The 144,179-nt window shown below is 34.8% G+C and overlaps 3 protein-coding genes across 11 annotated transcripts; all 3 read left to right on the top strand.

The window, feature by feature from the left end:
• The first annotated feature begins 19,190 nt into the window (after positions 1-19,190).
• Positions 19,191-20,747, top strand: LOC131162099 (uncharacterized). Its single transcript, XM_058118255.1, has 3 exons — positions 19,191-19,268; positions 19,352-19,554; positions 20,552-20,747. Exons 1-3 carry the CDS (start codon positions 19,205-19,207, stop codon positions 20,636-20,638), a joined length of 354 nt encoding a protein of 117 aa, XP_057974238.1. The 5' UTR covers positions 19,191-19,204; the 3' UTR covers positions 20,639-20,747.
• Positions 20,748-55,081: 34,334 nt separating this feature from the next.
• Positions 55,082-78,242, top strand: LOC131161766 (uncharacterized). Its single transcript, XM_058117724.1, has 6 exons — positions 55,082-55,541; positions 55,661-55,933; positions 77,108-77,268; positions 77,445-77,550; positions 77,632-77,754; positions 77,906-78,242. The coding sequence occupies exons 1-6, from the start codon at positions 55,347-55,349 to the stop codon at positions 78,044-78,046; spliced, it is 999 nt and encodes a 332-aa protein (XP_057973707.1). The 5' UTR covers positions 55,082-55,346; the 3' UTR covers positions 78,047-78,242.
• A 3,926-nt stretch (positions 78,243-82,168) lies between these two features.
• LOC131162340 (28 kDa ribonucleoprotein, chloroplastic) lies at positions 82,169-123,965 on the top strand. 9 transcript variants are annotated; one of them, XR_009138751.1, is made up of 6 exons: positions 82,197-82,782; positions 83,262-83,360; positions 83,518-83,805; positions 83,930-84,081; positions 117,215-117,500; positions 123,716-123,965. XR_009138751.1 is itself a non-coding variant. In XM_058118703.1 (5 exons), the coding sequence occupies exons 1-4, from the start codon at positions 82,354-82,356 to the stop codon at positions 84,038-84,040; spliced, it is 927 nt and encodes a 308-aa protein (XP_057974686.1). In that variant the 5' UTR covers positions 82,169-82,353; the 3' UTR covers positions 84,041-84,081; positions 115,912-116,461. The 9 variants fall into 9 exon arrangements, 5 of the variants coding, with proteins under 5 accessions (XP_057974686.1, XP_057974689.1, XP_057974684.1 ...); XR_009138750.1 differs by lacking the exons at positions 117,215-117,500; positions 123,716-123,965 and adding exons at positions 111,260-111,348; positions 115,912-116,461; XR_009138752.1 differs by lacking the exon at positions 123,716-123,965 and having other exon boundaries at positions 82,169-82,782; positions 83,930-84,091; positions 117,215-117,598.
• The last annotated feature ends 20,214 nt before the right edge of the window (positions 123,966-144,179 follow it).

Below are 144,179 nucleotides of genomic sequence, written 5' to 3'. Positions count from 1 at the left end.
GTAAGAAACCTTTCTACTCTATATAAAGCTAATATTTTCGCAAATTAAGTTAACATATACTCACATACAAATCAAAATTTGTGTTATATTGTTGAAATTCTTTCGAAAAGGCTGTTGTGAGTTCTTACTGAAACCTTGCGAATTTATAATCTGATTTTCTGAAATCCACACTTTACAATCAAATTACTTGTGATATATTTTCAAGCTTCATCTCTTTATTGATTTATTGAAGTATATTGTGCTCTAACGTATAAAAATTTTGCACTATTGAAGTGTATTTTTGTTGTACAAACAAACTTGTTTTTTGTTTATTTTGTATTGACGGTTCAGGGCTTTGAATCATTACCTAGCGAGAGGGTTATTGTTATTAGAGAGGGACGTCCACCTTGAATGGAGAGAGGGGTGCTTCACCTAGTTAACGAAGTGGGAAAGGAAAATCCTCAATGCCGGTTGCTTGAGGCAAGGAAGTAGGTTGCTAGCCAAACCTTCAAAAAAATTTTGTATTTGATCTTCTTCTTCCATATCTCTTTTAATTTCTGCAAGTTATAACCTGCATGTATGATTTTGTACTTATTGGGAACTTACTGAATATTGGGAATTGATCGTGATTGAATCAAGATATCATATTATATGTGACTTTGTGCTGTTGGATTAAAAATTTAGACAAGCATTAATCTCTGAATTCTTGGGTGAAATGGCTGAGGTAAAGGGTTTGTGATTAATCATTTAATTGAAGCATAAGTGCTAAGATAATACAAGTTGCACTACTGAATTTGTGTTTTGAAAATATCATTAACTATTACTGAAAATCAGATTCTGATAATTGACGAACTAAATTAATTAAAGTCTGAGTTTGGATTATAATTTCAGATTTCATATTCATATCTAGGATTGCCAATTGGTATAGTACGGTCGCTGATTAGCTTATTATGGTTGTGGTGATTTATTTTTAAAAGGTTAAATAAATTGAAATTCTACTAAGAAAATTTTAATTACCCAATTCAGCCCCTCCCCCCTCTCTTCGGATTACATCTTTAATTTCAATTTGTATCAGGGTGTAGATTGTAGTAAATCCTAACAAGTAGCTACACAAAGATCCTTGTGGCACACATAGGTGTATCCCCTTTTGGCGAAGACCAATTTTGATCTAGACCTCCTATTTTCTGTTGTGTATACTAAACCTTTTGGAAACAACATATGAGGATATTCTTGCAAACTATGGATAGGAAGGTCTGGAAAGTAGTTACCCATGGTTTCTTTATTCCCACTAAGAATGTAGATAATAAGGAAATCCCTAAAGAAGAAATTGATTTGAATGACACTGATATAAAGCTGCTACAAATCAACTCTAGTGCAATGAATACACTATATTACGCCTTAGATGCCAATGAATTCAATAGAATAATAGGTTGTAAATCTGTTAAAGAAATCTGGGATAAGCTTGAAGTAACCTATGAAGGAAATGTTGATGTGAGGGATAGTAGGATTGACATGCTCTCCAAGGAGTATAAGGCTTTTAGGATGAACTCTGAGGAGTCTATTACTAGTATGTATACTAGGTTCACCCACATAATTCATTCTGTTAATGCACTAGGTAAGAACTACTCTACATACGAAAAGATTAAGAAAATCCTTAACTTCCTCCTATTTGGGTACCTAAGGCCACTGTCATAACTGAAGGCAGAAATCTGAAGAATACTTCCCTACATGAACTTATAGGACCGCTTCTCACATATGAGATGGCGATAAATGAAAGAACTACTGAAGGTAGTAAACAAAAGAAGTCCATAGCATTTAAAGCCTCTAATGAAAGCTCTAACACTGAAGATGAAGAGGTAATGGATGTAATGATATAGCATTCACAACCAAGAAACTCGCAAAATTCCTTAGAAAGAAAAATAAATTTACAAGAAAAATTTGGGACTCCAAAATGGATAAAAGAGAAACTAGTAAGAAGGAAACAAAGGCTAAACTTCCAACGTGTTATAACTATAAGAAAGTAGGCCATATAAAACTGGATTGCCCATAGCTCAAGAAGGATTCTAAGAATAAGATGAAAAAGGAAATGAAGGCCACTACATGGGACAATGTAAGTTCCAATTGTTCAGAAAATGAATCAAGTGACCAAGACGTTGCTAATGCTTGTCTATGGCCTCGGACAATGATGAAGCACAAAGTTCCTCATCCAAATCATTTAATGATTCATGCAATGAACCCTGTGATGATTCATCTGATGAATCTAGTGATGAGAGTATGCCATCTTATGAAGAACTACAAATAGAACTATTGAAGGTTCATAAGGTTCTAGTTAAAGTGACTAAATGGTACACATCGTTGAAAAACAAGAATGAAGTGGTAATGAAAGAATTCGAATTTGAAAGTCATAGTGAAAGGGAAATGGACTTAAAAATTAAGAGATTAGAAAGAAAGAATGAAAAGGTGATGAAAGAATTGGAAGATCTAAGATCTCAGACTCCTATTGAAAATGGGAAGGATCTGTATATTTTTGAACTAGAAAGTAAAGTTAACAAGATGGCCAAAGAACTAGTGAGGTTATAAGCAAATTGTTAAGATATAAAAGATTCATAAATACTCAATCTTGAAAGTAAAATAGAGGACCAATCTAAAATCGTCTATAATTTCACAAAAGGAAAGAAGAACTTTGATAAACTGGTTGGGTCCCATAGAATGTCATTAGACAAGGAGGGCATAGAATTCAATGGAATTGAAAATAAGAAGAAAAAGAACCTCTACATGGAGTACTTTTTAAAAGCTTCCAAATATTATACTAGCACCTCCTCAAATGCATACACACACCCCACATGTAGCGACCTAGAAAATGGGATAATAATAAAAACAAAGAAAAAGAGGAATTTAGTTGGGTGTAAACCAAACTGTCGACGGTTTGGTGGGGGAGCAGAAAATCATCGACAGTTTTGTTATTATCATAGTAGGGTAAGGGTAAAACAGTAAAAATAACTTGGTTAAAAGACCAAACCGTCGACGGTTTCCCCTGCGCCAGCAACCATATATAAAAGAAGGAATGTGGTTTCGGGATCTTGGTGATGTTCTCTAAATTTCAACATGAGTAATTTTGAGAATCAGACATTTTAGGCACCACTCCAAAACCAGGGTAAGGTGAAGTGCCTATAATAGTTCTATTTGCCTTTCTTAAAAATCATATAAATTGTCAGTCACCTAACAAAATTCAGTCAGACGCCTAAGAGATTTTGTTTCCGAAAACTCTTTTGGCTTTTAAACTTGGAATCTTTGATTTGAAAATTAAAAAAAAATGTTTCCCAAGGTTTTAAATTGAAGTACTTACACAAGACTTCCTTATGACTTAAAACTCTCTAAACACGAAGTCTTCATATACATTCTTTGTTAAGTCCATCTTGACCTTGAGCTTCAATATTCCTTAAGATTTCATAAGATTTGTCAATCTTTGATCTGTTGAACTTTCTTTTGATCACTTGTTTAGAATGTAGACTATCAAAGCACTCTTGATCTTGAACTCTAATGTTTGTTTCCTTAAAAGTCATCACTTTAACATGTTAAATTTTCTTGATTTGTTATCATCAAAATAAGATTCATAAGCCTTGTTAGGCCAATAGAAAAAAATAAAGTTTGGAAACTAGTTCCAAGACCCACTAATCATTCAGTAATTGGAACCAAATGGGTATTTAGGAATAAAAAGGATGAAAATGAAATTGTAGTAAGAAATAAAACTAGACTAGTGGCTCAAGAATATAATCAAGAAGAAGGAATAGACTAAGATGAGACATTTTCCCCCGTGGCTAGAATGAAAGTCATAAGAATGCTATTAGCATATGCAGCTCACAAAGACTTCAAACTCTATCAAATGGATGTGAAGAGTGCATTCTTAAATGGCTTCATAAATGAAGAAGTGTGTGTGACTCAACCCCTAGGATTTGAGGATTATCAATTCCCTGACCACGTATATAGGTTAATAAACGCATTATATGGACTCAAACAAGCTCCTAGAGCCTATTGAAAAGCAAGGCGTAGTCCTAAAAGGGGGGTGAATTGGATTTTAAAAATTTTTTTTAATTCCTTTTAAAACTTCTTATATTTCTTTTGATCAATTCTTAACTAGTTTGTTTAACTCTTTAATCACAAAAGAAGTTAGATTCTTTTATCCAATCAACAATACTATTGCTTAGCCAAACAAGTAATCAATCATTCAACCAAACCAATCAAGCACAATGTTTAAACCAAACAACCAAATGATTTGTCAAGTATAAGTTAACTGCAGCACTATTTGATTAATGGAAGATTTAGAACTCTTTGGAATATAAACACAAATCACTCTATATCAAACTTTAAACCATTCAATCACAATATAGCTTATGTTGTCAGCCCAAAATATAAAATTGAATTAAGCCCTGTATATATGAAATGTTATGCTTGTTGATATAAAGCCCTATATGAATGGATTTGCCTCTTTAATATGATGTGTAATATAGAATCAAACACAATATTCACACTCTTCCCAATATTCAAAATCCAAATAAACTTTCAATTAATTTATCTTTGGGATGTTTAACCAAGTAACGTACTCCCGTATGGTTTTTGCAAAATATGATTTAACCAACGTACTCCCTTTCAGTTTCCGCAACCCAAATCAAAATTGAACTTTAAGTTTACTTGATTTCCAAATATATGTAGTATATATGATTTCCAATTTAAACCATCCACGCAATTTAAATATGTACTGAAAATAAAGAGTAAGGGAAAGAGAGAGTGAGACATGTATTTTTATAAGGTTCGGCTTATACCCAGCCTACATCCTCGCCTTTGGCAAACCACCAAAGGATTACAAAACCCGTTCTTTTAATGAGCAGAACAATACCTTTACACACTCCTTTAGTAGGCTAGAGTCCACCTCTCCAAACGATATCCCCTCGTTCGGTCACTCCTTAACTAGGCTAGAGTACGCCTCTCCAAAAGATGTACCCTCGTTTGGTCACTCCTTAATTAGGCTAGAGCCTGCCTCTCTAAGAAATATCCCCTTTCTTAGCCAACGATCCAAACAATCCTTGGATTCATCAATCTTCAAGATAAAAATCAAATAGATGTGTACAAAGAACTTGCTCTCACAAAGAGCTGATTAGTACAACAATTACAGCACAATAATATACTTCAAAGTAAATTCAGAATATAAAATTTAGAATGAAGTTCTAGAGCTGTATCATCATAGGGTTCCTTCAATAGATGAAAGAATTAGCAATTGAAGCACAAGATTGGTGAGTAGAATCAGCAAGACTTTAGTAACTTCATGCAAGTTATGACCAAGAAAGAACTTTCAGAATGCTTAAGAGAGTTTGATTGCTAAATTAATGTCTTGATTTCTCTTCGTGTATTGCAATCAATGGAACTTGAGGGTATTTATAGATGTAGAAAGATATCTAACTTGTTCCCCAAGTTTGCTTGGAGTAGGGTCCAAGTTGTAAATTAGTTTGGGCTTTAAATAATTTAAATTTCAAAAATTTTCCTATTGGAAATTTTGAAATCTGTCTTGAGCTAGGCGACTGTGTAGTCATTGGAAGTCGGCTGTCCATGTATTACAACTACAAAATTCATAAACAGAGAGGTGGCAATCGCCTGTCCTCAAAGTGGCAGTCGTCTGTCACCAGAACAACTCAATTTTAAACCATATTCAGAATAGTGGCAGTCGGCTAATAAAACATTCATGGACGTCTCAGTTTTCACTGGCAGTCATCTGTCAGGCTTCTTTTCTTCTTAGTTTAGGTTGTTTAACTTTCCAGTCATCTGTCCTTATACAGATAGTCGTCTGTCAGCTAGTTGTTTCTCTTTTCAAGTCATTTTTTATTTCTCTCTCTTTTGTTTAATTAACCTTCGAATTTTAAATTGTTTTAACTTTGAAAAACATGTTCCAAAACTTTAAAACTAAGGTTTCTTAAGTACGTCTTTTCCTAATGATTTTCAAAATGAAAATTCATATTTGAACCAACTTGAAGTACTTACAAAGACTTTGTCCTAAGCTGATTTGACACTTTCTTTGCTTTGAGGTCTCTTGATCTTCTTTGCTGATCTCTGATCTTTCAGACTTCTCTGAGCTTTCATTTTGGATCACTTGCATTTATGTAAGGCTTTCCTTGTTTCTTGATCCTTGTGAGCTTTCAAGATATGGCATTTGAAGTAAGCTTCATTTGTTTTGAATTATGACATGAGCTTTCATTATGAACTTTGAGCTTTCCATGTTGATCTCTTTAAGCCTCATGCTCTCTTGATCTTCAGGCTTTATCTTTAAGTCCATGGTTCAAGTTTGATATAATCATCCTTATCTGAAGTACAAGCTCTCATGAATTCTTTGACCTTGCATTCTTCATTGAGTCCTGAAAATACATCACTTAACAAAAGCATATTAAGTTCCACTTGTTTGTTAGCATCAAAATAGGATATTAAGCCTTGTAAGGCCAACAATCTCCCCCTTTTTTTATGATGACAAACAAGAAGCAAAAATTGGAGTGAGCCTTAAAAAATAAACTCCCTCTTTCAATAAGCATCATCTTATCAATATTTGCCAGATCATACTAATTTCAAAAACTCTTTTATAATCATGCTCATCACTTAATTCAAGTTCAAGTTTATCAATCAATAACAAATACTTCTCCTCCTTTTGATATATATTATCTTCATGCTCAATTTTTCCATACCATGCTCAATTTTTGCTTAAAACTTCTCCCCCTTTTAACATCAATCAAAAAGAGAAAAAAAAAAATTGAGTTCAAGAAAAAATCACATTTTGAGTATATCACCAAACATGCATATCAAACATATGAACACACTCAATTTATTATTTTTCAATATAGCATGTGCAGTTTGTTATAACATTCAAGTACATGAGTTGTAACTTCATTACTAACAGCTTTTTCCTTTAAACAATATTCAAGATTTCAATTGTTGATTTTATGATACCGATTTAAAATTGAATTCATGATATCAATTTAAAATTCATGATACCAATTGAGAATTGATACCAATTGAAAATTTAATTCATGATACTAATTGAAAATTCTCTAAATTGATTAATAGGGAAACAATTATAATATAAGCAATAAGTCATACTCCCCCTAAATTTAATACATTCAGTTTTGTTATCAATTTTTCTTTTATCACCCTATGTTTCAAAATATTGATTTACATCATGTATCAAATATCAATATTATGCTTACATCATCAATGTCATACCATGCTCATAGATATAATCATACTTGTCATGCTTTAAAGCAAATTGAATTTTAGATTGAGATACCAAGTGAGCTTTTAAACTGTGATACCAATTAAAACTTTTAAAATGTGATACCAAAATACTTTATAGAGTCCAAAGTCATTATCACATATAGTTCATGGATACCAATATAATTATTATATTTTTCATAGCTCATGGATATCAAAATAAAGAGTAGTAAGTTTATCCATGTGATTCATCAATAGCATGCATGGTCAAGAATTTTAATTTCATATCAGAATTCATGCTTATGCTCAACAATCTCATGCTTAAATTTTCAACATAGTGAGTCATAAGTTTTCAATATAAGTCAAGCATATCATGTAGCATATCATATAGGCATGTAAGCATATAGCATCTCATATAGTCATTCATTCTCAAACTCAGCTAAACTCATCTTTAAGTTTTTCTATTTCAACTAGTTCGTTTGTTGATCATGAATTAAGTTACTTTCTCACTTTTTAAAGGGGAATGACTTAATCCATGGGATTTTTCATTTATGAACTAGTATTTCATCTTGGTACCCATACTTTCTTGGATCCGGTTGGTTTAATAAAGCATGTTTCTTTTACTCTCCATACATGTTTAGTTTTCACACCCTTTCTCTTAAATGGACATTCAAACTTTATATGCCTATTTTTCTTACATTGATAGCATATAGTACTGGTGTAGGCATTAGAGGATGTGCTAGTATAATTTTTGGATTCTTTTGAAAAATAACCCATATAAAGATTATTTTTCCTTATATTTTCAATTCCATTAAAACCGATGCCTTCTTTATTTAGAGTCATCCTTTGTGAGCCTATCATTTTGTCAAAGTTTGTTTTTCCTTTTGTAAAGTTATAAATGACCTTTTCTTTATCTTTAATCTGATTTTTTAGATCATTTGTTTCAATGTCTTTCTTGTTATCATCCTTCTTTTGTGATTTCTCTAACTCTAGAGATAATTTTCTTATTTTATCCTCTAATTCATAAATATATATATCTTTCTCATACACCGTAGAGGATAGGGATCGAAGGACTTCTATCATCTTTTCATTCTTGCTTTCTAATTCTTTGATTTTCAAGTTTTTTTCTTTTTCAACAAGATTTTTACATTCTAACTCCTTTGTTATAGCTTCATTTTTACTTTCTATTTTCTTGATTCTTGAATCCTTTTCTCTTTCAGCAGTTTTAAGGGATTCTAATTCTTTCATTATACCTTCATTCTTTTTTTTTTTTTTATGAAGTATTTTGCTTAGTTACTTTGATTAGCATTTTATGAACTTTGAATAAATCATTTTGAAGTTCTTCATAAGATGGCATGCTTTCATCATTGGATTCATCACTAGAAGAATTAGATGAGGAACTTTCCTCATCGTCCCAAGCCATAAAGCACGTATAAGCAACCTCTTGGTCACTTGATTCATTTTCCAAACTACTTTTACTCATCATGTCCCAAGTAGTGGCTTTCAGAGCCTTTTTTTTTTTTTCTTAGACTCTTTCTTAAGTAGAGGACATTCTGGTTTTAAATGTCCCGCTTTGTTGCAATTATAGCATGTAGGAGTTTTACTTTTAGATTTCTTTTTGCTTATTTCTTCTTCTTCTTCATCTGATTCAGATTTGGATATTCTTTTGAATTTATTTTTCCTTCTAAGAATTTTTGCGAGCTTCTTAGATATGAATTCATCTTCATCCATCTCTTCTTCACTACTTGAGTTTTCTTTTGAGACTTTGAAGGATATTGACTCTTGGGCTTTGGTTTTTCCACTCTTTTCATTCATTGCCATTTCATATGTAAGTAAAAAACCTATAAGCTCATCTAAGGAAGTGTTTTTAAGGTTTCTTCCTTCAGTCATGGCAGTGGCTTTTGATTCCCATTTAGGTGGCAGCCCTCTAAGAATTTTCCTTATCATCTCATAAGTAGTGTAGGTTTTTCCTAGTGCATTTAGGGAATTGACTATGTGAGTGAACCTAGTAAACATATTAGTTATGGATTCATCCGAGTTCATTTTAAAAGCTTTATATTCACTCGTAAGCATATCAATCCTATTATCCCTAACATCTATAGTGCCTTCGTAGGTGACTTCTAGCTTGTCTCATATTTCCTTAGCTGATTTGCAAGTCATTACTCTATTAAATTCATTGGCATCTAAATCACAATATAGAACATTTATAGAACTAGAGTTTATTTGCAACATTTTATAATCTCTTTCAGTCATGTCCTTCCTTTCCTTAGGTATTTATTTTCCATCTACTAATGTGGTAGGAATTAGATCACCATCCATGACAACCACCCAAGCTTTCCAATCCATGGTTTGAAGGTATATTTGCATTCTCTTTTTCCAAAATGTATAGTTGTGTCCACAAAAGATTGGTGACCTAGTTGAAGATTGTCCCTCTCCAAAGGGAGCTACACCTAATTGAGTCATTTAGATCTTTTTATAGCTACTAATTAAGATTTTCTATAACCCCACTTTGATACCAATTGAAAAGCAAGGCATAGACCCAAGAGGGGGGGTGAATTGGATTTTAAAATTTTATTTTAATTCCTTTTAAAACATTTTATATTTCTTTTAACCAATTCTTGATTTGTCTGTTTAACTCTTTAATCATAAAAGAACTTATATTCTTTTATCCAATCAACAATACTATTGCTTAGCCAAACAAGTAATCAATCATTCAACCAAGCCAATCAAGCACAATGTTTAAACCAAACAACCAAATGATTTGTCAAGTATAAGTTAACTATAACACTATTTGATTAATGGAAGATTCAGCACTCTTTGGAATATAAACGCAAACAACTTTATATCAAACTTTAAACCATTCAATCACAATATAGCTTATGTTGTCAGCCCTAAATATAAAATTGAATTAAGCCCTATATATATGAAATGTTATGCTTGCTGATATAAAGCCCTATATGAATGGATTTGCCTCTTTAATATGATGTGTAATATAGAATCCAACACAATATTCACACTCTTCTCAATATTCAAGTCATTTTTTATTTCTCCCTCTTTTGTTTAATTAACCTTGGAATATTAACTTGTTTTAACTTTGAAAAACATGTTCCAAAACTTTAAAACTAAGGTTTCTTAAGTATGTCTTTGCCTAATGAGCTTCAAAATGAAAATTCATATTTGAACCAACTTGAAGTACTTACAAAGACTTTGTCGTAAGCTAATTTGACACTTTCTTTGCGTTGAGGTCTCTTGATCTTCTTTGCTGATCTCTGATCTTTCAGACTTCTCTAAGCTTTCATTTTGGATCACTTGCATTTATATAAGGCTTTCCTTGTTCCTTGATCCTTTTGAGCTTTCAAGATATGGCATTTGAAGTAAGCTTCATTTATTCCGAATTTTGACATGAGCTTTCATTATGAACTTTGAGCTTTCCATGTTGATCTCTTTAAGCCTCATGCTCTCATGATCTTCAGGCTTTATATTTAAGTTCATGCTTTAAACTTGATATAATCATCCTTATCTGAAGTACAAGCTCTCATGAATTCTTTAACCTTGCATTCTTCATTGAGTCCTGAAAATACATCACTTAACAAAAGCATGTTAAGTTCCACTTGTTTGTTAGCATCAAAATAGGATATTAAGCCTTATAAGGCCAACACCTAGTATGAGCGTCTAAGTGGACTTTTAATAATAATAAAAAAAGGCTTTTCTAAAGAAAAAATGGATAGCACACTATTTATTCAATCGAAGAATAATGATATTCTCATTACCAGATATACGTAGATGACATCTTTTTTGGAGCTACGAATGATGAATTATGCAAAGAATTTTCTAAGTGTATGCAAAAAGAGCTTGAAATAAGCATGATGGGAGAACAAACATACTTCCTTGGACTTCAGATTAAGCAAGCTAAAAATGGAACATTTATAAACCAGTCAAAGTATATAAGAGACTTGCTTAAGAAATTTGATATGGAAGGAGTCAAATCAATAGGGACTCCCATGAGCACATCAATTAACTTTGATAAAGATAAACAAGAGAAATCGGTAGATATGAAACACTACCGAGGCATGATAGGTAGCCTACTCTATTTAACTCCCAATAGGCCAAACATTTTGTTTAGTGTCTGCATGTGTGCCCGATTTCAAGTAACACCTAAGGAATCTCATCAAATAGTCGTAAAAAGACTCGTAAGATATCTGATAGGTACTGTTGACTTAGGTCTATGGTATTCTAAGGAGACAGGCTTTGAAATGATTAGTTAATCAGACGCAAACTATGTTGGATGCAAGATTGATCGAAAAAACACAAATGGTACTTGCCACTTCCTAGGAAGATCATTTGTATCTTGGTTTTCTTAGAAACAGAACTCCGTAGCACTATCCACTGCGGAAGTAGAGTATGTGGCAGCAGGTAGTTGTTGTGCACAAGCTCTTTATATGAAGCAACAACTAAAGGACTTTAATTTGGAGTATTCAACTATACCAATAAAGTGTGATAATACAAGCGCCATTAACATTTCCAAAAACCCTATATCTCACTCAAGAACCAAGCACATAGATATTAGATCACATTTCCTACGAGATCATGTGCAGAAAGAAGACATAAGCCTTGATTTTGTAAACACAAGTGACCAATGGGTAGACATTTTTACCAAACCTCTTCCCCAAAGATAGGTTTATTTCTATAAGAAGAGAATTAGGATTGCTACATAGCAGAGAAATTATTTAGAGAGGATATTGAATGAGTAGTGAAGTAGAATTTAAAGGACAAAGCTCATTAGGCGATTGACACTTCAGTCACAGTCGACTGATTCACTTCTGTTTGAAAAATATGCTGAGTTACACTAGTCAGGTGACTGACATTATCGGGGTCAGATGACTGACTAATGATGATTTAAGTACTGCACACTCGCAAAACCCTAAATTTTTTAGCCCCCAATCAACTGACTCTGTTTTGCTCCTCTCTTCCCTTCATTCTCCTTCAAACCTAAGTGTACCTACACTCTAAATCTTTCGATTAAACTTTGAAAATCATCTCCCTACACCATTTCCTCTCGGATTTCTAGGGTTTCTACCATTCGATTTGCTCTCAAAATCAAAATTTCGAGAACAAAAATTGCTAGACAAAAGGGATCATCTTCAAAACATGATGATAGCTCTTCAATTAAGCAATGGTTGGTATCTTCCCATGCCAAGCAACTATATTGAACTCATCTTTTCTTGACGAAACCAATTATTCGGTAAGATTCTGGATACCACTTTCTTCGATACTAATTTTTCTAAAATTTTTCCTATGTTTAAGACAGTAGCATGGAAGAACTTTGTCATATATCAAGCTAAGGGATACTACCCAAACTTGGTTAAGTTATTTTACACCAATATGGTTAAGGGCGATATAGTTGCTTCTACTAACGTAATGGGAAAATTGATAGCCCTCACTCCTGAATCATTAGCTAGAATCATGAATGTCAAGCAAGGAGAGTTTGAGTGTCCTCTAACTGGACCTTCATGGATAATGGCACAAGACTTCACGTCACAAGAATTTTTTCCATTAGTTATGAATGAAGACCCTGTATATTTTGGACACCCTCCACTATACAATCAACTAAACCTTCAGGCACAGATTCTGCTGAAAATCATTACCTACAACATACCTCGAGCTAGATCTCATGATTACATCTCCTATTTGGACTGTTTCGTTATGTGGTGCATTCTTAAAAGAAAGAAGATGGACTTGCTGAGTTTGATTTTAAAATGGATGGTAACCAGGGAGGAAGCACGTCTTGTCATTCTCCCATATAGTGGAGTGTTAAACCTTATATTTGCACATTTAGCAGTATCCACTCCTGCATCCACATTTGTTAAGAAAACCGACTATGACATCTTCTCATCTACGAACCTAAAACAGATGGGTTATGAAAAATGGGACCAAGAATGGGTTCCTAAACATGGCAGACGTAGGCAAGTACCCGAACCAACTCCTCCTCAGGTTCAACAACCAGCACCTCTGACTGATGCGCCATCATGGTTTCATGCTTATCATCAGTAGTTCACTGACTTCAGTACTGAAATGTGTGCTAATTACAACTCTCTTCAGGTGAACTATACTTCTTTAGACCAAAGACTTGGTCGGATTTAACAGCATATGACCGGCACTTCCTCTTCATGTGGAAAGGCTCCGATGGAAGCTGAGTTTGACGATGGTGACAAAGAAGCTGAAGTGTATGATGATGATGTAGATGCTGGAGATGCTTAGATTTATTTTTATTTGACCAATCTGAATATGTATTAAACACAGCTTTGTGTACTACTTTTGGTTGTTTGTTGCTGTTTTACATGTGTTTTAGGCTTATTTCGTATCTTTTTGAGCATGTTACTGATACTTGCTTATTATTGCTTTTTGACATTCGTATTTATATATTTTTTTGACTTACCTTTTTTTTTATTTATTTATTACATAGGAACTCCAGCCAACAACAAGCCCTTCGGACCCTCTGGTACAGCACCAAACCTACGAATCAACGTCCTCCGCCCCTGAGTCTCACTAATTAGGGCAAAGTTTGGATGCAGATACGGCTTCCGTGCATCAGTTGGACGTTTGGCCAACCTGACCTTCGTGACACAAACTAAGCATGCTGTTAAAAGGGGGAGTATTTTTGGGCAAAAACTGAGCATGATGATACAATACATATGCAAAAAAAAAAAAAATCTTAGCATGATATTATTAAGCATGATCATGAATTATGATGTGATATATAAAGCATGAATCTTGATATGATTTTGATATATGAGTATGAAATTGATTCTTGAAATATACACTGAGTTTGTATGCATGCATGATATATATGACATTCCTTACAAATACTGTTAAGTTAATGCATATTGTAAGGGGGAGCCTTTTAAGTCTTACTCAATTTTCGCTCCTTGTTTGTCATCATCAAAAAAGGGGAGCCTTTTAAGCCTTTTAATGCTTATTCAAAACTCAAGTGTTCAAGTTCAAGTGACTCAAAGTAATTCAGATCAAGAACAAGTGCTTGATAATGTCTGTTGAAAAGCTTAAACTTAATGCGACAAAATTTTATGAAGGTAAAGACTACCGAAACTTGAAGTCAAGCTCTACGTGAAGAAAAGAAGCTATACATGAAGACTTAGTGAATAGAAGTGTCATAGTTTTTTAAAAGTCTCATGTAAGTACTTCGTATATTTTCAATATAAGTGTCTGAAGCTCTTAGGATTCAATATTGACTTAAAGATTTGATTTTGAAAATCCCAGGAAATGTATTTTCAAAAGTCTCAAATTAATATGCCAAGTATGAAAGCTAAAAAGGTTTTGGAAACTAATTTTTCAAAAGCACATGTTTTGAAATGTCAGGCGACTGATATATTTAATGCTAAATAAAGTGACAAACAGAAACAGGTCAGGCGACTAACAATTCACCCTCAAGCGATTGATGATTTATATGTTGTTATAATTGAACAAACAGAATAGGCATAGGTGACTGACCCTTAGGGCACAGGCGAATGACACCCTTCTATGTTTGAAAAAATACGTTGATTTCAAAGGGGACAGACGACTAACCCATATACACAATCGACTAACTGTTGTATTTTGGCAGCGAGAGAAAGTTTCCAAATTTGATTTCTTGGTCACCAAACTTTGTAAAAACTTAGGGAATACTACAAGTAAACTTGGGGAACACGAAATATTACTTTTTCTATTTATAAATACATACTAAACCCAAGGATTACATACAACAACAATTACAAGCAATTATCTATTGATCTAATTCTCATACTTTCAAAGAGTTTTTGCTGAATGTTTGCTAACAAGCTAGTAATTTTAACTTGTACAAATCAACTCTAACTGAGAGTATTCATTGTACGACAACAAGTTTGCTACTTTGTGTTGTTTTTTTAATTATTCAAGGTTGTTGAATTGTTGGCTAACGAGAAGAGGTATTCTTGTTAAAGAGGGATCTCCACCTGAGAAGGAGAGAGATGGTAACTTTTCCTAATAAAAAAGTTGGTATCCTCACAACGATTGCTTGGGGCAAGGATGTAGACTGCAAGCCGAACCTTGTAAAAAATCCGGTTCTAAGCTCTTCTCTTAACTCTCTTTATTTTCTACAAGTGTATTAACTACGTGGATGATTTTTATGTCTTGCTAAACTTTGGGAAATACTAGAATCTTGTTTTGAAAACAAATTTAAATTCAGCATACATTAACTTGTTGGTTGGATTGATAAATTCTTTGAAGTTCTAAGTTTTGAAAATTAAAACAGCAACAAGTTATTTTGAATTGAAAGTTTTCAAAAATACAATATCTGAAAATCATATTTCATTGATTAGAGTAAAGGAATAAAATCTAAATTTTGAAATCAAAATCTGAGTTTTATTTTTAATCCATCCTAATCTGATTTTTGGAAATTATTCAGCTAAAAGATTTGAACTTGAAATTGAATGTTAATTCAACTTGATTAATTTCAATAATGTGATCATTAAGGGCTGATTACTTGCTAAAAGTAAACACTGCTGATCATTTTGTTACTTTTGGAGACAATGCCAATGCCAAGATCATTGGTGTAGGTAAGGTTGGTATGGAACCTTCCTTAGTTATTGAAAATGTCTTGCTTGTAGAAGGCCTAAAGCATAATCTCTTAAACATTAGTCAATTATGTGACAAAGGTTTTGATATTACTTTCAAAAAGAATACTTGTATTGTTGAAAATTTGGAAGAACATAAAGTGCTCTTTGTTGCAAATCGTTTTGAAAATGTCTATTCTATTGATTTTGAAAAATTAGCATCTCAAGATGTAAAATGCTTTTCGGCCTTAAATGAAACTAGTTGGTTGTGGCATAGGAGGCTAGGTCATGCTAGCATAGATCTCCTATCCAAATTGATGCTTGCCAACTTGGTAAACAAGCCAAGACAAGTTTCAAAAAGAAGTAATTTATCTCTACTAGTAAGCCACTGCAATTACTTTATCTAGATTTGTTTGGTCCAATTAAAACTCAAAGTTTAGGAGGAAAATTATATGTTTTTTTCATTGTTGATGATTACACTAGATTTACTTGGGTTTTGTTTTTAGCCTCTAAGGATGAAGTATATGAAATGTTTACCAAATTATGTAGAAAGATACAAAATGAAAAAGGTTATACTATTTTGCACATCTAGAGCGATAGGGGTGGAGAATTTAAAAGTAAGGATGTTGAAAACTTTTGTGATAAAACTGGTATTTCACATAACTTTTCAACACCTCGAATACCCTAACAAAATGGGGTTGTTGAATGGAAGAACCGATCTTTGCAAGAAATGGCTAGGACTATGCTTAATGAGCATAATCTACCTAAATATTTTTGGACCGAAGCGGTAAATACTGCATGTTATGTTATGAAAAGAGTTTCAATTAGACCCAACTTAGATAAAAACCCATATGAGCTTTGGAAATGAAAGAAACCTAACATTTCATATTTCCGTGTTTTTGAATACAAGTGCTTTGTTTTGAATGATAAAGGTGATTTCGGAAAATTTGATGCTAAATTGAATGAGGGAATTTTTCTTGGCTATGCTCTAAAAAGTACAGCTTTTAGAGTATATAACAAAAGAACTATGTCTGTTGTCGAATCAATTCATGTAGTATTTGATGAAGCTAACCCCTTTTCTTCCAAGAATATTGTTGATGATGATTTAGATACAAGAAAAGGGCTTAGAAGATTTATCAATCCATGATGACAAATAGGAGAGCAATAAGATCAAAGAAAAATTTAATGATGATGCTAAAGATAAAGATAAGGTCCACAAGTTGTCAAAGGAATGGAAGTTTGTGAAGGACCCACCCTAAGGATCAAATCCTTGGTGAACCTTCATGTGGGATAACAAATCGCTCTTCTCTTAAAAACATGTGTAATCATTTTGCATTCTTATCACAAGAGGAGCCCAACAATGTTTTCGATGCAATTAAAGAAGAATCATGAGTTTTAGCAATGCAAGAAGAGTTAAACAATTTAAAAGAAATAAAGTTTTGACCTTATTTCCTAGGCCCAATGATCACACTATTAATAGGAACTAAATGGGTTCATAGGAAAAAAGAAACAATACGTTCAATAGCTTACGTATTTTAGCCATTTTGCAACACTTTCTCTTACACATTTTCTTTGCCTTCTTCTTGGATATAGTGTTTGCTGCAATTTTGAGCTGCAATTTGCAAATTGTTTCTTTCCTATATTAAAAACATTTACTTTCTTTTTATCTACTTGTTTATCTTATATTTGATAGGTTAACAACTCATATCTATTGGAGAAATTATATAAGGGACTTGTCCCTCCATGTTGTCAATGTGTATGTTTTTCATATGTGAAACATGTGGCAAGTAGGTCTCACTTCTTCTACATTTAATGTTAATTAATATGAAACCCACTATCACATGTTTTACATTTAAAAAACAAACTAGCTATGTGCATGTGCTAATATCTTATTTATTGGGAGATAATTAATCTTTTGTATTTTTTTCCCGGTATTAAAGTGTTTCATATCTTTTTCTTTTCTTTTTTTTCTTTTTCCCATATAAGGAGAAAATTTGCAACCTCTTTCAGACAAGAAATTATTAGGTACATTGAGTGTATTCACCGAATCTAACATGATTGTGTCATGTGTATTTATTTAACTAAATTAGGTAACTTCTTATATACATAACAAAATTATGTTAGATCCAATGTATATACCTGGTGTGCTTAATATTTTCTCCGCCTCCTATATGAGGCAGGGGGGGATAAGGGCCGACAAGCTTCATGCCCTATCTTCATTCAAGTATAACTCAGAAGGCTAAAATAAATTGCCAAATATAACTTCCAAGAAATGTTCATATTAATCTTCTTTGTGGTTATACAATTGGGTGGCTTTAGTTAAGCGTAGGATTTTCATCACATGATTGTATGTTGTCATTAGCACGATGTGGCATTGCATATTTGCTAAGTTTAACTGGGCCTATTTGGGAACCAGCGAGAGAGAGATAATAAAAAGAAAATGAAGTGTGCTAAAAAGAAAATGAGAGAGAAAAAAGACTGAATAGCAGTATTTCTTATTTATTTATGGGAATTTGTATGAGCACATGGCTTTGTACTTGATAAGCTGCCTGGGGTTTATTTTGATTTTATGCAGCCCAACCCCAGAAACATATCTGAAAATTCTAACGTAAAAAATGTTTATATAATTCAACTGTAACGTGCGGCAATAAAGGTTTAATTTGTTTACATTGACTTTTTAAACCATTTGTAATATTGAATTCATCCTTTGACATTCAAAACGCGGGTCCAGCGAGTAATCCCACCCCTGCATGTTGCCCGCAAGCACAATTTATGCAATTCCATGGTAAAGAAACCCTTATGAACTCCATCCTTGTTTCAAAGTTCTCCGTATTCTACAACTGAGCAAAACTACAAATAGGATTATTCTCTTGCTTGAACCAAATAGATTTATTTGAGATAGAACTAGAATTCTGGCTATGTCAACAGCAAGATCAACAGCACTCTCTAGTCTTCCTGCGGGCCTTCGTCATCAATCTCGACCTCGAGCCTTTGTTCTTCCTTGCAGGCATTTTTTGGCAGCTGCAAGACGCAGGGATGGATCGCTGACTCCGCAAATTCGAGGTTTGCGTGCTCTCATGATTGCCCCCTGGTGGAGAAGAAGAAACCATACAAAGATGTAAGTAATTAATCCTAATACTTCCATTTCCACGATCTTCCACGCGTTAATTATGGGACACTGACCTTGCAGACTTGAGTTCAATGATGCAGTTATAGGAACACAGTTGTCCGTAGCAGCTTTCCACAAGAATCTCCACTTCCTTCTGGTTCTCCAAATTCTTGGTAAGTTAATCACAATCCACCAACATAGTTCTTTCAATTTTTCTATACCTCCTTGGAATAAATGTTAATGGGGTGTGATAATTTCTTATAGCAGGAATCCATGGATTCTGGGGATGCTATTGACAATAATTCTACCCTTTCTAAAGCACAAATGGGGGCCATTACTGAAATTGACAAGTAAGCGTGAAAAGGTTGTGTTTTGGATTCAGAATGAGACCTATGTTTTGGAAAATCTCAGCCGTGAACTTTTGTATGTGCAGGAGAAATCGAAACTGCAGCAGAGGCAACAGAGCATGTGACGGAGATGGTGGAAAAGGTGGCGGAGGAGGTGGAGAAGGTGACGGAGGAGGTGGTGGATGAACTCCCGGAAGGCGGAAAACTCAAGAAAGCTGTTGCTTTTGTGGAAAATGTGGCCAAGGAAACAGCTAAGGATGCTCATCTAGCACAAGACATCATTGAGAAGGTTTTGAATTTCTGCCTAATTCTAGGCTTTGACTTTATCTAAGCATACTCTTCTTCACTTGCATTAGCATTTTCTCATATTTGACTATGTTGCTTTGTTAAATAATAATTCAATATAAAAAAAGTAATAGGAAACTTTACAAGTAATTAAAATCTGCTTTAATTACTCTAGAAGGAGAAATAGTAATTTTAAAAGAAAAAGTCCCACTTGGGCAGGGCTATATGAAATACTTTTTTAGACAACCTATTACATTCTTAATATTAGAATATTATAGAATAGTTTGACTTGAATAAATAACTAATAGTTGATCCCAAATTAAAGTTTAGAACTTTTGAATTGGAGATCTGGAATCTTAATTGGGAGTTGATAGGAAAAAGTATTGAAGGATACAAGTTAGATATTTTGCTTAAAAATATTATCATAAAGCAAATAATAATATAAATTTGTTTATGAATGCTTAATAAAGAATCAGTAATAAATAATTATTTCTAAATTTCACTATAAGAATGTCTATTCATTTCCTATGAGATTAAAAAAATAACTATAATTTCTATCTTTATTTAAATTTCTCACTTTATTTAATCACATTTTTAAGAATAGCTATTTTATAAACCACCACCACAAACAAATTAAAAGTAATTTTATAGCATGTTTAGTAGATGAAATGAAATGGAGTCTGTGGAAATGGAATCAAACTTATCACTTGATTTTCTTATTCTCTGTGTTTAAATTTGCATTCTATTTCATTTCGCAAACAAAAGTAACATCAGTGTTTTACTAATATTTTAATGTTACATTTGAAAATATGAATTCCAGACCTTAGATATGGATTTGGATAGATTAAAAAATTTTAATACAATTTATAATACATCCAATAAAAATTTAATACAACTTCAAATTTAAAGTCTCTTTAAGCATAGGGTAAGTGTCAATATCATCTCGTTATTTTTTAGTATTTAACAATTGTTAGTTGTGGATTAAGAAAATGAAAATGCAGGTTGAAGAAACCGCCAAAGAAATGGATTCATTCCTTGAACCAGCAGATGCCAATGGGATTTCCAAAGAAGCAAGTGATGAAAAATAGTACTCTAAGTGCATTGTTTAAGTTATGGGTCAATGTAAAACTCCATTTTCCATTCTTTTTCTTTTTTTTTTATCAGATCTTGCATTTTGTAAAATACAGTTTAGGATGACTCGTTCATATTGATAATTATTTTCTTCATTTGAATATATTTCAGCTGCAATGCCTAACTGTTCTATTTTATATGTCCATTTCATGGTCAAGTGGTATATGATAAAAAGTAAATTTTGTGCTGCCAAATATTAAAACTATATTGATACTATGGAAAATGATTATTATTTCAAGTAAATTTATGAAGGGAAATCTCTTTAAATTTTTAGAGGAAGTCCTATAAAAATGACATTTAATCAAGACGTCTTTACCATCAATATATTAGCCAATTTTAAGATCAAGTACTAAGGTGATGTTTAACCAATGGAATATTAAATGTGAAAGTAATAAAAATTGCATAGGGATATAATAATTTTTTTTTTTTTTTAAATGTCAATTACGTAAAAGTTTGTATTATTCCATCCAATATATAGTGGGATACAAATAAATAGTCTTCCATTGAAATTTGTAAATTATTATTTTTTATCTATTTCGTGTTGTATATTTGTTAAAATTTTTGTATTATTATTTTCTTTATGATGACTTTTGTAAGTTATCATATTATTGTATTATGATTGTTATTGTTGTAAAAATAAATATTTTATGCACCAAATGTAAGGTAGCATAAATATTAGAAAATTCAAATATCATTATGCTATATATCAATTACCCATTTTTAGTTCTTCTTATATTTATTTGCGCAAGTTTTCTTATGAATTGTAAGGGTGTTTGTAAAGACCCAAAAAATTATAACTATTAAAATAATTAGGAAAGATAATAAATAGAGCAGATAAATAAATAATAAAGGGAAAAAGGAAAATTTTGAAAGTAAGAACAGCAGACCTCGTCGACGAATCTTATGTCTCCGTCAACGAGTGTTCTTCTAGAGATCGTCGATGAAGTTTAGTCTCTCGTCGACGAAGAGATCCCGAGTGAGCAAATTTCAAATTTTAAGTTTCATCGACGAATGAATCCTCTAGTCGACGAAGTCCCTTCTGTGGTTCATCGACGAAGCCACATGACAACATCGTATATAAAAAGATCCAAAGTTGCTACTTCTTCGCGAAGAAACTCATTTTCCTCCATTTTTCTCTCTCTAGAACGATTTCCTTTGCCTTCTCTCTTCAAATCTGGCCCGGATTTAGCCCAAATCAACAAACGGAAACCGCTACTGTGTTCTAAGGGTGATTCTTTACACATCTAGCAGATTAGATTTCTAAACTGGACTTTTTAGGAAACGCTCTAAAGTTGAGATAAGGGTTAGGATTCCTAGTTTTTGGGGTTTTAAAGGTTTAATTGAAATTTATAGGTTGAGGAAATGCTGAAATAGTCAGTTATTCGGGATTTATTTAATTAAATTAGGATTTTTGATCCAGGGTTCAGGTGAGCACCACAAGCATCATTTTGGGGTTCCTATTGGTGTAGTTCAAGAAAGCAGGTAGGAGGAATATATTAAATCGAGATTTTTATGAAATTAACTGGTAAAAATGGAAAATTTATGTATATATGTATATGATTTTTATTTGAGTTCTAAAAAGCCAACAGTTTAAAATGTAAATTTCTTAGCCTAGGGCTGTGTTGCTAGTTATTATTTGCGAAAAAGGAAGAATAAAATGGCATATTTTCTGGATAATTGTGTAAGAAATAAAAAGTATATTTTCAGCATATTAACGAAGAATGTGGGTTGGCTTATTTTACGGTAAATGTATGAATTATGTTGATAAATTGTGTGGCATGAGTAAAATGAAATTTCTACGTTGAACTATGATATATGTATGAGATGTAGAAAATACTGGAAATGTATTGAGAATAAATATGTGATATGGTTTATTTTGCATGTGTTTGGAATTGTTAAATGACAATGTATGGTTTGAGAGCTCTGGTAAACTAGAAACTGGTAAACTGGAAAATGGGCACAGTACTGTTACGAATATATTTGGCGGAACTAGCGCACCCACACGTCTTAGATAAAGTGTGGAGATGGGATGGTTGATTGTGCTGGGAAGGGTAGCGTCCCCTTGGAGTCTAGACTAGTGTAGGAGCAACCAATCAGACCTACAGACAGTAAAATATGGTTGATTTAGCTCTAGTGGGTCGACCAGAGTTAAGTCCAGCCTTCGGGCCTTACAACCCGTCATGGGGCAGAAGCATGACTATGATATAATTGATATAGAGAGTTCTAAATGCATAATTGTTATTTTAACCATGGATAATATGGGAAATGGCAGATAAAAGAACAACGGAAATGGAAATTGGCAAATGTAAATGATATGGACAAGAATGATATGGAAACAGATTATAAGAATATGGAATATTAATATGAATGTAATGAATGATACGGAGATAATAGATATAGAGTAAAGAAAGAAATGTATTATATATTGTAATATTACATGTATTTGGGGCAGGGTATGTTCTTCGCCCGAGGGCTTGCTGAGAAAGGCGAGTGCCCTGATAGGTATTAGGTGTAGCTATGGGCTGCATAACGTATTAGGGCAAAGGGAAGCTACTTGTATGGGTGGGTAATTTTTCCTATTCTTGGGAACTTATGCCAGTAAACCTTTGTATGAATGTGTGAGTAAAAGATAAACTATCCACCTAAGGACTTACTGAGTAAGGTAAATGCCCTGATATGCTTTAGATGTGATCGTAGGTTATATTAAGTGTCAGAGCAGAGGGGTGCTACTTGTATTCCTTAGGAACTCTCGTTGGTAAAATTCTTTACTTGTGTATAATAAGGAACAGAGAATGGTTTTATAATTATGGTTTCATTTGCAAATAAAGAATATAAACGAATGTTGTACACAAATTACATGTTAGCCACACACTATTTTAATGTATTCCTTCATTGCTCAGATGTGTCTCACCCGATAGTGGAATTTATCTTTTTCAGGATCTCCTCGAGATCGAGCTTGGGGAGCTCGAGCTATTGTATCACTTTTGAGCTAGAGGGTATAAAATGTAGTTTTAATATTTGGGATTGTAATATATTTATGTTTTCAGTGTTGTGAATATTTGGGAATATTAAATGTTGGATTATGTTTTTGAGATGTATATAGATGTAGAAAATATGGTATATTTTTTAGGATATGTTTTTATTTCCGTTGCATGATTGAAATTATGATATCAAATACAGGAGATATGATTTGTATAACACACCGAACCCTAGTTTTGGGTTTGGGGCATTACTTTTTTGGTATTAGAGCATTAGTTTTGAGATTCTACAGACTTAAAGATGATTAATACGAGAGTATAGGAATAGGTGATGATGAGGATAGGAAATGGGTAGGTTAGGAATTGAGGAGTTTAGAATTTTCTTTTGTAGCTTGGAGGCGAAAATACGTCGACAATTTCCTGTGATTTTTTTGAAACAGTCGACGGTCTCAGAAAAGCCATGGTAAACCTTAGATGATTTCATTTCTAAGCTGTGAGATTGGTCTTGAATTGAGAAGTTGGGTGTATATTGGAATTTAGATGAATGATTGGGTTGATAGGGTTATGATAATGGAATTCTTATCCCTTTTCTGTTCTATTTTCAAAATGGATCCTAGGGATGAGAATGTAGGAGCTGAAGGAAGGAATGATTCATAGAATTCCAGTGAAGAGGATATTGATACTTCCATGATGTTGGGGGGTATAGCCCAACAAGTCATGGCAGAAATGAGGAAGGATACTAGAGGGCAGAACTGTCCAATGGTAGATCAAGGTTGTAGCATCAAGGAGTTTATGAGATTGAACCCTCCTACTTTTGAGGAAGGACCTCATCCAATGGTTGCAAAAAACTAGGTCTAGTAAATAGATGAGATATTGGAAGTACTTGGCTGAACGGATGAGCAGAAGGTCCGCTATGCTGCATTTAAAATGGCAGGTGATACGAAACTCTGGTGGCTTTCTTTGAAGCTGCTAGAGGAACAAAGGTTGGTCAAGATAGCTCTGACATGGGATTGATTCAAGGAGCTATTATTTGACAGGTATTTCCCCTTATCTATCAAAGAGAATAAGATTAAGGAATTCACTAATCTGACACAAGGGAATATGACTGTGGGGGGAATATGCGGCTAAGTTTGTTGAATTGTCGCGTTTTCCTCTGTTTGCTGATCCCGAACGAGGCGAGGAAGGTCAGGAAGTTTGAAAAATGCCTGAGATGAAGACTTTATGAGCTTGTAGTGGGGTTCTAGGTTAGGAATTTTTCAGACTTGGTAGACAAGGCTACGGTGCTGGAAAAGAACATCCAGGGCAGTACAAAGCCGATAGAGCAGAAGAAGAGGCTTGCACCTTCTAGTTTTCAGGCTGAGGCTAGTCAAGGATTGTGGAAAAGAGAGAAGAATATTGTGGGCCAGCAGCAGGAGATGGCAGATCGGGGTTATTCTGGTTACTAGGATAATCTATCTTACTCCTTATGTCAGAAATGTAATAAGAGGCATAGGGGTGAATGTTGGACCGGGACTCCTAATTGCTATAGGTGCAGTAAATCAGGGCACGTCAAGAGGAACTATCAGGAACTACTGCCTATTGTACCTGCACCTATTCAGATTCGAGGAAATTAGCAAGTACCCCGAGGTGGTGGTGGATCAGCACGTGTCTACACGATGGGCGTAGACAAGGTAGATAAAGCCAAGGGGGCAGGTATGAATTTATGTTTAAGATAATGAAGATTTTATTTAATTATAGATGATACAAAAGTTTATTTGGTGATATATACTAAACTATATGGGATATCCTGAGTTAGTAAATTGTAGAAATGTAAATAGATGGATGATTAGAGAAATTTCGAGGACAAAATTTTCTAGAGGGGAGAATGTAAAAACTTGAAAAATTATAACTATTAAAATAATTAGGAAAGATAATAAATAGAGTATATAAATATATAATAAAGGGAAAAGGGAAAATTTTGAAAGAAAGAATAGCAAACCTCGTCGACGAATCAGAATAGCAGACCTCGTCGACGAATCTTATGTCTTCGTCGACGAGTGTTCTTTACGAGATCGTCGATAAAGTTCAGTCTCTCATTGACGAAGAGATCCCGAGTGAGAAAATTTCAGATTTGAATTTCATTGACGAATGAATCCTCTCGTCAACAAAGTCCTTTCTATGGTTCATCAATGAATCCTGTCTTCTGGTCGACGAAGCCACATGGCAACATCATGTATAAAAGGATCCAAAGTTGCTTCTTCACGAAGAAACTCATTTTCCTTCATTTTTCTCTCTCTAGAACGATTTTCTCTACCTTCTTTCTTCAAATTTGGCCTGGATTCAGTCTGAATCAACAAACGGAAACCGCTACAGTGTTCTAGGGGTGATTATCTACACATCTAGCGGAGCAGATTTCTAGTTTTGTAACTGGGTTGTCATTGTTGGGTTTTGTAGACACTCGGGATGTGTACTATATTTTGGAGCATAGACTCTAGTTATGTATAAACTTTAGTATGATATGATGTATGTATTAGAAAGAACATTTTCGCTACATATGTGATGTTTATGTATGTTTATGTGATTGTGTATATAGTATACGTGTACCCCACAGGATCGGACCATCATTCTGTGTAGTATCATGTATGTTTTATTTGATACAGAGACAGGTTGGGTTACTAAATTCACACCTGGGGCCCATCCGCGGGTTCGGGGTGTGACATCTAATGCTTAGTTAGATTAACCACAACTTAAATATCAACACAACCCAATAATTCTCAACAAAATCAATTAAACAAACATTAAACCATTCAACCACAATTTCTCAATCAAGATATGATATGTAGTACTTTTGCAATTTCCAGCTTTTACAAGATCTCAAAGTAGAGTTTGTTTGTCACCCTATATATATGAATTTGATTTAAGCCCTGTATGAATGGATTGTGTTTCCTTAATACAAACCACAACTCAAACTTTAAATAAACTTTTAATTAATTTGTCTTGGAGTTAAGTAATCAACGTACTCCCTTTGAGGTTTTCGCAATTTATATTGATCAACCAATGTACTCCATTTCAGTTTCCGCAATCCCAAGTGACTTGGAGTGTTTCCCAAGTTTATAGAAAGTTTGGAGCACAAGAAATACGAATTTGAATTTAAAAACTTTTAAAAAAACATATATCCGTTAACAATGTTCAGTTGACTAAGGAGTTAGGTTCAGACTTCTAAAGTTCTTTAAAATACTGAAATTTTAACTAAAAATAAGGTCAGTCGACTGAAGTGACAAGGTTCAGTCGTCTGAGGCTCTACTACCTCTTCAAGAATTCATCAGGAAATTCTTCAGTAGACTAAACTTAATCTTTAGTCACGTGATAGTTTCGACCCTCTTTCAGTATTTTGGTTATAACGTTTTATATACAATTCCAAATTAGATGTTTTTGGTATCAACAAATATCTAATAGAAAATCCCACAACTTTCATGTTGAACACTTTTTAAGATAAAGAGTTTTTGACAGAGAAAAGTGTACATCAATGTGGATATAGAAAAAATAACAAAATTTGAAAAATCCCATTTCAGTGTTTTTTTGAAAAATCCCATTTCAGTGTTTTTCATTCCAAAAATAATTTTAACTTTTTTGAAATAACTTTTGACCTTATAAAAATTTTTTCCAAACATTTTAAAAGGTATTTAGGTCCAAGAAATTAACCTAAGAGCTTCATGCATCCATATTGAAATTGTTTGAAGTACTTACATAAAGACTTCTTAAGACTTTGACATTCTAAGCACTTAAGTCTTCATGTTTGTCTTTCTTTGACTCCATCTTGTCTTCAAACTTCAATATACTTTAAGGTTTTAGCATGTTCTCTTTAATATTCATACTCTCACGATCTTCAAGCTTTATTAGATCATCTTTGAATCCATGTCTTAATATTCTTTAAGCTTCATTTGATCATCTTTCTTTGGAGTATAAGCTTTCAATGATCCTTATGAACACTTGACCTTGTATTCACATACTTGAGTCCTGAAATATCATCATTTAACCAAATGTGTTAAGTTTATCTGATTTGTTATCATCAAAACAAAATTTTAAGTCTTGTAAGGCAAACACTAACTTATTTTACTCTAAATGAGATTAGAACACTTATTTAACATTCTACCAATTCATTGGTCTCTATATATGCTACAAGTCCAAGGAAACTAGCAGTTGATAGTCTACATTTCTAGGTCGAATTCGGGAGTATATTTATGCAAAGGGAAGGTACTAGCACCCTTTCGAACTCATCCAATGCATGGTACTTGATTAGCCTAAGGTTACCTCTGAAGTCAACCAATCAAAACTCAGATTCTTCTATTTCATACTACACAAAAAAATTTGTTTTTGGTGAGGACAAAATTTGTCCTTAAAAGTCACAAATTCGCGGCTAAAGTCTTTCGGCAACAAAAAATTTTCATCGCATAATTGTCCCTAAAAGGGCGTCACTAAATGTTTTTAGGGATGAATAATGAAATTCATTGTGAAGAAGTCATTTTTAGGGACAAATAGTTTTGTCCCTAAATATTCTTACGACTATCGCATTTTTTTTTTTTTTTGACAAAATAATTTTGTCGCTAAAAACTGTAAAAGTTTCGGCGAAAAAATAAACTCGTCCCTAAATAACAAAGGGGAGGGGAGCATGTTGTTGCCAATTATCACTGGACATCAATTAGTGACAAAATATATTCGTCTCAAAAGGTATTTAGGGATGAAAAAAAAAGTCCTTCCTAAAAGTTGTTGGTAATAGTAATATAGTTTCGGTGACGATACATTTAGTCACAAAAACTTTTGTGGCAAAAACTAGTCTTATTTTTTTCCCTTTTTTCCTATTTTTTGTTATGAAATGAAATGTAATTCCTGTATAATTTCAATAATAAAAAATATTAAATATTAATTTAACACCTTCTAGTAAAAAGGTTCAAATACATTTGATATTCCATTCAAATACACAAGCAAAGTTCAAAAAGGTCCAAATACAGAAGGAATATTTAAAATGTTATTACATGAAACCATTAGAATATTAATGAAAATGCCCAAAAATGTAATTGTGTTAACATCACCAAAACATGCCCATGCCTCCAATTGAAACCATCTAGAATGTTAACAAAATGCCCAAAAATATAATTTTGTTAACATCTCCAAAAAGTGTCCATGCCTCCAACAATTACTCCAACACATTTGCAAAGGGAAAAAAATCAAAAAAGAAATTAAAAGTAACATAATGAAGAAACTAAAATTATATATAAAAGAACTAAAACAAGTATATTTCATGTTTTAAGCACCTTGAACCCCATTTTTGACTCATTTTGTTGGTCATAAGGTTAAAACTTGGGAACCGTTGGCTCGTTTGATGCAAGATTAGTTCCTATGGGTCATTTTACTTACAAGTACAATGACAGTAGTTGGTTTATAAAACGAACAAGCATATTTCACGTTTTGGGCACCTCAAAACTCATTTTTGACTTGTTTTGTAGGTCTTATGATTCAAACTTGGGAACTATTGGCTCTTTTGATGTAGAACTAATTCCCATGAGTCATTTTCTTAGGAGCATTGTGACGGTAGTTAGTTTATGATAAAAAAGAAAAGAAAAAGAAGAAGAAGAAGAATGTTTCACATTTTGGGCATCTAGAACCACATTTTTTGACTTGCTTTCTAGGTCCTACTAATCATACTTGGGAATCGCAGGCTCATTTGATACAGGTTTAGTTCTCATAGGAAAACCTCTTTAAATTATCTTTAAAATTTAAAATCTAATACATATTTCGTCATACAAGGCCCAGATAAAATTAGGTGTCTACATTAACTAATGTGTGTGTGTGTGTGTGTGTCTAGATATATATAAGGAGATCGTTGTGCCTTCAAATGTGCCATGCCTCCAAATCCTAGTCCTAATTTTCTCATAGTTTTGAAAATTTTAATTTTTAACTAATATTTCATTGGTAAAAAATTTAGCATTCTCAATTTGATTTATTGGTATATTTTTAAAATGTGTTAAAAAATAATTAAAAGACAACTTCTTCTCCCCTATCTATTCAACATTCATTATGCAACTTTTACAATTTTTCTGTTTTCTCTTTCCAATTTTTATGTTTTTTTATGTGTTTTTTCCTAATTTCTAGATTTGTTTGTTTATTTAGTATCGCATCCACATTGTGTGTGAGGGCAATTTTATTATTTATGATCTCAAATGAACTAACTGTTGGCTGACAATTGCACAAGAAATTTTTCAAAGTCTCACAAGGATTCTTTGCATTGTGGATGGTTATGTTTTTTTTTTTTTTACACTGGAACAATAGATTGTCTCATTCTGTTTAGTTGAGATTCAGTCATTATAATTGGTTTATGTTTATAAAAATATTGGAATTGTTTTCATTGAAATAACTTTCGTAACTTAATGTATTTATGCATTAGGATAATTTTTTAATTGTGATTTTTCTATATAGATTTTGACACATGATCATACAGATACACTTATGGGCAAGAAGAAAAAGAAAGTAAAACTATGATATATAGTTCATAGCATGAAAAAATAATTTGAAAAGTTTACAAAGAGTTCTCGATCTAACATATTATTTATGTCTTATTTATTGTAAAATCATCTAAATAGCAATCGGTTCATTTTTGAGTTTCTTTTTTAACTTTTTTTTTTTTTTTTTTTTGGTAGGCTACTTATTGGACTAAATTTTGTAAAAGAAATCTATTTGAAGCATTTTTTTTATATATAAATCTTATTCATTCCATTTTCCATTTATGAACTCAAGTTCATTAGTTCCTTATATGTCATTTAATTTTCTTCCAGAAGCTAAAATATTTGCATAAACTTTTGGTTTAGCAATGCATTACTTTTGGGAAATTAATAATTAGTATTGCTATATATTTTTAAGATGTAATTGTAATTATAAATATTTTTAATCATATATATATATATATATATATATATATATGAAAATTTTGCATATTAAAGACTTATTATGGCAAGCATTGTGACTAAAGTAGCAACTTATTTTTATTTTATTTTTATTATTCATTGTTTTTTCATCATATAATTTAATTCAATTACTATCGGACTTTAGATAAAATTATAAATTCAAAAGGTGTTTTTGAAATAAATTCATTTTATTTATGGCCTATGGTAGTTTCAAGACAAAAATTATGAATAGACTTATGCTCCCACTAATTAATAAAATAAAAAAATATAAAGAGGATGGTAAAAATCAATTTATATTAGTAGTTATAAAAAAATTGTAATTCAATTGTGAGTAACAGTTATAGAAAATTTTAATTTAATTATCATTGATTGTTATAAAAGTTAAATCATAAAATTATGTTGTGATGTCAAAATATTGATAATTTTATTTAGAATTAAAAATTATGAATAAACCTATCCTCCCACTAATTAATAAAATTAAAAATATATATAAAAAGGGTGGTAAAAATTAATTTGTATAAGCAGTTATTAAAATTTTAAATTCAATTATTATTAATAGTTATAGGAAATTATAATTTAATTATCATTGTTTGGTACAAAGTTAAGTTACAAAATTATATTGTAATTTCAAAATATTAATAATTTTAGTTATGGATTAATTTCAAAATATTAGTCAACTTATTAAACTAGAATTTATTAAAAGGTTTCAAATTTTAAAATTATATTTTGAATAAGAATGTTAATAGTTGACCATTCAACTAATTAGCTCCCAGCTCAATCTACACATCTACTTTACAAGCTCATCTTGTTTGTTTGAAAGGTAATTATCATTATATTATTATTATTATTTAATATAATATATTGGTGTTCAAGGTCTGTTGGGTACTTAACTAGTTCATTCAGATAATTAATCCATTACTCTCCACTGTTCAACTTAGTTAATTATTAATTATCGAAGTTGTATTTTGACTTAAAATTCGTAATTGGAGGGACTTGAATCTTAACTATATTTTTGTCCTTAGATCAACTAACTTTAAATCGTGCCAAATGCAAGTTACATTATATTTCAAATTATGAAATTAGTTTTTTGTTGAAATTTTATTTTTAATTTTGGAATGAAAAGTAAATTTGATAATAGCCATGTTGTTAATGAATTTTAAGTTGTATTATCCATACTTGTAAATAATGTGTGTGTGTGTGTGTGTGTGTGTTTAAGGGAATGGGAGATGAGAGTAATTGAGTAAGGTAAGAAGAAAGTTTGCTCAACTATAATTTTTTTTTTTTTTTCATATGCCTTCACAATGCATGCATCATTTGCCATAAAATATTGTAAGGAAATTGATAAATATCTTGTGGAGTATGTAGAGTCAAAGGGAGGGTGAATGGACTCTTTTCATGTATTTAGCTTTTCTCTACAAAATAAAATTTTTGGCAGATTCAAGCAATTATATCAAAATATATATAATGTAAATCAAGAACAAGACAAATAAAATAAAGAGAAGGGAAAAGAGATATCAACACTGGTATTTTTACATGGTTTGACACCAAGCTTACGTCCACACCTTAGCACCAAACCAAGGATTTCATAATCCACTAAGGATACTCCTTCACCAACGGAGAAGCCTTACAACAAGGGAACAAATCCCTACACTCAGGAACAAATCCCTACCGCGCTCACCAAGAGCCTTCGGTTCACAAAGAACCTTCGACAAATGGTTCACAAAGAACCTTACAAGATGATGGGTATACAAAATGATGCTCCTCAATGAGCTAATATCAAATACAATTTAAACCTCACACTATTCTCTCAAGGAATGATTCACAAAAGATTAGAGAGTAAGAGAGAATGAACACTTGATGGAAAGAACTAAAATGCAAAGTGCAAAGTGCTTAGGTTTTGGTATTCAAAAGATGTAATTCACTAAAATGATCAAAACCATGTTTAAACAAGTCTAAGAACTTGAATTTATAGGCACAAATGGGCTACTAGCCGTTTTATGGCCGTTGGGGGGTTTCATTAAAAAACTATTTTGAAAACTAGTCGTTTTTCACCTGTTGGTGTTCTGTCGCCGTCCCAAACCGTCGACGGTTTTTCTGGGCTCTCTGAAACCACTGACGGTTTCCTACATTCTTCGATGATTACCCTAAATTAGAAAAAGTCATCAACATGAAAGTTATGGGATTTTTTTCTTAGCTTCCCATACACACCAAGATAGCCTTTTTTGGAGTTTTCTATCAAAAGTTATGCCCTAAATACTAAAGGGTGTTTAGGAAATTTGTGAGGTCTATAGCTGAAATTTTAAACCCAAGCAAGACCAAGTTTGTAAAAGGTTATAACACTAATATGATTAAAAACTTGTCCTTATGAAAATATAATTGATTTAATTAAATCTTTAAGTACATAAAAATAGTTTTGACTCAACTAGGACCAAGTATATTAAAGTTCACAATACTAAGATCACTTAACACTTGTCACATTTTAATCAAAGCTGAGTATAGGATATTTTCATATAAGTCATGATTTTGCCTTTGAAAAATATTAATTATGGTATTTTTCATTTAAGTGATATCTGATATACTCTTGTGTCCTAGTATGCATATGCATTGGTGAACTCTTGCTCAGAAATCATGTATGAAACAAAACCGTAAGAGTTACAAAGAATATTATCTCAAACACACCCCATTACAAATAATTATACAATAAGCTTCCTTTGTTTGTGCTTGGGCTCTTCCGAGTGAATGTCCATATGATCTTTCCTACTTGACATCTACTCGGTTCGATCTTCGCTTTCGATCCAGTATTTCATGAATTCATCACTAGAACATGTATTAAACATGATTTGCAAAGATAGGAAACACTAAAAACCACAAATAGGTTAATATCATCAAAACATATTAAAACATGATTATGTAGCCACTAAGGCTAACAATCTCCCCCTTTTTTATGATGTCTAATCTATTAAGAATTAACTTAATCTTTGCAATTAAGGTTGTACTTATCATAACTTAACATGCAAAGCTTAGTTTACCTTGAACCACTAATGGGTTGTTATCATCAAAACATAACAATTAAGCTCAGGTAGCCACCAAGGTTAACATTCTCCCCCTTTTTGATGATGGCAAACCATTGGTGTTCTTTATAGGGTATAATTCAAAACTCCTCCTCAAATTATGAATATCATTAAATAAGACTAACATTTGCTCCCCCTCACTATATGCATATAAGGTATAATAAAAACATTTCATATCCATTGGAGCTTTAACATGCAATTCAAAAGTTGAAAGTTCATTTAAGATAAGACAAAAAAACAAATTGAACTTTCATATTACCACATGCATTCTTCTCACATACATTTCTATTTCTCCCCCACATACATATCTTCCTAACACCACAAAACTTCTCTCCCTTTGATCATCATCAAAAAGAGAGGTACTATTCATTTAAAAAAATTCTTCCCCTTAAGATTAGTTTTCATGGCGGTGAGGTGAGTGTGCAAAATTCATATGGCCATTGTTGGTGCTAAGTCATAACATTTGAACAACCTAAAATGACTTTCTCACTTACTCATGAATGATGATTTAAAATTAATACCATTTTTTGTTGGATCAATCATTCAATGTGAGTTCTCCAATTGTTGTTATGATTAGCTTCACTAAAGCTCAACTTCAAGGATGCTATGTTTTATATATTTTAACTATATATCCAAGCTAAAGCATATATCATCAAAACATAGATTACGCCACTCAAAAAAAATTTATTCTTAAGGGCAAGCTTTGAGTGCATGCTTTTTCATCCCATAACCAATAGTCAATACTTTCAACAAGAAATAAACCAATCAATAAGGATATATACAATTCAATCATCATATTGGTTTTATAATTTGAACTTATCAATATTGGCAAAAATCTCTAAAATTCCCGACATAGTAATTAATCAATTTAAAAAGCATAAGCTAGGATTTTATACCTTGAGCACATCTTATTCCCTTTTTGTTTTTACCTAAGTATGATTAAATCTGCCTAAAACCTATTTCCTAATCCTAGGTCCTAAGGAAGCATAATTTACAATTCATGTAATTCTCGTTGGTACTCATTCTTCCTTAGGTTCCAATGGGTTGGTTTTCTTCACAACCCATTCCATCTTCCTTTCTTTGCCTCTAGCTCCTCTATAAGAGCAAAAATATCGTATGTGACCCTTTCTTTCACAATATAAACAAATTTTATTTGCATGTGAGGGTCTTGACTCATTGCATTATTTTTACTTGTTGAGGCATAATCATGTGATTCACAAGAGGATTTCAAATTATTTCTTTTAACTCCTAAGAATGAAATTTCTTTTCCTCTTATGGTTTTACCATTATCTACATTTTTCTTTTTCAAGAGAATGTTTTCTTTCAAAACATTTCCAATTTGATTTTTCAAATTTCCTACCTCTACTTGAAAATTTTCATGGTCTTTTTGAGATTTTTCAATAAGCTCCTTATTTTCCCTTTTAAAGGATTCATTTTCTTCTTTCAAAGAAAATTTCCTTTGTTTTGACAAAGCAAGCTCTTTCTCAATATTTTTTTTCTTCCTTTTTACTAAAAGTAATTCATCAAACAATTTTATACAATTATTTACTATTTCATCATATGAAGGAGTATAATCCTCCTCATCTGAACTTACTTAATCTTCTTGTTTGTTAGCCATGAAGAATGGATGTGCTTCTTTCTCATTTTTGCTTAATTCTTCATTCCTGAAGTGTTTTTTATCTACAAGGAATTTCCTAAAGTCTTTTATGAGTGATTCCATAGCATCCTCACTATCCTCATCATCTTCTAGCATTTCTTGAATTTTGGACTAGATGATTTAAGAGCAATACATTTATCCTTCCTAGGCTTCTTAGGATCTGAAGTCAAGTTTGTTATTAATTTCATAGGTCATAAGTGACCCAATCAAATCATCAAGTGTGACTTGCATTAGATCCTTTGCTTCCTCATTGGCGGTTGTTTAGCATGTCATGACTCGGGTAAAGATTGTAGAACTTTTTGAACATTATCCTCCATAAAATAAGTTCTACCGAGTGCTTTTAATTCATTTATGATGTGTGCGAATCGAGTGAACATGGATGTGATAGATTCTAACTCATCCATTTTAAACATTTCATAATCATTAACTAGCATGTAAAATTTGGACTTCTTAACTTGTGAAGTACCTTCATATGTAATTTCAAATTTATCCCATATTTCTTTACCGGTATCACAACCACAAGCACGATTGTATTCATTGTCACTTAAAGCAAAATAAAGAAAATTTTTTGTTTGCAAATTAAGCTCAACTAACCTTATTTCAGTGTTTGACATCTCCTTGAGTTGTTTTGGTTCACCTTTTCTATTTTTGAACTCATAATCTCCCTTTGTAATGACACGCCACATTTTGAGATTGTGTGCTTGGATGAAGATGGGCATTCAATTTTTCAAAGCTAGGTAGTTTGAACCGTTGAACATTGGTGGTCTTGTCATGATCGTCCTTGGGAAGAGGTGCTCACCAAATATTCTATTTGATCTTTACACTTTGGATTTTACTCTGAAAAATGCAAGCACCTCGCTTTGATACCAATTGTTAAACGTCCCGCGGAGTATGCAAAGTCAAAGGGGGGTGAATGGAATCTTTTCGCATATTTAGCTTTTCTCTACAAAATAAAACTTTTGGCAAGATTCAAGCAATTATATCACAATATATATAATGTAAATCAAGCACAAGACAAATAAAATAATGAGAAGGGTAGAGAAAGATCAACACCAATATTTTTACATGGTTTGGCACCAAACTTACGTCCACGCCTAAGCGCCAAGTCAAGGATTCCACAATTCACTAAGGATACTCCTTCACCGATGAAAAAGCCTTACAACTCAGGAGCAAATCCCCACCGCGCTCACCAAGAGCCTTCAGTTCACAAAGAACCTTCAACAAATGGTTCACAAAGAACCTTACAAGATGATGGGTATACAAAACGATGCACATCAATGAGCTAATATCAAATACAATTCAAACCTCACACTATTGTCTCAAGGAATGATTCACACAAGATTGGAGACCAAGATAGCCTTTTTTGGAGTTTTCTACCAAAAATTATGCCCTAAATATCGAATGATGTTCAACAAAGTTGAGAGGTCTATAACTAAAATTTTAAACCCAACTAGGACCAAGTTTGTAAAAGGTTATAACACTAATATGATTAAAAACTTGTCCTTATGAAAATATACTTGATTTAATTTAATCTTTAGGTACATAAAAATAGTTTTGACTCAACCGGGACCAAGTATATTAAAGTTCACAATATTAAGATCACTTAACACTTGTCCCATTTTACTCAAAGTTGAGTATAGGATATTTTCATATCAGTCATTATTTTGCCTTTGAAAAATTTTAATTATGAAAAAATGAAAAACTTATTTTTCATTTAAGTGATATCATATATACTCTTGTGTCCTAGTATGCATATGCATTGCTCAACTCTTGCTCAGAAATCGTGCATGAAGCAAAACCGCAATAGTTACAAAGAATACTATCTCAACCACACTCCATTACAAATAATTATACAATAAGCTTCCTTTGGTTGTGATTGGGCTCTTCTGAGTGAGTGTCCATCTGATTTTTCCTACTTGACGTCTACTCGATTCAATCTTCGCCTTTGATTTGGTACTTCATGAATTCATCACTAGAACTTGTACTAAACATGATCTTGAAAGATACGAAACACTAGGAATCACAAATAGGTTAATATCATCAAAACATATTAAAACATGATTATATAGTCACTAAGGCTAACAAAAATAATAGACATGAATAATATATTGGATGTTTTTGCGATATTGCATAAGTTGTGTGAAAAATGTCTACTAAATTTGAATATATTTGTAAATATAATAAGTTGTAGCAATGAATAAGATGTATTCATAAATGTTGGCCTAATAAGGTTTAATCTCATTTTGATGATAACAAATCAAGGTTACTTAACATGTCTATGCAAGTTTGAGTTTCAAGACTTAAGTGATCTTATGATTTCAAGTGGACATACTTGAAGAATCTAAATGGAAAATTACACTTAAAGCAATGAGACATGATAAACATGAAGGTTCAAGTCATGTGAGACATGAAGCTCATTCAAGCAATGCATAAAGCTCAAAAGACATATTGGAAGTTTCACAACATGAAGACTTTGACACTGAGATAGTAAAATCATATGAAAGTCTAATGTAAGTACTTCAAAACTCAATACTGATTGATTGAAGCTCCTAGGAAATGTCATTGGACTTAGATACCTGATTTTATTCATGTAAAATATTTTCTCAAAGTCCAAAATGAGTTTTCAAATATATGAATTAAGTTTGGAACAAAAAATCATTGAAAAACAAGTTTGCTGAAAGGACAGACGACTGATGATAAATCATCAAGCGACTGTGGTGCTTCTGTGTTTGAAAATATTCAAATAGAATAGGCACAGGTGACTGACCTATTGGACACAGTTGACTATCCTCATTCTGACTTTCAAAATACACTGATTTTAAAGGAGCACAGGCGACTGATGTGAGTGTTTAAAAATTAAACAGCGCTAATCTTGTTTCCAAATCTTACATGAATGGTTTTCAAATTAAAATAAAATTCAAGGGAAAGTTTTTAAAACCCTAGTGCTCTATTTAAACATATTATTCTCATACATTAAGGCAAGAACACGAATTGAAAAACAATGGCACGCACAACTTTCTTGTGTTCTCTTTGCTGAAAGGCCACTGTTGTGTTCTTGATTCTTTGACTTGGAAAAGACTGATTTGATCTTCAAAACTCACATCTTTCAATCAGTTCTGGTGATATACTTCGAGCTTCAAATTTCATATTGTTTTTGAAGTATTATATTTGAATCTAACGTGTACTAATCTACTCGTTTAAGGAGCTTTTTCTTGTACAAGCAAGTATTTATTGTTTCTTGTATTTTTGACGGTTCAGGGGATTGAATCGTTGCCTAGCGGGAGGGGATTCTTGTTAGATAGGCTAACTCCACCTTTGAGGGAGAGGGGTTGTAACTTCACCTAGTAACAAAGTTGGTAAAGGAAATCCTTGCAACGTGTTGCTGGAGGCAAGGACGTAGGCTGTGGCCGAACCTTGTAAAAACAACAGTGTTAAACTTCTTCTTCCCTACTCTTTTTATTTTCTGTAAGTTATAAACTGCGTGCATGATTTTATTTTTATAAGAACTTGCTGAATATTATCTCATGCTCCATATTAAATCTTGTTGAATATTTGAGGTTGAGTTAAATATTTGAAAATCTGTTGAAAAGAGGAATCTTGTTAAACATAGTGAACTTGCTAAACATATTTTGTTTGAGATCAAATATATATTTTTTGTATGAGCAAAGCATTGATGTGACCATTCAGAAAATTTACAACTTTGAGTTTAAAAATAAATAATTTGAGGATTAACTTGTTTGTGAACATATTTTTTATCATTCAAAACATATTTTCTTAGAATAAGCATGTTATGATATTTTTTAGAAAAACCATAAAAACAGTACAGGAGCTATGGTTTTTAAATAATATGTTAACAGTACATAAATATCAAGATTTACTATGCTATATGATATGCCGACTCCGATGCCATAATTTTTACGCTATGATATGCCGGCGCAAATGCCGTGAATTACATGTTATGACATGCCGGTGCAAATGTCATGATTTATATTGGCATAAATGTCGTAATCATATATGTTATGTCAGAATTCATGAAAATATGATCATGTAAGATATTTCTATGAAATATGAAACAGTTATGTACCTGTATCATGAAATGTATTATATGTTATTAGAATTTGGATGACTTAGTTTAGTTTCATAAAGCACGTATCGTAGCTATATGTTCAAGATTATGTTTATGTTAGTGCTATCACACATCTCAGATAGAATATGGGAGATGGCAGTCGATGTGGCTTCATGGTAGTGCAGGTGTCCCACTGGCAGTCCAAACTAGGTAAGGGCAAGCCCATCGTACTTACAGACCTATATTAACTTAGCATGGTCGACCAGCCATTGCTAGGTCCCGTCTTTGGGCTGCACAACCCTGTCATGTGGGGGGTAAGATATGACACTAGCTAGCTATCCATCCTGGGTATTATTTCATGTATTGTACAATTATATAAGATGATTTATGTGATTCAAAATTATAGTATGATATGTTACGTTACGATTAATTATGTTTTATTCAAAAATCATACAGACAGTTTTTACCATATATGATTTATATATTGTTTATATTTATCATGAGAATACTCATATTGCCACACACTGATGTTAGTTTATCTCCCTTACTGAGAGGTGTCTCACCCCAGCATTACAAATATTTTAGGAAATCTAGGTCGGAGGGTGGATAAAGCCCCACAGCAGTAGAAGTTGACCGAGCTACCCTGTCAGAAGGGTAAGTAGTGTAGTTAGGGTCAGATTGGTTTTTGGGTTATGACCCTAGGTTACTTTTTAGGTCCTTTTGTGGAAGTTTGTATACATATGACAGATTCAATAGAACTCTAGTATGGTTTCTGGTGTTGTATATGGCATGTATGTAATTTATGTTTTTTGCTGATTAGATATCAGAGATGTATGACAAGTTTATCCTCGGCACCCATGGGTCTGAGTTGATCATGACTATTGCAGTTTAGCAGGATATCAAGATTATTATTATGTGGAAAATAAATATATGGTAAAATAAGCAGGTCGTTACACATGTCATACTTGCATAAATGAATGGAATGGAATGAAAGGAAGGGTTAGGCACTAACCTTGGGTTGTTCCTTTATTCTTTATATCAAGTAAGGGTCACTCTTTGTGTAGATCACTCCCCAAATGCCCTTTTCAAACTTGAAGGAATGAGAATTTCTTTCTTTCTCTTTTCAAGCAAAAAACATCCTTTTGAACCCTTTTCTTCACAAAATTTCTCACCTTGCCTTCATTTGGTTGTGTCTTAATCTTTATCCTAAAAGGGTTCTTATATAAACCTTTTGTGAAGTGGAGGGAAACCTCTTTTGAATTTGAATTTTGAAAATTCAAACTCAAAAATTAACCACCATTAACAACCAACCATCAACTATCATTATTGATAGATGACATGTGGTATCAAAGGGGCACATAGCATGCCAAAAACCTCCAACCAATCAAATTTTTACAACTTAAAATCGCACAAGAAGGCGATTACCCTCACCTTGAGATCTTCAACGGTATGCACAAGACACTAGTTTGAGGTTCGTCCTCGGATTCATTAAAGTATTTTAGGGTTTTCAAGTGCTTGACTTAAACTTATACAAGATGAGAACCCAACCACAATTCCACAACTATTCAATTAGTTCACAACATAGCAATCACCCATTGTTGAAAACATGCATACATTATAACTAAAAAATATCCTACCAACTGCATCTTAGCATGAATTTACCATTCTCACATTCATATATAAGCGGTAGCACACAAAATGAGGAAATTGGGGCATATCGAAGCTCGATTTTCCTACATTATTTAAGCTTTTACTCAAGTTAGGATGCAAAGGAATTAAGGACACTCCTAAAGTCTCAAAAGCAGAATGAGAAGCTTTCTAAAAATTTTTTATAGTCATGGGATTTTTTTTGGTTGCACTTTTTATGATTTTTTACCAATTTATAACATTTAAAAACATAAGAAAATAAAATACAAATTAATGACATATATTTGAGAGGGATAAAAGTCCAACTAAAAATCCCTAGAAGTTACACAAAGGTTCTTTAAAATTTCCAAATAGAAAAGTTGATAAAACCTAAAAGAAATCATTTTATAAATTGGAAATAGCCCAATTAAAGGAAAATTTAAAATAAATAATAAATAAATAGAATAAATGTAGACGATGCTTTTAAAATAAAATCAATTTTTTATGGGCTAACTCCTATTTTTCGTTAATTTTTTAAACTTTAGAATCATTTTTCCTCAATTTTTAAGGTAAAAAAAATTTAAAATAAATAAATAAATTATAAAAAAAAAAAATGGACTAGTCAACTTGGACCGATCAATTGGTCCAAACCAACTTAAGTGAGCACTAGCGACTCACATGATCTTGCATGAAAGACTAGCGCAAACACCAATTTTTTTCCTTGATGTTTATTAACTAAGCCACCACCATTAAACTTTTTAAAAAATTTATAAAAATTATGACATCTTACTCTTTAGATAACTTAATCAACTATTGATGCTCTTCGATTTACAACTTAGGCCTTTTATCTACTTCTAAGGTATGTTAGAGACTAGTTGGCCTAAGTTAATATTATGTAGAAAATTAGATGAATTTCAGTTTGATTTGTAGAGGCCTTTAGTGATTTCCAACATCCTTGGCATAAAGCATGATGACATAGTCACAAGCTTAGCCATGGTGCAAAGGTTCAGGGGTTCCTTTAGAATTTTAATTAGAGCACCACTAGATAAAACACACCAATGTTCTAGATCCAAATAATGAAGATTACAATAGCATGACAAATTGGTTGATCTTCTTTGCCTTTAATCGAATAAATGCTGGTCATTGTAATTTCGAGGAGTCGATTGTAGAATGCGGCAGAGACAATGATAGTCTGAAGTCATTCAAAATAAGATTAGCATTAGCTAATGAACAAACTTGGAATGAAGCTTATTAAGGGATTGATGGTGGAAAGAGAGTTGCAAAGATTTAAAAGCCTAAGAATGGAGTTCTAGGATAAGAGAGTTAGAGCTAGAGAAGGGATGGGCGTTGGAAGGGGAGGAAGAGGGTGTGTGATTCTATTGAGGCGGTGGGGGACATTTCTTTTATAATAAACTATTTTCTAGTAGGTTTTTTTTTTTTTTTTTTTTGTCTTTGAAAAAAAAAGTTTTAAATGAAATGCTCATTCTAGTGAAGATCTAATGGAAAACTCATTTCTTGAAAAAAAAAATGTTCATTCCAAAGGAATCTATAGTGCATTCAAATTAAGTAACAAAACATAGAAAAGGAATTAAGATTGGAATTACGATTCTATTCCAGTCTCGATTCCTTTTAAACAAATAAGTCATAAATGTACTTAACACATTATCAAAGGCACCATATTGTATAAAAATATCAATGACAACATTCCATAGATCACATTGGTTTAAGAATTTTGTCGAATAGTTCAACCAAATCCTTGAAAAATTCAAAAATTTCATGCATGTACAAAAGGACATGTATGAATTCATATAAAATAAATGTGAAGATAAAACATTAGCTTTGAGACTTATGGTGTATTACCAAGAGGGGGGGTGAATTAGGTATTTAAAAATTCTTCCTAGGTCAATTTATCCCTATTTTAGTTCCACAATTAGTATAACACAACTTAGGGTCTTTCTAAACAAGCATGAATCCCACAAATAATAATGTATGTAAATATTCAAAATAAATATAACATTCTGCATAAATTGAACATAAGCATACAAGTGCAAAAAGTAAAGTACGGAAATTAAATAGAGTAGGGAAGAGAGAGCATAAACACAAAGTTTTTAACGAGGTTCGGCAACTCTCGCCTACGTCCTCGCCTTGGGCAAATCACCCAAGGATTCCACTATCCGCTCCTTAACATTGGACGAAGCTTCCCGTTACAATACACTTCTTCACAGGGCGAAGCTTCCCTTTACATCCACTTCTTCACAGGGCGAAACTTTCCTTTACATCCACTGCTCCTAGGTGCAACTGCCTATCTAGATGATACCCCAAGTCTTACCCAATTCACAACCCAAACCGTAAAATACAATGATAATGAAATTTTCGTACAATGAAATTCTTCTCAACAAGCTGATTTGTACAAAAGAAATCTAAAATGCACTCTCAAATGATTTTCAAGTGAAGCTCGGTAGAGTAAATAATTTTCCTCTCGAAAATATTTTGCAAGTAATGAGTGAGAGTATGGGAAATGACTTTTCTCAAATAACCTTGGTAAATCAAATGTGAGTAGCCTTTCAAGCAAGAATATATAAGTGAATATGTTACTCAAGGCTCTTAAAGATAACTCAAAAATTGTAATAACCCGAAAAAAAAAATTTTAATTAATTAAGAGTAATTATTGATTAGTTAATTAATTAAACATTATTAAATCAATTAATTAAATAAAGAAATAAAAATGAATTAAAAAATTAAATTAAATTAAAATTATCTATCATAAATTAATTAATTAATTAAGTATTATTAAATATGATGTATTAAATAAATAATATGATATATATATATATATATATAAATACATGATGGTTAGAGTATATGTGTGTGTGTGTGTGTATATATATATATATTTATAAAAAATAAAAAAAAGATAAAGATGCTGAGAGAATAGATTGAATTGCAGTAGGGGACGCGTACGTAGGTGAGTTCCTGCATTGTTTTCTTTTCTTTTTTTTCTTTCCCTTCGTCTTCGTCTCTCTCTTCCCCTATTTCTTGGCGGATACTCGATCGATCGAGAAACGGAAGGTGTCGTTGGATTCCTAATTCCGCCACCAACATTTCTACTGGAGCGGATTTGTCGTGGAAGCGACGTAGGCACCACTCCTAGGGAAAGGTATAATTCCCCTAATTTCTCAATTTCTTCTTAAATTTTATATTAAATCGACGATCAGGCACCGCCATGGGGTCCTAGTCATGATCGTCGTCATTTTGACATAAGTAAAGTTCCAATTGGGGTTTTCTAGGCCCTACTACAAAATGAGAGTGAGATTTGAGAAATTTTATAATTTGGCTAAATCTAAGGGTATATTTATTTATTTAGAATTTAAGGCCATAGGAAATATTAAAATAATATTTTATTTAGGGTTAATTTAATGGAATTAGGATTTTTGATTCAGGGTCTGGGTGAGCACTGCAGGTATTTTTCGAGATCCCTGTTGGCGTAATTCAAGAAATCAGGTAAGGGAGAAATTTATATATATTAAATCAGGTTTTTCATGAATTAAAAATGATTATGTGTTATTTATGTATATATGTTTTTATGTGAGTTTAAAATGCCAGCCATGAAATTTATATTTTCTGAGCCTAGGATTGTCAATATAGTTATGTATATGTGAAAGTGAACGAATGAAAGTGAAAAGAATTTTCTGATGAATTAAATAAGAAATGAAATGTATTTTGAGCATATAAATGTTAAATGTGGGTTGACTTATTTTATGAGAAATATGTAGGAATTTTACTACTAAATTGTGTGGCATGAGAATCTGTGCAAATTATATATTAAATGTATGAGATGCAGGCTAAGCAAGTAAAGCAATGAGAATAAAATATGATATGGACAATGTTGCCTGTGTATGTTAAATGCAACCATGTAAAGGTACGACAACTGAAAGCCGGGTTAACAGATTTTAACGCATTTCTATGTGGACTAAATGTAGCAGATTCTAGCGCATTTCTATATGGACTAACTAATGACGGCTAAAGAGCGGCTGTAGTACAAAGGAATGAAATGAAAATGTTATGAAATGAAATGACAAGAAATAACAATGCAATGAAATGAAATGTGAAATGTGAATGATATAAATGGGAAATAGTCACTTAAAGTGAAATATAAGGAAATGTTAAGTTATAAACATGAAAGAATGTGAATGATTGAATAACGATGGAAATAATGATGTATTATGATATTAGAAGTATCTATGTATGTAAAACATGTTACAATTGGGCGAGGCATACTCTTCGCTTGAGAGCTTGCTGAGTAAGGCGAGCGCACTAGTAGTTTCAGATGTGGCAGTAGCTACATAACGCACTAGGGCAGAAGGAACCTACTTGTATGGGCTAGTAGAATTCCCTATCCTTAGGGCCTTTGCTGGTAAACTATTGTTGAATGCATGAGTACAAGATCAATTTAACACTTGAGGGCTTACTGAGTAAGGTGAGTGCCCTGGTATGCTTAAATTGTGACGTTCGGGTTGCTAAATGTATTAGAGCAGAGGGGTGCTACTTGTATGGGCGGGTAATCACCCCTATCCTCGGGAAATCTCATGTGTTAAATCTTTTGCATGTGTTTGGTTAGGATTAGAGAATGATTTCAGAAATTATGTTAATGATTTTCAAATATTAAATAATATGTTATTATATAAACTCATGTTGGCCACACACTGTTTTAATATATTGTTTATTTCCTTATTAAGATATGTCTCACCCAAATATGAAATTATTTTTTTCAGGATTTCCTTGAGATCGAGCTTAGAAAGCTCGAGATTTTATAACATTTTTGGTAAAATAGAAAGAGAAAATGGTATATTTTATGTTAATTTTGATATGTATCTTTTATGTTTTATGATTTATGTTTTAAGTTTTATAAGATATGGATGGTTGTGAAACATACTGGTATTTGTGGATAATATTTTGGAGACATGTATACATTTGAATACAGGTGGATGATTAATTTATTATGGTTGGTAGTTAGAATTAGTAAACTCTGGTATTATGTTATATGAAGATTATGTTTATGTTTTTCGCTGCGTATATGTTGATTATGGATTATCAGGGATTTTAACAGGTATAACGCGTTGGACTCGGATTTAGGGGTTCGGGGCGTTGCAAAAATATTTTCTCCAAGGAGATTTTCAACAAGCAAAGTAGGAGAAATATATTACAAAAATTTCTTCAAGATTGACCTTTTAAGAAAAATAGCAAGAAGACTTTTCAAGCAAAATATATGGATATAAAAATATGCTCAAGCCTTGCAAGTATAACCCCAAGATAATTTTCCCAAAAAAAATTTCAAAAAGAAAGTGTAGGAGAAGTAAGAATTTAAACTTCAAAATGGAGCATAAAAAATGAATGGGAATCAAAGAATATGCAAGTATGCTTCCCGAGAGTTTTTCAAACATTTTACAAGTGTTTAGGCATGTATTTATAGGAAAAAAAGGTTTGTAGCCGTTATATAGCCGTTGGGGGGAAGAAAAGATATTTTATCTGGAAAACTAACCGTTTCTCGTTCATTGGAGCAGTTCTGCCCGTTGGACTCGTTGACTAGTCCATGCACTCGTTGACTAGTCGACATGTATCACTCGTCGACAAGTGATCTAAGTTTCTGCACCTATACACTTCCATATTTTGGATACAACTTTTTGAATACTACTCCAAATTTAACGTTCTTAATATCAAAAGAAATATACAAGAAAATCCCACAACTTTCATGTTGAACACTTGTTAAGATAAGGAATTTTTGATAGAGAAAAGTGCTCATCAATGTGATGCAAGAAATATGAAGGGAATTTTTCTACTGCGAACACCTTTCAGTGTTTTGGTCATAACTTTTTCTATACAATTTAAAATTAGACGTTCTTGGTTCAACAAAAAGCTAAGAGAAAATTACACAACTTTCATGTTGAACACATTTTAAGATAAGAAGTTATGGATTGAGAAAAATGCTTATTTCTACTGTCTTATCGGCTGGCCGGTCAACCAACCTCTTTGTAAAAATTAGTTTTTACCTTCTTTTAACTTCAAAACCATTTTAAAACCTTTGTATAAACTAGGAATTTTATGAAAAAGGTTTTTCATGTTACTTGGAGGTCCTATGGTCAATCTAAGGTCATTGTTTGAGTTTAAAAAAAATCATATGATATGTATGCACATTCAAACCTAATTACTATTACAACACAAAAAACAAAAAAACAAAAATCTTCACGCTTTGCTCTTTCATACACCATGGAATACAACGGGATCTATTCGTTTAGGTGCTTTTAAGGTTTCCATATGGCATCCGTCATTCGTGCAACCAGAAACATAAACCTGTTCACACTTATTGCACAAATGAGATGTTGTGGTTTGTCATAATCAAAACAGGGATCGGAGTCAAAAAGTCAACAATCTCCCCCTTTTTGATGATGACAAACATAAGAGTAAAATTGGGATTGCCTTACAATATGCATCAATTTAAAATTTTATTCAATAAAGTGCAAGCATATGCAAACATGAAGACTTCAGTATTTTTCAAGTTATGCATTTAAGTGTAGTTTGGTTCAATGTGCATTTTATGTATTGAAGCTTTCTTTACAAATATTTTCAATTAAGCACAAAGTTTATCATTTTCCATTTTGTAAAGAATAAAAGTAGGAGAGTGCAGTTATTAAATTTTGCTTATTAACCTTCTCCCCCTTTTGTCATCAGCAAAAGGGCTAAAAAAATTTTTTGTTAAGAAGAGCATTTAAACCATCTCCCCCTTTTGCCTTTGAATTTTTAAATTTCATGATAAAAAAGAATTTAAGGAAATTACAAAACATATGTCATGAATGCTTTTAAGCCCAAGGTAAGAGATAAGATATATCTTTTATAAAAACAGTTCTTGCCAAAAAAAAAATTCCCCTTTTTGATATAACCAATGAGTACAAGGGAACAATGCTTGCTATATGATAATAACTTTTAATACTAGGTTCAAGCAAGTTGAGTTTTTCTGGTAGTCGTTTAAGCACATACATTTCATAAATTAACCGGAAAACTTAACCATATAGATCCAAAAAGGTAATTCAAACAATTTAATCTTTAGATCATATGGCTGAAAAGAAGGCTGTGGAAAAACAACATATTTCAATTTAAGATTTTCAATAAAATCATCATACTCTAATGCACATGGCACAGATGATTTCTAATCTAAGCTATAATGTTGGTGAGCATAACAAGATAGAAATTTAATATTAAGAGCTCCCCCTTTCAATTTGAGTACGTGCTTAGATGCAATAAACTACTTATACTTTTCAAATGTTGAATTTAGAGAAGAGTGCTAATTAGTGTAAGCAGTTGATTTAAACATATCTACTATTTTCATTCAGGCAATAGAATCATTCCTATAGAGCATATATGCATCAGAAGACAATGTTAGATCATTTTATGTTCATAAACCCCAAGAACAATCCATATCATATTATAGTTCTATTAAAATAGGATATGATGTTCTTGGTTTTCTTAAGAGCCCGAGGACTAAAAAAAAACAATGATGATTTGATGCACATGATTCTACAAGAATGTTACGTTAAAGCTCTCATTTTCTAGTGATGGGGCTCAGCTCCCCGGTATATTCTCTAGTACACATAAGTGAGTTTATGGTTAAGGATGAGTTTCATTTAAAAACAATCATCATGTGTTCATCCTACAAAATAAAACTTAGCATGCAAGAGAGTATAGACATTCAACACATGAACATACTTCATGTGAGTTCATAGGGCAGGTGTTTTTAATCCTTATTTTTTCAAGGATGAGGCTTAAGCTCCCCTGTATATTTGCATACATACATACTTGCATTTAGTCAAAGAGGATGGTGTTCATTTAGCACGCATCATATATTCATCCTTAAAAAAAATTCAGCATGCAGCAAATAAAAGACATTTAGCACATTAGCATGATATATTGCATTTTAGCTAGCGTATGACAGCCAATCAAGGCTATATTCAAACGTATGCAATAGGAGTTTAATATAAAGATGACACAACTCAAAATACACAATGAGTGTGTGCAAAATGAAAACTCCCCCTAAGTCATGCATTTGTCTTAGTTTATGAACCATCATCAAACCATGAAAGGTTTAATTAAAAGGATGATGTTTTACCATTTAGGTCCTAAGTGAAGTTCAGAATCCAAAGATTTGGACCAAATGGTGTCCGTAAACTATATTTTCCTAGACTTAGAGACTTGTATAAGTTTTAGATTATTCTAGGAAAATTCAATGGATCTTCAAAGATTTTGCATGTTTTCAATTTAGCACATAGCATTTAAAATTCAACATGTAAAAGCCTATTCAAATACTTCGCATGCTTTATGATATTCATTAAGTTGATCCAGCATGCAACAGTGAAAGTGACCACACAAAATTGAAGCACTAATTTGAGCAAGGTCACTATACTGATACTACATAAGACTTGTAAAATAATTTTGAATTTAAAATCAGTCTTATGGAGTTATATCCTCGGGCAACTGGTTGGCATGTATATCAAAATATGATCAGTCAAATTCAACATGAAAAAACTAGTTAACTACTAGTATGCAATTCACAAATCTACATCAGCCGTGTAGATGGTGTTTAGTTCAAGCATGCATCTTAATATAGATGATAAAATATATTCCATTAATCAAATATGATTAAACTTTAAGAGAGGAATGAAAAGTAAGCATTCAATTCAATGATTAACTATCCATCAGTAGTATTTAAGCATATAGCCATTAATGGATAATAGCATTCAATTCATACAAAGCATCCAATTAAGCATATAGCCATCTCAACTTTTACACACTCTCCTTACGGGGCGGAGAAGGTTCTAACAACTAATCCTTACGGGCTAAATCAATACCCCCTCAGGCCACGTCTAGAATACAATCAGTAAACACAAATTTTGTGTACAAATAAAGATGCTTCTAATACAAGCAGATTTGTATCGATACACACAAGTAATAATCAATGCACTTCCAAATGATAAGAACTATAAGCTCAGTGAAGATATATAAATCTACTCTCAATATAATGTCAATAGGCAATCAAAGTGTGAGAGTGTTTTAGCAACATTTCTTTAAAACAATATAAAAATTTTTATATATCGATCACAAATAATGTTTCAAAGATTTCAAAAGTATAATCAAATATCTCAAGCAAGATTTCCAAAATTTCAAGCACACGAGATATTTTTGAAAAACAAGCTCGTCAAAAATATTTTTCTTCACAACAACAAGCTTTTGAGTCTTGCAATGAGAATACAAAGACTCGCAAGCTTAAGAAGGTTTCCCCAAAAATGAATTTATGAATTAAATCACTGGGGAAAACTTTTGGGCTTAACTCTCAAGAAAAACAACAAACAATCACAAATGTGAGAGTATAAGCTAGTGTAAGTAATCTCAAGATACACTCACTGAATATGATTTTGCAAGGAAATGAATAAAAGTGAGGTATATGGGCTTGAATGGGAGTGAGAAGCACAAAGAAATTTCAGAGAGAACATTTTCTAATCAAAGCTCTAATCTCTCATTAATTTTTGCAAATGAACACATATATATAGCCTCACTCAAAAATATTACCGTTGGGACATAAGGGTAATTCTTAAAATTATTTTAAATAGGTTTAAGTAAAATAACCCTAATTTACCCTAATTAACCTATGGTAAATTTTGGCCAACCCGAGAGTTTCGGTTGACCAAGCCATAGGTTCGGTTGCCTGAACAGACACATGAGAAAAAGTAACTTTTCCATGTTTGGGAACCCGAGGACAGGTTTGGGTGGTTGAACTAGGCGATTTTCCAACCTGCTCAAGGTTTGGTCACCTGACCTCAAGTTCGGTCTGCTGAACTTGCACTTTCGGTCGCCCGAGGGTATTTTGAATGTAAATGTTTGGACGCCCAAGTTGTTGGAAAAGTCCTTAACAGGAGTTTGATCGACTGTGAACACTAAGTTCATTTCGGTTCGGTCGCCCGAAGTCAAGTCAACGTTCTGACTTTGCTTATGTTCGGTTAACCAAGGTGTTTTCAATGCCAAGGTTCAGTCGCCTGAAGTCAGGTCAAATTTTTGAAATTCTATACATTTGGTCGATCGAGGTGTTTTCAACGCACACAGTTCGGTTTGCTAAAAGTCCTTTCAAGCTTAAATTTTGGTCCTGATTTTGAGTTAAAATTTAAGTGCAGGGACCTAGGGTCTATCTAAGGTCTAGACTTTTTAATTAAGCTTAAAAACCTAGTGTCGGTCGATCGAAGTCTGTCTATGGTCTTTTGGTTATCCTACGGTCTGTCTGCGACATTACAAAGCTTACAGTCCAAACATGCATGCAGATGCATTAATCATTATAGACCTTGCATTATTATTACATACCTTGAAAGATAAATATAAAAATACAACTTAAAACAAAAATCATTCTTTATGCGCTGCTCCTTTGCAGTTCCATGAAATACATCGGGGTATGCTCGTTTAGGTGCTCTTTACGGCTTCCAAATTGCATCATCATCTGTGCTAACTAAAACATAAACCTACTCAAATACTCAAAGCACACTAATGAGATATTGTGGTTTGTCATAATCAAAACAGGGATTTGACAAAAAGTCAACACATACAAGTGACTATGGGATTTAAAAGATAAGTATGAACCCTTTTTGAACAACTTTTTTCTTTTAACTCCTAACGGTTTATTTGAACTATTTTTCTCACTTATATCTTTGGAGATTATTCCAAAATGATTTTCTATTTCTCCCTCTAAGCAAATAATTTTCAATATTTTCTTAACCTTTTTCCTTTCTAGAATGTCATGATGTTCTTTTAATTCTTCCAATAGCCAACTTTTTATTTTCATTTTTCAAAAATGTTTTCTTATTAGATACTTTAACTAGAAAATTATGCATTTTCAATAAAGCTTTTTCTAGTTCTCCATACGAAGGCATGCTTTCATTTTTGAGATCATGACATGATTCATCACAAAGTTAATCACAGTAATTACTTGAATCATTACATGCATCATTAACAATATTAACAGATGATTCAACACATGGATTATCACAATATTTATCATTAGAATCATTACATGCATTATCATTACAAGAGACATTAGATGATTCATCACTTAATATATCTTCAATGCAGGAATCATCACATGCATCAAAAGTAGAGGTAGATTCAAAGATGTGTACCTCCTCATCCACTAAGGCCATTTGCCCATGATTTACCGTTTCTTTATTATTTGAGCTTGAACCTCCTAGAGTGGTGGTCTCTTTCTTTTTGGTTCCTCCATATATCCTATCAAGCTCTTCCCAGATCTCTCTCGCACATTTACATGCCATGATATTATGATAAACATTCGAATCTAAAGTGCAATATAACATATCCATGACATTTGAATTTGCATGTATTAAACTAATATCATTTTCATTTGGTGACATACAAATTCCTTTAACAATCACTTGCTAGGCCCTCTAATCCATTGATTTTATAAACATGCTCATTCTTTATTTTCAGGCGATAAAATTTTCACAACAAATTACAGGAGGCCTAGAAAATGATTGTCCTTTATTGAATTGGGATACACCAAAGTGAGCCATTGTAATTTTTAACATTAGCGGTTAAACTTTTTTGCAACGAAGCTCTGATACCAATTGAGAATTATGATATATTCCCAAAAGGGGGGGGTGAATTGGGTATTTAAAAGTTAATTTTAGGTCAATTTATCCCTATTTTAGTTCCAACATCAGTATAACACAACCTATGGTCTTTCTAGACAAGCATCCATCCCACAAATAATAATGTATGAAAATATTTAAAATAATTATAACATTCAGCACAAATTGAACATAAGCATACAAGTGCAAAAAGTAAAGTGTAGAAATTAAATAAAGTAGGGAAGAGAGAGTGTAAACACAAAGTTTTTAACGAGGTTTGGCAACTTTTGCCTACGTCCTCGCCTTGGGCAAACCACTCAAGGATTCCACTATCCGCTCCTTAACATTGGACGGAGCTCCCCGTTACAATCTGCTTCTTCAAAGGGCGAAGCTTCCCTTTACATCCACTTCTTCACAGGGCAAAACTTTCCTTTGCATCCGCTACTCCTAGGCGTAGCTGGCTATCTAGATGATACCCCATGTCTGACCCGATTCACAACCTGAACAGTAAAATACAATGATAATGAAATTTTTGTACAATGAAATGTTTCTCAATAAGCTAATTTGTACAATAGAAATCTAAAATGCACTCTCAAATGATTTTCAAGTGAAGCTCAATAGAGTAAATAATTTTCCTCTCGAAAATATTTTGCAAGTGATGAGTGAGAGTATGGGAAATGACTTTTCTCAAATGACCTTGGTAAATCAAATGTGAGTAGCCTTTCAAGCAAGAATATATAAGTGAATATGTTACTCAAGGCTCTCAAAGATAACTCAAAAATATTTTCTCCAACGAGATTTTCAATTAAGAAGAGTTGGAGAAATATATAAAAAAATTTCTTCAAGATTGACCTTTTAAGGAAAATAACAAGAAGGCTTTTCAAGCAAAATATATGGATATGAAAATATGCTCAAGCCTTACAAGTATAACCCCAAGATAATTTCCCCAAAAAAATTTACAAAAAGAAAGTGTAGGAGAAGTAAGAATTTAAACTTCAAAATGGGGTATAAAAAATGAATAAGAATCAAAGAATATGAAAGTAAGCTTCCCAAGAGTTTTTCTAACATTTTACAAGTGTTTAAGCATGTATTTATAAGAAAAAAGGGTTTGTAGCCATTATATAGCCGTTGGGGGGAAGAAAAAATATTTTATTTGGAAAACTAGCCGTTTTCTGTTCGTTGGAGTAGTTCTGCCCGTTGGACTCATCAACTAGTCCATGCACTCATTGACAAACATCACTCGTCGACGAGTGATTTGAGTGTTTTGTGCGGATACCCTTCAGTATTTTGAACATAACTTTTTTTATACTATTCCAAATTTAACGTTCTTAGTATCAACAAAAAGATAAGAGAAAATCCCAAAACTTTCATGTTGAACACGTTTTAAGATAGTGTTTGATACAGAAAATTGCTCATCAATGTGATGGAAGAAATATGATGGGAATTTTTCTGCTACGGACATCTTTCAATGTTTTGACCATAACGTTTTATATACGATTTAAAATTATACGTTGTCGGTATCAAAAGAAAGTTAAGAGAAAATCCACAACTTTCATGTTGAAAACCTTTTAAGATAAGAGATTATGAATTGAGAAAAATGCTTATTTCTATTGTCCGATTGGCTAGTCGGTTGACCGACCCCTTTGTAAAAATTAGTTTTTGTCTTTTTTTAACTTCAAAACCATTTTAAAACCTTTGTATAAGTTAGGCATTTTATGAAAAAAAGATTTTTTATGTTACTTGGAGGTCCTATAGTCAATCTAAGGTCATTGTTTGAGTTTCAAATGAAATCATATAATATGCACATTCAAACCTAATTACTATTACAACACAAAAAATAAACAAAAATCTTCACGCTTTGCTCCTTCATACACCATGGAATACACCAGGGTCTGTTCGTTTAGGTGCTCTTACAGCTTTTATATGACATTCGTCATTCGTGCATCCAGAAACATAAACTTGCTCCCACTTATTGCACAAATGAGATACTGTGGTTTGTCATAATCAAAATTAGGATCGAACCTAAAAAGTCAACAAGCTTTAGGGTAAATATCTTTGAAGCATTATGTGCATATATCATTTATATTATGTGTATGATACATACAAAAATAGTTGGTCCATCCAACATGTTTTTAAAAAAATCGATACACGATGTAATATATTTTTCAGTAGGCCATTAAAAATTACTAAACCATCCAATGATTTTTGCTTAAACTATACTAGATGGAGTAGTGATTTTTGCTTTAAATACAGGGGATGAACAAATGATTTTTGAGATACATCAATTTGGAGAAAAGAAGTTCAATATAAATTATTTTAAAATAATTTTTATAAAAAATATTAAAATTGGAAGAAACTCGGCGCTAAAATCTGTCCCTCCGACCCACTTTTTAAACAAATAATAAATAAAAAAGGCCTCTGCCAACGGCTAGCCCTTTCAATTTGAAAGTCGATGCGAGATCGAAGCTTGTAAAACTTTCAAACCACAACCCTCGCACATCAGCGCATGTTCGCTCCTTCACTCCCTCTCTCTGTTCCTAGGGTTTCGCTCGCATTCTTGAAGATTTCTGCAGACGATCACTGCTACTGAGTTCAGTACCTTCCGGGTTCTTTTCGAAAACTCTTACGATTTCTAGGGTTTAGGGTTTCCAAGATTGATGATGGATCTTCCTCAAGAAATTGATGATTACATCAAAGAATCGATTGAGTACGCCCTGGGCCTCCCTGTTTCTGAGCACACATTGAAGTTAAAGCTTCATGCCTCCGAAGAGGCGCAAAAACGCCTTCGTGATCAGTGTTTGCTTTTGCTCTCAAAAATGAAGGAGAAAGACGAAGCAATTGACAGAGCTAGGGTTTGTTTCTTGCAGCCTTTTAGGGTTTCTTATTGATTATTATGTTATCTGGCCAGTTCTTAAAGCACGCGTGTTTGTGTATGTCTGTGGGTTCTAAAATATTTTTGGTTGGAGTTTAGGCTGAATCTAGCATCAATGCGCAAGCTTTGAAGAAGTTTGTTGATGAAAATCAGAAACTGGCTGCGGAGTGCACCAATCTTTTGAGTCAGTGTTCAAAGTGGGAGAAGGAGTGCTCACTTTATGATCGTGATCGAGAAGCATTGATGGATTTTGGGAATGAGGCTGATGAGCGTGCAAAGGAGGCAGAGATTCGTGTTCAGGAGTTGGAGGAGGAAGTCAGAAGGTTATCAGAAGAAGTGCAGTTCTACAAGCATGAAAATGAGGTGCACAAGGTACTTTATTGTTTCCTCTTCTTTCTTATGCTAATTGTTTGGAAACTTCTAACAAACAAGATAAATTTTTGGAGCAATTGATGGATATTATGAGTTGAGAATTGTGCAATTCATTTAGAAGTATAAGATTAAGAGAATATTAAAGGTTTATGTGATAAAACCTGCCATCCCTCCACCGTCCCCCAACTAGAAAAATGAATTAGGAATACACTACGAAAAAAATGTTGATTTGTGTGGAGACAAGGCTAGTCATTACACTTTTGCTTCCTTGGAAGGCATTATTGGGGTGCCTCTAGTTTTGTATGATTAAAATTTGCTATAAAACCTCACTTGACACCCTATTGGCATATTTTGCAGTTATGGGATTAGCAAGTATGTTATGTTTTGCAAAATAATGCATTGAAAATCCCAAAATAACACTTTGTTGTTGTGATACTAGTAATGGTCATAGGGCAATGATAAGTTGATAACTTTTGGTTGTAGTGATAACATTTGGGATTAATAAGTATGTTTTAATTTGCAAAATATTGCATAAATATTCCATGGTAATTTAAAAGTTGAATTAAGCCAAAAAGTATTGAAATGCTTTTGTGAATTGTGGGTAAAAATTGTATAGTTTTGATACATATTAGAAGGCTTAACAAAACCCAGCAGGGTGCTTTTTATTATTACTATTTTAAGAAATGTTTTTTTTTTTATTTTTAAAATCATTGGAATGTGTTGGAAATCATCACATTTAATGTTTAATTAGTGCATTTAATGCTGTAATATTTCCTAAAATAATATTTTGAATAGTGCCTTTGGGGCACTGTTACTACATGGAATATTGTAGTGGTTTGCCATATTGCTATATAAATTTGGTCAAGATGCTTGTAGACGCTAAAAATCATACCCAGATCTCTGCATCCACATATTGTGGCGATCACCTAAAGTCAAGAGAAAAATAAAGAGCTTGGAACACCTCTGATGGTCTCCATGGCCTTTTTCAATACTCAAGTTAGTACTAAGCTAGAGTATATATAGGTAATGTGATTATAGTCATCTTATATATAATCTTAGAGTGTGTTCTATTCCCTAGGTCCCTTTATAGCCTTCCTTTAAAGGTTTAAATATGCCAAATTGATGCAGAGTGACACTTCATTTTCATAATGTCCTACATTGATTGTAGCGCTCCCCCCCCCCCCCACCCTAAAAAAAAAGATTGTTATTAAACGTTTATGGTTTTTAAGGATGCCCTTCAGGATTCTCAAACTCATAGGACAAGTTGTTGAGTTTGCCTTCATTAGGCCCTCAGTCCCGAGCCTTGAATGGAACTTGTGGGTTTGAGAGTATATCTAGAATGTTCTCACATGCACAATTGATTTGGGCATTGTTTTTAAGCTTAAGATTAGAGCCTTGTTGATGTGAACCTCAATCGACACGCGTTGAGACCCAACAAACAATATTGGAATACTTGCCCAAGAAAGCTAAAATTCAGATTTTGATAGAAAACCCTGACCCAAAGTTTATAAGTGAAACGCAAACCGAAGGTATAAAGTAACAACCTCGACCCAATAATTATAATTGAATCACGAACCAAAGGTATAAAATTTGAACACCACAAGGAAGAATCCTTGATAAGTTCACCAGTTCTTTGAAGAACAAGTAGAGGAAAAATGAAAATTCTCTATGGAGAAAACTTTATTGAGTTCAACTTCTGTAGAATGTAGTTACAAGTCTATTTATAAACCCCTCCATTTAAATTCAAATTCAAATTCAAATTTAAATTCAAATAACATAACCTTAAACGCCTATAACTAATAAACATAAAATAGGCTCACACGCCTATACTTATTGAAATAAAAAGTCTACAGTAAACACTAGGCTATGCCGCCCCCCTCTGTAGCTTGTATCACATGGATTAAAGCCGGTTGTTCTTCTTTCAAGTCCATCTTGAATGTTGGGGTCTTGCTTGATAAATTTGCATATTCGGCCCAAGTGGATTGCACCAATCCTTGCATTGCTTCTTTGATTTTCTTAACTCTTGACCTTGCGATTGACCCATCGGGAACTTGCAATGGATCCTTTAATGGTGCTTGTCGATTCTCATCATTCCCCTCTCTTCAAAAGGATTCAACGTCGAATCCTTGTAGTATTTAAACCAATACCGACGGCAAGAAAATATTATAGAAAAAACGAATCTAAGGAAGATGACAAAAATTAGAATTTTTTTTTTTTAGAGAACTGAAACTACAAAAGTCACGATTCAAGAAAAAAAAAATAATTTTGATAAGTATGGTGAATGATAGTATCTGTTGCTTCAGTATCACCTTTTTTGTTTTTTCTCTTTTCTTTTTGCTTTCTTTCTTTTCTGACGTCTTTTTAATTTTTCTTCTTTTCTTTTCTTTGCTGATGTCTCTTTTTTCTTTAGAATAAGGAATAATGAACACAAATGGAACAAGATAAGATGATAACAAGAAATAAAAGATAAAAGGATAGTAAACATGATTTTAGAACCTAAGCTCTGATACCAAATGATGTGAACCTCAATCAACTTGCGTTGAGACCCAACAAACAATATTGGAATACTTGCCCAAGAAAGCTAAAATTCAGATTTTGATAGAAAACCCCAACCCAATGTTTATAAATGAAATGCGAACTGAAGGTATAAAGTAACAAACCTTGACCCAATGATTATAATTTTTGACTTTGGTGCAATCCCAAGAGGGGAGTGAATTGGAGATTTAAAAATTTCTTCCTTGGTCAACCAATCTAGCAACGATATTACTATGCAACCTAGGGACAGTCTAAGTACATATGATGCTGCAAATATGATATATATTAATCAATTTCAGTATATGCAACACAATTCCAGTATCTCTCAATCACATTCAATAACGTGTCAATCAGATATGCATAATATTCAGTAAGGAAACTAAATCAAGCACAACGCAGAATATAATGTAGGAAAAGTAAAAGTGACACCAAATATGTTATCGGGGTTCGGCCAATACTGCCTACGTCCCCGCCTTGGCTCACATGCACAAGGATTTCACTAAGGTTCACTTCACGGGTAGAGCAGCACCGATTACAACACCTTATCAGGATGGTGCACCTAGTTTTCCTAACTGGGTCAAAGCCAATCCGGGACTTTTCACAGGGCAAGTCTCCCTCTTCAGGCACATGCCTGGAATACAATCAATTAGCTCAAATTTGACGTACAAATAAAGTGCTTCTAAACAAGCAGATATGTACCACAATATAGTCTAGATAAATATGCACTTACAGATGATAGAATTTATGCTCAGTGCAAATGAAGTGTGCTAACACTCAATCTAATGTAAATATACAATCAAGTCCTAGAGTGTATTTTCAAACAATCTTTGAAACAAAGTATCAATATTAATCAATCACAACAAGTTTCAAAGAATTCCAACAAGAGAATTCAAAATATCTCAAAAATGATTTTCTCAAAATATTTGCTCAAGAGATATTTGAAAAATTAGTAAGCTTGTGAAAAAGATTTTACACAATCGAAAACAAACAAGCTTGATGAGTCTTGCAACAATGATGCAAAGACTCACTAGTTGCAAAGGTTTTCCCACACATAGATTTATTAGTTAAACCAGGGGAAAAACCTTGACTAAAACTCTCAATAAAAACAATCAATCAATCTAGAACAAGGAGAGTTTTTAAGCAAATGGAATCACTCAAGAAAACTCTTAAGAACCTTGATTTATCAAAGGAATGACAAACGAAGAGTGTATGGGTTTTGGATTTGATAAATGTGCACTCAAAAAATTAGAGAATTTTTAGGCTAATCCAGATGCTAATCTTATGTTAATTGTGCAAATGAACCCATATATATATAGACAAGGCCAAAATTATAACTGTTGGGGACACTCAGGGAATTATTAAAATTGTTTAAAATGTGTTTAAGAAATTAACCCTGTTTAACCCTAATTAACCGTGGTAAAAATTTTGGCCAACCCCGAGAGTTTCGGTCAACCGAGCCATAGGTTCGATTGCCCGAACAGACACATCAGAAGAAGTCAATTTTGAAGTTTGGGTGCCTGATCAAGGGTTCGGTCTGCTAACCAAGGCGATTTTCCAATTTGTCTGAGGTTCAGTCGCCTAAAATAAAGTTCAGCCTACCGAACTGCCAAGTTCGGTCGCCCGAGGTGAAAATGAACTACAAGTTCGGGCGTCCGAGGAAGTTGGAAAAAGTAAGGGTATGAGTTCGGTCGACTGTGGACACTCAAGTCATTTGAGTTAGGTCGCCCGAAGTCAGGTCAACTATTTGACCAGTCAAGAGTTTGGTAGACAGAGGCAATTTGACTTGCCCGGTTCGGTCGCACGAAGTCCTTATGATTTTAAGCCTAAGGTCCATGCTTTAATATAAATTTACCCCTGATGATATGTGAGCTTAGAGGGGTTCTGTGCACTAAGTGTGTAGGAACCTAAAGGTTAATCTAAGGCAACCTGAGCATATAGTCCTATCATGCATGATGCAGTTATTATAGACCATAATACGTTACAGTCCAAAATGAAGAATATACAAATTACAAATACAAATTAAGCACAATATTCTTCAATCTTCCTTGGGGGTCACCATACGCCATCATGATATAGAAATCTTTTCAATTTCATGCGTAAAGTGAACCTGCATGCAAGCTCAGGGCAAACATTAGTACCAAGATATTTGTCATTATCAAAACAGGATATGACCAATTATGTCAACAATAATTGAATCACAAACCGAAGGTATGAAATTTGAACGCCACCAGGAAGAATCCTTGATAAGTTCACAAGTTCTTTGAAGAACAAGTAGGGGAAAATTGAAAATTCTCTATGGAGAAAACTTTATTTGTTGAGTTCAACTTCTGTAGAATGTAGCTACAAGTCTATTTATAAACCCCTTCATTTAAATTCAAATTTATATTCAAATTCAAATTCAATTTAAATTCAAATAACGTAACCTTAAACGCCTATAACTAATAAACATAAAATAGGCCAATACGCCTATTCTTATTGAAATAAAAAGTATACACTAAAGACTAGGTTATGCCGCCCCCCTCTGTAGCTTGTATCACATGGATTAAAGCCGGTTCTTCTTCTTTCAAGTCCATTTTGAATGTTGGGGTCTTGTTTGATAAATTTGCATACTCGGCCCAAGTGGATTGCACCAATCCTTGCATTGCTTCTTTGATCTTCTTAGCTTTTGACCTTGTGATTGGCCCATCTGGAACTTGCAATGGATCCTTTAATAGTGCTTGTCGATTCTCATCACTTGTTGCGAGCAAGAACTTGAGCCTTTCATCCGAGCTGAACTTGATTTTTGCATTTGAGCCAAATCTTGGTTCTTGCATATGAGCTGGAGCTTGGTTTTTATACCCAAGTAGAGTTCGGTTCTTAAAATCCAAGTTGAAGCTTGGTTTTAATACCCAAGCAAAACTTGGCTTAAGCATTCAGCTTGATGCATAATTGGTTGGCTAGAAGCTTGCCACCATCTTGACCACTTGCGATTGTTGGATATTTTTTCATAGATGTTTGTTGGTTTAGGGAACAACTGAGTTGCCCTCACTTCCTTTTCTTTTTCTCTAGGTACAAGGATTGTCAAGTGAAACAAACGTCCCCTACAAATAATGAGCTTGGGAGACCCCTAGTAGCCTTTGGGGGCATTTTTCGACCCTCCTCTTAGTATTGAGATAGAGTATATAGGTAATGTGATTGTAGTCATCTTATATATAATATTAGAGTGTATCCCATTGTATGCCCCCTAGGTCCCTTTTATAGGCTTCGTCCAAGCAATTAATAAATATTGCAAATTGTTCAATTTAGAAGAGTGAGTTGGAAATTTTGTGTTTTTATGCTTATACTAAAGTTCACTGGTCCTTAAATTGATAGCTGGAAAGGCTTGATGTGTATTATTATTCCATAACTTAATAGCTTAAGCTTTTGGCTTTAGAGGTGAGTGAACTTGTAATCATAGCCATGATTGCTAATAATAAGTTTCAATTTAATTCTCATTGTTTGCATTTATTTTTTATTTGTTTGTCTCTTCAACACTTCAAGTGTGACTGGCCCACATGTGTAGGGGAGTGTTGCCACTGGATATGCAATTATATGCAACCTAATAGCTTAAGCTTTTAAACCTATTGTTGACTTAATAAAGGTCATCTTGAATAACACATAAATCTAAGTTGAGAATGTCTAAAATTTTAAAAGGATCAATTTATGCTTATGATGATGAGTGTTAAGGCATGATATACATTGCTGGCCCACAAACTAATAGCTTAAGTTTCTAGATAAAGTTGCTGTTTAACATGTCATTAGAGCTATGGTTGCTAGGAGATCACGATTTCTAGTCTTATTGTTTGCATTTATTGATTAGATGTTAAAAATTATCTTATCCTTGGTGTTATTTATTATTTGTTTATCTCTCCATGTCAATCGGGCTATATGAATGGGGAATGTTAAGGCATTATATATACATTGTTGGCTCACAATCTAATAGCTTAAGCTTTTACATAAAATGGTATAATGAGATCACATGGGAACTAGTAGTGTTGTGTAACTTGTGTTGTAGTGACACAATACTATTTGAAGCGTTCATGTTTGATACTGTTAAAGCTTGATATACATTGTTGGCTCACAACCTAATAGCTTTGTCTAACATAGTATCAAAGCTGGTTGCCAAGAGGTCTTGGGTTCTAGTCTCACCTCCAGCGTTTAAATAAGAAATTATTGTATTCCTTGTAATGAGTGTTATCTATCATGTGTTTGTCTCTCATGTGTTGTTGGACTGCACTTGCAGGGGAATGTTAAACTTTGATATACATTGTTGACCCACAACCTAATAGCTTAAGCTTTTAGGTAAGTGGTTGTCTAACAAATACCATGTTTTTATACTGAATTGATATATTGATACCACATATCATTATATCATATAATATTTAGGGAAGGAAACTACAAAAAAGGATGACTATACATGGATAACATGAAGATTACTATGTCCAATATACAACAAGTCTCTAGCAAATCCTTTTTTATCTCATTATGGAGATACCTGGGCTGCAAATTTGGTTGATACAATTGTTTCTTGTATGTGGTATTTGGTATTCTTTACCAACACACATGGATGCCACCTTAGTTGATGTTATTTTATTTTTATTTTTGATAGAAAGATCCATTAAAGAGAGAGGAGAAAACAGAGGGGAGGACATGGATGTTATTCTCTTAAAACACTAAAGGAAGGATGGATCACCTCCAAAAAATAGAAACAAAAATTGCATCAGAAAAGATGCCCAATTGCAGTGCAAACACCCAGTGACATACCCCCTAAAACTGAAAGAAGTTGCTCAAAACAGATTCTAGATTTAGATTCTGTCTTGGTTGCTAGTAAAGAGTGGAGGATTCACGGAGGAGGGAAGGGAAGAGAGTCTTGCTTATATTAGATGTTGAAAAAACCTATGCGATATGACAAGAAGCTGCTATTTGGATGGATCATTTCAACCCAATTAGGAGGCCTATGTCAAAGAATAGGGTGAATGGTTGATTGGGTCCGAAACCCAATGTGCTTAGTTGGTTAATTGTTTTAAGTATGTGTGTGTAGTTTGCTTGTTTTGGGATTATTTATGTTGGGGGCTTTCTTGTTGTAATTGTGTATTCTAGGGGTATGTGTGCAATTTCATGTGTTTAGAGGCTTTCTTATAAATTGTGTGTGAAAGCCATGATGTTGGTAGTTGTTGATGAATTTGAATTGGAATTAAATGTGAATTTTCCCCTTGGTATCTCTCCTCTCCTCCTTTCCCCTTCCTTCCTCTCTTCTAGTTTCTTCATTGCTGCATAACCTTGATGCTGCCCTTGCATCATTTAGTATCAGAGCCCAAATTCGATCCCCATTCTTCTATTTCAGTCCAACCATTTTCCCTTCACTCTTCTCCTCTTCTCTTCTTCTTCCTCCTTTCTTCTTCTTTCTTTTCTCTGTTCAGATCTCCTGTTCTGTGCCTAATCCCTTGCTGCCCAATAGCGTTATGCCTACTTTCTTCTTCTTTGTTTCTCTTTTCCTCTTCTTCTATTTCTTTCCCCATAATTCCCTTAGGTCTCTCAATTCTCTTTCCTTTCTTGTTTGCTGATCTGAACTCTCTTTTACATTCTTGTTCTCTGTTCTTTCTCTTCCTTCCTTCTCCCTTCTTCTCTGTTCTCCGCTTCATTCTACGCTTCTCCCCCTCTCCTATCTCTTTCTGATTCAAACTTCTGGTTTTCTAGTCTGAAACTTCAGTATTAAGAAAAAACCGCCAAAAAGCAGTTTCTGAACTTTTCAGAAAATTCTATTCGTGTCCCATTTTTCGAAACCCTAATTTCAAGCTTAGACTCTAGAATACCACCAACATCACCAAAAGTAGAACCCCCTGAAACCCTTCCCCGCCAATTTTCATCACCGTCTGACCACTGGAGGACACCCCATGCGCTGGTCAAAACATCTTCAGTCGTTGGCTCTTTGAAAGCTCTATCCTCCTGTGCTTTTCTCATCGCACCGCCAACACCGTCGTACTTCCCATTCCTTGATCTCCTTTTACCCCGAAAATCATTGTCAGAAAGTTGTTGCTGGCAACTCAAGCAAGTGCAATTCTGTCAGACTCCTCTCCTGCTGCCAGAATTGCGAGATATTGGTTCCATCTATGAGAAATTGGTGTTTTCTCCTTCTTTTTTCTTTTGCAGCATGATATTTTGGTTCCCAACTTGATATTGTGCAAGTATGCGCGGCATTTTGCGACTGTCAGCATAAAAAATCAGGTTTTATTGTTGCATTTGTGAGTTCTGCTACTGAATTTGTTTCATTTCTGCAGGATACTCTAAGATTAAAGGTGACTTGAAGATTGTACTTAAATAATTGGTAGTGAAGTTTGTGATTTGCTTCATATAATTGCATCATGGTGATCAATGTTGACTTGTCAGCAAAGGTGGAGTTGTTATGGTAGGGTACAAAACATGGAAAATGCTTTGGAAACTATTACTGGTGCTTTGAATAGGCTAACAACTGAAGTTGCAGCCTTAGGTAAAAGGCCTATGGAATATCCAAATAAGATGGTGGAATAGCTGCTGTTCCTCATGCTTTTGAGTTTTGTGAAGGTTGAAATAATCATTTGAGTAAGGGAATTAAACTAGAAGTCTTAGATTTTAATGATGATGGTTCTCCTGATGAATTTGATGATTGGTTCTATTCTTTGGAATACTATTTCTGATGGTGTGACACGAATGATGCTAGAAAGTTGTACTTTGCTGAAATAGAAGGGAACTGCTCGAATTTGGTGGATTAAACAAAGGGAGATCTTTAGAAAAAGAGATTTGGTGAGATTACAACATGGGATGAGATGAAGTGAGCCATGCAAGAGCAATTTGTGCCTCCCAATTATCAGCCGCGTATTCATCTCTAGCTCTTTGATTTGAAGCAAGATGAAAAGACAATGATGTACACTAGTAGATTCTATCATTTGGCTATTTGTGCTGATATAGAATGGAAAGAGGACGTTATGATAGCTTTGTACATAAAAGGGTTGAAGCTAGCTATTGCCTCCAAACTTGTTGCATGTCGTCTCATTATAGTTGGGGATGCATGGTTGCCACTTAGATTGAGGACATGCAATGCAATCCTCCTAGAGCTACATCAATCCTTCGGTTTGAGAAGAGTACTAGTGGAGCTGTACAAGAGAAGACAGTTGAGCAATTGGGTGAAGATGTTTAGACTAATACCTCTTGGAAGACTCCTGAGCATGTTGGAAAAACTTCTAAGAGCCAACCATCACTTAAATGCTTTAAATGTCAAGGTTTTGGACATTGAGCTGCACAATGTCTTAACGAATTCATGGCTGTTGAAGAAAAAGAAGAAGATGATACTCAAGTAGTTGAAGCTGAAACAAAAATTCAAGTAAGTTAGATGATGATGGAAATTTTAAAATTTTTAAAAACTGTTTAGTGCTTCGGCATATGCTCTCTTCCCACAAGGTCAAAGAGACAGAGGATTGGAGGCGGACCAACATCTTTCAAACTCAAGTGATATGCCAAAAGCAGCTTTGTACTTTGGTTATTGATCCTGGTAGTTGCACAAAGATAGTTTCTAAGCTATGAAGAAGTTAAATTTGGAAGTTGAGCCTCATCCCCGAACCATACAAAATTGCTTGGGTGAATAATACCAACTTGAAGGTCCATGATCACTGCTTACTTACCTTCAAGATTGGTTCCATTATGGAGACAGTGCAATGTGGTGTCTTTCCTAAAAATTTGTCATATCCTTTTGTGCCAACCATGGTTATTTGATAGGAAGGTGAAGCATGATGGACATGGGAATTTTTATTCCCTCTTCATTCATAACAAGAAGTATAAGTTGATGCCATCATGTATGCTTCCACTCACCAAGTTGAAGCATACTGCCGGTTCCTTTCTTATGAAATGAGATGACTCTATTCATGGTGATGGAGTCCTTGGTACTTTCGCCAACTCAAAGGAGTCAAGACGAGAAGTGACTATTTGGATGGATCATTTCGACCCAATCAGGAGGCTTATGTCAAAGAATATGGTGAATGGTTTATTGGGACCGAAACCCAAGTGTGCTTAGTTAGTTAGTTGTTTAAGTATGTTTGTGTAGTTTACTTTTATTAGGATTATTTATGTTGGGGGCTTGTTTGTAGTAATTGTGTATTTTAGGGGTATGCTTGTAATGCAATGTTGTTTTAGGGGTATGTGTGTAAGAGTTTTTCATGTGTGTAGAGGCTTTCTTATAGATAATGTGTGAAAGCCATGATGTTGGCAATTGTTGATGAATTTGAATTGGAATTGAACGTGAATTTTCCCCTTGGTATCTCCTCTCTCATCCTTTCCCCTTCCTTCCTTGTAGAACTTTCCTCTGCATCACTACGACATGGTAAGTTGAAGTTTCTTGGATCAAGTGTTGATTAATAAGGGTTTTGCATGGGTTTGGAGGAAGTGGATGAAAGGGTGCTTATCCTTGGTGACTATGTCAATATTGCAAATGACCAATAAAGGGAGTGTTCAAGGTTTCACAGGGTTTGAGGCAAGGGGATCCCCTCTCCCTTTTCTCTTTACACTTGTTGTGGACGTGTTGAGTAATTTGATTAACCATGCTCAGGGTCTTAATGTTATTTGGGGCCTTAAGGTAGGCAAGGAGGAGGTCATAGTGTGATTGGTGTTCCACCTTGAATTTGTTGATGACACTCCTCTTTCTTGAAGTTAGTGTAGCGAAATCTTGTAAGATCCTTACCTTATTGAAAATATTTCATAATATTTCAAGTCTTGAGATTAGCATGCCTAAAAATGGAGTGGTGGGTATCAATTTAGGCATGTATGAGCTAAAGCCTAGAAGGCTTATCTTGTTTAGCTAGTTGCACCATTTTGGATTAGACTCAAAATTTATTTGGGTCTCTCTCTTCGATGCAACCTTGATTCCTCCTTGTTTTGGGATTCAAACCATCCATTGTTGGAGAGAGTGGATGGTAGGTTGTGGGTTTGAAAGAAATCCTACTTATCATTAGGAGGATGCATTCTTGTTAGTGTTGCTCTTTTTACATTCCGATTTATTATTTCTCTTTTAAAATTTCAGTTTTGGGTGGTGGAGACATTGGAGAGGATAGTGAGGGATTTCTTATGGTCAAGAGTTGGAGAGGGTAAGAATGTTTGGTTAACCGAAGGGGACCTAAGTTTTGAAGGGGATTTGGGCTCAGGAATGTGGTGTCCAAGAACATCTTTAGTGGAAAATGTCTTTGGTGGTTCCCTTTGGAGGTTGACTCCCTTTGGCACATGTTAATTAGAAGTAAGTATAGTTTGCAATGGAATGGGTGGGATAATGGACTAATAGTGGAAGCGCAATGCTTCTCACGCTTGTCTTTGGAAATTCATTTCTTAAATAGCCCACTTATTCTACCTTCTTATTTGTTTCTGAGTTGGAAACAACAATTTCTCTCAGTTGTGGGAACATATTTAGGTCGTAGAGGTTTTGTCGGAGTCTTTGGTTCCTCGCCTCTTTAGATTCTCCGATTTACATAATTCCCTAGTTATTGCTATCTACTCTTTTAAGGGGGCTATCTCTTGTGATTTTCATTTCTTTAGAATCTTAATGAGAGAGATTGTTGATCTAACCATTTTATCGAGAGTGCTCGATCCTTTTCTCCCAAGTGAGAGATGAGTCAAGGATTTGGATTGGGGATACCTCTCACTCTTTTTCCACCAAATCTTTTATCTTTTAGATCATGAAATCCTCGAGTCCTTGTTCTTTTTCCTTGAACAATTTCATCTCAAAGGCAAAGGTTCCTCTAAAGTTAGAGCTTTTATGTGGATTTCAGCCCTATATAGGCTAAATAGCAATGATTTGTTGTAGTTGAGGAGATCTTGTAAGGCTATTAGTTCGGGGATTTGCCTCATGTGTTTTGAGTCAAATGAAACCACTGATCACTTGTTTCTCCATTGTCAGGTAGCTGAGTAGCTTTGGGTCCTTTTGTTTTTAGTTCATTATGAGTTTGTGGGGCTTCCTCAGACTACTGATACTTTCTTGCGAGTGCAATCGTGGTCTTAAAGTTCCATGGAATTATGGAAATTTTCATCGAAATTTCTACTTTCCACCATTGTCAAAATTGATACGACAATTAGTTTCCACCATGCAAATTTTTTGTTGAAATTTCTATAATCATTCACAACTTATCAAAATCTCAAAATTTGAGTGAAAATTGGCAAAATTTTAGCCATAAAATAAAATTTCCTCAAAATTAAAATTTGAGATTCAAAACCTAGGAAGAGATTTCTCTTTCAATTGACCTTGTTTCTTTATTGAAACTAAAGATTCTTTAAGAAGGATATGAATGATAGTTTTTAGTAGAAATTGTATGGAAAATTGAAGCTAGATATTAGCTACAACATTTTATCTGGTTATTTATATCTAAATTATCAGTATTTGTATAATGAATAATATTTAACTATTTATGAATTTCATTTACTTTAACCAAATATGATTAATATGATTACAATATTACAATTATTGCACCTCGTACACCACATACATGCCCTTGATGTATTCTATTTAATATTTATAATGTTTTAGTTCTAAATCTTGCATTATTATGTTTGTTGACAATTTTTAAAATTTTTTTCAAAAGCAAATCGAAATTGACATCAATATTGAAATTTCCATATTTCTCTAAATTTCAGTCAAAATCAATTTTTAAGACATTGAGTGCGATAAAAAGGTTTTGGCAAGAGCAAGAAAGGGCTAGCCTTAAGGAGATGCACTGTCTTCTTCACCCTCTTTTGGCCTTTATGGATTAAAAGGAACACTGGGATTTTTAATGGCAAAAAAATGCTGCCTAGTTTTCTTTAGGATAGAGTTGTTTTGCTTACGTCCTTTTGGGCTCACTCTTTTAGTATCTTTGGGGAATGTTATTTCTTTTAGGAGGATTCTCCTCTCTTTGTAAATTCTTCTCTCTTCTATTCATGAATTTCTTTTTTCTATAAAGGAAAGGTGCTAGAAACACAACCCTAGCCCAAAGTAGAAGATAAGAGAATTTATCCCAAAAGTCCTTTCATTACTCTCTATCCACAGCACCCAAATAATATTAGAATACCCAAGCAAGAAGATCTCCACAAAATCCTCCACTTCTTGCCTGTTCTATGCCATAAAACTCTATCCTTTTACCACCTTTCTAATTGGGTACTTCCACATCTCATGAAAAAATATAAAAAAAAGTACAACAAACAGCCTAGCAATCTCATAATGAAAAAGGAGGTGTGAAGTATTATCTTGTGAGGACTTGCAATTAATGGACATGTGTGGTCTACAACCCTTGTAAGTTCTTCTCATATGCAACATACTATTATTAATCTTATTAGCAATCAAAGTATTTAGTGTTAGAAGGAATCTTTGCATGCCAAATAGTTTTGTCTAGAAAGCAAAAAAAGAGGACTCTTTTGAAAAATGCATAAAAAAATTAGAAAGAAAAATGTTAGGAACTATCCCTTGTCCAAATTCTTGCATGCTCTCAATTGAGAGGAGCATGAACCTTCAAGGGATTAGCTAATTTCTCTACTTCCCTAGCATTCAGGCTCCTAGGAAAATGAAAATCTCAAGAAATAGAATGGCCATATGAAGAAGAAATAAGGAATAGGTGTATTATGACGATAGGATGCCTATGAAACTAAGGAAAAGAAACAGCCAAGTTATCATACCTAATATTAACTGCTTCTTATAATTATTTTTAAATACCAATGTTAAATCACCACTTTACCTAAAATTTTAGGTTGTTAGGTGGTGGGCCAACTATGTATATATCAAGCCATTTAACACTCCTGGAGGATCGCTTGCAGAAAGTTCTGGGTGATCATTTGTTTTTGAAGATTTGTAAATTACAGATTTTGTTTTAAATTAGTAAATCTAGGTATTTTATAAGTTCAGTCAATTTATGATTATTTTGTGTATTTTGAGTGCTTTGGGATTATTTTGTAGTTATTTTTTTTAGCTGTATTATTGGATGCATAAATAGTGTCTTGTATATTGTATTGGACGCTTACAATATTTTAATAAGAATTCCACTCTGTTCATTCCCTCTTTCCCTCATACAGGTTCTCCCTCTCCTCTCCTTCCCCTTCTCCCTTCTCTGTTCTCTCCATTGCTGATTCTCTGCTTCTTTATCCTTTCTCTTTCTCTTTGGTCTATTTCTATTTTCTGCTCTTTATTTTTTGTTCTTGTTCTATTTCCTACACTACTGTTTTGCCTTGGCCTTTCTTTTTTTCTCCATTAATCTATCTTCTTCTTCTCTTAATTCTCTTTCTATTCCTCTCGCCTACTTCTCTTACTTCTCTCAATTTTTGTTTCTATACCTGTCGTACATCAATTTGGTATTGGAGCAAACCATGATAACCATGCACTGGGGCCTGTTCATCACCTGCAACTTTTCTGTAAGTCATACTTGTACCCCTCAAATTCGAACTCAAATTTCCAGCCATCATCTCATCGCACCTCCCTCAGCATTAAAAACAGAACATTCTGAAAGGCCCATATCCGAAGTTTCATAGTCTTCTGACCACTGGGGAGGCCCCACTCATCGACTGAAGTTTTTCCGGCCGACTCCCATCAAAATTTCACTTTTTCCACACTTACTTCCATACACCACTACCACCTAGTGATTCACTATCCCTTGATCTACTAAAACCACTGCTAGAGGAGCCTCATTGGCACCACCAGCCCCCCATGTGCCGGCAATGCGCACGTGAGGCAGAATCATAACTTTTTGCAGCCTTCCGGATTCATGAAAAATATTCCTTCCAGCTACGAAATTTTTTTCCCTAGATTTTGAAGCTGAATTTAGGAAATTTAAGTGCTAGAGTATGTTACATGTATTTGGAGGATAAATTCAAGTTGCCGCAACCATTGTGCAAGTTCCAGAACTTGAAATTTTGATGTTCAGTGTGATATTTCAATTTCAGCCATGATATTTTGCTAATATGCATGATATTTTGATCCGAATTGCTAGAAGTTGGATTTTCAGTGTACCATCATCATTCTCCTGGAGAGTTAATTGTCACTGCAGTGTCAAGGATTAGACTCTATTGCTGCATTTTCATGCTGGCATCAGATTCAAGCATATGATTATGAATTTGGGAAGCAGCAATACATGGGCTTCTGTGCCTTGTCCTCGGGATATTCCTTGTTTCAGTGGTAATTTTTTCAAAAGGGAATTCATAGATTGGCTGCTTTGTCTTGATCTTTGTTTTGACTGCAATGGGATGCTGGAGAACAGAAGGACAAAATTTGCACCTTGTAAGCCTGTGGGCTATGTGGCCGAACTTTCTTTTGGTTTAGAATTAAAAGTTCGTTAATGTTAGAGTTTATTTATATCTTTTAGTATTATCATTGTGTTAGTATGTTAAGCAATGAGAGTTAGTAAGGGTATTATTGTCATTAGAATGTATTTAATTTGTATTATAACTAGAGGGAGAGACCTATCTTCAAGTTAGGTCATTCATTTTAATCAAAATATCAACATGGTGTCAGAGCATGATCCAACCTAAACCCTATCATATTCAGCTGTCACCGGAAAAACACATTCCTTTCACTGCCCTTCTTAGATCCACCTCCATCCTTCATTATTTCACAAAACCAACTCTATAGCCAAAAACAGAACCCTCCGAAGCCTACCCCCACAAAACCCCATCGCAGGAAACAGCCTCACGCGCCCCCATGCGCCAGCCAACTGCCAGCAGTGCTGACCCCACTCGCCGGCATGAGAGAGTTTTGCGGCCATTTTTTTCTTTTTTCTTTTTCCTCTGCCATGTTTTGATTCCCTCTCTAGACAATGTTATCAAGCTGTTGGACATGTTTTTGTCCAAAGATCCAACCTTTTTTGACCATGCACTCATGGTAATCCATTAGTTTTTGTCCGGTGCTTGTAAAGGCTTCTTTTTCGGTTTCTTGGAGCAGTGGCAGTATTTGCAAGTTAAGATTGTGAGGCTGTGGCAGTGCTATCTCAGTTGGTAAGTAGTTCACCTCATCCGTGGTTGTGTTGGTGCTTCACATAGTTTGTGATTGTCCTGATTAGTTTTTATTGTTCTTCTTGTTTGACATTGGTGTGCCTGCAACTTTGTGAGTGTTGAGATGGAGTCTATGAATCCTAAAAATATGTTTCCTTCATTGCTGCCACAGATAACAACTCAAAAATTGGATGGAAAGAATTATGTCTAATGATCTAAAGCTGTTCGGATTTTTAGACCAAAAAGTGCGACTTTTATGCCTTAGCAGACCTAGTAATATGAAAATATTCAAAAAAAGAAGAAGAAGATAACTTAGGGCTTGACAAGCGTCACCCCCCCTCTTGACGACTGAAGGACTTGTGCAGAGCTTTTCCTTCTTCCAAGATGTCATCTCTGTCCGACAACTCTCTTTAGCCTCTCATCTCTCTAAACCCTTTCTGACCTCTCGTCTCTTTTCGACGAACCCCTACAGATTCTTATGATCTCGTCTCTCTTTGGTGACCTCCTTTAGTGTGCCTTTCTCACCAATTGTCACTCTCTGCTTCAAGGTCTCTTCTCCGATTGAGGTCTCTTCTCCAACTGATTTGACTCTCTCTCTCTCTCTTTCTCTCTCCTTTTCCTGTCTTGTTCGTCTCAGGAAACTTTGACTTTCTTCTCTTCTTTTTGTTGTGTTTATTTAAGAGTTTAAATTTGAAAGCATGAAAATGGTTCCATTTTGTGATGTTATAGCTCATGCTTATCTTTTAACATGCATTATTTGAATTTGTTAGCTAAAATTGGCCTATATGATACTTAAGAATTATGTTTTTATGCTTTCCCCCATTATTCTAAAATTTTTCTCATTTTTATACTATATATAAATTTATTTTATTTATTAATTATTTTAAAAAATACAGTCCCAAAAGGCTTACGCCTCAACACCTTGAGGCTTATGCCTCACTGCGCGGAGGGTAAAGCGCCTTGTCTTATGCCTTCGCCTTTTAAACATTGCTTGGAAGAGTAAGAAACAAATTGTGGTGGCCAGGTCCAATGCTGAATTAGAATATAGAGCTATGACTCACACTAAATGTGAACTTGTTTGGTTGAAGAACACGTTGGAAGAATTGGGTTTTTCGCATTCTCAATCTATGAAGTTGATGTGCGATAATCATGCTGCTCTTTATATTGCTTCCAACCCGATCTTTCATGAGTAGATGAAGCTCATTGAAGTTGATTGACATTTTGTTCGGGAGAAACTTGTGTAGAAGCTCATTACTATCGCTTATGTGAAGTCTGATATGCAGCTTGCTGATTTGTTTACTAAAGCTTTGGGGGATGCTTGTGTTAAATTTATTTGTAACAAGCTATGAGCATATGACATTTGTGCTCCAGCTTGAGGGGGAGTGTTAGAGGTTCTTTATGTTTTTTAGTATTATTATTAAGTGTGTTAGTATGTTAATTAGTGAGAGTTAGTAAGGTATTATTGTCATTAGAATATATTTTAATTTGTAATAAATAGAGGGAGAGACCTATCTTCAAGTTAGGTCATTCATTTTAATCAAAATCTCAATAGTTAATATCAAAATTTTACCTTGATTGCTATAATGAGCTCATCTTCCTTCTCAACAGAAGAAAGAGTTCTTATTTTGGACTACATGAGCTCCCAATCTCAAAACAGTCTATCAATGATGAAAAGAAGTTGTATGGATTACACATATGGCATAGAAAAGTGGAAATCGCAAAGTGAACCTGAATTCATAATTCATGAAACAGCTTATCAAGGATGAAATAGAAATTGTTGTTGCTATTAACTACACATATAATAAAAATGAGGAAATTGCAAGTGACATTGAATTCATGTTTGCCATGGATTATCAACATGAAAATGAAAGCTCCTATGATAGTGTAGATGATAGACCACATGATACCATCCTTCAAGGGCAAGAAAATGTTATAGAGCAAGATGTTCAAATTGTAGAAGAGTCCAAGGAGAAGGAAGTAAAATTAAAAGTTAAAATTGGTAGATCAATTCAATACGAAAGCTTTTCAGAGGATGAAATTGTTGAATATTGTCACATATAGGCCCTGAGCCTTGAATCATCTTCCAAAGTGTGATAATTCTCCATTTATTGACTTTATTGGAGTTAGGAGCCTTGAGAGGAAACTTGCAATAATTTATTGTTGATAGTTGTATGCCAGTTGAAAATGGACAGCGGCAAAGTTACAAGTTGAATGTCTTATGGATGCATATTCCCACTCTTGTTGTGCGATTGCTAAACTTGAGGTCAAGTTTCCTCTAACAAGGGAGTTTGATGGAGGATTCTAGGTGATCATATTTTGTTTAAAGACTTAGAAATTAGAGATTTTCTTTTAAATTAGTAAATTTAAGACGAAGTTTAGTTAATTTAGGGTTATTTTGTGTATTTTAACTATTTTGGGGTTATTTTGTAATTTTTTGGTTTAGATGTATTGTTGGGTGTATAAATAGTGTTGTATATTGTATTGGACAGTTACCAGATTTGAATTAGAACTCCATACTGTTTCTCCCTCTCTCTTTCTCATATGTAGGTTCTCCCTCTCATCTCCTTCTTCCTCCCTTCTATTCTCTGTTATGTCCGTCTCCAACTCTCTGCTTCTTTCTCCTTCTTTCGCTTTCACTCTGTTCTATTTCTATTCTCTGCTCTCTAATTTATGCTGTTTCTATTTCCCATTCTTTGCCTACTTTCTGTTCTACCTACTGCAGCCTCCCTTTTTCTTCTTCACTATTCTTTCTTCTTCTTCTTTTAACTCTCTCTCTCTTTGTTTCTATACCTGTCCTACATCACTCCCCTTTACATTTGACCCCATAATCGGCAAACAAATGAACTTGAACAGGTGCATGAACACAAAAGGAGTAAAGTGAACTGTATCATCTATAATTGAGGAGAACACTAATAATAAGACTTGAACTGATGACCTACTTCATACATATTGTTGACCCATGAACTAAAATTTTAAGCTTTTAGGTGAAGTGGTGATCTAACAAGCCATTACAGCTTTGGTTCCAGCCTTCCAAGAGGTCCATCTTGGGTTCAAGTCTTGTCATTTGTGTTTTCCTGCATTGTATTTGAATATTACACTCTATATAGTTTGTGTTCGTGCAAATGTTCAATTTGTCCATTTGTTTCTTCATACGTGAGACATGATCATGCTAAGGATGAGTTGAGGGGGATTGTTGAATATCTTGCATACATTGTTGGCCTAACACCTCTCATATTAAGAGTTTAGATCAAGTAGTGATCTAACATGGTAATCAAAGCCATGGCTAGCTAGCTTTAAAATGAAATGCAAGAAAAATGTTAGCAACTGTTCCCTATCCAAATTCATATCTACTCTCAAATGGAGTGAAAGGAGCAAAAACTTCCAATAGATGAGCTAATTTCTCTCCTTATGATGGAGATTTCTTGAAAATCTCAAGAAATAGAACACTCTACGAAGAATAAGATGGGCATTATAAGGATATGGAACCTATGAAACTGAGGGAAAGAAATAGAGAAAGCATCATGCCAAATAATGATGTATTATTATTTTCAAATACTAATGTTGAATCACAACTTTACCTAAAAGTTATGTTGTATGGTGGTGGGCCAACTATGTATATTAAGCTATTCAACCCTCCCCCTCACATGCGACCCTGTCTTGTACATGAAGAAGCAAACGGATTAATGGGTGCATGAACACAAATAGAATATGTGCACCATAAAAGATATAATGGGCGAACATACTGATAACATCACTTTAACCCAAGACCTCATTCAGATATGTTATTGGCTCATGATGGGACAGCTTAAGATTTTAGGAAAAACAGCATCCTAACAGCATATTAGAGCATTTTGGTTCCAGGACCGTCTCGGGTTCAAGCCATGTTATTTGTGTTTTCCCACTTTATTCTGTTTGTGTTTGTGTAGATGTTTAATTCATCCATTTGCTTCTTCTTCACATGCTAGATATGGTTGCATGTTAGGGGGGTGTTGAATAGCTTGATATACATTGTTGGCCTACTAGCTCTCAAGCTTTTAGGTCAACTGATGATTTAACCTGGTATCAAAGCCATGGTTACCTAAGTTCATTTCTTGTTACTTGCATTTATTGTGTGGTTGTTAGCAGTCATCTTATTCTCCTAATGGTGTTATTGATAATTTGTTTGTCCCCTTATGTACAGTTGGGCTGCATGTTTGGGGAAGTAATATAGGACTTTATTGGCCCACAACCAAATAGCTTCTTAAGCTTTTTAGGTAACAGAGGAAATCTAGCAAATAAATTGTTTGATAGTTTCACTAATCTGTCTTACACCACGTGGTAAAATGATAACCTGCAACCTGTAAGGGTTTGACTCAATCTAGATGAATCTGTAGTGTAGCCACCTAGTAGTAACTAATGCTTAACTAAATTAACTTGATTATTCAATTAACAAGTGAAGGTAAGATTCAGTTTCAACGACACTGTACTAATGATATTGTCTATATTTAAGATGTGTGAACTTTTTTATTAAAAATGGGCTTCTTGTTATTTATTTTCAACCCTTTCCATTATTTTAAGTCCTCTTTTCTTTTGACAATGAAATGTAATCTGGAAAATTATTTCATTTATATATTATATCAAGGGAAATCTGTAGAACTTATAATTTGCAAACTCTCTATGAAGTGTGATTCATCTGCAGAGGGTACATCTATAGAACAACCACTACTTGAGTCAGTGATAACCTCATTAGTTAGTCAGGATGAATTTGCGCCAAATGCACATGCTTTTTTGGAGGCAAATTGTGGGCTGGAATCATGCCAAAGATTGCTGAAAACGTGGAATTGGTGAGGTCACCATTCTTTTCTTTCTGCTATTTGGATAAATTTAAACTATAAAGATCAAATGTTTTGCTCAATTATTATTTACTGCAACAAATATTCATCTTCAGAAAAATCTTCCCTTAAGTCGTATCAAAAGTTTGTGCAAAGTTTTTCTTGAACTCTTTCTTTAACTGTGGCAGTTTGAGGCCATCAACTCAAAAAGTTATATCGCTGGCAGCTGAAATAACTACTTTGCGGAAAGAAAAGGAACATATAAGGGTCAACCTTCACAGAGCTGAAGAGGAGGTGAGAAAAATAGTAGATCCTGTTTACTGTCAATCCTTATGTCAATTTGGTATTAATCTAACGTCATTTTGATGTGCTTAGGTGAAATTATTGTTCGAGGAAAACAGCGTACTGGATGAGGAGAATAAAAGGCTCCTGAGGCAATACCACAAAGAAAGGAACCTTCTTGGTTCTTCTGGAAAACATAACAGTGCTTCAGCCAAGGTAAGAAAAATAAAAAATGAAGACAACGAGAAGAATTAGCATGATTTCTGTGTATGCAACCAAGCATGCATTGGAATAAATTGCTTGTTGGGCACCCTAACTGTGGCTATTTACGTGATCTAATAATGTTAGTTACTTGATTGTCTTGCAGAGCAACAAGCGAAAATCCAGTCCCAAGATGAGTAGCCCAATTGAGAGGAAGATTGAGTTCAGTGATCTGGATTCACCAAGACATGCTTTGTCACCCTTGCAATATAACTCTCCCGACTCGAGAATGCAAAAGAAACACTAAAGAGAAAAAAAAAAAAAAGAAAAAAAAAAGAAAGAAAAAACATGGATCTCTTTAGCTCTCCATTTCTTCTTGGTGATTCTTGTATTCAGGATGGTGTTACCAACAGACCATACTGTTTAAATTTTCTTGGAACCAGATAGTTTGTTGTCTGTAAAAAGCTAGGCTTTTTGAAAGCCTTTTGAAGAATGAACTTTTTTCTATTGTTTTTCATTGACCCCCTCCCCCTTTTCTTATCATCTTCCAAGGATAGTCTAGAATACAATTACTGGGATTCAAACGTACTCCATTAATGCTTTGGTATGAAAGATCAGAGCATTCAATGAAAATACCTATGGAGAGGTCTAAGTGACTGCAGAATTTAGTGAGAGCTTACTGGAGGGTCCTATTTTCTGAATGCTGACAATAAGATCTATTTTGGTGTAATTTCACATTTCACCTTTTAAGATACCGTTTGGAACTACTTAAAGAATAAGTAATTTTTTAGAAAAATATTTTTTTGAAAAGTAATTGTATAAAAATAGTTTGCTTACTTATTATAAGTACCTTTTCAGATAAGTATTTTTTAAAAATTATTCTTGTTAAAAATATTTATTTTCTTAAAAAAAGTGCAGTTTAGAAAAAAAAAATTTTGAAATAAGAATTTATTGATACAAACATTATTAAAAAGTTAATTTTATGAAAGAATATAAATATAATTAATTTACTTAATCCAAACTATGTAATTAGTTGCAAAGTGTAACACATGAACTTTAAAAATGATGATTTCAAATGCAAAATGATGAGCAAACAATTACAACTAACATAAACAGAATTAGCAGAGTGCGATTAGTGAGTTGAAGCCGATGATAATTTTTAATTAGTTAGAGCAAATTTTAAAATAATCAAAATATTTATATTATATTTTTGATTTAGAATTATGGATACTTTTTTAAATATATGAAGAATTTTTTATTTAAAGATTTAGAATTATAGGTACATTTTAAAATGTGACTCCATGTTGATTTGAATTTAGATTATAATAAATTTGAATAAAATGTAATATAAATTGAATTAAAAATTGTGTAAATTTTCAAATTTAAATTTATGATTCGAACTCTTAAACATTGACAAATTTTCTATAGAATTGTAATTGGATTGCCTCCGGGGGGAAAAAATATCTATTGGTCTGCCTTATCCAACCCGCAGCCGGACTCCTAAACTCTGAAATCTGGCAAGACTCTTTTCGCTGTTCGAAATCGTGAGAGGGGACACTGAGAAGCGCAGGGAAAGAACGGTACCCTGCTGGGGATGGCACTACTTCGTTTACTCTATCTTCCGTCGGCTACCTCCGTCTCCGCCAAGCAGCAATCTACTGCTACTCTCTCTTCCAAGAAACCCTAAACAATAAAATAAAAAAGTTACCTAATGAATGAATAAAATTATTAATTTCATACATCATTAACATGTTGTTTTCCTTAATTTTTAATTATATTAGTATAAATATTTATTTTCAGTATTTGATATAAAGAGGAAAATATTATGAAGAGTGAATTTATTTTTTACCCATTTTCCTTTTCTTTCCTCTTCCTATTGAACTTTGAAATCAATCCATTTGGGTTTGTTAAAAACTCTTGTACCATGTGCCACTCTTTTCACACAATTCCTTTTCAAGTCATCATTCATTAATTATAATTTTTACCTTGTATAGCGTGTAATTTTCATTTTATTTTTTATGATTTTTCACATATTTCTCTTCTCTAATACTTTAGAGTGGATTCTTTACTTACTATCATCTTTCAAAATACCAAATTTATCCCTATAATTACCAACAAATATTTTAAAATATTTGTTAACTGTCCATAACTATTTTAAAATACCCTTATGATTATATCAAATTTATCCCTATAACTACTCATAATTATTCCCAAATACCTTTATAATTATTTACAACTATTTTAAAATTCTCTTATACTATTTCGAATAGGTTTTCTCCCTTAACAAAACCTCAAACCTCAAGCCTCAAAGATATATTAGAGGGAAGAACTTTGGCATCTCATCCACCTGCTAAAAAGTCTACTTCAAAAGGATATTTTACTAAGGCCATTTATGAAGACTTATTCCCAGTTGAACCAGAATGGGAAGCCTCCCAACCCTTTGAAGTCATTAAAAAGTTTTTCTTCAAAGGATGTCATTTTAATACACCTGACATCCTCAAAGACTGAAGATTTTACAAATTAATCCTTCTTGAAACAAATTCTATCATCATTGATCATACTTTTGACATTCAAGAACCTCAAAAAATTAATTTCTCAAAAATAAAAATTTTTAAGGTCATTTCTCCCTCTGAATGGGGACAACTTCCTCGTTCATCAAAAGAATTCAAAGGATTTTATATCCCTCAATCTTATGACTATCAAGATTATCAAAATGCTTGGTTCTTTGTCCTCTTTGTTAGAAATTTTACTCATTCATGGTTTTTGCACTTTGACCAAAAAATCATTAAGCACTTTCCAAAATGGTTTCTCACATGGTTTTCTTATTTTGGTCCTGAAGTCGGAATTTTTCCAAAATCTATTCAAAATGATTTTGAATTATTTAAAAAGAATTTTAAATTACCCCCAAATTATTCAAAAGGGCATTCTGAAAAACCTCTCACATGCTTTTCTTTTGTTCATTTTTTATGATTACATGGATCTTCTGCTGGGACTATGTTCTAGTCTCTCCCAAAAACAGTTCATTTGGTCACACCAAAACTTTACGAAGAATTTACAAAATCAGATGGTGGGATAAATTCACCATGCCTGAAGGAAAAGTTCTTGCATGGCTCTCAAAATCATGCTACTCAGAAATTCCTTATCAACCAGTTCAAAAGAAGAAAGAGAAAGTTGTTGAAGATGATGATGCTACGTCAACAGTATCATCAAGAAAATCAAAATTTTCAACAAAATCAAAATTACTCAAGATTATCTCCCTACTCAACTCGAATGACTCAAGGTCCGAACCCGAATCACCATCCGGTCCAAAATTCAAGCTTCTTGGGTCAGACATTGATGCCTGGTATAACTTTATTCAAGACCCCAAGGAAACCTCCTCGAAGTAAACTATTTGACAAGACCTCTTTGGCATCTTATCAAAATTCAAGCTTGAACAAGCATCGACAAGCCATCCTGTCAGGTTCGCAAAGAATTTATCAAGAATTTTACAGTTGTTCGCCATTTGGCCCAGCTTTATAAATTATGAGGGTAAAAGGTTTAAGTGTTTTACACCTGTCCACTATTTTGGGCCAGGGCTGTGTTTTCTTTTATAAGGTGGTGGGTTCCCACACAAATGCAGCCGTCTATGTGCTGTCATCTTTATTTTGTTTTCTTGCGTTGGCTCGCGTGTCCTGTAAGGAATCTGTGAAATCATAGTGGTCAATGGGGCCCAATGAGCACCCGCACTATCTTTCCCGGACTCCAAAATGTTTCAAGTTTGAGCCAGTATGCCTATAAATTAGAAGTTTAGTTTTCAGTTGCAAGGGCACCAAGTTGAGGGTTTAATTTCTCTTAGAGAAAGCCTGAGTCTTTGAGCTCCACTCAACTTCTCTCTTCTTCCATCCCTCTCAACTTCTGTAAGTCCTTTCCCTCATGTAAAAATTTATCAGAAATATTTATAAAGCTTTTGTGAATACTTCCTCATTTTTTATACTCATAAGTATGCTCTGCACTTGCGACTTTGTTCGATCTTGTGCATCAAAAAAACTGTTTTACATATAATTGTTCATCTATTTTTCAAGATTGCTCAAGGGTTGTCTGTCAAGCCTGACTCGGCCAGTTATTCAGACGTAATAGCACGTCCCTAAAGCGGACTCTTAGTCATCCCTTAAATTTAAAGATATTTACTTTCAATTTTTGATGTTTATGTCCTTTTACTTGCCAATTGTTTAAACTTTCCTTATTTTTAGAGTGATCTGGGCGTAATTGTTTAAACTTTCCTTGTTTTATTTTTTATTTAAAGATGTAGAATTATAGGTACATTTTAAAATACATGACTCCATGTTGATTTGAATTTAGATTATATTAAATTTGAATAAAATGTAATATAAATTGAATTAAAAATTGTGTAAATTTTCAAATTTAAATTTATGATTCGAACTCTTAAACAGGGACAAATTTTCTATAGAATTGTAATCGGATTGCCTCCGGGGGGGAAAGAATATCTACTGGTCTGCCTTATCCAACCCGCAGCCGGACTCCAAAACTCTGAAATCTGGCAAGACTCTTTTCGCTGTTCGAAATCGAGAGAGGAGACACTGAGAAGGGCAGGGAAAGAACGGTACCCTGCTGGGGATGGCACTACTTCGTTTACTCTACTTTCCGTCGGCTACTTCCGTCTCCGCCAAGCAGCAATCTACTGCTACTCTCTCTTCCAAGAAACCTCCGCAGTCTACTGATCTCAAAGCTTCATTTCTCTCCTGCTCTACCTTTTCAATGTCTTCTTTCTCAGTCTCGCATACCTGTGCTATTGAAACAAGAAGAAGAACTGGCCTCTTTGTCTTGCGCATCTCGTCTTCAACACGATCCCCTGTTCCCTCTTCTTCTTCTTCAGCTTCCTCAGCCGTTACTGTTGAAAACCATGAGGCGTTAAACCCGGTGGTTGAATCGGAGCCTGAAGAAATTTCTCGAACGAGACTATGTGCTGCGAACATTCCTTGGACCAGTACTCCCGAGGACATCCGTGCATTGTTCGAGAAGCACGGGACTGTCCTTGACGTAGAGGTTTGAGTTTTCCCTGCCCTCTTAGCTATATGATCATTTTTCTTTTCAGCATTGCTTGGAGTGGAAGGATTTGCAAATTGACTCATTTATAATTCTTGTTTTTAATTAAATTGGGTGCTTGAAGTACAAAGAAATACTGTGAGCTAACATCATAGTTTATATAAAAGGTTCATTTTGTGAGAAGAAATGGTTGATGAGAAAATGTGAGAATTGAAAATAAACCCCAGTTTAAATTCTATTTTTAGTATAATAGGCTAAATGTTTAAACAAAATCTTTCTTCATTTGCAAGACCAAGCAAGAGATTCACTTATAAATTATAATTCTATCCATTCTGATTTTCAAGTAGCATTGATTTTTAAATGAATTGAATTGAATTCAGTCAATTTAAATATTTTTCCAAGCACGGTGTTCATTTTTTATTTTTCTGATATGTTTTATTTTATTTTATCTTATTTGGTTGTTTTGCTGTGCTGCTAAGCTTTCAATGTATAATAAAACCAGAAACAGGGGTTTGGCCTTCATCACAATGGGTTCAGCGGATGAGGCTCTTGCAGCTCTCATTAATCTTGAATCGTATGTAAGCATCTGGGTTTTAATTTATTTCATGAGATCTATTTTATATCCCTATGAAGTTATCTTCCTTCATCGGGCAATTGAAAAAATTTAGTGAAGAAAAGGCATATTCAAGACCATAGAAAAAATTATTATTATTATTATTATTATTTACTTTGTAGGATGTAGACGGGCGTGCTTTGAAGGTTAATTATGCTAAGCCCCAAAAGAAGAAACCTCCCCCTTCTGTGCCACCAAAGCCTATTTCAAGACATGATTTGTTTGTAGCAAATTTGCCATATGAGGCAAGAGGTAAAGATCTTAGGGAGTTCTTTGATTCAGGGAAGGATAATATTGTTTCTGCGGAAGTTGTGTTTCATGGTAATCCAGGGAGGTGTTCTGGTTATGGATTTGTTTCCTTTAGTTCTAAGGCAACGGCTGAGGCAGCCCTTGCTGCTTTTGAAGGGAAGGTACTGTTGAGTTTTTGTATTCATGTCGCATTACTTGAGTTGTTGATCTGGCTGTAAGCATGCTTTTCAAATACTTGCTGGATTATCTGCTTGTTTGCTCTAAAGAACGAATGTTATCCTGCAGGATTTTATGGGGAGACCAATTAGAGTGGCACATAGTAGAAGATTTTCAAAGAAATCAAAAGTGAGTGTCCAAGCTGAAGATAAATCATCTGAGTCTGAACCCTGCTGCTGAGCACCAAGCCGAAGCTGATGATGTCTAAAATAAAATTTTTGGTAAAGTGAGGTACTTTTCATTATGAAGTAGGTGAAGACAGTTACACTTCATATTGCTAATTAGAAAGTATGTACATTTATAGATTATGAATCTACATTTTTCCTATTTAGTAATGTAATTGTACTTTAAGGGGACATGCAAAGTTTTGGTGTCAATCTACACCATTGTTTCCAAGATTTACTACAACAGGCTATTTGAAGTTCTTACATATCATTACATAGTTTTCTTATAATAGGTTTGTTGAAATTTTTGCATGTCCCTTCCTATGACAAGTTTTTGCATGTCCTTGTTTTTGCTAAAATTAAAGCTTAACAATAACAACCTTAGTAAATCCACTTACTTACAATTAAGGTTTTAATATTCGATTTGAACTAAAATTTCAATTCAAAAGTATGGAAAAATATTTTGATGTAGAAGCATGACATTTTTTTTTTTTGCCAAACTTTGGAAACTATTCCTAGACATAATAGTGCAAGATTTAAGATACAAATATTCTAAATATAATGCATTAATGATAAGTATATAGTGTATAAGGTGCAATAACTATAATACAATAGCATATTTGTTAGATTATCTCTTTACCTGAAAGCTTAAGTAGTTAGGTTGTGGGCCAACAATGTATATCAAGCCTTAAGAATATTAAACATGTTCAATTAATATAAATGAAATCATGAGTCATTTTACTATTAGTTATAATGCAAATACAATTAATTTATGCATAAAGGATTGAATAAAATGTAGCGTGAAATTTCAAAAATTTGAGAGTTATCATTCATATCGTTCTTGTAATGATCATTATTTTCTATAAAAGAAGAAGAGTTATCTAGAGAGAAATTTCTAGATGGGTTTTCAATCTCAAATTCCAATTTCTAGGAAATTTATTCCATGATCCGCATTTCAACTAATTTTGTTGAAATTTTGGTAAATTTTGGATGATTATTGGAAATTCAAATGACCACATTTGTAAGGTAGAAAATGACCACATTATGATTTTGAGGGTGGTGGTACGTAGAAACTGAAAATTTTGACAATTTGGTGAACTTTAAGACGTGCTTACAATAACTAGGATCTGAGAAAAACTTCTTAGGTTCCCTGATATAGAGATTAAATGGTCATTACGTTTTGGTTTTGTGCCAGATTGGATTATATAATGCCTATGCCTTAGAGCTTGGGGACACATGGAGACTCCTATTGGGTTTGATGTGGTTTTGAAACATTGAGGGACCCATATATACACGTGTATTGCCATTTTGATGGAAGAGCTTTAGTTTATGAGAAAATCGACTATGGGGTTTAAGGTGTAAAAATTAAATTTAAAAATTGATGAGATTTAACCAAAAACAAAAAAGGAAAAGGAAAAAAAAAGTGTCTCATTGGTGGTATTGGTGGTGCTAGTGATATTGTTAGTAGTAGTGGCTAGAGCTAGAAAGATAATCTAAGGGGACCAAGCTATATATAATAAGGATGTTGTTGGGGATGTGGCTTATATTCTGAGTTGAACACCTGTATCAGAGAAAGCACCGTGACGCGAGGTACCAAGGGAGGGAAGTAAGGTGCAGCCATGGAGGGCAAACTGTCGACGGTTTTAGGCAGTAGCTGTAAGGTGTTTTATTCTTCTCTAAATTGTCGATGGTTTGGTCAAACCCTCGACGGGTTTTGTTGGCGTAGGTTACAGATTTTTGAATACGAGATCAATAGATTGAACTAATCATAGGGATTTTTTTCGGGGCATTGCTACAGAAGTGTTTTAGATCAACTATAGGTCTTCTATATGCATTATATTGTTATATAAACATTATTACGTAACCCTATAATAGATTAAGCTTCAAGTAAGCTTCAGAGCTTGTAAGCTTCATCATTGATAGTGAAAACAAAGTTGCTGCTCCCGTGGATGTAGGCAAATTGTTGAACAATTATAGCCTTGGCAGCCATGGGATGCCAAGTCAAAACACCGAAGCAGATTAGCTCTTGTTGATTACATGGATGCATACTCCCGTGGATGAAGGACTTGCTGGTGCAGTAAGAGATGGTGAAGGGTCTATACGGAAAGAAGTTGGAAAAGCATGGATGACGCAAGTTGGAAGGAGCTAGAGCCTAGAAGCGAAAGTTGTTTCCACTATCAAATTATGTATGGCCGATGACGTGTTGTATCATGTTATGGATGAGGACTCGCTGACAACATTTTGGTTGAAATTGGAGCGTCGGTGCATGTCCAAGTCATTGATGAACAAGCTATATCTGAAGCAAAAACTTTATTGGCTTGAGATGGCAGAGAGTTCAAACTTGACTCAACACATCAACACATTTAATTAGATCATTAGTGATCTGGAGCGAGTTGATGTGAAGTTCGAGGAAGAGGACAAAGCGTTGATGCTGCTGAATTCCCTACCTACGTCGCCTACGTAGGAGAATCTGGTTATGACGCTGACTTGGGAGAAAGAAATCCTGGAGTTGGAGGACATCATGAGTGCATTGCTGGGGTTCCATCAAAGGAAGAAGGCCAGCAATGAGGGTTCACATGGTGAAGGACTTGTGGTGAACGGTAATTAGAATTGTGGGAGAGACAAATCCTGGAGTGGATTGAGTGGTAATAAAACTTAGTCCAAGAGGAGGAAAGATGTTCGCTATTTTAAGTGCGGGAAACTGGGGCACATAAAATTGGAATGTCCGGAGTGGGAGAAAGGGAAAGCAAAATCTCAAGATGGTTTGTTAAAATCTGCGAATGTAGCAGAAGAAGGGGACTCAGGGATCAGTGATTGTGAGATGCTTTCTGTTTCATCAGGTTCAAAATGCCTCATGGGTTCTTGGATCCTAGACTAAGGATGTTCTTTTCACATGACGGCCAACAAAGCCTGATTCACCACTTACAGATTGGTGAGTCCTGGTTTCGTTCTAATGGGAAACGGTGCGGTCTGCATGTTGTCGAAATGGGGGATGTTAGGATCAAGATGTATGATGGTGTGGTAAGGACGTTGAATGGGGTAAGGCACATGGTTTTAAATCGTGGTAGCGGGTAGCATAACGTAATGGTAACGGCCGGGTGTAATGGGAAGCGTTAGTAGCGGATGTTACATAACGGGAAGCGGGTGTAACGACCGTGAATTTTTTTGAAGCATGCACAACCCTGTGCATATTAGCGAACTGACATGTTTTAAACTTTTAACCCTTCTTAGAAAGAGTTTTAGTGTATTTTGGATCCTTTAGTTCGAGTAACTAAGTCATTTGGTAAGGGCAACAAGTTTATATTTGTTTTAAACCACCATTGATAGAAAAATTACGTGTGTGCGCGTATTTATACTTCTCATTGTTCTTATCTGTGATAAATTCTTATGTGTGTTAAATTAATTAATAAAACAAAATACATTGGACACTTCGTTAATCTATTAGACACAGAAGACATACGAATAATACAAATATAAAATAGCTACAAAGGAAAAAGGGTTGAAGTTGAAAAATATAAAACATAAATATCACATTACTAATATTATCAAAATAAAATATTTTCCTAACAAGTTAGTTTTTTCAAATTGTTAATTAATGCATCTATATTGTGAGTATTTAAAGAAATAGTAAATTTTGTATCATTGTTATCCTCTTTATAATCTTTTCCCCCTCTTGCCACTTTGTATATTGAGAATGATATATGAAAGAGAGGGAAAAAGTGAGAAGAAAAAGTAAATAATAAAATAATTTTTTGGTGTAACAGTCCTGTAGCGGTTACGTAATGGCCATAGTGGCCTTTACGTAAATGGTCGCGATCTGTAACGGCCGCTACGACCGTGATTTTTCTTCCCACCGATTTCATGGTTTGTAACGGTATCGGTAACCCAAAAAACCTTTACATAACAGTGTTATGTAACGGTTACGTCCTTTATTTAAAACTATGGTCAGGCATGTAGCCAATCCATGGGAGAACGTGATATCATTGGGTGCTTTGTATTGTAACGGGTATAGTTACAAGTCTGAAGGCGGGATGATGATGGTGTGTGACGGAGTATTGATGGTGATGAAGGGATAGGGGATAGCAGGGAATCTTTATAAACTGCTGGGTAATACAGTTATAAGTGGAGCTGCAACTGAGAGTTCTGAGCCAGGTAATACCATTTTGTGTAATGCAACCACACAAAACGGTGGGTATTCTTAACTACATGGTTGTGGATGTTTGGGGACCGGTGAGGACAGCATCACGGGTTGGACATGGGTATTTCGTGAGGTTATCATGAAAGGTTTGGGGGTATCTTATGCGGCACAAGTTGGAGTTGTTTCCCAGGTGTAACTTATGGTTGAGGTGGAGTACCAGACTGGGAGAGAGTTCCTCAGGTTAGATATTGGTGTTGAGTATGCTGATGTTCAAGGAGTTTTGTGAGCAAGGCATGGTGTTTGCAGGGCTTGCAAGGGACTTCTTGGTGAAGTCAGCGAGTATGGCGTGTTTCTTGGTTAATCAATCACCAAAGGTATCACTAGATTGGAGAGTTGTAGGAGAGACTTAAACTGGTAATGTGATAGACTTTGGAGGTCCAACTATGCACGTTTCTAGTGAGGTAGGATCTAGGCTTGGTGTGATGTCTAGACGGTGCATCTTTCTGGTATATAAAAAAGATGGGTTCAAGTGGGGTGATCCAATGGAAAACAGAGTGGCAATTGGTGGAGATATGACTTTAAGTGTTAAAGCCATGGGACAATGTACTTAGGTAGATGAAGAGAAACGGGTGCCAGAAAGTTGCAATAGCAACAATGAGCATGTTGTGTAAGGGAAGTTGGAGACTCTGGGTAGGAGTGTAGGAAGTTCTAACTTAGGAGACTTGCAGTTTCACAGGATAAACTGGAGCAGAAAGGAGATTGTGATGCGGGTGGAGTTTTAGACTCAGGGCAGAGATGACGTTGGTCATAATGCAGGGAGTTCAAGCTTGGGAGACCAGCAAGATCACAATGGGTTCAGAGGCACTATCACGTCACCACCTAAGTGTGATCTGATGTCTTATGCAACCATTACTACCAGGAAGGATCCTACTACTTTTCAGGAGGCAGTGCATGACCAGAAGAAGGATAGGTGGACAGGTGCCATGGTGGAGAAGATGGAGCAACTAAATAAGAATCAGACGTGGGGGTTGGTGGTGCTTTCAGAGGGGGAGAAGGAGATAGGCTGCAAGTGGGCAAGTATTATGTTGTTTTATGTGAGTGACATGCCGATTGTCGGAAAGGTTTCGACTGAGGTAAATCAGTTGGGGACTCTGTTAAGAAAGGAAGTTGACATGAAAGTGTTGAGTGCTGCCAAGAGTATTCTTGTGTTGGAGATTCGCAAGGTTAAAGTTATAGGGAGATTGATATTATCTTAAGGTGACTTTGTAGACATAGCTGCGGGGAGATTGGTGTTATCTTAGGGTGACTGTATGGACAAAACTACATGGAGATTGTGGTTATCTCAGGATGGTTTTGGGGATAAGGTGTTGGTGAGGTTTAGGATGATTAGTGTTAAACCGGTCACTGGTACACCGTTGGTGAATCTAAGTAAATAGTCTACCGCTCAATACTCGGGGACGAACGGTGATGTTCGGGTCGTGTCAAAGGTTTCCTACGCCAGTGCAGTTGGGTACTTTGGTGGGCAACAGAAGGTTTTGTTAGTTGTGAAGTTCGCAGATGGAGGCTACACAGGGGACTTGCAACCATAGTAGTTAAAAGCGTGCCTGAGGTGTGCCTAGGCGCAAGGCGTAGTGAGGTGAAGAGGCTTACACTTCAAACCATGCGGAGTGAGGCGAGGCGAGACGAGGCGCAGTGAGTCGCGCCTTGTAAATTTTTAGTCTTTTAACCAAGAGAAAATAGGCACAGCTAGAGCCATAGCCCTCATTCGACTTGAACGAACAGGAGCCCTAGCCCCTTTCGGCCCTTCGAAGCCCCAGTCTTGTACATTTGAACCAGTAGGGGCCTTTGCGATCCTTCGAACCAACAATGTGAGTTCGTTTATGAGCCTTCGAACTAGCTAGAAGCCTTTACGACCTCGTCTTCGAGCTTCGAACTAGGACTGTGAGTTCTTCTTTGACATTTCTAGGAAGCACGACCCTTTTCGACTTCGTTTCGAATCAGCAGGAGCACTCGCAAGTTTGTCTGCCAGTCTTCTGAACCAGCCGTGAGTTCGTCACGTCATCTTCGCGATTTCGTTAGGAGCTTCGTGAGTGCGTCGTCGACCCTTCGAACCTCCTCCTTCTTCTTCTTACATTCGAACCAGCAGGGGCCTTCGCGATCCTTCGAACCAGCAGTGTGAGTTTGTTTATGAGCCTTCGAACTAGCCAGAAGCCTTCGCGACCTCGTCTTCGAGCTTCGAACTAGGACTATGAGTTCGTCTTAGACATTTCCAAGAAGCACGACCCTTCACGACTTCGTTTCGAACCAGCAGGAGCACTCGCAAGTTCGTCTGCCAGCCTTCGAACCGGCCGTGAGTTCGTCACGTCATCTTCGCGATTTCGTTAGGAGCTTCGTGAGTGTGTCGTCGACCCTTCGAACCTCCTTCTTCTTCTTCTTCTTCTTCTTCTTCTTCGTCTTCGTCTTCGTCTTCTTCTTCGTCTTCGTCTTCGTCTTCTTCTTCTTCTTCTTCTTTTCTTCCTCTTCCTCTTCTTCCTCTTGTTCTTCTTCTTCCTCTTTCTTCTTCTTCTTCTTCAGCTTTTCTTCTTCTGCAGCTCTTCTTCCTCTTCAGTTCGTCTTCTTCAGTTTTTTTTTTGCTGCCCGCTGCTTCTTCTAGAATTACATGTAATTAATTATGTAGTTTCATTTAATGCAAGTTTATGACTAATATATAACATTGTTTTTTTTTTTTTTTTGAATTTAGCTACTTTTTTTAATTATGCAGGATCTCTCAATTAATGTAGTATGCTAATGAGACTACCATACATTTTTCTGAAATATATTATACATTGTTTTTGCATTTAGGATATCGGGTCTTAAATTTTAAATGGATTCTGGATGTTGAACTATGTTTAATTATTTACGCTTTCGGCATTCGTCTTGGCAATTTCTTAGATTCCCAATTTTGGTATTGAATGTTTTGGCATTTTAAATTCTAATATTACTAGATATTCATATGTTCATATATCCATTACCCCAAATAGGTACACTATTTTAATAATTGTGCGCCTCACCTTCGTGAGGTGCGCGCCTTCGCCTTGCACCTCGCGCCTCGGCTTCAAAGGCCCTTTGCGCCTCAGCTCGCCTTGCGCCTTTAACTACTATGCTTGTAACGGGGTATGTTGTGGGAAGGCTTAATTGTTGGAAGTCCAGGGTATAGTCTTAGGGTGCACTGGTTACAATTGGATCAGAGTACTTGGCAAAGGCTGAGACTGCCAAGGTAGCATTGTGGTTCAGAGGATCCTTCAAGGAGTTGGGTGCTTAGTTAGGTGGAGTTCTTGTTACCAAGGTCAAGTTCAAGCGTGACTTGGACTTGGTTTATGTCTCCAGGCATTAGAGGGGAGGTGGGTTCCAATCTATTGGCTTGGGTGGAACAGCGGGGGATTATGCTTTCAAATTTCTCCTTAGTGGTGAATATTTGCCAAGGTGGAGATTGTTGGCGATGTGACTTATATTTTGAGTGGAACGCATAAACCGGAGAAAGCACTGTGATGCGATGGACTAAGGGAGAGAACCAACGTGCAACCATGGAGGGCAAACCGTCGACGGTTTGGGGTGTAACCGTCGACGATTTTAGGCAGTAACTGTAAGGTGTTTTATTCTGCTCCAAACCGTCGACGGTTTCAGTCAGCGCAGGTTGCGAATTTTTGAATACGAGATCAGTAGATTGGGCTAATCAGAGGGGTTTTTCTTCAGAGGATTGCTACAGAAGTGTTTTAGATCAACTATAGGTCTTCTCTACGCATTAGATTGTTATAAAAACATTATTATGTAACCCTAGAATAGATTAAGCTTCAAGTAAGCTTCAGAGCTTGTAAACTTCATCATTGATGGTGAAAATAAAGTTGTTGGTCTCGTGGACGCAAGCAAATTTCCGAACCACGTAAATTCTTGTGTTTTGATTGTTGCTTTCATTGATTATCATTGTTGAGTGATTGCTAGGTTCGTATAGTTCATCATCGAGTGCTTGTATTAGTTATTTATTTGATTTGTGAGTGTGTGAGAGTGTGCTTCCACTACGCATATGCGAATATCAACAAGTGGTTTCAGGTTTCTAGTTGCTTGTCACAACAATTGGTATCTGAATCGGGTGCTTGTTGGTGGGAATCGAGTCACAACAGATGTTACAAAAATTATACTAATTAAGGGATTGTAGTAACAACATATGAGATGAAAACTAAATTTTGAAAGGATGTATGTGGTGCATGTAGAGACAAAGTGGCCATGGCACCCTTTGCATTGATGTTGGGTTCAAGGTTTTTTTGTGAGTTCTCCCTTTATGTAATCAACAACCAGCAGAAGTCCTAAAATCAAATAAATCCCAATCATGTAGAATGCCTCTCACTAATCAATATCCATCTTATTTTTAGAAATATGCTCTGATTATCTATGCAATAACCCTTAAAGTAGAAGAATTTTCATCGAGTCTACTCTTTTTAGAATCAAAAAGATAAATAAGAAACACATGACCTAGTTTAACTTTATACAAGCCATAAAAAAGAAAACTAGATCCAACCACAGTGCATTTATAATTCAAATTAACTTTCCTATTGCTAGAAAGAAAAAGTATAGAAGTATCTATCTAAAAGAGAAATTCCAATTAATTCCTCCTTATGGAAGGTACAAAGCAATATTCTTTAAATCCAAAAGAGGACAAGAAATTAATTAGCTTGCAACTCCTATCTCTCCCACCTTTACTTTAGCTCCATTCCCCATGGTAGTAACTTTATTTATTTAGCATCGGCCCGCTTATGAATTCTTGCATGGGAATTCGTGAGATTGTAGCATCGGTATCAAACTACCTTTATAAGAAAGAGGGTCAACAATGTTCAACTCAAAACATATAGCTAGAGGATGTCTTTCTTACCACACGAGTTCTTAAATTTGCAAGAGTTTGGTTATGCCTTCTTTGTGCCTAGGTTTATGAAATAAGTTGCATCTTTATGTGAAGTTCTCTACTATAGGCCCAAGTTCCTGTGCGGGCTTTCAAACATTTCCCTTTTCCCTTGTGATAGTAGCACGTGCTTTCTTTAACAATTTTTTTGTTCCTATTGGTAGAACCATGTATGACAATGTGAATGCCATGGATTTTACATTTTCTCATCATCTCTTCCCTTTGAAAAAGAATACTTGTCATTTCATTCAAGCTCCATTCCTTCTTTTGAGCATGTTAGGTTGTTTTAAGGGCATCAAATTTGATGGAAGAGATTCCTAAATTTTCTAGACTGGAAAAATCTCTCCCAATGTCTTGTTCATTTCATTCAACTTATTGTAATAGTGGGTTTGATAATATCCTTGTCAACTCCACCGCCATCATCATAGCTAGCAGATGCCAAAAACCTTTGATAAGTAACCTTTTCAGCTTTATTGAACTTAACCAACATTTTAACAACTTTAAGGGAAGTCCTAGCATATTCAACTGCAGGCACATTTTGCCTTGTGGACTTGGCCTTGGAATGCTTCATGTGTTTTAGAGACACTCTACTAGAGTGCTCCCATCAAGAGACAACCTGACTGAAACATTTTAGTAGCCAAAGGAAAAGAAAACAAAAACAATTCCTGTAGTAGCGTGAGCCAAATGGGGGCAGCCTAAATTGTGAAAACAGGGTTGTGGGAGAGCAATCTAAGCGTCGTGCTACTAGGCAAAGTAGTGGAGTTCTCACCCTAGATGGCGATAGTCTAGTAGCTGAATGCATTACTAGCTTATACTCTAATAGCATGGGACACGTGGAATCCCGTGTGAATCAACAAGGACAACCTTACAAAACTAAATACTCCAAATTCTATCATTAGGAGAAGTGTTTGGGCCAATAAAAATATATATTGGGCCTTTTTCTTTGAAGTCCTAAATAGGAAAAATGCATATTCCATTACAAAAGTAGGATCTCTAGGATCGCAAGTAGGATCGAGATCCTAAGATTGTACTGGGATCCTACTTATTAAGATTCTACTTAAGATTCGGATCGAGTAGGCAAGTATGGATCGTAGGATTGTAGAGTCACACGATCCGAATTGGGATTTTGATAACTATGTCAGCAAGGCCTTTTGTGTTTGGAAGACTCATTATTATTTTCTCAAATAAAAGAGGTACTTCTAAGGCTTGTAAGTTTGCTTTGGAGCGATTGGGAGTTAAAAATAATGCATCAAGGATTTCTAAAAGTAAATTAAAAGTGGATGCAACAAATATAGTGGAAAAGGATGATCAGGAAGCTCGTAGCCTTGTTCCATCTCGTATGATGTGTTTTTTTTTTATTGGAGATTAACACAAATGGATCACTTAGAGTAAGGAAACATGCCATTGTGCACACTAGGCAACCTCAGCTAATCTCAGAGGATTAGAAAGACACCAAGACCATGTTCCCTAGTCATCATGTTATGATAGAAGAATTTGAAAGCTCAAATAATTCTAATGAAGTGGATGCTGCTTCACTAGCATTAGAAGATGGTGGACAATCCACAGCTGATGAGTCAAAGTAAATCAATCTCAGAATAACAAATGATCTTCGACCAACATTTATCAATTCGTAAAAAAAAAAATTCCATCAATGGTTTTGCACGGGGTTAAATTGCTAAAACACTATAAAATCCAAGCCAAAAAAAAAAAAAAAAAGTCCCACAAATGGTGTTGCACATGGCTAAGCTGCTGAAACACGCGCTGAAATTTCTATGGCAACCGAAAAAAAGTCTCACCAATGGTTTCCATGTGGTTAAATTGCTAAAACACTGCAAAATCAAAGCCAAAAAAAAAAAAAAAAAAAAACCCCACCAATGGTTTTGCACATGGTAAAATTTTTAAACACTACAAAATCCATTTCAAAAAAAAAAAAAAAAAAAAAAAAAATCCATTTCAAAAAAAAAAAAAAAAAAAAAATCCCACTAATGCTGTTGCACGTGGCTAAACTACTAAAACAGAAGATGAAATTTCTACGGCAAAAAAAAAATAAAAAGGGAAAATCTTACCAATGGTGTTGCACATGGCTAAACTGCTAAAGCACTACAAAATCTAAGTCAAAAAAAAAAAAGAAACCCCACCAATGGTGTTGCATGTGACTAAACTGCTAAAACACAATAAAATCTAAGTAAAAAAAAAGCCCCACCTATGGTGTTGCACGTGGCTAAACTGCTAAAGCACTATAAAATTTAAGTCAAAAGAAAGGCCCCACCAATGGTGTTGCACGTGGCTAAAATTCTAAAGCACTACTAAATCTAAGTGGAAAAAAAAAAAGTTCCACCAATTGTGTCATGGAAAAATTGATGTAACACCTTTAAAATTAGTACAAAAGAAAAAAAACGCCAATAGTGTTGTATGTGTTTAAACTACTAAAACACTCCACCAAGTCCAAAGTGGCTAACAAATGGATGCTCCTGGTCAGCATGAGTTTAAACTGTGTATGGCTTAAAAGAAAAAACTTTGAACTACGTAATGACTTGATCCTTCCTTGTGGTACGTAGGCAGCTTAGGAATATTTTTTTCCTAAGGTCAGTCACTACGAAAAAAAAAAAGGTTTTAAAAAAAATATACGTGCATCATGATGATCATAATGGTGAAGGTATATAGTAAATCCAAAGTTCCAGTACAAATAGAACAAGAAACATCCAATGAAAAATAGGATAAGGGAAAAATCTCTAATCCATCCAATTTGAAGGTTTGAGTAAAAGTTGTTTTTCCACAGCTTTTCTAAGTTCATTAGTCTCCTCCACGTCTTCCTCAGTTGCAATGGGGGTAGCATCAAACTCTGCTATAAGCGTGTGTAAAGAAGTCACGTCATGTGTGACACTATCAATCGAAGTACTCATGGTATCCAGATCGGTCTGTATTTTTAGTACTTCCTCATTAATTGAATATAGAGTGATGATCGCTCCTCTTCTAATGCTTTAAGGGCCTTGGATCGAATGACATATTGTTCTTGTGTGGATGATAGGACAGATTTTGCATGCTTCAGTTGTTGAGCTTTTCCGACCTTTTGTTTCTCTAACTCCTTTTGGGATATATGGCCTTGCAGTTAGCTCTCCAAATAAAGCAAAGCTTTTACCGAACTTGTGTAGACATTCAAAATATGGACTATTTAGATAATTGTTATATTACCTTGTAGTTAGTTCTTCAAATGAAATGAAGTTTTTATAGAACCTGCAAAGCCATCTACAAATTTCTTCAAAGGAGCGGGATCACCACCAAGCATATCAATAATAGAATATACTGTTGAAGCATCTTAAAAATCTTGTCAACATGTTTGAAGGGTGCTGTTTGTAGGTCATGTAACAAGTCATCTCCCTTTTTCTTTGTAGCTTGATGGAAAATTCTAGAAGAGTATTTTCTTGGAAAATATGTAGATGTAGAAGCAATGGGTATTGCCCCTTTGCCAATTTGGTCCCGCCACATTTAGATGATCTATCATCAATATTATCAACATCACCCATGGCTTCAGGGACAATAATTGGTGTATGATCGGCTATACAACTTCCATGGGGGCATGATGCTCAGTTCTTGCGTCAGTAGTAATAAGTGGCTGTGGTGAAGCGGGTGCGAAAGGTATAGTTGCAGACCTTGAGGCAAGGACCCCAGGTAGCTGATTAGTTAATAGCTCTGGATGATCTGTGCTCCTTATAGAACTCATTGAGGGCTCATTCCTTGATATGTTTTGCATATTAGGCATTTAGTTACGGCAGCTTCGTTTGCCTGTCTCTCCTTTCCTTGATCTAATAATGTTCTAATAGGCAAAGCATCATCATCATCATCAGAGACAATGGTGGGACGTAATAGATCGAAGTTTGATTACGTGAGCTTCAATAATAGGAATTATTAGCGGAGCTTTCTCTTTTTTCTCGTAATCACTTGCATGCTTGGCTTTCTTTGGAGACAAATTTCCGTTTGGTTTCTTGAGCCTTCAAGGATTGCATCAGTCACTATCATGGTCATTGCCGTCATGAATAGGGTGACTAGGTTCAACATTAAAATGCACCTTTTTCATGGTTGGCACCTTTGGTGTAATTAACCTTTCTCTAGAGAATCGTATCTTTGTGGAGGGATATCTACAATGATATCATCTACACCTTCGGATTTACTATTTTATTCGCCTTCAGGATTGAGTGGTGGAGATACAAAAATCGGTACGTCCACTGTATTTCAATATAGACAAGCTTTTTTGAAAATATTCCTTAGTAGCATTGTTCCACCATCGATCAAATCATCTTGTAATGAGAATATGGTGGAATGAACGGACAAACAACTATTTTACAAGATGGACCTCTAAACAAGCTACATCGCCATAATCAAACCAGATCCTGAAGTGTTGCGGTTCGTATTTCTTTGGTTAATTCCCTTGAATATCTGGACAATATCCAAATTATCTGCTAAAGTGGCAAGTATTGATGGCATTGACAAGTATTGCCCTTGAATATTCAATTAGACGTGTAGCTTTCCAAGAAAACCCACTTAATTGTTGGATAATTTCCCAACTTTTGACAGTTGTATAGATTTTACATTGATTGAGACCTCCATAACGACACATTCAAGGAATAACTGGTGCATGTTTGGATTCATTGTATGTCCCAAAATATGATGCTATCCATGTGAAAGCACTTTGCTGGACCGACACTGACATTGAGAGATGAAAATTAGGGGAGCAAATGCATATAATGCCATGGGAGTATTGCCAGACTTTGTCCAGGTCCTTCAAAACTAGCTATACGATTCAAGCCATTATAAATACTAGCTAGAACTGGAGTAGTAAGACGAAAGCAAACACCTTTAACCATGTAGCATGCTACCTTAAAGGTCTTAGGTCTGATGAATGCCCCGCTTTAACTAGGAAGAACAAAGATACATAACCAAGTTGCCAAACATGTAGCTAAATGTACCTCATTCTCATTGTCACTGTTGACCCCCAAGTCACCAAATACCTCATCTTCCTGTCATGTTCGCTTGCAATGTCTTAGAATTCCTGAAGGAATATGTGCACCCCTAGTAGATCTTCTATCTTTGGCAAAAGAAAATGGATTGTCATATTTTAAGTCAGCACGAAACCAAAAATCAATTCAAGATCAGATAGTAGCTCTGTGATGGTGTGATGAGTTGTACCAATTTCGTTTTGATCTTATAAGATGATATCCATAAAAGAGAAACCTGCAACTGAAAGGAAGGATAGGCTCAGAGAGCGCTTATTGAGACTTGTGATTTCTTCACAACTAGGAGTCACTTCATTGAAAATTCGCCTGCAATAGGAAGTCCTCCATTCACCTTTAAATCCCATAAGCCGATAGAAATTTCACCTTGGGAGGTATGAAAAGAGTTAGTTCCTGGGCACCATAATTCACAGAGAGCTCGAATTATATGAGGGCATCGATTATATACCAACATTGAAGTAGTTATGCCATTATAAACTCCATCAGTTAACATAATTTCTTTTCTTCCTAGAACAAGCTCTGCCCATTCCTAGTAACTTCCACAAGGAGCAAAATTTCCAGAAGATTCAGATCCATCCCAGCTTGCCTCATGTGAGACAATGCACTGACCCAAAATAGCTGGAAAATGTGTAATTGTCTTTGCTTTGTGATGGCTCCGTTGCAGCTTCAGAACGGTTTTACTAAGTCCTTTGTTAGTGCTCCTTGGCCTCAAAGAATTATTTCATCTCCTTCTTCTAATGTTCACTTATCTAAATGATAGAGAGATGCAGTGTCTGAACCCCAATCCTTAGAGCAACTGCCATTGACTGGTGTGTGATAAGGGCGTTTTGTGGGCTTTTCATTTGCCTCGTGTATGTTGTCTCTTATCAACAAAAACTTCTATGATCGATCCTTGTCCTGAACTAACCTCAGTAAAATAAGGGTATTCTTTAGGAGTCATTGCCACCCGTGTTCCTTGACAATGGCCAAAATGGTTTGCTTCATAAATTGCGACATATAAAACCTGTATGTCCATGCTAAAGAAAATCTAGCAAATTATGTGCGGTTCATAGGCAAGCATTATATTAAAAACAAGCAAAAGAAATGTAAAAAACAATTCCCAAAAATATTTGGAATGATCCAATTGTCACAAGTAATGCACATGATGTAACCAATATCACTTGACAACAGTGTCATTTGACAAGGGACTAAGATAAATAGTGCTCGAGTTGATTATCACTTGTGTCGTAGCGTGAATTCTGCTGTGATTAAACTTTGAACGAAGTCTCTACTGCAAGAGACCCAAGGTGGTCAGCCCTTACTGCAAGAAAGAAAATATGTGCATTTTATGGAGAATGACATACCTCGTGAGCTCGAAACAACTCTCAAAAGAAAATGGCAGTATGAAGCCCAATGTGGGGGATGGTTTTCAATGATGCCAATGTCAAGCATGCACTAGTTGGAGTCAAATACAAGATTGTCGTACTATTAGAAAAAAATTCCTGACACCAAGAATATTTAAATTAAGTACCTAAGCATGTGTGCAATACAACACAACAAGGTGGAAAGTAAAATTCTGCATGAAATAAAAGGGGAAAAAATGTGGGTACGCATTCAAGTTTGTGGTGAATATAGGTATATGATATATATGCACTTATATACCATATTATATAATATATAATATGATATATATATATATTATATGTATGTATGTGTATATGTATATATATTATAAAGTGCATCATGCATTATGTAATACACACACTCACACACACACACACATCTAGGATCCAAGGCAATCGGGTTAATATATTTAACTTTGATGTGACTCCCTCATGCAAATGAGATCGCTTTAATTCTCACCCATCCTTCCAGCATTAACTTTATACACACACACACACACACACACACACACAATATAGCTCCATTTGGATCCTCTTTAATCACCAGCAATGCAGAAAGCATCCCATCCACTCCCAACATTGGCGGGGAACTAAAAGTTGCTTCCCAGGTCTAAAAAATCACTTTTAACAAGCGGAAGTTAGCTACAAGAAATTTTAGACCTGAAAGTCTTCTTGGTGAGGATGGATTTGGATAGTGTTTTTTTTTTCAAAAAAGGTTGGGTCAATAAGACTGAATCTGCTCCAGTAAAACCTGGTACAGGGTTTACCATTGCTGTAAAAACATTTAACAATGATGGACTTCAAGGTCACAAAAAGAAAGATCACAAAAAAAAGAAAGAAAGAGGTTTGAATGATGAAGCCGGACATATGCTGATTGTGAGCCCTCACTCATTTACCAAGGTTGAGAAGATCGTAGCCTTGTCTCAAGTTGGGAAAGAACTTTTAGTTATTCAGCATATGGCAGAACAAAATATTCCAAATTATTTTTCCTACAATCTTTGGATGGGTGCATGTTGTAATGTACTACAGGTGACCCAAGTGTTGAAGTGCGCTGGAATAGCTTATAAACTCTGTACAAATTTTGACCATAAGAAATGCACGACCTACAAATGCTTGGATTAACTTTTTCTTATTATTCTATATGTTTCTTTGAATAACAAGGAAAGGGTTCTTTGATTTTGGGAAACCAATCCAGCAGTTAAAGGAAGAAGCATATATGCCAATTACAGGTGTGTTTTATTATGTTTGGTGAAGCCAGATGATCTTACGAATTCTGAAAGATCTGTGGAATGGGAATTCTAGGTCCATAGTAATGCAGATGCACAAATTCTAGGTCCATTGCAAGATATTTTGAGAAGCATGAAAATTTGCTGATGCAAACAAATATATACATGAAAGCACGAATATTAAAAAAAAAAAAAAAGAATGAAGAAGGAAAAAGAGGCACCTTTGCCTTTAACTGGAAGATTGTTGGATGCTACACTCCTTTCAATTGAGGCCTTCACACCGCCTAGAAATGCAAATACACAAAAACAAGAAAAGCTCTCAGCAAAAATATATATATATATATATATATATATATATATGTATGTATATATAGTGCTGCTGTCAAGGAGGGTCTGGGGCTTATATAATTATGGGAGCTATTTATGTTTAGCAAGATTAAAGCTCACTCTATTGGCAAGATCAAAGCCTGCTTGTATGGATTTGTATGGTCATACATCAAATTCAGAAAGAGCTCAAGGTGGACTTCTTAAAAAAAATTTGATAAAAATAAATAAATAAATGCTTAAAAATTTTTTCTCTTCAAAACTCGACTTCACTACACTTTGGCATTGTATGCAGTCAAGTCTTGAAGTGGGGGCATTTGTAGGCATTAAAAAAATACTAATTCCTAAAATTAATTTAAAATTTGCTAAAATAAAACATATTTGGTTAATTATTTTAATGAACCCAATAAATTATGGTCTTTATTCATAAAAAGAATCTTGGGCTTGCAACAAAGTTGTCCCATTTTGCAAATTTTTATGCAACTTTCCAGGGTTTCCACAGCCCTAATTTTACCTATAAATATTCTCTATGTTTTCTGTTTTTTTCCCCCGCGGCGCCCGCGCGCGGGGTGGGGGTCGGGGGGGTGGGTGGGGGAATAAGAAAAATAGAAGAAGAGAAAGGGACTTGACATGGGAGAAAAAAGGAAGAAGCAAGGATCAATCTTCACTCTTTGGTAATCCCGACAATTGAAGAATCAAATATCCATTGCTTGTGATTAAGCTCGCGCTAAAGAAGATCATATCGAGATCGATTCTCCAATGAATTGTTAATTTTATCAAATCAACAGATCTTGTTAAATTGATCCAAGATTAGGCCAATCCAACTTTCGTAGATCGTGAAATTGATCATCCGGATGATTTACCATCAATTCAATTGGCAACAATATCAAACCCTCAAATTGGCAGATCCCATCCATACAGATCAAAGATTGAACCAATTCACCTTTAGTAGATCATCAAATTGATCCTTGGAAAGATTCATCACACATTTTATCAAATCAATAGATCTGGTCAAATGAATTCCAGATTAGGGAAATTCACTATTTACAAAGCATCAAATTGATCTTTCGGCAGATCCATCATTGTCTTTGGGAACACGCTCCTCAAGGCTTCAAATCAGTGGATACATTTTCAAGGAGATTAAATCGGAGGGTATTTTACTTTATTATAAAATATACTGAGATTGTACCTATTCTTTTATTCATTATAAAGTAAATTAACATTATTTTGATTTTCTTTTCTTTATTTTTAAGGCATGAAATTTGTCGTTACAGTTAGATACCAAGGGGAGTGGCAAAGTTACTCATGCAAGCCCCTCGAAGCTTGTTTTCCCAGGTAGCTTGTCTTCCCTTTCCTCTTACACATCTTATGGTGGGTAACAGTGAAAAATTTTGTTTTTGGGAGGATACTTGCGTGGGTGAGACATCATTGGAGTTGTTGGTGCTGCATTTGTTTAGACTTTCTTCCGTTCATAATGCAACAATTTCAGCTTTCTATTTGTTGGGATTTCCATTTCTTTAGGAGTCTTAATGAAAGAGAGGTCGACGAGTTTACTTGCCTTTTGGGTGTGCTAAATTCTTTTGCTCCCTATTTCAAAGTGGGGATGCTAGGCTTTGGATTTGGACTCTTGTTCTCAATAGGATTAATGTGAACGGTTGGCCACAAATAAGACGTTATAAAGCTCTCAGCCGATTCATATGCTGTGCCATGAGCTAAATGAGACTATTGGTCAACTTTTCCATCGGATGTTGAGGTATGGAACAACATTTTTTCTTGGTATGGTGAGGTTTGGATGGCTCCACAAAATGCCATGATTTTTTGTTGGTGAAATCTTGGGGTTTCTGGAAGACTAGTAGAACAATTTCAGCTTTCTATTTGTTGGGATTTCCATTTCTTTAGGAGTCTTAATGAAAGAGAGGTTGACGAGTTTACTTGCCTTTTGGGTGTGCTAAGTGGGGATGCTAGGCTTTGGATTTGGACTCTTGTTCTCAATAGGATTAATGTGAACGGTTGGCCACAAATAAGACCTTATAAAGCTCTCAGCCGATTCATATGCTGTGCCATGAGCTAAATGAGACTATTGGTCAGCTTTTCCATCGGATGTTGAGGTATGGAACAACTTATTTTCTTGTTATGGTGAGGTTTGGATGGCTCCACAAAATGCCATGATTTTTTGTTGGTGAAATCTTGGGGTTTCTAGAAGACTAGTAGAGGAAGGAATTTTTTGAACTGTGTTATGCATGCTGTTTTGCAGATTCTTTGGCTTGAAAGGAATGTTAGAATTTTCAAAGAACAAAAGACTTCTTTGAGTTTGCTCTCAGAGAAAGTTATCTTTTTTCGCTTCAGTTTGGGTTCATTCTTTTGGGGTTTTTGGGGTTCTTAAAGGGATCGGAGGGTGGCTTTGTGCAATTTTGTTTTGTTTTTGGAAAATTTCTTATCCTCCTCTCCTTGCAATTATTTCTTTTCTTAATGGATTTGTTTTTCTGTTATCTATAGAAAGAGACCTCCATATTTCTCCTTCAGTGAAAACATAAGAAATCCTGAAAAAAAAAAAGGAACAAATCACTTTCATCATTAATCATCATACAAGTAAAGTGGAAAGCATAAAAAACAGACATCAGGATTTAATAGCTTGAAAAGTTGAAAGAAGAAATAAAAAAAATAAAAAAAAAGCTAAGCTCGGTTATGTGCACAACTATAATGGGAACTGTACCAATTTCAATTGATAAATAATATTTTAACTGTGTGATTAAATCTAGATTATCCAGTCTTAAATGACGAGCATGGGTGCACTGAATTTTCTTGAACAAACCAAAATGTGTTTCTAGTTCATCAAGATTCAGTGCACTGAATTTTTGTTTGAGCTTAGGCCAAAATGATTCCTTTTCTTCTTTTATTGTAGATTCAGGTGGTCCTCTACTTTCTTGGGATTTTCATTTTAGGAGAGCCTTGAATGATAGGGAAACTATTGAATTATCGTCTTTGTTGGTTATGTTGAACAATTGTAGGATGTCTCTTGAGGATGATAGTTGATCTTGATTGTTGGGTTCCTCGGGTGTTTTTTCGTGTAAACCTTTCTTTGATTTCTTGCTTGGTACCAATTCATTCCTTTCTACTTTACAAAGTAGTCTGGAAGGTCAAAATCCCCTATAAAATCAAAGCATTTCTTTTGCTTAATGGAATAAATACTAATGACTTGTTGTAGATGAGGAGACCTTTAAAGGCTCTATCCCCTGTCATATGTATGCTTTGTTTTGATTGTTCAGAATCTGTTTCACATCTTTTCTTGCATTGCGATTTTGCATGGAAGGTTTGGAATAAGTTATTTAATTAGTTTGGAGAAAGCTGGGTTTGTCTGAGATCAGTGGAGGAGTTCTTAGCAATATCTTTTGTGGGGTTTGGAAGGAGGAAGCAACGTATTGCTTTATGGAATTGTGCTTTACTTGCAGTGCCATGGGGCTTGCGGATGGAACGTAATTTACGTATTTTTTCAGGGAAGAAGATTTCATATTGGTTGGTGTGAGATGAAGTGCTTTTTATGGCTTCTTTTGGTGTGTGGACAATGGAAATTGTAACAGGATGTGTTTGACAGGTGTTCAGCAGAATTGGAAGTCACTTCTAAGGGCGTGCTTATTTGTGTTTTCTGTATTTTTTCTTTCTTTTTTTTGTTCTGTTTTTCTAGGAATTCCCAGATTCCGTTTAGGAGATGTCTTCTCTCCTGATTGTACATTCTTTCTTAATCTAATGAATTTATTTTTCTATAAAAAAAATGAACCCATAGTTGTGTTCTTGGTTGCTTGGGGCTTGAGATTATGTATGTGTGAGGAGAGCAAACAGCGCTCTTCCCTTCTCCCTTCTCTCGAAATTGTAGGTTGATGCACAACTACAATTGCATGCTAGAGTGAGGGTTAGGACCTCTCCTTGTGATTCTGTATAAACGAAATGCAGCCCTATCCATCATGGTCAGCTACACATGAGGCGCAGCCATTGGTGCCGAAAGATTGTGTTGACCAACCATTATGGGCCTAGATATAATACTCCATTCATTTTAATCCAGGTTTTAAGAGAAATTGACTATGCTAGTCCTTTTGTTGTAGAAAGATTCTAACAGAATGAGCCTCATCCTGATCCTTGCCCACTAGGATTGAAGAAAGGAGGTTGAGATTGAACGAAGATTCTCCACTGTTTCTATTGATTGAAGTTTAAAGGAAATGATTGAGAGATTGCTGCATCATTCTCTAATACATTGAAATGGCTTCCAATTAATGTGTTTTTGCCTGCCCCAGGAAATTTTTATCAAGCACTGCCAAAAATTCCTGCAGATCAGCATTCCCTACTGATGGAGGACCACGTATGCCCTCTAGGCTGCCTATTTAACACATGTATTTTAGGCGTAGGTTTAGGAAAGATGTGTATGGAGGACTTCTTTGTATTTTTTTTAGAGAATTATTTTAGTTTTTACAATTATGTGTTTAGTTGGGTACTATTTGTAAATATGTGTTGTATTAGTGAGTGCTGGACATGCTAGTGGATGTACAGTTATTGTTTGAATCAAATTGCAGTTTCTTTCCTTCTCTCTCTCTCGCGGGTTCTTATCTTCTTCTTCTTCCTCCTCTGTTCTCCTTCTTTTTTCTCTTATCTCTCTTCCGATTCTGTTTCTAACCTCTGTTCTGTTCTTCCCCTTCTCTGTTCATTTCTTTCTGCTCTGTCTCCCCACTGCTGCTGCTGCTGCTTTTCTTCTTCTTATCTTCTTATCTTCTTATATTCTTCTTCTAATTCTCTCAATTTTATCTACATGTAAATTCTAATATCTATCCTACATCAAATTGGTATCAGAGCACACCACAATCGCCACGCAGCCATTCGAAGTTAGAATTCCCAGAAATTCAAACATTGTAGCACTGCCAAAACTTCCCAGAAAATACCAGTCGTGTCCCTAAAATTCAAGCACCCTTTTCCACCAACCAAACCACAACAGCTCCTTTACCACCGCAATCAGACACCCCCAAAACCCCTTCCTTTGCAATATCATCTCCATCTGATAAGGGAGTGGCCCCCACATGCCACCTGAAACTACCCCAGCCGGCAGCCCTTTTAAATACCCTATTTTCTGCATTTGTTTTTTTGTGCTACAGCTCCACTGATCTAACCCTAGCCTGAACCCCATCACTGGAGGTCCATCACTGGCAACTCATGCACATGGGGAAGCTGCTGGAATTCCCCTGTTTTTCCCAGACTCGCGAGATATTGCTTCCTGCCTTGAGAATTTGAACAGTTTCCAGAGATTATGATGCTTTCCTTTCTGTGGAGAAACTGAGTTATCAAGTTTGGTTTGCATTCCTAAGATCAAATACAGCCTAATATTAGGCTGCCTGAGCAAATTTCAGACTTTTGAAGTATTGTCAGCATTCAGATCGAGTTCCAGCTACTTTTTGACGGTTGTTTTCCTGAGAATCGGACAGTAAGGACTTGAGAAATTGCTGGACTAACATTGTAATTCGATGGTAAAGTCAAATTGTGCTCCAATTCCTTGGTAGGGTGAACAAACTCTCACATTTCCTTGACTGTTGTTTGTATGACTAGGGAAATTCATAGTTGCATAATTCCAAGTTTCTTATTACGCTTTAAAAAAAAAAAATCTGCCCTTTGTCTTAAATTTTCCTATCTAACTCATCATAGCATCCTTGTTCATATCCATACATAGTCAATCCCACGTTGCCATGTTATGTGAGACCACATCCATTTTTATGCATTATGTTCTATAGCTTTATGTTTGTGCATTGTAGTAATTTTAGGTTTCATATCATTCATAGTCAAGTTTAGTCCTTCTCGCATACTTGCAGCATATTGCATTAACCATGGCCACCATCAAAACCATTGACCCCAATTCCACTGAACTTGCACCAAATGACACCTAGTCCTTGTCTGTCTAATTAAACACTCTTAAGGAGTGTGTGGACCAAAAGTTTGAGCGCCTCACACAGCAGTTTGACCAAGTCTTGAGGATGTTAGGTAAAAGTCCTCTTATGGAAGACATAGAGCCATCTATTAGGCACCCTAACGACTCCCCAATATGTGTCAAGCTCCAAAACAGACCAGTAGGCTAGTTCAGCCCCTCCAGCCTCAAGTTAATCTAGAGTCTAGGTTTGAGGAAGGTAACCTTGAAGAGTTTAATGATGTAGGGTACCAAACTAACCCTTGGCATGCTCCACATTCCCCTAGGCAGGGTTGGGAAGACTGGCGATGTTACAAAAAAGGTCAAGGTGGATGTGCGTGCTTAGGGTGGGAAACTCGACCCAAGCTCCTTTTTAGATTGGGTATTGTAGATGGAGGACTTCTTTAATTAGTAGTATATACAGGGCGAGGACAAAGTTCGATTTGCCAAGATGAAACTTGTAGGACTGGCAAAAAAGTATTGGCAAATTGTACAACAAACCCTGGAACAGTTAGGTGAACCTCCTATTACCCGATCAGAAGTAATGAGACAATGATTGAAAGAAAAGTACATCCTTTCTCCCTTTAAGAGTCAATTGTTCAACGAGCTCGTGAGCCATAAACAAACCACTACTATAGCTAGCTACATTGATTGATTTAAGGAACTAATGCTTTGGAGTGATGTTGTTGAGGTCACACATCACATTGTAGCTAGGATTTTGAATGGTTTAAGGAGTATGTCAGGCGAGAGGTTGAGTAATTCTCTCCAGAGTCTTTAGAAACGGCCTATTACTCAAGAGCTCTCGTAGGTTTTCATCTCAGGTGAGTAAGTCATGTCAATCCAAATCCTTTCCTTAGGCCTACCATCCCTCAGCCTACCCCTCTAGAGCGTTCTGCAAAGCAAATAAAGTCACATCATGTTGTTCGCTCTAGTGGACCTAGTATTCCTCAAGCTAGTAGCTCATTTGTGCAATGTCATTGTTGCCATGCTTGAGGTCATATTGCTGCTTGTTGTCCCCAACAAGATTTAGCTTTAGAGTGTGAGACTAGCGATTTTCCCGATGGTAAGGATCAGGTTATAGATGAGAGAGAGAGAGAGGGCTATTCATAATGCATTTTGGCATCATCATGGCTCCTATCACTGAGTGTTTGAAGAAAGGAGAGTTTCATTGGACCCCATTAGCTGCTAGAGCTTTTAGAGAGGTCAAATAGAAGATGTCCAAAGCACATGATCTTAGGCATCTGAACTTTAGTAGAGTTTTTGAGGTGGCTTGTGATTGCCTCTGGGATAGGTATAGGTGGGGTCTTGAATCAGGAGGGACATCCTACAGCATTTTTCAATGAAAAACTCTTAGATGCCAAACAAAGATATAGCACATATGATAAAAAGTTTTATGCTGTAGTGAGATCCCTCCAACATTGGAGATACTACTTGTTACCCCAAGAGTTTTTACTCTTTGTGATACCTAAGCTCGTAGAAGAAGTTGAATGCGAAGCATGCTGGTTGGTTTGGGGTTCCTCGATGAGTACACTTTTGTTCTTAAGCATCGTCTCAGTGTAAAGAATAAAGTGGCTGATGGCCTTAGTAGGGTAGCAATTGTTCTACATATCTTGAGAGCTAATGTCATTGGATTTGATCATCTGAAGGATGAGTACTCCACTTGCCCTGATTTTGGGATTATCTTTCAGGAGGTGAGTGATGGCCACCGTAGGGATTTGTAGATTTGAACATTTGGGAGGGATACCTATTTAAAGGTACTAGGTTATGCATTCCTGTACTTCCTTTAGAGATCTTTTAGTTTGGGAATTGCATGCTGGAGGGTTAGCTGGTCATAGGGAGGGATCAAACCATTGCCTTAGTTGAGGATAGGTTTTATTGGCCTTCCTTAAAGAGGGATGTCGCGAGGATAGTGTCTTAGCAACGCGTTGCATGTGTCGGTTAGCCAAGGCTAAGAGGCACAACACGTGCGTTTATAACCCTATATCATTACCACACATGCCTTGGAGTGACTTAAGTATGGGTTTTGTTCTTGGACTCTCCAAAATAGCCTGGGGACATGATTCCATATCTGTTGTTGTTGACAGATTCTCCAAGATGGCACATTTCATTCCATGTAATAAGACTTCTGATGAATCTCATGTAGCTAAATTGTTCTTTAGAGAGGTCGTCAAATTGCATGGGTTGCCAACCTCCATAGTGTCTGATATGGGTATCAAGTTCTTCAGCTACTTTTGGAAGATGCTTTGGAAAATGTGTGGGACTCGTTTTCTACTACCTGCCACCCCCAAACTGATGGGCAGACTGAGGTTGTGAATCAGTCTTGGTGACTGACTTAGGTGTGTTGTGGGAGAAAAAGGGGCAATTTGGACTTGGTGCTACCTACTGTTGAGTTTGCTTATAATAATTCTGTGAATAGGTCTGCAGCTAAGAGTCCTTTTGAGTGTGTATTCGGGTACAAACCCTGTGCACCCATTGATCTTGTTCCTTTGCATCTAGATGACTGTATTTCTGAGCTTGCTGAGTCTTTTGTCCATCACATTCATGAGCTGCATGCTGAGGTTAGGCAAAAACTTGCTATGAGTAATATGGATTATAAGCTTGCTGCAGATGCACATTGTAGGCTATAGAGTTTAATGCAGGTGATAGTGTTATGGTTCACATTAGACCTGAGCGCTACCGTAGATATTCATTTAAAAAGCTTCATGCTCGTGCCATTGGTCCTTTCCTCATCCTTAAGAAACTTGGACCTAATGCATATTTACTTGATTTACCTACTCATGTGACCATTAGTCCAGTTTTTAATGTAGAGGATTTGACACCTTACCAAGGCACTTTTGAGCCTCTTGGTTTGCCATTTGATGCTCATGCAGGTTTAGCAGCTCCTCAGCTTCCCTCTATTTCTTGACCACAGGAAACAGTGGAGTCTATCTTGGATGACGAGTTTGTGACGTCTCCTCACGGTGGTTTTCACCGCTACTCGGTTCAATTGAGTGGCCACCCTGCCCCTGAGTCAGATGCTACATGGCTTGCTGAGAATGATGTCTGAGAAAATGCTGCTGACTTGCTGGAGTCATATTTGCAGTCCCACTCTGTGGAGCAGAGTTCCTTTCAGCTGGGGGAGAATGATGGAGGACCACCTATGCCCCCTCGGCTGCCCACTCGGCGCATGTATTTTAGGCGTAGGTTTAGGAAGGTTTAAGGCAAGGTGTATGGAGGACCTATTTGTATTTTTTTAGACTTCTTTTAGTATTTGTAATTATGTGTTTAGTTGGGTCCTATTTGTAAAAATGTGTTTGTTGTATTAGTGGTTTATGCGCTGGACATGCTAGTGGATGTACAGTTATTATTTGAATCAGATTGCAGTTTCCTCCCTGTCTCTCTCTCTCTCTCACCCGCAGGTTCTTATCTTCTTCTTCTTCTTCCTTCTCTTATCTCTCTTCTGATTTTTTCTCTCACCTCTGTTCTGTTCTGTTCTTCCCCTTCTCAGTTCTTTTTCTGTTGTCTCCCCACTGCTGCTGCTGCTTCTGCTCTTCTTCTTCTCTTCTTCTTATCTTCTTCTCCTTCTCCTTCTGCTTCTAGTTCTCTCAATTCTATCTATATATACAAATTCTAATATCTGTCCTACATCACCTACCTCCTCATGCAGATATTTTTTTTTTCCCATTTATTTGAAGCCTTGACTTCTTGTAGTGATGGATGAATGGATCCTCCAAATCACATTTTTACAAGCTCTTCCATTTTCTTTTGAGCCCTCCCTCTTTCTTCCCCCCTCCTCTGGTTTTTCTCTCCTGTAGGAGCCTTTCAAACAGTTTTAAGATTATCCTTCGATGAGCATTTTTGAATTTCCTTCCCCCTTTTCTTTGAAGCCTTTCTGTCAAAGTTCAAACATTTTTGAGATTTTTCTATAGTGCACGTTCCCATATATATATTTTTTTCCTTCGTTCTTTGAAGCTCTTTCAACAATTTCCTACCTTCAAACTTAATACGCTTCTCTTCCTCTATCAAAAACAAGCTTATTATTTTTACATTTGTGCCTAGGATCAAATTCCTCATTTGAAGCATAACCAGTATTTCCTCATATTCTGAGGATTCATAGGAACCGGTTTTCTAGTATTCTGAAAAGTAAAGGGTCCAAACTCGAATAGATCCTTTGTCAAGTTGGTTTTTGGTATTTTATTAGATTGAAGAGTGTACTTGTGACTTATGATTGTAGGAGTTATAAAACATGTTTTTTTTAAAGGAGGTCAGTGAATTGGTTGGAGTTTATGGAAAAACTTGGTTTCTCTTGCAGATTTGTCCGTTCAAATTTCAATAAAGTAGGTGTGCATTTGAACCAGAGTTTACATCTTCCTGAAGGCCCCTGATGAAGCTTGAAACGAGGTAGTATTCATACGAACCTACTGTAGTTGCAGTCATCAGAGGTTTGAGCTTTAGAAATCTCTGTTGGTGACCAGTAATCAGCTACTTATCCTGCTAAAGCTTGATATACATTATTTGTCCACAACCTAACAGCTTAGGCTTTTAAATAAAGTGGTAGTCTAACATGGTATCAAATCTAGTTACCAGGAGATCTTGGGTCTTGTTGCCCGCATTTATTGTCCACGTGCTGTTGGGCTGCACGTTTGGGGGAGTTTTAAATTTTGATATACACTATTGGCCCACAACCTAACGTCTTGAGCTTTTAGGTAAAGTGGTAATCTAACAAATCCAGTTTCCCAGTTGTGTTAAAAAATCTTCCATGAAATGTTCGTAATTTCTCTCACCAAATTTTTTAAATGCTGTCCTTTAGCTGCTGCATGAAGTAACAATTTTGTTCATCTTCCAGATTTGTGAGCACACTCATCTGATGTAAGGATTTTCCATGCAGAAATACGACCTTTTCCTTATTGAAATAAGTTTCTTGTTAACTCATCAAATCAGCATTTGCTTCCTTCATGAAGCCTTTTGATGTCTCATTTCAACTGTTGAATTCACAATTGTAAACGCTAATCCTGTCAGTAATTGAATTGCAGCTTCTGCCTTCTAAGTTGATATTCAATGGGCTTGAACCTTGTCTCTTTCACCATCATTGCTGCAGCTGCTGCTGCTCCCCATCTCACAAAATGCTTTGAAACTCTTTGATTACCTAAAAGCTTAAGCTGTTAGGTTTTCGGCCAACAATCTATAGTAAGCTTTAACACTCCCCTGCACATGCAGCCCGATTGTACGTGAGAGATAAATAAATGATAAATAGAACTGATTACAATACATTTTAACCACTGCACAATAAAATGCAGTCAACAAGACTAGAATCCTAGACCTCCTGGCAACCATAGGTCAGATACCATTTCAGTTTATGACTTTACCTAAAAGCTTAAGCTGTTAGGTTGTGGGCCGACAATCTATATCAAACTTTAACAGATACAATTATACATTCTGAATGAGAACATACTCCTGGATTTATCTTCTTTCATTTCATCCAACATATCATATTTTTTCTTCAATGTATTTATCAAACAATTGTATCTAACCAACTGAAATCTAACTACCTTTCTAATACATCTTGAAAGAATCAAACTGACTTTTCCTAACCAAAATGATGTCTGAAATTCCCTGACTCTCTATCTTGCCCAAAAGATAACCAGAATGATATCTGACGGTCCCTTTTTCCGTTCAATTATGGCTTTTGGAAACTGTGGCCATGACACAGTGATGACAACAGAAGAAGAAGAAGAAAAGACCAAAATGATGTCTGACTTCCCCGACTATCCATCTTGCCCAAAAGATTGTCTGGCTTTCCAAGAAGAAGACCGAAATTATGTGTCTTTCCCCGACTCTCCATCTTGCCAAAAAGATTAACCAAAATGATGTCTGGCTTTCCAAGAAGAAGACTGAAATTCTGTGTCTTTTCCCAACTCTCCATCATGCCCAAAAGATAACCAAAATGATGCCTGCCTTTCCAAGAAGAAGACTGAAAGTCTGTGTGTCTTTCACCGACTCTCCATCATGCCCAAAAGATAACCAAAATGATGTCTGACTTTCCCATTTTTCCCTTCAATTATGGCTCTTGGAAACTCTGGCCACAACACAATGATGGAAGAAGAAGGAGAACCAAAATGATGTCTGGCTTTCCAAGAAGAAGAAGACCAAAATTATGTTTGTCTTTCCCTGGCTCTCCGTCTTGCCAAAAAGATAACCAAGTGATGACTGACTTACCCATTTTTCCCTTCAATCATAGCTTTTGGAAACTCTGGCTGCGACACAAATGAAGAAGTAGCTTTTCTTCATTTGACTCTCTTCTCCCAAATTCTAATAATTATTCTCATTTCTTTTTCTTTTAAGCGTACTGTTGAAATCCTTCATCATTTGTTCCGTAACTTGTTGTCACGTTTGGACATCCATCAACTTAACCTTTTTTTATGTGCCATGTCCTGTTTCAATTGCACAGTACCTTGTTTAATAGGCTGAAGTTCCTTTTAAGATCAGGGCCTACATTTTCACAAATAACTTGTTAGAGGTAAGGAGACCCTATAAAGCCAAGGGAGAAGAATTGAGATCATGCAGAACAACTCTGAAAACAGAGGAGAAACTAGGCTTGAAGTCCTATCATCAATGTCTGCGCAAGTAATGGCCCATTAAAAAGAGAATCATCCTCAAATTTTTTTCCCACCACTTTGTAATGGACTGTTATTTTAAGCCATGATTTTATGCCTATTTTAGATAAACACCCTTCCTTAAATTTGGAAGGTAGCTATTTTAAGGAGGTCGATTGATCCTACGTAGTGTCTGCATAACTCTTTGCAGCCACTATCACAGAAGAATTCCTAGTAAGGGTGATAGACTAGCTGGTACCTACCTAGGTTTGATCATGAGGATTACAGGGATATTACTAAGAGTGTAAAGGCACATGTGCATAGACACACTGGGAAGTCAGATACCACTGCATCTTTGCTCTTTGGATTGGATAAAGGAGATGGATGACTATTCTGATTTCTGAGTGGTAATGAGTGGAGGGCAAGAATTTTGAATTACCAAAATGGAAATTAAAGGTATTGGAAAATTGTGCAGTAGACCCTCCAATTATTTGAACCTCCTATTATCCTGTGGGAAATGATGAGCCAAAACCTGAAAGACAAATACCCTTCCCCTTCTTGAATGAAAGTTCTTTTTTTGCTAGTAAACTCTTGAATAATACACAAACAACCACTGTAGCTAGTTATATGGAATGGTTTGAGTAGGGTTTTCTTATGAGTGGTACTGTTGAGGATAAGTACCACGTAGTTACAGCTCGTTAATGGTCTCAATGAGGATATTAGTAGAGATGTTGAGTTGTATTCACCTAATTCAGCCTACCAAAAAGCCATCATCATAAAGAAGTACCTCAAGATTCCTTGTGGATCATCATCTCAAGCGAGTCCTACTAGTCTAGATCCTTTCCCCAGTCTGGGTATGTTGTTGTCACTCTACTGTTGTGTCCTAGTATACCTCTAGGGAAAGTACTGCAGGCATGGAGAGCCTAGTCCTATCACTCAGTCAAGTGGTTGGCACTCCTTAAATTAGTAGCTTAATTGTGTAGTGCCATTGCTTGCTGTTTCTTGTGAGCCTTGGCTTTGAAAACATGTGGCTGATGACACACCCAAGGTTGAGGATCAAGTTATATGAGTTGGAGGAGAAGATTAAGTTGAGCTAGTTGATAATTTTGAAGAGGACGATACCCATGTTGGTTTGGTGAAGTGTGTTGCAATTACTATGGGCAAAGGTGTGGAAATGGACTAACATTTATCACACCTTCATCAAATGTGGAGATAGGCCATTGAAGTTGGTTATCAATGGGGGAAGTGGCATGAATCTGGTTTCTAAAGCTGCTCTAGGCAAATGAAGCCTTAAGATAGAGCCACATCCCCATCCTTTTGGAGTAAGTTAGGTAAACAGGATAAATATACAGGTTAATAAAAGGTGCCTTGCATCCATCCAATTAAGGAATTATAAAGATATGGTTTATCATGGATGTGGCCTGTGTTAGGGTGTAATTTGTTTGATGATCTTGATGTGATTACCCATGCTGGGGAAAATGCATGTCTGGGTACAAAGGCAAGAACATTATTTTGACCCATACTAAGCGATCCTAAGTTCAGGAACAAGCCAACCCTGCAGGTATTGTGAGGAAGAGTATTGATTTTTTAGATCATAGAACTTAAGAATGAAAGCTTAGAAAGAAGTGCTTGTTAATGGTCATAGCGACAGATCGCCTTCAGGTCACTGATTTCACATGCAGGATTTTGCCTGAGGCAAGGAACTTATTAGTTGGTTTCTCTCTTATTGCACCCGATGAGCTTTCTTGTGAGTTATCATTGATAGCATTTAGAAGTGCTCTCTTCTGTTTGTTGAGTTCTCTTTTATACGAATCTAATGCATGTGCATTTGAAAGATTGTTGAAACAATTTTCATCTAACACTCAAGTGTCACCAAGGGAGGCTTGGCTTCTCTATTTGTTGCAAGCATCATATAGGAGAGCTGCTTTTATTTTTTTTCCTCATTTCTAGTATTTTGGTTCCAGATTGATTTTGTTTTTCTCCAATTTCTGTCCCTGATTAATGTCATAATATATAGCCAGCAAGACGAATGTTCGTAATATTTTCTGTTTCTTGTGATGTCTCCTAGTTATTATATTGTCGAATACAGTGTCTACAACTTATGAATATAACTTTTGTTGGCATCTCATTTTCTTCTAGAAATGGATAAAAAATACAGATGTCTGCTTTTATTTTTTTCCTCATTTCAAGTATTTTGGTCCCAGATGTTTTTCTCCAATTACTGTTCCCTGATTAATGTCGTAATATAGCCAGCAAGACGAATGTTCATAATATTTTCTGTTTCTTGTGATGTCTCCTAGTTAATATATTGTTGAATACAATGTCTACAACATATGAATATAACTTTTGTTGGCATCTCATTTTCTTCTAGATGTGTTGACGCTATTCTGCTGATTGGCTGGTGCATGAATACGATGGTTTCTGTTCCTAGTATTGCCTTTGCAATGCTGAAAACATCTAATAGTTGGAAACACACGTACATAACTATTCTCTTTGACAGTTCACAGTTGTGGGAGCACAATTTCCTTCCCAATTAAAGCCTTTGACTGACTTGCGAAGAGTAAATAATTGTGGGCAGCGTTTATTGACATGTGATATGCTTTCGCAGCTTTGCTCAACGTCTCACCTTGAGTCCAATATGCCTGGGAAGAAAGCACATTATAAGTTAATTTGATTGAGAACAGCGATCTTCCTGTAGTAATAATGCATCAAAATAAGTAAAATTTACTGCCTCCCCACCTCCAAAAAAGAAAGAAAATTGTGTTCCCAGACTCTTGTCGCTATTTTGTTTTAGTTTTTTTATATGTAAAAGACGAGCCTTGTCATTTAATTCTCATTTTTGTCTCAAGAATCTTTTGTTGTCTCCACAATTTTAGGCTGAAACTTATATATAAAAAAATCCATGTGTTGGGTTATGGTCATACTTTTTCGTGAGGGGGGTTGTACTATAACATATATTCTTTTTATGTCCCAATTGGTGCAGTGATTAATTACCTTCACACCTTTATAAACTTGCTTATCCATGTCAACGCATTCAATATCTATTCACAAATCTCTGCTTGCTGTTGCTGGTGGTCATTCATCATGTGTCCTCATACGGCCTATTCACTTTTGGAAAACAATTTTATTTTACATGTCTAGTTTTATAAAAAATTACGAAACTGCTTCCTTGTTTTTTACTTTTACAAGATTTGTATGTAAAATCAGCAAAACAACTTCGGCCCTGCTCATTTGGGGAGAACTGTTTTGCTCTATTTCAGGTTTCCAAATAATTATAAAAATGCCACTTTATTTCTTGGCTTTCTAAATTTGTAGAGAAAAGTTGAAAAACATTTTTTTTTTCTAGATTTCTTATATAAATCTTGGAAAACTCGAAAGCAGCGTGGTATTGTTGTAATTATTTGAAATCTAAAAATAGAAAATGAAAACTATTTTTCATGACTAAATTTGCCTGGTTGGTTTCCTGTTTATTTTATTTTTATTTTATTTATGTTTTTATTCTAATGGAAAACTAGAAATAAGGTGGCATTTTTGTAATTCTTTGGAAAAATTGAAGATGAATAGCGTTTTCCCCTTGGATTCTTGTAATTTTAATTTCCACATGCACTAAGGTCATGATTCATCAAGGCATATAAATATAATGTTGTACCTTACGCCTGACTGCATGTTTCCAGCTTTGCAACTTCAAATGGGTCATGGTGGCTCGGCTCAGGCTGCTATTTGAGCTTGTGACTTTAAATGCTATGGAATGATTAGGATGACTACCGAAGACAAATTCTTATTGAATTTAAGCTGAATCCAATATTATAACCAGTATTAATCAGCAATTAGCCTACGAAAGAGGGTTTTGTACTGTTGCAGTGTGTGCTTTGAAGTTTTGTTTGCTTGGCATGATATCACTTACTGGGCTACTTTTGCTTCGGTGGGAATCACTTCTCTGAAGTAAAAAAAATGTTCCTGGTTAGTTTCTTTTTCCTCAATTCTATCTTTTACATATATTTACTCTTAATTTTGAAATAAAGCATTTGGAATCTCTGAGTGAAGGATTTTGTTTTCAAGATTGTGTGTTCATATTGTCAAGAGTATGAAGCATTCATTCTTTCTTCCTACGACTGAAGCACTCATTCTTTCTTCCGTCTCTTGTCTTAAAATCAGAGGTGGTTTTTATATTCTTTTTAGTTGTTCCCCTGAAATAGTTTTGTAGGGAATCCCTTGTTTAAAGCAAAGGAAGTTTCTTCCCCTTTAATTCTCCTTTTGAAGATTGTTGATGCCAAAATTATTTTGCGGCTCACACAAGTTGTTAGTCTTCTTGGATTCACGAGACCCATCAGTGTTAGTAGGATAGACAACAAACTTACCATAAATTGTTCTACATTTGTTTAGGAAGCAAATTTGTCAAATTTACCCCAAATTGTTGTATAATTATTTAGGTAATAGATTTGTTAATATCTTTGCTAAATTAGGGGCCAATGCTTAATGTTAGGAGATACTGTAATTAGGAGATATTGTAATTAAGAGATATATTGTAATTAGGAAAAATGGCTTCTATATAAGAAAAGGACCACTCGACTTAGGGTCATCGAGCAAATATGACATGGTATCAAAGCCACTCTCTGAATCAACCTTGTATTTGGTTCAATTTTCGTGGTTCTAGGCTTTGGTTTTTTGGTTTGTAGTGTTTTTGGTGAATTTCAAGAGATTCGAGTTATATTTGACAACTCTAACTCATAATTCTTTCAAACTCGGTTTAGAGGGAAGAATTATGTTGCCTAGGAGTTTCAGTTTAAACTTTTTGTCATGGGAAATGAGTTGTGGGGTCATGTTGATGGGAGTGATCTATCACCTACCGATCCTACGAAGTTGGTTCAATGGAAGGTGAAAGATGCTCGTGTGATGGCTTGGATTCTTGGATCTGTTGATCCACTGCTTATATTCAATTTAAGGTCTTACAAGACGACTAAATTGATGTGGGAGTACTTGAAAAAGGTCTATCTTCAAGATCATTGCTTTGTAAATATCTTTCCTAAATTAGGGGTCAATGCTTAATGTTAGGAGATGCTGTAATTAGGATGCTTAATGTTAGGAGAAGCTGTAATTAGGAGATATTATAATTAAGGGATAATTTGTAATTAGGGAAAATGACTTCTATATAAGAAAAGGACCACTCGATTGAGGGTATCATCGAGCAAATCTGACAATGAGTTCGCTCACAAAAGGCACCTCATGTTGGTTGAGTGGCCCTTGACATTACAAGCTAGAGTTTTTTGGTCTAAACTAATGTGGGAGTCTAGCTTCTCCTCCCATACACAATCATTGAAGTCCCAAATTGATAGTTTATGTACAATCTTTCCAACATATGGCACCAATTAATGTTGAAAGTTATCTTATGAATCATGTGAAGTATTGTTTTCTTTGCTTCACAAGCCTTAAAATTTTGCCCTAAAAAGACATCTTGTGTTGGTGGGGCGACCCTAAGACCTTATAAGTTAGTTTTATTCAACTCAACCGTCGGATTCTAGGCTCCTTTCATATATTATCACACTAGTAAATAGACTTGGGTTTTGTTGCGAGGCAACTTAAGTGTTAATTAATTTAGAAAAATTAAATACATATATGCACATTGTACCAAATAACATCTAATGATGATATTAAATGTAAGATCTAGGGAAAAGAATTCATGATGCACATTTTATTCAAATATTTTTTAAAAATATGATATCTCAACAATCTGTATATGTATATATAACTTTTGAACCTTAGCACCACATTGTGCTGACACGTAGCATTGAGTTTGCTAGTTTGTTTTTTAATTATTTTAAAATTATTTTTTAAATTCCTCTCTTTTTGGCCCCATGCGAGCTCAACTAAATATTTTAAAAATATTTTTTCTTATTAAACAAAATAAAAAATTCTAACATGAATGAATTCCTCTAAATGCTTTTTTAAAAAAAAAAAAAAAAAATGATTCAAACTTTCCATAACTTTCTTTTTTTTTTTCAATACCTTTATATTTTATAATTAATTTAAATTATTAGTTCATTCTTTATCATTGATTTATATTTACATCTACTAAAAGTATATAATTAATTTTAATTTATATTATTTAAAAATATAGAAATATAAATACCGAATTACATTTTTGTTTACATACATTATGTATATATTAAAAATAGCATAAATGATTGAAATTATTTTTAAAATATTCAATATAATATATACAATATAAAAATTTGTCCACTAAAATTATAGAATTAATTTTAATTTATATTATTTAAAAATGTATAAATATATATACTATGTTATATTTTCGTTAATATACATTATATATATTAAAATTAAAAAAAGTTATTTTTTTCTCACCTACCTTCTACCCAAGGGTTCCAATATCAAAATATTATATATATATATATGTGTGTGTGTGTGTGTGTGTGTGTGTGTGTGTACATAAATACATAAAGACATGTAATCTAATAAGTGTTCAACTCTCCATACATTATAAAATAAGGTATTTAAATTTAAATCAAATTTTACATTTTAAATACTCATTCAATATTATTATTGTTTATATCTATATTTTATTTTTCTCAATTAATTTTACATTCAAAGTGATTAGCTGCAAATAAATTTATATCATATGTACAAGTCCATAATATTTTAAAAGTTTTACGTAGTACACATATTTTTTATAAATATTATATTATTCATATAAATTTATCAATATTTGTCAATTACGTTGAACAATTGATATAAAATAATACGTTTAATTATTATTAACACTAATTATTGAAATACATATTTATGCTTGCCGTGAAGCGGGTCAGTTTTACTAGTACATATTTATGATCAAATGTATATGTAATTAAAGAAAGAATACTTGTATTTAGTAAATTATTTCTTAACAATAAAGCAAATGTTTATGTTAGACTCATGCCGCAATTGATAAATATTTTGAAAATGTTGTCCACAGTAATTTGATTATTTTACAATTTATATTTATTAAATAATAAATTTTGTATAAATAAGTTATGTTATAATTTGGTAATTTATTCATATATTGTCAATATAACTTCGCCTGTAATGTACTTAGTATCCTAATTTTTTCACACAGCCGGTTCCAAGCCTGGGTAAAATAGGAGGGTTGCGCTAGCTAGCTAACAATCAACGTAAAATTTATCATATCACTATGACATCAATTCTTACTGAATATTTGTTGGGGTGTCCCCTACGAGTAACACATTGCACTTGTACCATCCGAGTGTAGCAACAAGTGAGCGAAGGTAGGCTAGGTCAATGCCTCAAAGCAATGTGCCATGTCAGCGCCTAGGTACGATGTCAAATATGCTAGGGTTCCTGCATTATTCTGGACGTGGGCAGGTAAAGAAGTTAGTTTAGAAAACTTAGATTAAATTAACAATTTGGGATATAGGGACATTAACAAGTAAAAACATGGAAATTGTGAACACAATGAATAGAAGAAAAGTTAATATAATTTTCTTTCAAGAAACTAAGTGGGTGGGGGAAAAAGTTAGAGAAGTTGAAAAATCAGGATTTAAACTTTGGTACACTGCAAAAGAAAAGCATAAGAATGAAGTAGAAATTAGTGTACACAAAAACTTAAAGATAGCATTGTTAATGTAAATAGAGTAAGAGAGAATTATAAAAATTAAGATGGTATTAGACCCAAGAAATAATAAATATCATTAGTGTTTATGCTCCTCAAGTAAGCTTAGCAGAAAATCTTAAGAGACAATTTTGAGAAGATATGGATAATATTATACAAGGCATACCAGGGGCTGAGAAAATATTTATAGGAGGAGATTTGAATAGACATGTTGGAAGAGATAATAAAAATTATGAGAGGATACATAGAGGATGTGGCTATAGAGACAAAACTGAGCTTAGGGAGATGATCTTAGACCTCGCTATGACATATGATTTTAGTATAATGAATACTTGCTTTAAGAAGAGAGAAAAATACTTAATAACCTTTAAAAGTGAACAAAATAGAAGTCAAATATATATATATATATATATATATATATATATATATATATATATATATATCTACAAAGGTAGATCGTTTATTATGCAAGGATTGTAAAATTATTTCAAGTGAAACTCTAACAACATAACATAAAGTCTTAGTGTTAGATATATGTATTAAAAAATGGAAGAAAAATGATAAAATAAATCAGTGTAATAGACAAATATTCTTTGGAGTAGATTAGTTAGCTTTATTAAAAAGAGAGCAAAATAGATTTTAGGTGAATCAAAGGGAAGATTCTTGAATAACAAAGAAAGTTGGTGATGAAATAAAGATGTCCAAAAAGTCGGTAAAGACGAAAAGAGTTTGGTATAAAAAGTGGCAAAAAATATAGAAACATGAATAACTTTGAAACGTATAAAGAGGCAAGAAAAGATGCAAAAAATGTTGTTAGTGAAGCTAAATACAGATTATTTAATAGTTTATATGATAGATTAGATACAAAAGAAGGGAAAAGAGATATATTTAAAATTGCCAAAGTTAGAGTAAGGAAGAGTAAGGATTTTAAGGAAATGTAGAGTATATAAAAATGTGAGGATGATATTGTTTTGGTTAAGAATGAAGACATAAAAGAAAGATGTCGAAGTTACTTTAGTAAGTTAAAGTTTAATGAAAGTCAAATAGAAAACTAAACTTAGATTTGACAAATGAGAGAAAAATTAAAAATATGAGATTTATTCACAAAAATAAAAGTTGGCGAAGTTAAGTTTGCACTAAAAAAGATGAAAAATGGGAAAGTTATAGGACTCGATAACATCCCAATTGAAGTTTGGAAATACTTTGGTGATAACGAAATTATATAATTAACTAATTTATTTAATACAATTATAAAAACTTTGAAAATGCCAGATAAATGAAGGAAAAACACTTTAATTGTAACGACCCCAAAAATAATATGCATGTAAGTGTAAAAAATAAAAATAAAAAAATAATAAAAAATAAAATAAATAATAAGTATTATTAATAATATAATATAATATAATATTTTTCATTTATGTTCAACATTTCGACCCCCCACCCTAAGCAATTTCACACTCTCTCTCTCTCTCTCTCTTTTAATTTTTCTACCATTTCTCGGCCAAATTGAAAAACGAACATCATTCTCAAGTCTCAATTCCGATCTTCAAAGATTTGACCAGGGAGATTTTGATTTCTGCATGTCGTAAGCACCATTCTAGGGATAGGGTAAGTGGACAAATTTACGTTAGGTTTAATTTTAAAATATGTCTGATTTAAATTGATTATTTTTATTTTAATTATATCCATATGCCTGAATTAAATTATACTGCGGGACTTTGATCATATTTGAGTTTTTCAAAATTTATTGGCGATTAAATTTAAATATGGGGAGTTGATCATACTCGTGTTTTTATTTAAATCTACTGAATATAAATATATATATAAGAATTTCACAGGCAAGTTATGAAATTATAATTATTACATAGAGGATTTTACGGTGTTATAACTATTACGTGTTATATTGTGAATTTTACAATGCTATATTTATTACGTGTTTGATTGTGAATAATTTATTTACCAATTATATACCTAGAAAAATGATGAGATTATGATAATGTTTTTATTGCATAAATTATATTTATATGTTTTAAGAACCATGATGGTTCGAATGTGGTGAATGTTCGGTACCATAACTACAGAGGAATATGAGTGCAACCACACTATTGTGGAAGTGTTGGCAGTGGATAGTCGATTTGGCTAGAGTAGGGTTGTTCACACCTGTTTTCAAATCAAGATGTGATAGACAAATTGTACTTATAGACATAATATTTTGATTTAGCTTTGATCGACCAACCAAGTTAAGCCCAATTTTCGGACCACACAACCTAGTCATTGGGGTTAAACATGACATGCAAAGGTCAAAAGGGAGTCTTTTATGCATATTTATATATTTATGTGATAAGAGCCATTTATCATACTTGAATTATGATTTGAAGGAAAGTATGCTTAATTTTACATAATTGATACATAATTATTCAAATGTAGTTTTTATTGAGGTAAGATTATTAAATGTGTTTTTATACTGTAAAACTCATGTCAGCCACACACTGATAATAATCTAGTCCTTACTTATTGAGAGGTGTTTCACCTCAATTTTTATCAAACATTTCAGATTTCTTGAGGAGCATAACCTAAATCAGAGTAATGCAGTAAACGCATGAGTGGGATTATAAAGAACGATTGGAATTAAAGATTTAAATTTGTTATTTGTGTATATTTTAGAATTTCTAAGGATACGTTAAATTTGATATTGAAGATATTATTATAATGAGATTATTTAGTACTCTGGCATAATAAATTTGAGGTCTTTTGTTGTATAAAATTCGGGTCACCATATGATCATACCCGTATTTTTATTTAAATCTACCGAAATTTACAAGCAAGCTATGGAATTATAATTATTATATAAATTGTGTGGCATGAGTTTATTTTATTTTATTGTATAATTGAGTAAGATTGAGAATTTTACGGTGTTATAATTATTACGTATTATATTGTGAATTTTACGATGTTATATTTATTACGTGTTTGATTGTAAATAATGATGAAATTTGTTTATCAATTGTATACTGAAAAAATGATGAGATTATGATAAGGTTTTTATTGCATAAATTATATTTATATGTTTTAAGAATCCTGATGGTTCGAATGTGGTGAATGCTCGATACCGTAACTACAGAGGAATATGAGTGTAGCCACACTGTTGTGGAAGTGTTGGCTGTAGATAGTTAATTTGGCATGGGTAAGGTTGTTCACACATGTTTCCGGACCAGGATGTGATAGGCAAATCATACTTATAGAGATAATATTTTGATTTAGCTTTGATTGGCCAACCAAGTTAAGTCTAGTTTTCGATCCGCACAACTTGGTTATGGGGGTTAAACATAACATGCATAGGCCAAAATGGAGTGTTTTATACATATTTATATATTTATCTGACTAAGATCATTTATTAGGCCTAAATTATGATTTGAAGGAAAATATACTTAATTTTACATAATTGATACACAATTATTAAAATGTAATTTTTATTAAGGTAAAATTATTAAATGTATTTTTATACTGTAAAGCTCATGTCAGCAGCACACTGATAATAATCTAGTCTTTAATTATTGAGAGGTGTCTCACCCCAATTTTTATCAAACATTTCAAATATATTAAGGAGTATAGCTTAAATCAGCGTAGCGCAGTGGAAGCATGAGTAAGATTAGAAAGAGTGGTTTGGATTAAAGATTTAAATTTGTTATTTGTGTATATTTTAGAATTTCTAAGGATGTCTTAAATTTGATATTGGAGATATTGTTATAATGAGGTTATTTAGTACTTTGGTATAATGAATTTTGAGATCTTCTGTTGTATAAAATTCAGGCCATCACAGTTGGTATTAAAGACTCTCTTTTGGCCCATGCATGTCATGCTTAAGCCCCATGACCGGGTTGTGCGGTCCGAAAATTGGACTTAATTAGCTTGGTTGGCCGATCAAAGCTAAATCAAAATTTTATATCTGTAAATATGATTTGCCTATCACATCATGGTCTGGAAATAGGTGTGAACAACCCTACTCAGACCAAATTGACTATCCACCGCCAACACTTTCACAATAGTGTGATTGCACTTATATTCATCTGTAGCTATGGTACTGAGCATTCATCACATTCAAACCATCAATGTTTTTAAAACATATAAATATAATTTATGTAATAAAAATATTATCATAATCTCATCATTTTTCCCAGTATACAATTGGTAAATAAATCTCATTATTATTCACAATCAAACGTGTAATAAATATAACACTGTAAAATTCACAATATAACACGTAATAGTTATAACATAGTAAAATCCTCAACCTTTGCTCAACTATGCAATAAAATAAAATAAACTCATGCTGCACAATTTATATAATAATTATAATTCCATAACTTGCCTGTGAAATTCTTATATATATATATATATATATATATATTTATATTCAGTAAATTTAAATAAAAACGCGACTATGATCAACTCTCCATATTTAAATTTAATTTCCAATGTAATTTGAAAAACCCAAATGTGATCAAATTCTTGCAATATAATTTAATTTAGACATATGGATATAATTAAAATAAAAATATTCAATTTAAATCACGCATATTTTATAATTAAACCTGATATATTCTACTCCATTTACCTTAACCCTGGAGTAGTGCCTATAGCTGCAAAAGTCGAAATCTCCCCGGTCAAATCTTTGAAGATTGGAATTAGGACTCATAAATGATGTTCGTTTTTCAATTTGGTCGAAAAATGAGAGAGAGAGAGAGAGAGAGAGAGAGAGAGAGAGAGAGAGAGAGAGAGAGAGTGTGTGTGTGTGAAATTGCTTAGGGGGGTTGAAATATTTCTTGAAGCTTTTTAAAGCTTCAGGAACATATATATATATATATATAATATAATATTATATTAATATATTATTATATTATATTAATATATTATTATATTATATTATATTATTTAATTAATAAATTAATAATAATTAATTAATTAATTATTTTTATTATAGTTATTATTATTTTTATTATTTTATTTTTTTTACACTTACATGCATATTATTTTTGGGATCGTTATATTAATACCTTACTTATATACAAAAATAAAGGAGATATTAAAAATTATAATTACTATTGTGTAATTATACTTATGAGTCATACGATGAAATTATGAGAAATAGTAGTTGAACAAAGATTAATGTTTGAAATGAAGGTCTCAGAAAATCAATTTGATTTTATGTTGAGGAGATCTACCATAGAAGTTATATATCTTTTAAGGAGATTAATGGAAAGTTTAGGGAAAAGAAGAGGGACTTGCATATGGTATTTTTGACGTGGAGAAATCAAATGATAGCATACATAGGGAAGTTCAATGGTTGGTTTTAGAAAAAAATGATGTATGTAGTAGGTATATTGATGTCATTAAGGATATGTACGATCAAGTAATGACTAGTATAAGGACTATAGATAGAGAAACTAGAGAATTTCCAATTACCATAGGTGTACATCGAGGATCTACTTTGAGTCATTATCTTTTTGCTTTAACCGACTGACTAAGAGTATTCAAAATGAGGTTCCATGGTATATGTTGTTTGTAGATGATATTGTATTAATTGATAAGACTAGGGGCGGAGTAGAGACTGAGTTCGAATTACGAAGAAAAACTTTGGAATCTAGAGGCTTTAAGATAAGTAGAAATAAGTTAGAATATATGACATGTAATTTCAGTAATGGTAGGAGGAATATTGGAGGCAAAATTAAACTTGATGATGAAGAAATAAATAACAACCATAGATTTTGATACGTTGGATCTATTATGCAAGCTGAAAGAGAATTTGAAGATTATGTAATGAATATAGTTAAAACAAGTTGGGTAAAATAGAGAAGTACTTCAAGTGTGCTTTGTGAATCGTAAAATACCCTTAAAATTAAAAGGAAAGTTTTATAGGACGACTATAAGACTAGCTATGCTACATGGATCAGAATGTTGGGCGACGAAGAAAGAAAATATCCAAAAGGTAAAAGTTTTTGAGATGAGAATGTTTATATATTGAATGAGCGGGATAACACTGAAAGATAAATTAAGGAATGAACCTATTCGCGGTAAGTTAGGTATAACTCGTATAGAAGATAAGATAAGGGAGGGACAATTCAGATGGTGTGAACACTTGCAACGTAGGTCACATAGTGCTTAAGTGAAGAATAGTGAGTTAGTTATTGTGGGGGCAGTAGGAGTAGGGGTAAGCCTAAAATAACTTGGAATGAGATAGTAAGGATTTAATAGCCTCAAATTTGTCAAAAGAAATGGTCCATGATTGCATAAATTGACGGAAAATGATTCATATAGCCTACGCCACTTAGTGGGACTTAAGACTTGAATTTGTTGTTGTTGTATTCATGTATTATCAATATATATTATTTTAATGACAATATAAACCTCTAAAATATAATAAATTAAATATATAATTTTCTAATTTGAAGAAATTAGGTAGATAACTTTTCAATGTTTGATATTCAAAAATGTCGTTTTAAGAGCTATAAATATAAATTATAATAAATTAAAGATTGTATTGGCATATTTAATAATAAGGATAATATTATTAAATATTTTCAAAGTTGGTATTGAAATTAGAAATACCTTCCCAAGAGGGGGGGTGAATTGGCTTTTAAAACTTTCTTTTAACTTTTTTTAAGAATCTTTAACTTCTTTAAACACTTAACTAATTCTTTAACTTATTTGTTTAATTTCACCAATCACACAACAACTTAATTAAACAACCAATCAATTAAAAGCAATCTTCAATCAATTTATTTTCCAAGTATAAGTCAAACAACAAACAACCAAACCAAGATATAAAGTATTCAACACTTTGGTAATATAACAATTCAAGATGGTTGTTTGTTTATATTTGCCAAATTTGAACCAAGCCCTGTAATGAATGAGAATTTATGCTTGCTGATGTAAAGCCCTGTATAGATGAATCAAATCACTCTTTCCAAATATTTAGAACTCAAATAAACTCTTTGTAAATTTATCTTTGGGATGTTAACCAAGTAACGTACTCCCATAAGGTTTCGCAAAAATATGGTGTCACCAACGTACTCCCTTTCGGTTTCCACAACCCAAATCAAAATTAAACCTTAAGTTTGTTTGTTTTTCCAAATATATGTAGTTTATATGATTCCCAAATTTTAAACCATCCACACAATTTAAATATGCTGAAAATAAAGAGTAAGAGAAAAAGAGAATGAGACGGAGATTTTTACGAGGTTCGGCTTATACCCAGCCTACGTCCTCGCCTTTGGAAAACCACCAAAGGATTCACTAGTTCAGTTCCGTTGACGGGTGGAACAATACCGAGTACAACACTCCTTGGTTAAGGTTAGAGCTCGCCTTCTCCAAACAATATTCCCTCGTTCGGTCACTCCTTACATAGGCTAGAGTCCGCCTTTCTAAGCAATGTCCCCTTGCTTAGCCAACGATCCAAACGACACTTGGAACGTCAAAGAACTATAAGAAACACAAGATAAGATTTGCATACAAGTATACTTTCTCAAAAAGCAAGTTAGTACAATTTCAGCACTATATACTTTGAATGTAAAATACTAATATGAAATACAATGAAGCTCAAGTGTAGAATTCACCAATGTCCTTCTTAGAAGAGGATTAGAAGTAGGAATTCAAAGAAAGAATAATTAGCACTTCAGAATTTCTCAGCAAAATAGATTTGCAATGAGTGAGCAAGAGAGCTTTTGGAAGAACAAGAGTGCTTTCAGCTTTACAAGTAGATTTTTCAATTCTTGGATATGTTTTAATTTGCAAAACCATGTATTTATAGGCTTTCAAACTTGTTTCCATGTTGCAAAAGTTTCCTTTGAGAGTTTCCCAAAATTTTAGAAAGTTTAGAGCTCAAACGGCTATATTTTAAAACATGAGAAAAAATTTTTTTGCCCGTTGAACAGTGTTCAGTTGACTGAAGTCATAAGTTCAGTCAACTGAACTGCTACTGCCTGCTGTATATTCTGTCCAGAAAATCTTCAGTTGACTGAACTTAATCTTCAGTCGACCGAAGTCATCTGTTCAGTCATCTGAAGTCCCTCCCGTGAACAGTGTTCAGTTGACTGACAGCAGTGACCCCCCTTCAGTGTTTTAGCCATAACTTTTTATGTATAACTCCAAATTAGATGTTATTGGTTTTCAAAGAAAGCTAAGAGAAAATCATAAAACTTTCATGTTCATCACTTTTTAAAATAATGAAGTTTTGATAGTGAAAAATACACCTGAATACGACTATATCAAAATTGACAGCAAACAGAAAAACCCCTTTTTGGTGCTTTTTATTCCAAAAATGATTCTAACCCTTTTAAAATAATTTTTAACTTTATAAAATTATTTTAAAGATATTTTAAAAGGTATTTAGGTCCAAGATGTTAACCTAAGAGCTTCAAAATATTGCAAACGATATTTTAAACATTTAAAGTACTTACATGAAAACTCTTAAAACTTTTCTCATTCTTAAGTCTTCATGTTTTGTTTCTTCAAGCTTCCATCTTCTTTGAGCTTTATCACTTTGACTTTCTTTGGATCTTTTAGTATTCCTTGGCTTTCAACAACTCATTCCTATCTTTCTTCAAGCTTTCAAACTTTGAGCTTTATCACTTTGACCTTTGCTTTCTCATGTATAATCCTTGTGGGCACTTTAACCTTGCTTTCTCATATATGAGCCCTGAAACAACATTACTCACACAAATATGTTAAATTCCACTTGTTTGTTAGCATCAAAATAAGATAAGAAGATTTTAAGCCTCGTAAGGCCAACAGGTATGATAAAAGATCAAATATTTGGTGCCAAATAAATAAAGTTAAAAATTAATTTATGTAATATGCAAATAATAAATGATGATATTTATTTTTTAAATTAATTTATTGAATATGTTGGCTTACCATTAGTACAATAATTTTTGAAAAATAAAGTTTTAAATAATATTTAAGTTTTGAAGGTTTTTTAATAGTTTATAATAAATGAGAGAAAATGTTTAATAGTTATATGACTTTTGCAACATAATTTTTAGTCAACTCTAAAATAATATTTTAGAATTATGAATAAGTTGGAAAAATTATTTAGTCTAATTAATTTACGTTAGTCCTCGCCAAAAAAAAAAGAAAAAAAAAAAACCTCTGTTAATGTATACATGCGTTTAATCACATGTCTGCTTAATAATAGAGAAAAATGTGGCCCCCTGACATTTGGCTATCCCAAATTTTAGGTTTAGCTGTCAGCCAAAGACCAAGGACAAAAATAGATGGAAAAAAAATGGAAAAAGAATTAAAAAAAAAAATCTTCCCATTTCAGAGTTGTTCTCATTTTCTGTTGAGATTGTAGGTGTGGAGTCGCCGACAGCTGCACCAACCCAGTCGCTAACTTGGACATTGAAGACCAGCGGCCACCTACTTTGCAAACTTTGCTGAAACTACAGTCACCATCTTTGAATTTTTCCCCTCCCTGTGTGTGTATATATATATATATATATATATATATATATATATATATATATGTGCGTGTGTGTGCAGCAGTGTGTTGTGAGAGGTGTGAGAGATGTGTATGTAGTGTGAGTGTTGTAAGCGCAGAGTGTTGTGCAGTGCAGAGAGTTGAGGAGTGAGAGAGAGAGAGAGTTGAGTAGAGCAGTGTGGCTACTCCTTTGTAATTTTTCTCCCAATATTGTGCAGTGGTGTGTGCTCCTACGTAGGTCGATTCGACCGAACCACGTAAATTTGGTGTTCAACTGTGTTTGTTTCTTTCTTCGTGTGTGATTATTACTCCAGGATTATCCCCAACAATTGGTATCAGAGTTAGGTTGGAGTAGAATCGTTAGATTGGAGAAAAATTCCTGGATTTTGAGCCTATGTTTAGTAGCTCAAAATTTAATTTTGAGGCTACCATCGAACTCCTCTCGCCGAGATGAAGCCAATGGCTGTAACCAGAGCTCGAACAAAGCTCGGATGTCGCCGCACGTGCCACCACACAACACACCGAAGAAAGACGCCTCCCCACGCACCGGTGCTTGCTTGTCACGTGTGCCCATGCATCCTCCTCGCCCGGATGGACTCAACCCGACCCGACCCGAAGAAGCTCTCAGACCGGATCAACCCGAACTGTTCCAGACCTAGGAGCCATGTCAGTGCCATAGCATCCGGCCCCGTATTGCCACGTCAGCAGTGGACCCCACTACCACGTTAGGCTGCCACGTCATCATTGCCACGTCAGCACAGTTGACCTTTTTTGACCAAGCGTTTGACTAGATTTTTCAAAGCCATTTCGGGTTCGTTTTTCGAATGACTTAAACCATTTCTAGGGTTTTCGGCCGTTTCGGATCCAACCGTGCTATCCGATTGAGCTAATTCCATATCTAGATCAGCGAATCGAGATGTCAAATGAAAAAAGCTTTTAGATCGAGATATTTGACGGCACAAACTTCAGTTTCTGGAAAATGCAGATTGAAGACTATTTGTTTGGTAAAAAGTTGCACTTACCACTGATGGAAAAGCCAGAATCCATAAAGGAGAGCGAGTGGGAGTTGCTTGATCGAAAAGTCCTCGGAGCCATTAGAATGACGTTGTCAAAGTCTGTGGCATTCAATATCAAGCATATAACATCCATCAAGTCTCTGATGGATGCGCTCTCTAATATGTATGAGCAGCCTTCAGCCGCAAATAAGGTACATCTCATGAAAAGACTATTTACGATAACCATGTCTATAGGTGAAAGTTTCAGTAGGCATTTGAATAATTTCAACGAGTTGTCGGATCAACTCGCCTCAGTCGGGATAACGTTTGATAATGAGATTTGGGCCTTATTAATTCTCAGTCAGTTGCTTGAAAGTTGGAATGGTGTTGTTACTATCATCAGTAGCTCCGTAGGAAAATTGAAGCTTATATACGATGAAGTCGTTAGCATGATTTTTATGGAGGAAATCAGAATGCAGTCAAACCATGGCTCCACTTCTAGTTCAGCCTTGAACATGGAGAGTCGAGGCAGAGGAAACAGGCATGGACGATCAAACAACCGCGGCAGATCTAAGCCCAGACGGTCTAAATCCAGAAATCCCAGAGGTACTCAGGACACAGGTTCCTAGAGCACAAAAGTTATTGAGTGCTGGAACTGTGGAAAAACTGGTCATTACAATAACTAGTGCAGAAGTCAGAAGAAAGAGACGAGGTCAAAGATAGAAGCAAATATTGCTTCCGAAAATGATGATTTGTTGATATGCTCTTTGGGGAGCAAAAAAGATGGGTGTTAGACTCAGGAGCTTCATTCCATGCCACTTGCAGCAGAGATTGCCTAGAGGAGTATACATCAGCTAATTTCAGTAAAGTATATCTGGGCAATGATCAACCTTGCGACATTACCGGTAAGGGGACAGTGAAGATCAAAATGAATGGGTCAGTATGGAAACTGAGAGATGTCAGGTATATTCCAGACCTGAGGAAGAATTTGATCTCAGTTGGTCAATTGGAAGATGAAGGTTATAACACATCTTTCATTGGTGATGAATGGAAGATTTCGAAAGGTGTATTGACAATTGCTCGAGGTAAGAAAAGTGGTACTCTTTATGTAACTCCTGATGCATGTATGTCTATTACACTTGCTATAGGAAATGATGATAGCAACCTATGGCATCAACGACTCGGACACCTGAGTGAGAAGGACTCAGGATGATGCACTCAAAAGGTAAGTTGAGTGATTTACAGTCAGTGCAGATTGACATGTGTGATGATTGTATAGTTAGGAAATAGAAGAGGGTCAGTTTCCAGATGAACACCCATGCCCCAAAGAAGTGTGTTGGGACACAACAGCAGAATGCCGAGAATCCTCAGGTGGAAGAACCAGTGGAGCAGATCATCGCACCACCGTTTCCTACTCCAGCTCTAGAGCTTAGGAAATCTACTCAGCCTCATGTACCAGACGGAAGGTATATAGATTACTTACTTCTTACAGATGGAGGAGAGCCCAAATGTTGTGATGAAGCATGTCAGGTGGCAGATACGAGCAAGTGGGAGCTTGCAATGAAGGACGAGATGAAGTCCCTCACCTCCAACAGAACATGGGAACTAGCTGAGTTGCCCAAAGGTAAGAAGGTCTTTCACAACAAGTGGGTATACAGAATCAAAGAGGAGCATGATGAGTCTAGAAGGTACAAGCCTGGGTTGGTAGTCAAAGGCTTTGAACAGAAGGAAGGGATTGACTATATCGGCATCTTTGCACCAGTTGTGAAGTTGACAACCATCAGATCTGTTTGAGTATTGTTACCTCAGAGGGTTTACATCTTGAGCAGTTAGATGTGAAGATGGCGTTTCTTCACGGTGATCTTGATAAGGAAATCTACATGCATCAACCAGAAGGATTCTCAGAGAAAGGTAAAGAGAATTTGGTGTGCAGGTTGAAGAAGAGCTTGTATGGTCTCAAACAAGCTCCCAGACAATGGTACCGAAAATTTGACGGCTTTATGCATAGGAATGATTTTCTAAAGTGTAACGCCGACCACTGCTATATCATTCTGTTGTTATATGTGGATGACATGTTAATCGCATGACCATATATAGAAGAGATCAGGAAATTAAAACAGCAATTGTCAATGGAATTTGGCATGAAGGACTTAGGCTCAGCGAACTAGATACTTGGGATGCGGATCTCCAAAGATAAGCGACAGGGAACATTGCAGTTATCTCAGTCGGAGTACATTAGCCGTGTTCTACAGAGGTTTAACATCAGCAACGCCAAAGCAGTAAATACACATTTGGTAGGACACTTTCACCTCTCCAAGGATCAGGTTCCCCAAACAGATGAAGAGAAGGACTTCATGGCTAAGGTACCTTACACCTCAGCCATTGAAAGTCTCATGAATGCCATGGTTTGTACCAGACCGAACATTGGCCAAGCAGTGGGAGCAATCAGTAGATTCATGTCTAATCCAGGGAAGACTCACTGGGAAGCAGTGAAGTGGATCTTCAGGTACCTCAGAGGTACTATTGATAAGTGCTTATGTTTCGGCAAAGGAGACTTGAAAGTCAAACGGTATGTAGATGTCGATTTTGCTGGTGAAATTGATCACCGCAGGAGCACCACCGGATATGTGTTCACTGTTGGCACAACAGCTGTTAGTTGGATGTCACAGATACAAAAGATTGTTGTCCTATCCACTACAGAAGTTGAGTACGTAGTAGTGACAGAAGTCAGGAAAGAGATGATTTGGTTTCAGGGTTTGTTGACAAAGCTTGGGTTAAAGTAGGAGAGGAATGTTTTGTACAGCGACAATCAGAGTGCGATACATCTGGCAAAAAACTCTGCATTTCACTCCAGAACCAAACATATCGGATTACGTTATCACTTCATCAGATCTTTATTAGAAGATGGAGTATTGACACTTGAAAAGATTCAAGGTAGTAGAAATCCAGCTGACATGTTGACGAAGGTAGTGACTACAGAAAAGCTGAAGTTGTTCTTAACTTCAGTTGGTTTTCATGCTTGAAGACAGACATAAGCACATCATTTGCCTATACACTGATTGAGATGTTGTCTTCGTCTCCAAGTGGGAGATTGTTGAGATTGTAGAAGTGGAGTCGCTGACAGCCACACCAACCCAGTCGCTAACTTGGACATTGAAGACCGGCGGCCACCTACTCTGCAGAGTTTGCTGAAACTGCAGCCACCGTCTTTGAATTTTTCCCCTCCCTATGTATATATGTATATATATATATGTGCATGTGTGTGCAGCAATGTGTTGTGAGAGGTGTGAGAGATGTGTATGTAGTGTGAGTGCTGTAAGCGCAGAGTGTTGTGCAGTGCAGAGAGTTGAGGAGTGAGAGAGAGAGAGAGAGTTGAGTAGAGCAGTGTGGCTACTCCTCTGTAATTTTTCTCCTAATATAGTGCAGTGGTGTGTGCTCCCGTGGACGGAGGTCGATTCGACCGAATCACATAAATCTGGTGCTCAACTGTGTTTGTTTCTTTCTTCGTGTGTGATTATTGCTCTAAGATTATCCCCAACAATTTCTTTCTTTTATATATAGTTGATATCGTTTTTGGTTTTTGAATAAAGTAATTGGAATCATGCAGTGCGAGAATTTGTTTTCAAGATGTATTCACGCATCCATGCAAGAAATCAAAGATACATAATCTGCAAATGAATTATAGCTAGTCATTTATACAATTGTGAGAAACACAATGACCTGCCACAGGAGATGATTCAATTTATTCAGGGATGCCAAGCTTCTACATTTGGAGGTTCCCTCCTTGAGATATGGTGTCTGTTTCATTTTTCTTCCACCTGAGCTGCATGGAACTTTTACTCCACTGAATTAAGCTTTCTTATTTAGAATAAATCACCTTATGCTTTGAACAAATTGCGCTGTAGTCATGCTTGTTTTCCTGGTCTCAACAAATTGCAGTAGCACTTTCTGTTACCCATGGATATTATGTGGAGTCACAGTGCTTTAGCAACACAGCAGTGTGTGTCCACACCTATAACCATACTATAAGCAAATCACAAAAAATTGATTTATGTCTTGTTTTTTAAGTAAATGTTAGTCAAGATCACAATAATCTATTTCCATCTTGGGTCACTTCATCTGCCTTTTTCAGGTTAGGTTGTGGAGACAGTTACCTAATTATGAAATATACTACCAACAGTTGCACGACATCTTGATGCCCTCAGTGAATTTGTGGGCAAATATTATCTAATTTACAGTTCAAACCAATGCTTAGTGAGGTTGGAATGTTATAGGTAAACTCTCTTCTTTTATGTTGATTGGTAGTATCCATATCATTAGTTGGGATGTCACATCTACAACAACAATAAAGAAGCTGTTGATCCATGTCAGTGTTTTACATTTCCAAACCAAGTAAAAGGCAAGGGCAAGTGTTTGTGCAGTCAACCATCCCCATCTTTGTGTTCTGAGCTCCTTCCAAGTCCACAACAAGGATGGCTAGGATCATTGGGTGCAGGGGGCCTGTAACTGAGATCATTTTCTAAATACCAGGTGGATTGGAGAAAGTATAGAATAGGCGGCCTTTACTACACGCAGTTATACATAATTCCTTGGTAATCTGCGATGGCAAGTTTCACTATTTATGGATTCAATTAATTGAAAAGAGCAGCAAACATTTAAAGAATATGATAAACAGTGACATTAAAAGGATTCGGCCTATTCTATAATTTCTTGTGTAGTTTGCCCTCGAACCTGTACTGGCGGCGGCGCGCACCAGGTGACACAAATGGGCAGTTGGCCAGCACAAGAAGAGTACTCCAACTGCCCTGACCAATCCCGAGTTACCAAATCCACATAGAAATATGTATAACTGTTGCATGCTTTCGGTGAGGTTTGGCATGTGGTGGGACTTGATACCTATATCTGATTATAGGGTTGCCCAAGGTTACATCATTTCCATGGCGACTTTTGGTCACTGGTTAGGTATGGGTGGCTTTGGATCAAACTGGGACCTCTCATCTTTTCCCAAATCTATTGTGGATAGAAGGCGTTTCATGTAGCAGTCGTAAACATGCGTTATGATGGTGCTGCGCACTCCTGCATAGACATGGTGGGCAGATTAATTGAAATTGTTACTTCAAACTGAAGCAAAAAATTATTTCTAGAAAATGATGAACCTTCAATTAATTATTATTATTATTATTATTATTATTATTATTATTATTATTATATGATCACGTTGAACAATCTCCCACCACCAAATTGGAGCACTTGTTTTTTAATTTATTTTCTTTCCACGTGGACTGTATTTTTTTTTCCAAAAGTAACATCAGTAAATTAAGCAGATGAGAAGCTTTCAAGAAAAAAAAAATCAATAATAAAATTAGAAGGGCTGAATGATAAATTTTTGGATTAAATAAACCATGTGAAACAAAGAATCTTTCCTTAGGCACGCTCGTCATCGTTAATTATGTGTAATTTCTTTCTCAAGTTTCGTAGCAAATGGTTGGTGGTAAAGCCTTCAAAATCCTCAATCTACAACACATTTCTCATATATGCCCCTCTTAGAAAAAATGAAAAGGAAAACAAAAAAATTTCCTTGATTGAGATGGAACCACCAAGTAAGGATTAAATAAAAAAAAAAATGAACAGACCAAATTTCAAAAGAAAAGAAACGATAAGGAAACAAATGAAAAATGCTTTTAATGACACGAAAGTGTAATTTTTAAGGGAATAGGATACGATGAAACAAAGTTGATTTATATATTTTTGCATGTTAGCTATATAAATTTTTATTTTATTATACTCGTAGTCTATTCCATGATAACATATCAAACAATGAATTACTATTGTAGTATTATGTATGAGCCAGAATCTTAAGTATACATAGTACGGATTTGTGCACTAGTACATAATAGAGGATTTGGAGCACATTATGCAAATTCGTCAAAAAATATACATAGTAGTACTTAGAGCATATTGTATATAAGTTCATGACCATCAAGAACCCATACGGTAGCTAGTAGAAAAGTGGATCAAGTAAGTGGACACATTTTGCTTCACCTATTTTGTTATTATCACATGAGCATATGATATCATAGGCCCGTGATTCTTAGTATTTTCTCAGTACTTGTACTTGCAAATTTTATAGAGTTTAAGCTTTTAAGAGACATTTCAAAAGTTAAAATTTGAAACTTTCATATTGTACGCTTCATGTTTCATCCTAAAAGCGATTAGAAAAGAAATGGAGTACGAAATAAATTACCTCATGTTGCATAGTTTCTAATGTAGACATGTAAATGACACCATTCCCCATCCCCCCCCACCCAAATCTCCAACCCCAAAAAATAAAAAAATAAAAATGATAGTGTTCCAATTTTGAAAGGTCCAACATTTCTTCAAACTTGTTGGATACATTGGGTTGGCTTCAAGGGAGTCTTACATTTTGCATTCATAAGATATAATCATAACTATTTATAGTGACCTTTAATAATCCTTTCCATCAATTATAATTAAGGCCCTCTATATTTACCCAAAAAAAGTCTTTTATAATTTTAGTACTTTTCCTAGTCCATGACTCTAGGCAACCAATTAATCATGTTAAATGTTAGAAATTTAGTAAAATATTTGAAATGTATGTGTCTTTAATGGGTGGTTATTTATCTAAATTAAATTATTTTATGGATATTCAAAAAGTAAAAGTTTAATTGATTATTTAAAATTTGACTTGAAATATAAACTTTATTTTAGTTGGAGCAATCACTTAAAAAGTTTTAAAATCATTTGTTAACACACATTATTATAACATTAATATAATAATATTAATTTAATTATAATATTCAAGTATTAAAATAAATAGATAATATGTTAACTATTATCATTACAAAAAATTCATTTTCAATATCATGGTACTCAATAAATACAATCATGTAGTCTTTCATTAAAGCATCTCCCATTTATAACTCATCTTCAAATTCCCCCTTTTCAAATATGAAGAGGGAATCACCATCCCGGCGATCGAACAGCAAACTTCAAGCTTATCTCTTGGTAGTGTCTTTGTCAACATATGAGAACCATTATCATCAGTGTGAACCTTCTCAAGTTCTAGTAACTTATCGTTCAACGCATCTCTGATCCAATGGTAACGTACATCAATGTGCTTCGATTTTGCATGGAAACTGGAATTCTTAGTAAGATGAATAGCACTTTACCTATCATAAAGCAACACATACCTCTGCTGCTTGAAACCAAGTTATCTCAAGAACTTATTTGCCCATAGCAACTCTTTAGTCGTTTCCATTGCTGCAATAAACTCTACCTCTGTCGTAGAAAGAGCAATACACTTCTGAAGTCTTGATTGCCAAGCTACAAGCCCACCTGCAAAAGTGATCAAATAACCCAAAATAGACTTACGAGTATCCACATCCCCTGTCATATATGCATTTGTGTAGCCAACTAACAATGGTTGTCCATTTCCCAAACCAAGTCTCAAACCGGAAGTGCCTCGAGGATACCTCATAATCCACTTCACTGCGTTCCAATGCTCTCTTCTTGGATTTGACAAGAATTGGCTAACTACACCAACTGCATAGGCTATATCTAGTCTTGTACAAACCATTGCATACATCAAACTTCCTAATGCTTAGGCGTAAGGAACTCTTTTCATGTCTTCCTTTTCCTTATCTATAAAAGGACATTCCTTTGTACTAAGTATGAAGTGGGTAGCAAGAGGAGAGCTAACCACTTTAGTGTTGTCCATATTGAACCTCTAAAGCACTTTCTCTTGGCACTCCTATCACGATTGATTCTTATGCCAAGAATTTTCTTTGCTGGCCCTAAATCCTTTATAGCAAATGACTTACTCAATTGCTTCTTCAGCTGGTCAATCCTTGAAGCATTCCTGCCAACAATCAGCATGTCATCTACATAAAGCAGTAAAAAAAAATAAAATCATCATCAGAGAATTTTTGAACAAATACACAGTGATATGAAGTTGTCTTCTTGTAGCTTTGCTCCCCTATAACAGAGTCAAACTTCTTATACCACTATCTCAACGTTTGTTTCAAACCATACAGGCTTTTTTTCGGCTTGCACACATAATCCTCTTTCCCTTTCACTTTGAAACCCTCTGGTTGCTTTATATAAATCTTTTCCTCCAAATCACCTTGAAGGAAGGCAGTTTTCACATCCATTTGCTCAACTTCCAAGTCAAGACTAGCTGCTAATTCAAGTACTGTACGGATCGATGACATCTTTACAATTGGAGATAAGATCTTATCAAAGTCAATACCTTTTCTTTGACCTAACCCTTTTACAACCAATCTATCTTTGTACCATGGCCGTGAAGAGAACTCATTTGGCTTTTTCTTGTAAATCCACTTGTTTTCTAAAACTCTTTTTCCTTTAGGTAGTTTCACTAACTCAAAGGTGTGGTTATCATGCAATGAATGCATCTCATCTTGCATGGCCTAAACCCACTCTATCTTGTGTTCATCTTCCATGGCTTCTGCAAAACATTGCAGCTCTCCCGTCAGTCAATAACACATGCTGTTATGCTGAATATCGAGTGGAAGGATGTCGGTCTTTGGTAGACCTCCTGGGTGGAATCTCTAGTGGAATCTCTGGCTTTGTCAACTGCTCATCAGTCTCAACATCTCCTTGAACCTGTAAGGGAACATCCACATAACCTCTACCCTGGTGGTCATCTTGAACATCAATCTCAACCTGAGATGAAAAATTCTTCAAAGGAACTGGATCCACATCAGTCAAACTGTCACCCTGCTGAGACATAGATTTCTTTGCCTTGTCAATATCCTGAATCATCTGATCTTCTACAAACACGACATCTTTGCTTCTCATAATTTTCTTCTCAACTGGATCATAAAGCTTGTATCCAAACTTATCTTGATCGTAGCCAAGGAATATGCACTGTCGCGTTTTCTCATCAAGTTTGGACCTTTCATTTTTTGGAATATGCACAAATGCTTTACACCTAAAAACACACAGGTGATTATAGGAAACATCCTTACCCGTCCAAATTCGGTCTGGCTCATCAAATTGTAGAGAAATGCAGGGTGTAAGATTCAACACATGAACAACAGTGCTCAATGCCTCCCCCAAAAGGATTTTGGCAACTGGTCTTGTGAAAGCAAACATCTCACTCTCTTAACTAGTGGTTTGTTCATCCTTTTTGCTATGCCATTCAACTATGGAGTTTTCGGAGTTGTCATTTGATGCCGAATACTCTGTTGTCTGCAATACTCATCAAATGGACCAGAATACTCTCCACCGTTATCAGTCCAGATGCACCTCGGTTTCTTCCTAGTCCGTCTCTTAACTAAGCCTTGAAATTGCTTGAACTCAGCCAACACTTGGTCTTTTGACTTCAAGGTATATACCCACAACTTCCTTGACTGATCATCTATGAAGGTCAAAAAGTATATGGAACCACCAAGTGTTCTTGTCTTCATATGGTTGCACACATCTAAATGTACCAAATTTAGTATCTCTGACTTTCTCGAATGAGGGGAATTCTTGAAGGAAACTCTGCTCTGCTTCCCTGACAAACAATAAGTACACCTTTTCAGAAGTGTACTTTTTAGTCCATATAGTAAAATTTCTTCCCCAATTGAGCTAATCCTTTCTCACTCATGTGAGCCTGTCTCTTGTGCCACAACTATGTTGTACCATTATCCCCCATTGAATTAACAATGTTGTTGGAGATCTTTGCTTGTAGAACGTACAGTGCAGAGTGCTTCATGCCTCAAGCCACAACCATATCACCCCTGATGAGCTTCCATTGGCCATCACTCAAAGTGCTGCAAAACCCTTTGTCATCAAGTTTACTTGCAAAAATCAAATTCAAACGAATGTCAGGAATATACTTCACATCTCTGAGAACTAAACTCATGCCATTATTTGTCTTCAGATACACATCCCTAATTCCATTGACTTCAACCAAGCCATCATTGCCCATTTTATAGTTACAAAGTCACCGGATCTATAGGATCTACAGAGATCCTTCCGAGATGTAGCATGAATGGAGGCATCACTATCAATCACCCAATTGGTCTCATGGTATGCAACATTTGTCATCTCATCATCATAAACAATGAGGAAGTCTGCAAGAGTGGTGGTAGCAACTTTATCATCACCATCTTTGTCATCTCCATTCTTCGTTCCCTTCCCTTTCTCATTCTTGTTTTCTTTATTCAATTGCCTACAATATTTCTTGACGTGTCCCTTTTTCCCGTAGTGATGACACTCAACATTTGCAAACTTGTTGGACTTGCTTCTACTGTTATCTCTGTTCTTTAGACTTCTGCTCTTACTTCTCCCCTTCTTTTCTGTAACCAAGATCTCTGACTATGAAGAGGATCCCTATGTTTTTCTTCTCATCTCTTCATTTAGCAAACAACTCTTGGTCATATCCATTGTGATTACACCTTCTGGAGCGGAGTTAGACAATGAAGTTCTGAGTGTCTCCCACAAGTCTGGTAATGAACCAAGCAACCATAACCCTTGTATCTCATCATCAAACTTAATACCCATTCTAGCCAACTCATTAATACTTCCTTGGAATGTATTCAGGTGATCAGATAAAGGAGTCCCTTCCTGGTACCTCAAAGCCATCATTTGTTTAATCAGAAATAACTTATTATTTCTAGTCTTTCTAGCATATAGCTGTTCAAACTTACTACATAGAGAACATGCGTTTGCCTCTCCACTAATATGTTCAAAAAATTATCATCTACCCACTGCCTAATATACCCACACACTTGTTGATGTAACAAAGTCCATTCCACATCGGACTTTTTTTCTTTTTCCTAGTTTTTTAGCACTAAACACTGGTAGGTAATAATCTTTCACATAAAGAAGATCCTCCATTTTTCCTTTCCATATGCGATGATTTGAACCATTCAGATTAATCATTCTACTCGTATTTGCTTCCATAACTCAAACTGCCAACTTGGCAATCTGTCAACTTGGCTCTGATACCTATGATGTGTGGTCTTAGGGTCTTCTCAACCCCAAAAGCTAACTCAAGGGGTGAATCTTTCCCTTACACTTAATAACTGACCACCAACTCCTTCCACAACCAATGTGGGATAACCCAACAAAAGTTTCTTTTGTATGCTTACTGATGTAGGAAATAAAATCATTAAATTAGCAAACAATACCTCCTTGAAGTTGAGTCGATACCGTCACATCTAATATCATATCCACCTTACGAGTATTTTCATATAGGTGGATTCTATATAGAGGAGTGCCCCAATTTGACAAGAATGTGAGATATTAGATGAGAGACTATCATAATCTACATTGAATACGTATTAGGGAAATCATAGGCATATAAGGATGTTTAGACTTTAATTATGCAAGTTTTCTTTTAAAGGACAAAATTATGAGGTTAGTACGTATAGCGAACATAGCTCACCAAAATTAAGTTCAAAATAGTTACATTTTCACTATAAGATATCAATAATTTACAATTCTTTAGTTGTTGGAAAAAATTAAGGGAGATTAGTTGGAGATATGTGACCAATTTTGGATGAATGCACACATACATTCATCCTTGCACATACATTCTTACACATGCAAGCTTGCAAAAACTTATACATAGTCATGCATGCATGTTCATACTCTTCCACTCACATGCATTCATCCATATACCCACAAATCACACATGAACACACAACCACATCCATGAACCTATTTGTCATCCATGGACATTCATATGCACATCCATACATACTAACTTATATTCATGCTCATATAACATACATTCACTATTTTATATGCACACATGCTAATTCGCACTTCACCTATGCACATAAAAATCTTACACTCATAATGTATCATAGTAAAGAGAGAGAGAGAGAGAGAGAGAGAGAGAGAGAGAGAGAGAGAGACTATGTTATTGGTCCTTAGGTCGGTGGCTATAAGAGGAGGGAGATTTGAGGACTGATTTTTGAGGGACAAAGATGGAGTTTAAAAGGCAAGGGATGAGAAAGAGTATTGGAGCACAAAAAGGGATCTTGGTTAAAGGGAGTACTATCTCTTTTTCTCCTTTTGCCTCTTCAAGTTGAGGGGGGTTTTTTTGGGGGGGGGGGGGGGGGTTCAATAAACAAATAATGTAGGCAAGGACCCATGAAGGAAGGCATTGACCAATGGGTAAAGGCACACTAGGCAAAACCATGGCTAACAAGCTAAGGTCTTGGTCAGTAAAATTTTGCGTGATCTTTATGATCACATAGGTGATTGTGTAGAGAACCAGAAAATAGAAGTAATAAAAATAATAAAGAAAAGAGGAAATTTGGTTTGGTGTAGACCAAACCATCGACGGTTTTGTGGAGCTCAAGAAAACCATCGACGGTTTTGAGTTACCGTGACTCAGTAAAGGTAAAATAGTAAAAAGAGGTTTGGTTAAAAACCAAACCATGAACGGTTTTCCTCTGGGCTAGTAATCTATAAATATCATTTTGGGATCCCAGCATCGATTTTCTATGATTAAACCGGAGTAGATTGGTTGTTTGGGGATCCTAGGCACCACTCCAGTGAAAATG

The sequence above is a fragment of the Malania oleifera genome, chromosome 8, assembly GCF_029873635.1.
Source record: "Malania oleifera isolate guangnan ecotype guangnan chromosome 8, ASM2987363v1, whole genome shotgun sequence".
In the NCBI taxonomy this organism is placed as follows: domain Eukaryota; kingdom Viridiplantae; phylum Streptophyta; class Magnoliopsida; order Santalales; family Ximeniaceae; genus Malania; species Malania oleifera.
The sequence above is the reverse complement of the archived record's forward strand: the minus strand, read 5'-3'. Positions and strand labels throughout refer to the sequence as shown.

What these genes read in the sequence shown, in the direction of transcription:
- LOC131162099 (XM_058118255.1), top strand. Translation starts at nt 19,205, where the DNA reads ATGCTATTGACAATAATTCTACCCTTTCTAAAGCACAAATGGGGGCCA. An exon ending in GCCATTACTGAAATTGACAA is followed by an intron (nt 19,269 to 19,351) that starts GTAAGCGTGAAA and finishes TTGTATGTGCAG; the next exon opens with GAGAAATCGAAACTGCAGCA. An exon ending in CACAAGACATCATTGAGAAG is followed by an intron (nt 19,555 to 20,551) that starts GTTTTGAATTTC and finishes ATGAAAATGCAG; the next exon opens with GTTGAAGAAACCGCCAAAGA.
- LOC131161766 (XM_058117724.1), top strand. Translation starts at nt 55,347, where the DNA reads ATGATGGATCTTCCTCAAGAAATTGATGATTACATCAAAGAATCGATT. An exon ending in ATGAAAATGAGGTGCACAAG is followed by an intron (nt 55,934 to 77,107) that starts GTACTTTATTGT and finishes CTCTCTATGAAG; the next exon opens with TGTGATTCATCTGCAGAGGG. An exon ending in TTGCTGAAAACGTGGAATTG is followed by an intron (nt 77,269 to 77,444) that starts GTGAGGTCACCA and finishes TAACTGTGGCAG; the next exon opens with TTTGAGGCCATCAACTCAAA.
- LOC131162340 (XM_058118702.1), top strand. Translation starts at nt 82,354, where the DNA reads ATGGCACTACTTCGTTTACTCTACTTTCCGTCGGCTACTTCCGTCTCC. An exon ending in GGACTGTCCTTGACGTAGAG is followed by an intron (nt 82,783 to 83,261) that starts GTTTGAGTTTTC and finishes TGTGCTGCTAAG; the next exon opens with CTTTCAATGTATAATAAAAC. An exon ending in TTGCTGCTTTTGAAGGGAAG is followed by an intron (nt 83,806 to 83,929) that starts GTACTGTTGAGT and finishes GTTATCCTGCAG; the next exon opens with GATTTTATGGGGAGACCAAT.